Source organism: Lepisosteus oculatus, chromosome 2 (genome assembly GCF_040954835.1).
Source record: "Lepisosteus oculatus isolate fLepOcu1 chromosome 2, fLepOcu1.hap2, whole genome shotgun sequence".
Taxonomy (NCBI): Eukaryota; Metazoa; Chordata; class Actinopteri; order Semionotiformes; family Lepisosteidae; genus Lepisosteus; species Lepisosteus oculatus.
In genome coordinates, this window is record NC_090697.1 from 68,793,357 (window position 1) to 68,928,794 (window position 135,438).

At 41.5% G+C, this 135,438-nt stretch overlaps 1 long non-coding RNA gene and 1 other non-coding gene across 3 annotated transcripts; one reads left to right on the forward strand and one right to left on the reverse strand.

Annotated features, from left to right (window-relative positions):
• The first annotated feature begins 7,802 nt into the window (after window positions 1–7,802).
• LOC107077370 (uncharacterized) lies at window positions 7,803–86,839 on the forward strand. Of its 2 annotated transcripts, XR_011182924.1 has the most exons (4): window positions 7,803–8,377; window positions 18,656–18,744; window positions 85,919–86,026; window positions 86,748–86,839. It is a non-coding gene; the product is annotated as an uncharacterized lncRNA (long non-coding RNA). The 2 variants fall into 2 exon arrangements; XR_011182926.1 differs by lacking the exons at window positions 85,919–86,026; window positions 86,748–86,839 and adding an exon at window positions 19,335–19,595.
• trnag-ucc (transfer RNA glycine (anticodon UCC)) lies at window positions 19,852–19,923 on the reverse strand. The gene has a single exon. It is a non-coding gene; the product is annotated as a tRNA-Gly (tRNA).
• Window positions 86,840–135,438: the final 48,599 nt, after the last annotated feature.

A 135,438-nucleotide genomic window follows, 5' to 3' on the forward strand; every position in this document is an offset into this window, starting at 1 on the left:
GAAGTGCGCTCTATTCTGCAGGCCATCGTATGAAAAAGCACAATTATATGAAAAAGTATTGTTAGAAAAAAGCTGGAAGAGCTAAAGGCATGAAAGGATTTGCTCTTATCTCACGGATCAATGTTTTTGTTAATATGATTCACTTTATACAGTATAGGAATGCAGTGGTAATTGTCCATATTTTCATGTAAGCAATCTCGATGCCTCTCTAGGGACAAGGCTGTTGCTGTCTTGCATGACAGTCAGATTGAAAAGTGATAGTCCTCTGAGTGAAGATGAACACGTCTGCATGAAAACCTAGACCAGACACCATCATCTACACCTGATAGCTTTCTGAAGCATTTGACAAAAAAACAACAACTAGATGGCATATGAGAGATATGGGATCTAAGGGGGAGAATAACCATTATTAGTAGTAAAATATCAGTATGCAAATGTGACTAAAAGAAGTCTTAAAACAAAATTGTATTTAATTAATTTTTAAACAACGTCACAAAGAGTTTCTTTTAGTCATGTGCACATTATAGAAAGTCTTTTTGTCTGTTTTTTTTTGAAAATGTGAAAATGGGTCAAGTATATGATTGGCCTATGATAGAAATAAAAACTCAAAATATATGTAAATGGTTTGCCACCAGTATACTGCCGTAAAAAACTAAAGTATTGCTTTTATTTTTATTGCACACAAATATACATATACATCAAAATAATTCTATGAAATGTAGATTTGTTTGAAAGCATTACGCATACGTGAGCTCTCAATTTTGCACAGAAGATAAAAGGTTACCCACTGTAATTCAGAGAGTTTGTTCCAAATGAATTGCCTGTTCATGTTTTACATGCTATCAAGCCTGTTGAATTAATGGATCCTGATATGTACGTCAGTATACAGAGTGCCATAGAGAGTTTAGGTACCTATCAGTCACTTGCTATTAAAGTGCACTTTTTGGTAGGAATGGAAATAATGGATCAGCTCCAGACCTTTCCTTCTTGGGGCTTCTGTGCCAGATGTGTCATGAATCCCTCACAAATAATGAAAACAGGCTGGCTAATCGAGGAAGAGAGGTCCTGCTGAGAAGTATTTGGTATTTGCATACAGCATGTTTGACATATTTCTTTCTCCAAAGTATGCTTAATTGCAATTCCACAGCCAAATGACATCAGGAGCTTTAAACAAAATTCCACATAGTATTTTGATCTATTTAATGATTTAAGTTGCAAAAAATAATTATGATCAATTGCCCAAATATTTAGCACAGTCAGAATAAATATTCATAGTAATAATAACACTGAGATCCATCATTTATACTGTTTTGTAATATGTCTAAGTACATTGCTGTCAAAATAAACCTCGAACAGATAAGTTAACAACCGCACATTGTTCCACTCCAGAGTATGCTTGCCTGGGATGTTTTCAAGATGGTCTGACAATGGAAATACTCCACATTGTACAATATCTCTTCTGTATTTTCAATGTGGGTTTAAACAGTACAGTTAGAAAGACAAACTCCAGTGAACCAGGGATATTCCAGCTATCAGTGCACAAATGTCTAGAAGCTAAACTAGCTCCTTCCTAGTTTTGCATTTGATGCCTGTCTGGTTATTTGGTTGCACAGTTTCTTCACTGGTGCCTATTTATTCTGTCATTAGGAATGTTACCACAACTATGCCAGCAAAGAAAAACATTACTTGAGGATAGTTTAAAGTTAACTGTGCTGCTGACTGGCAAAATAAATTCCATTCTTCATCCATATCCACCCAGAGAAATCTTGAAGAGATTATATCAAAGAGCACACATACATACTTGGATTTACAATAAGTGTTTTAAGGAATCAAATATCAAGGAAATGCTAATTATGCGATCCATTCCTTTAAGAAACATTTGAAATGTACTTTTTCTCATTGTCATTGCAAATTCTTATTTTTAAAATGGGTTATTTCTTGGAGAGACACAGTGGTACAGTGGTTAACATTGATGTCTTGCAGCACTGGGGCCCTGGGTTCAATTCCATAACTGGTGAGCTGTTTGCATGGAGTTTGTATGTTCTCCCCATGTTCATGTGGGGTTTCTCTGGGTGCTCTGGTTTCCTCCAGTGGTCCAAAGACACACTGGTAGGTTAATTGACTTCTGGGAAAATTAACCCTGATGTGAGTGTATGTGCGCGTCTGCATCTGTGTATGCCCTGTGATGGACTGGTGTCCCATCCAGGGTGTATCCTGCCTCTCGGCCATTGGTTGCCTGGATAGACTCTGGCTCCCCACCGACCCGGTATTGGATAGAGCAGTCAGAAAAAAGAAGTATGGACAATTTACCTCTTGATGTAGAATGGTCATCCATAGCTTAATGAAATGTCACTAAAATGGAAAGGAACATTAAAATGTGCAGTCACCGTACTTAGAATTTAAGGTCCCTGCTTGAGTCTAGCAGATCATCAGGCCAGTGCTGACCCGGATTCTGCAGCACTACGTGGACAGAGAGTGTGTGACTCCTGCTGGAAAAGGAAGCTAGTAAGCACTGCCAAGGTTTCTCTCAGCTGAGTGGACTGCAGCAGGTGGGGGGACAGCGTACATGGCTTCAAGATACAGCCACAATATCTCCACACCTCTGAGGACTCCACAAAGGTCTGAAACGCTCCTTACCTGCCATTACATGCCATTACATCCACCCAAAGACATGTCTGACTTCAGGAACACCAGCCTGGAAAAATCCTACACAGCAAGACATCAATGCAGGCTCCACCTGGATCAAGAATAGGAATCACTGCACGTAATGTGCACTTAACTGACGTCCTTTCCCCCTGGCCTTTACCAATCATGGCCTCCTATAATCCCCATGTCTGAACTGGCTTCATCACTCTGTTCTCCTCCCCACTGATAGCTGGTGTGTGGTGAGCGTACTGGCACACTATGGCTGCTGTCACATTTCCCAGGTGGGGGCTGCACATTGGGGTGGTGGAGGGGAGTCCCCCATTACCTGTAAAGTGCTTCGAGTGGAGTGTCCAGAAAAGCGCTATAAGATCACTTTTTTAAGATCACTTCATTGGCCACATACAATCTCCTGTATTAGGAATTTGTCTTTTCGCATACCCCAACTTGCTCTCCATGAGACACAGCCACACAGACAGAGAGAGAAGCTGTGGGTTAGAGAGCAGGGTCAGCCATTTTATATAAGTGCAAGGAGTTTATTAGCAGGCTGTCTTTGATCTTGTGGGATGGAGCAAACTATGCAGTATATCCCAGAGGACTGTCCAATCCATAGACACAGCGGAGACAAGAAGCTATCACTTGGCTCAGGGACTTTATATCTGCTAAATAAAAAACTCTAATATTTGTGCACCATAGAAAGAAACACCTACTCCTTTCCCAGCTGTCAGGGATATATTTCAGTCCTTCTCTTTATTTGTGTCCCACTTAGAAAAACTCCCTCTCTCCCCTGACGTGTGTAACAGGGGATCTCTCAGTAACAGGAAGAGCATGGCTTTAAGCATTTTTTGATTTTCGATGGAGCAAGAATAACGAAAGGGATCAAGCTATATTTACGCTATACCTGCAAGGTTTTATGTTACACCCTTCCAAGTTAAGTAGATCAGTGAAGCTTTGCGAGTGATGGATTGAATCCTTAAATTAAAAAAGAAAGAAAAAGATAAAGGGCGAAAAAAGCAAAACATTGTAAATCATTTCCATTTAATTTACTATGACTGATTTATGAACTGCGTGGTATGAAAATACAGCCTGGAGGCCAGGACGCTGCTAGTACCTTGTGTGTTCTCCAGAAATAATAATAAAAAATAACAAGGCGTTTTTTATGGGGTGTAACTGACATGTGTGAGTCACCAACCCTTGCAAACCATAAAAGTGATTTTCCTTCTATCTTTAGAGTTAAAACCCATCAGTTGGGTAGGACCAGTGCTTTTGTAGATTGACGTGCACTCTAGTACAAAACAATGTGGTAGGAGTTTTACTTTATACAGCATAACAGTATGCATGCATCCATGCATTATGTGTCCATCATATGTCGTTATGTTATGTGCACTTGTCTTCCCTAAGAAAACAGCTTTCTTAGCTGAAAAGCATACACTGTCCTGGGCTAGAGAGCTTAACCCTAAATCCAGACTTCCAGTAAAAGAAAAAGGCTGCCAATACTGAGCTTTACGAAAAAGGACTCATGTCTTATGCATGCTTTACCAGGGCTCTAGGGGAAACACCTCCTGTAGGTGAAAGGAGAGGTGAACCAATTCTCCTTAGTACAGCAGATAATGTATTCTGTCGGTAAGAAAAAAAGCATTCCATGCCTGTCTATCAGTAAATCAATGACTCTATCTAACGTACTGGACCGAAGGGGTCACTTTTCCTCACTGGAGGTCGTTAGCTCCATTTTGGAAGTAAAATATTTACATACTTGTTCTTCTGTATAATCTCTCCCTCTCTACTGCCAATCACCCAGTGCTGTACGCTCCACTTGCTTATCTGTGATAAGATTGTCTGTCTCGCCTTCCATCTGTCTGTATTTACTTCCCTACATCTCTCCTGTCTGCCTGTCTGCCTGCCTGCCTGTCAGCCTCTCTACCTGATGGCCCAGCATGATGGCCTGTTGTCTGTGTGTCCATCTGTTTATCTGCAGAGCCCTGCTGTTCGGGTGGATCCCTTGTAATACATACTTCACGTGTTTCAGGCTTGGGTGACTTGCACTCAATGCCGAGAATTACCGGCTCTGTGTGTACACACACAGATGCACACGTACACATGTGTTTGTAGGCAACAAAAGCAGCTATTGTGCTCCACACGGAAGATCTACCAGCAGCAGGCAGGGGATTGCCCTGAGTGTGGTAGGTTGCCAAAGAAAAATGAAGTGCAGCCCTGCTTGAAATTGTTGTACATTGTTCTGTGAAATTTCAGCCAACATCAAAAGGTTTTTTTTTGTATGACTCCTCCCTACGGGAGCCTGTGACACAGCAAACCGGCTCATTCAGGAGACTCATGACATGTCTCAGTTTTAAAAATTGTGAAGTGAAGTCTGCACGCCCATTTCATCCCTCTTCAAGCACGTACACACCAGCACGCACACACAATTGCACCCATGTGCTTCTTTTTAACAATTAAAGTTAATATTAATTGGAAGCCAGAGCTGCATGAACTTGCCTGGGATCTGCAGGTTTAGAAAATTTTAAAAAAACAAACAGAAGCACTCCTTTCATTAAGTTCAAAGGAGAGAAGAAATTTGATGTCATGCAAATGAGAGCATGTAATTAAGTCAGCAATGCTACATTTGTTTTAATAAGAATTCGGGCTGTAATACAGTATTACGGTTCACCTAATCCTTTGGAAACCAATAAAATAAGTTACAGAATTTGATTTTCAAAACTTTCCTTGGAGGAGGTGCAAAAAGTCTATTTGAATGGTTAAAAAGCTGCTTCTTCTGAGAAAGATGTGCTTTTTTCACTTCTTATTCTGTCTCAAGATGATTGAGCCAAAGATCCCTCATTTCCTTTTGTTGTATGATCATTACTGTAGTTGGGCATTCTTCTCAGAATTCTTCTCTGTCAGCACAGGTTGGTCTTGTCATGGTTTCATCTTCAATAAAACCTCTAGATGCATTATTACAGTAGTGCTGTCTGGTCCCATCAAGTTCAGCAGTCGTCCAAGAGCCATGGCACTACTTCACTAACTATCCCAAACTGCCGCATGTGCTGTGTCTAAACCTAACCTCTTTTCGGTAAGGATCTCGACGATATTTGGTCTCTTTAGTACTTGACTATTGAATAAAAACTGCATAACTACTTGCTATTGAAGGAGGTGACTACATTGGACATGGACATGGCTATTTTGAGAAGAATCTCCCAGCTGTGGTTGTGACGGTGGTTTAGGAGTCACTTGGGTGTTATTGTAAATGCTGGTTAAAATGTAGTTCCTGTGCAGAATGAAACCTTTTTCGAAGGATTGGTTTTTTATACAAAAGGAACTCAGTCTCGGCAGGCAGGTCTGTTTTACTGTCTCCTATAGGTTTATACCTGCGTGTTCATACTAGTAGTGCTTTGTTCATCTTTTAATAATAATAATAATAATAATAATAATAATAATAATTGCTTACACTTATATAGCTCTTTTCTGGACACTCCACTCAAAGTGCTTTACAGGTAATGGGGACTCTCCTCCACCACCAATGTGCAGCCCCCACCTGAATGATGCGACAGCAGCCATAGTGCGCCAGAACACTCACCACACATCAGCTATCAGTGGGGGGGAGAACAGAGTAATGAAGCCAATTCATAGATGGGGATTATTAGGAGGCCATGATTGGTTAGGGCCAATGGGACATTTGGCCAGGACGTCGGGGTTCCACCCCTTTTATAAAGACACCTGTTGGGCAGGTGCTCTCAGAGACCTTTCTAACCAGCCAGGCCCGTCACAATACTAGAGTTAATTTGACACATATTCTTACAGAGCTCTAGTGTCCTGTTGCCAGAGTGCAGCATGGGTTCCCTTCAGTCCTGCTCTCAATTCCTTCACTGTACTACAAAACCGGAGTCAAAGCCAATAAAAAACCTAACCACTGACACCAAAGGACTTGGGGTCTCTGGGGGTCTTTCAGAGCAGGGCTGGAGATTGTGGTTTGAAAGATCCAGAAATGAGGATCAGGTCCACAATAACTACAAACCATGAAGCAGAGACTGCACATGGAACAGCATCCAATGGATGGCTTGAGCCTAAACAGTTGTAAGTACCAACAGCCCTGTGGTGTTACATACAAATCCAGCAAGCTGTTGGACGTTGTCCTGTCTCCTTAAAACGTGGACAAGACATTGTGCGTGAAGCATTCCAGAGGCGGATTCCTCCTCAGCAGCACATAAACACAATACCAACTCTCTGCTCCTGGAGGTTTCTCTGCTTCATGGGAAAGCGGCATCGCTGGAAAACTCTCCCACACACAAAATAAAAGGGTAAACCGAAGATTCAGAAGCTGGCACGGATCTTAAAATATTTTAATTGCAAATATGATTACTGGGTAGCTGCAGCCGGCTGCAATTTATGATGTGGTCACAGGGAAAAAAAGTACAATGTATTTTGGCAGATGATTGTTCCTACTTTGGCCTTGTGATACTGTGCTTTGTGCTTATATACACGTTTATACATATAGATGTTATGTTACATATTAGTCCATTCTCATGACTGTTTGTAAGTTTATTTCCATAAGATATACTGAAACTGACTGCTGCAAATTTTACATTTCATTCTTTCTACAATATTAAAGTTAGCAAAACAGTAGTCATGTTTTTTTATTTTGAGACAAAAAAAAACCCCACAAAACTACCCCTGGTGAAGCAGATGTTTCTTCATCCGATGCAAAAATCCCAGGAAAGGTGGGAATTCTGACCAGTGAAGTTGATCTTTAAAAAGTAAGTCGTTATAACCGCAAGGCTGAACAAAACATACGCAAACCACTGAGTACAGTACTGTATTTCGGGAACACACAACCGTAATCTTATAGAAACACTTTTCTGATAACTGACCACATGTAACTCATGAGCATCAGCGGCGTTTCATACACATTAAGTCAATCACTTCCTGAGGAATTCTGGATACGCAGCGTTTTATCTTTATTTTACACGCAGGTCAAAACTTTTTTACAGGACAGCGATGTCAGCCTACCCAGTTACTAGCGTCAAAGATTTGTTTTATTCAGGATCAAAGACGATTCAAACCTGAAGAAATCGAGCGTGAGTAGCACATATGAGATATCGACATGACCTTCTGCTGACCGGCTTTATGTACATTTTCTACTGACTGACTTTGCAAAAGCAAAAGCATTTTCTTTTATTAAACGCACAAAATAATTTTAGAGACGAAAAAAAATCCTCTTCACTGCCCCTACAGGAGCGCTGGCAGTCCAGATTCCTGTCCGCACATATTTGAGAAAAAAAAAATACTAAAAGCTGCCTGTGCTTTGCATCTAGAAACCGTTGCTGGTATACGAGTTTAAAAGAAATACTAAATAGAAGCACAATGACGCTTCTGACCTCCCAGGCTCCCTGTTTAAGCTCAACACATCAGAACACATTTCTTATCATCTTGGGGAGGAAAAAAAACAGCGACCCACATATACTAAATCTCTAAAGAGTTGTCGTCCCCGTCAGTCGCTCTTTCGGAAATCCACGGAAAAAATCAGCCTGCCCCTCGCCAAAGCTCGGGAAGAAAAAAACAGCGACAGCCCTGCTTTCTCAAGTAAAGAGGAAGGAAATACAGAAGAGAAGGGAAAAAAAGGAGTTAGACACAGCGGATCTGTCAGTCATCGCCGACTTGGGAGTAAAAGGGGCCTCTTGTCAGTCGCTATGCCTTTGATGTGACGAGGGATGGCGGTGCTCAATTAAAAGCCTATCAGTCTGTAAGTAAATCAACGCCTATCAAGCTTGTCACATCAAACAAACGATTATTATACCGAACCGCCCACCCCATTAATCTCACGGTTCGTGTTTGACAGCTTAGGGTCAGGGCAGCGCGGCGGAAATCCCGGACTGGATCGCGGCTCTGCGGAGCCGAACAGGCGGGGAGCGTGCCGCCGCGCGGGCTCTGCCGCGAGAGAGTCCCGTGCAAGTTGTCTGATACTCGAGCCGCGCCGGCTTGTTCTCGCGTTTGGCGCAGGTGTTCCCTCGGTATGGCTGAAATGCAGATCCTCGTTTAAGGGCGGCGTATTCAACAGAAATGGTTGGTTTTGAATCCACCCCCCCGCCCCCCAAATCAGCCGGTATACTGCAAGGAAGTACAAAAACATATCACGGAAGATTGTATAAGACGCTTCTCAAAGAGCTGCTCTTTTTGCAGTTACAGCTCATATAGAAAATGAAACGTGCTTAAAACGAAAGGCAACCTGATAGCTGCCAAGGTCGTAATTTATATACACGTTGGATTTATTAAGAATGCTTGGAAAAATGCTTTCCAGAGCAGAATTAAGCTTCATTAACAACATTTTTTGGGGATTATATTTATTAGGATTATACCATATAAAAGATGATTAATGTTCTCTCTCTATATAGATTTTTTGCTCTTGCTTTCTTTTTTTTATTGTCGTTTGGCAGTTTCGTTCCAAAGCAAAACTCTTTAAATACACAAAAGTGATATAAATAACATGGTGGCTGACTGCAGTCTGAGGAGGGCTGTCGGCTGTACTAAAGAATAACGACCTACCTTGTTTCTTGTTAATGTTGGCTTGGAATTCACTCCAGATAAAAGATGAAAGCCTATAACGATAATATAATCTTTTCTCCTTCCTTGGCCCTGTATGAACTATCCGTTGATATGCTGTGTATATATTATTTTATGTGTGCATTTCATTTTTTTAGGGCTAAGAAAGGCCCCGTTTCATGAGCTGAAAGGGCGCCTTAGGTTTCTTTTCCTTGGGTTGGGACCCGACTGTGTCGGTGTCCCGGCAATAAATCAGGGACTGCTTAATTAGGCTGAAAACAGGAAACATTTCCTTTTCAATGGAGCGTGAATTATGTATATGAGTTTGTGTATTAATAAATCCGCAGAGGGGACCACCCCCCACGCACTTTCCACTTGGGGTTTCTACACTGAATCTTGGACGCTGAAACCCACTCTCTCGGTCACGCGGCCAGCGGGGTGCGCGCACCGGCGCTTTAAGGCTTGAGAGGTGCGCGAGCTTGGCGAGCGCTTTGGGAGCTCGTGGTCGTGCCACGTCATCGGAACGGGGCGAGGAGGGGGAGGTTGCGTCGCTACGTACCTAGCCGTCTATTCAATGTGATAGGTAAGTCTGTACACGTCGTCACTCTATTTTGATTCTTACATGAGGTCAGCTTACAAAGTAGCCAAAGATTGCTCTTAAGGGCAGAGTGTAGGTAGTTAAATAACAAAACTGCGTTTTATTTGTTTGTAAATTTAGGAATAATAAACACTTATTCACTCACTAAGTGAGTTGTTGCTTAATAACGTAATACGTTGTTTAAAACATCCGGTAACGACTTTAAATAATGTTGATATTGAAAACAAGACTGACTCACTGCTTTAAGACATAAAACAAGGTCTGAAAGCCCTTTCTCTGCATTGTAGACTTTGATATAAAACATGCTGGCAAATCGTTTGAAGACACAGTCGTTGCATGGACAGCTACGTATAAAAGCGTTTGTATTTTCATTTTCATATAAGTAAAATCCTTACAAAATATGTCAATCTTTATCATATGGAGTTATATATGCGTCATAAAACCACGTGCTCTTAGACAAACATGGCCACAAATGTGACACTTAATGTAAGACCATATTTGGTGTCTCATTTTTCAAAAATCCTAACTTAATAAATCCACAAATGTAAATTGCAGATCAATTTCTGATATTTTATTAGAAATGTGCTACACTGTTGATGGTAACTCGTCTGCAGCTCTCTTTCAGAGTTGTGTGATTGCTACTGATATCCTAATAAGCAGATAATCAGGTTAAAGGGGTTGGCATTTTTAGAGAAGAGCACTCATCTGCAACCACCATAAACAATGAATAAGACATGAGCATCAGTGTGACAGGGCCCGGTTTGTTCTCTGAGAAGGTATAGGATTTCCACCGGCAAAGAAAGGAATTCATAAACCAGTGTAATTAAAAAGAAAACCTGCTGCAGAAGCCCTTGATTGCTCTTGCCCTAGAAAGTGAAACAGCTCGCTGCTTCACCTAGACCTTTGTGCCACAGTAAATTTCTGCAAGCATTGGATAGTGTCACACGAAAATATTCCCCAGCAGCCCCCAGCCACTGCTTCGTCAGGTCAATTAATCCTCTTACTGCCTACAACAGAACAAGACAAAGAACAGCGCGGTGAAAGATGATGTCTAGCAAAAATCATTAACAACATCCCCTAACAATCTATATGGTTTTATTGATCGGACTATAGATCATGTTTGCTTCCAAGCCCCTTTCAGGCCTGTTCTTTTCTCTCTCTTTTTTTTCTATCCTCATCTTTCGGCTGCACAATTTTTCTCCCCGCTTTCCCTTCTTTCCTGTGCCTCGCGCCATCCTCGCCACCGAATCGATCCCTGCGAGTGCATTGAGACTGTAGCAGCGCATTTAAAACCTTATAAAAGGTTATTTAGTTGCTAACAGTGCAAGCTGTTTCTGCAGTGCCTGCCAAAAGGTTACCGTGCTGGGGGCATCATAAATTACGGACGACAGGAGGAGAGAGAGAGTGAGGGAGAGGGAGAGAGAGAGAGGGGGAAGAAGTAAGTGCAGTTTTCTTTATTGTCTGGGTTGATGAATGAGCTACTGAACAAGGCAGAAAATACATCATATCACCTTTAATGGGTACACATTTCTGTAGTCATAACTCACTGTTTTAAAATAGAAAAAATGTGAAATACGGTGTCGTATATTCCTCCACTGACACATTTATGAGTCCTCCCTACCATATAAATACAGTGATTGCTATTTCAAAGTACCATGTCAGGTCTAAGCTGAGTGCAAACAGCTGCTGTGGTGTCGAGGGATGAAGAGAGAGAGAGAAAGAAAGAAAAAATTATAGCCCTGGTGAAGTTGGACGTCTTTTCAAAAACTCTCACTTGCAGCCGTAAATTTGCAGTGTTTGTGCTAACTGTTATTAAAACCAAATCTATAGCCTGGCGACGGTCATCCATTCCAGGGAAACAGCTGGAGAGGCATTCTTGCCTGACAGGCAGTCTCTGTTGTAAAAGAGAGAGAGGAGAAAGCAGGAAAGAAAGACACTCGGAGCTGTTGAGGTTTCCATTTTTTTTTACCGGGTTTAAATTCTAATTTTAAAGGGGGTCGTTCATGACTTTTTGGCTATGCCAGTGAGGACTGTTGGGTGTCTTCTCTTGAGTCTGTCTTCCTGTTTATAATCAGTCTGACACTGTCACAGAATCTATGCAGCAGGTTGAGTATATCATACAGCAGCTCTGCGGGTCTTATTAGTCCACTGAAGAATTAAAGTCCTTTCTGTCTTCAGTGTGGATATCAAAACCACAGGGACAAAAGTACAAAGTTAATATTTATTATTCATTCCAGATGACCGTCTTTATGAGCTCACAGAGCCTATGATTTCAAAGCTCCTAGCATATGTAATAAAATGACAAGGTTTCTTATTCTATGTGTTCAGTAAGTGCCACAAATTGCAGTGCGGGCTCACTAGTTGGCTATAAGGGTATTTTTTTCTTAGTGGAAAAAGTTGTCCAAAGTCTTCTGATGTGTTTTTATTTTTGTAAATAATCATTTTTAATACATATGATTGTACAAAGAGAAAGTTGTTCTCCCCATGTTCGTCTGGGTTTCCTCCTGCTGCTCCAGTTTCCTCCCACAGTCCAAAGATGTGCTGGTTAGTTAATTGGCTTCTGGGAAGATTGGCCCTGGCGTGAGTGTGAGTGTACCCTGTGATGGACTGGCGTCCTGTCCAGGGTGTATCCTGCCTTCTGCCCTTGGCTTGCTGGGATAGGCTTCTCCTCCCCCGCGATCCTGTATTGGAGAGTTAGAAAAAGAATGGATGGATGATTGTACAAAAAAATCACGGCTTACTGTAAATCTGAGATTTGTCACTACCTTTTTTCAGTTGAGGAAAATCACTTCTTTATTTCTAAATTTAGTGAGTAGTAAAATGTACAAATTAGGAACTAAGATCCTGTAAATAGAGAAATAGTCTTTAATTCTGTCAAAACGAAACAGGGTGAGGGGAAAATTAATAAAAATGTGAAATGTAAAACTATTCCCGAGAACATATTTTCTTATAATTATTTGCCCCTTGACTGGGAATGTTTTTCATTACATTATTCTTTCTGGTTTTAATATGCAAGCAGTTTTGTTGTTTGGGAAATGTTTCACTGGATAATAAATAGGGTGTCATGTTCCCATACTAAAACTGTTTGTTGATCTGGCTGTAGGTGTCTCAGACAGTGTGGGGGAATGCTTTCCCTCTGTATTCAGATACTGATGGGCACAGTGGGAGTGTCAGGAACACCTCAGTACAGGTGTCTCTGTCAGAGGCCTGTCATTACCAACCGCGCCCAAGACGGGAGATTCCTCTTTGAAGTACTGGAGGTCATCATTCGATGCAGGCAATCGCCCAGATTCACAAAGACACGCACACACACCCCACTACACAAAGAGACACTTTTACAGACACGATTACCCACATTCACTACTACACCCACACACAAACGGCTTCATATTCACATGTGCTTGCACCAGCATTTCCAAGCACAGATACACATGCGTGCTGTCAAAGTCCACACACACACGGTCAAAGGTTATGTGTAGGAACACAACTCATATCTTGCACTGTGCCGTGCCAATCCTTAAACTTGCACCACACAATCAAAGATAGATACCACAACAAATGTATACTAAGACAATTTGTTTTTCTGTATCTTTTTTAAATCAGGATCGTATCCATGGGATTAATTTGACCTTGTTTTTTATTATTCACATAAAGAAACTAATGGAGGTACAATTGCTTTATTTCCTTCAGGCCTCTTCAATTCCTCTTTCTTCATAACCTCAATGGCTGTCCTGTATAACTCCTCATCAAATGCATATGGGGCTTCTTGTGTGAGTCTTTTCTTCCAAAGCTGCTCTCTCTCCTCTGTATTTGAAGCAGTCTATTAAAATCTATCCTGGATGGTTGCCACCAGCACATCATTTATTTAAGCGCAGGCCAGGAGAATTATTGTCGTGTAAATCTTAAAGCCTTTTAGAAGATCAAAGTTTGCCAGACATAAATCACAATGCCTCCAAATTCAAAAGTCACACTGAAACATGCACTCCCATATGTGGAGTTCTGAGTCTGTTCAGTACATTCACAGGCGGTCTCCATTTTTCTGCCCCAAGCCCTGCCTCATTCTGGTTGTGCTTACACCTCTCCTCTGCATCCTGCTCTCAAACCGGAAAAACTGAGACTGCACATTCTTTCCCCCTCTGCTGACATTACTGTCTTTGAACAGTAATCTTTTTGCTGTTGTATACTACATTACCCCTAATATCATTAACTGCTGTCCATTCCAGTGCTTTACAAGGCTTTGGTTTATAAGCAGTGAAACTTAAAATCAACATAGTTTACCAAACGTGACCTGGTCCACAGCTCTAAACATGCCAAATGTTCATAATTGGACAGCAGTTATGCAAGGGAGGTATATGTTTGTTGGTTGTGTTTCTTACCAAATAAAGACTTGAAAGGTTAATGTTTTCCTGAATTCAGCCCTGTATTTTTCCATTGAAGTTGCCACCTCTGATGCCTTTGCATGGTATTTCATTTGATAAGAGCTTGGAATACCAAGAACTTTGATTTTGCACTCATTTGATGTTTATCAAACAGAAGGTTTCATTTAATTTGACTGAACTCTGAGAAATAACATATACTTAATACAAAACAGAGGTGTAACTACAAGCTGGGCCTCTATAAATAAAGCCGTTAATATAATGTTTGATCTAGTGTTATCCTCTTTGGCTTGAGTTGTAGTGAAGTACAAAGAAATTTCCCTGGCAGCATGTTTACATGCCTTTTCTGAGCAAGATCTTTAGAAAGGATTTTTATAGGGCTGTATGTTTGCAGAGAGGATTTAAAAATGCAACGATTAAATATTGGAACCAATAACATTTGTTGGGTTTCTAATGCTTCTTAGTATAAATATACTGAACACTGTATATATTCATGTATGTTTTTAGAAAAATAAAGTATGCAAAATGTGGATATTGATTAAATGTTTTTTTTTTAACATTGTGAGTAATTGATCATTTGTGACAGACCGTGATACACTTGAGTAACTGCATAATGACCAGATCAGTAGTGAGAGAGTTGATTGGGCACGTGCAATGAGGTGATTTAACCTGTTGAATGTCAAGAAAGAGAAACACAGACAGTAACCGATACACTCAACTTGTCAAGAGAATAACACTTTTGTGTCATTGGTACTGTATGTTGGAGACAGGATTAAATAAATGCAGAGCCATTTTCCATCTGTTCACAGCCAGCAGTTTCTAATTTGGCAAGATGTTATAGCCTAAGACATTACGTCAACGATAGGTCATGATCTCGAAGACCACAAATCACAACACTTTTGCAAAATTTAGTGAGATTTTCCAAGTATGATGGTCTGGGCAGGACTGACTACTTGTTACATTCTGGCATATGTACCGTTACCCCTTGATTCAGCTGGTGAAATTTGTTTTCTTCCCTACGCGAGCTGCTATGTAGGGGGGCTGCTGGTCATCCAGGTGGAGATTGAAATTAATCACACTGGTAGATGAAGTATAAAACACTTTGGGATGAAAAGCACTATAGAAAGGCAATTAATTAATTTATTATGGAGCTGTAGACTGAAGCAAGACGCATACTGCACTCAAAGAACCACATTTTCCACGTCATTCTCTGACTGGGTCTCAGGATCTGGGTTGTGTTTCTGGGGACAGGATATCGCACAGCCAGTGTGATCTTCACACTCAAGGATGGAGATCTGCATGAGCACCTCTTCTGTTCCCTCTGTGTTCTCCATAACATTCCACTTGTAGTGATTGATTGCAGCCTGACTGCAAGGTGCTATATTGATCAATTCCTGGGACCTCACTAGCTGCCTTTTCTGTGGATTGACTGTGATGTGACACCATTCCAGACTCTGACTGTCCTCGTGCTGCTCATGTGAAAGCAGATTTCTTGTAGGATCAGAATGTGACCTTTAGACTGAGGATACCCTGCTAGCCAGACGTTGGGCCTATTGAACATTTATGGATTGAATTTGGACAACATGTTGTAACTAGGGCTCAGAGACCAGTGAATAGGTATGTGTGTCTAGGACCTCAGGAATTTGATGAAAAATAACATATATAACTTTGTGAACTTCTTACAGTTAAAAGTGATAGTTTCTTTTGATTCCCGGTACATTGCTTGTACATAAAGAAAGCAATAAAATAAAATAAAAAAAGATCAAGCATAATAAAGTCGGAAGTGCACAGAACAAAATAACTGTGTGTTTTAACTTATGAAACTTTTTTTGCCCAGCATATATATATATAAATGCAGTAAATCATTATGAAATCAATTGCACTTACATGAACAAGCTGGCTGCTGAATATACAGAATAAAGAGGGTCAGAGAGGTCGGAAAAAGGGATAGAGATAACATGATAGAGTGAAAGAGGAGACAAAATAGGTAGAAGAAAACTACTGTACTGTATGACCCTGAAAATGCTCTTGTGAACATTAAAGTGAAGAGAGTAAAAAGAAACAAACTGGTCCCAGTGAGCAGCAAGTCAGATTTTACTGAGCTCGTGTTGGATCTGTGATCCAGTGTGCTTGTCAGGTGCTGCAAAGCTGGCAAGCTGGGAGATGGGTGGGCGGGGCGAATTGTGCTCATCTGCCCTTTCACACGCTCCCCTTCCAGGAGTGGCAGCTGTTACCCAAGATGTAAAGAAACCAAGCTGATTGAGTATCAGAAATCAAAAACACATGTTATGTTACAAAATGTTTTCAGAAATTTTAGGATTGGTGCAATGACAATGGGTCAACTTGATCACTGTGTACCAGAATGCTTATGGCTCATCTGGACCAGAGGGGAGGACCTCCTGTTCTCTTTGGGATGAGAGGGCTACAAGTTTCCCTGCTTTGGACTGGTTCTGGTATGGCACTGAATTCAGACAATCTAGTGTGGACTGAACTATTATGGAGATGTTAAGGGTTCAGACACCATATCTAAATCATGGTTTGGACTGCACTAGAGATAACATAGTTTCTCTTATCTTGCCTGGAATTCTTTCAGTCTTTCTGAATCAAATTAGGACTTCAGACCCTTAATGCAGCCTACAAACCTATGGCTAGACTAAACTAAGGTCAGATCTGGGAAGTCTTCTGTTTGTTTCTTTTTCAGGGAGAGCCTTTGTGTGACGATCCCAATCTGCAAAGTGTTTTACAGTCATATTACAGCCATAGAGCATGGTAAATGTATATCTGAAAAACAAAAGTTTAGTAGAGTTATCTGTTTTTTTTTCAGAACTATCTGATTAAAGCTTAAGAAAAGTTTGAAAGAAAATAGCTCGTTCTTTTGTTCACTAGGCAACTTATCTACAAAGCACAAGGTTCTAAAGAACCTTTTTTTAGAAGAAGCCAAAAATTTCCAAGCAAATATCAATGAAAGAAAGTTGAGAAACCACCCATTCTCAGTTTTGCTGTTATATGGGAACACAAAGCATCAGCTTTATCTTAATGCCTTTTAAAACAAGAGTTTCTGCGTTTTGCATTTGCAGTCCTTTGAAATCTTAGATTTTTATGATTTTATGATTATTACAGGAGCCTTTTCTGCTCTTTTCAAGAACAGTGACTGCCAATCTGTAATGTAAAAAAATAAGAAGTGCTTTTTCTCTGTAAACTCACTAGTACTCTGTAAACTCACTAGTAAACTCGGTAAACTCACTAGTTCGGAGGGACTAAATAAACCAGGCATTTAAGAAATGTGCTTCCAGAAAAAAGAGCCCAAAATAATCAACTAGAAGCGATTGTTTTGCTACACAGACACAAACCCATGTTTTACCACATGCAACAGTTATTTTCATGCAGGGTTCTTGGCCTTCTTTGCGTGTCTGTGAGCCATTCAACTCATTCATTTTGACATTGTTGAAACATGTTCATCGCGTTTACTGCACCTATGAAATTTTAAATTAACGATTGATCCGCTATACAGTGGATTATATGGTGTTTTCGGTTAATGAGCTGCTGGGCTTTTAGACGTCATCTGGTCGTGTTACTGCATTTCTTAAAAGGTTAAATTAAGCAAAAATGCAATTACGGCATGAAAAGAAATCCATTAACCTGGTTTATCTTGCCCGAGAGCCTTAGAACTTTCTTTGTTACTGACTTCCTCACCCTTCCTCAACCCCCTCCTCCACCATCACAGGCCTGTTCTGAGTGCTGGCAGATTTCGTTGGTGTAAATGGGTGAGGTGTGCTGTCAGAAGAAGCATAATGGCCAGAACTGTTTCGAGGCCTGAAGCGGGGACCAGTGCGATAGTGTTTGCCGTGTATTCATGATACATTACAGACCCTGCCTTGTCAGAAAGGGCTGTCACTGCTCTGTCTGGTGATTGACAAGAGTGGAGGACAAATTCCAGATCAGTTCTAATCCTCTTCACAATCACCTCTGCCCTGACATTTTACTGCCCTGTTGCAACATGCATGCCTGTTTAATTTCACAAAAGCAGCCCCCTGCTTTAAGACATACCTGTTCAGGCCAAAAGTGCCTGGGATGATTCACTTAGGTTTCGGATGGATTGGAAAGTCGCGTATGCTGTAATTAGATGTAAGTATAGTTTCTGAAAGCAAAGTGTCTAAATGAGTCCATAAAGCTGCTCGAAAGAAAACCCTAAGACTAGAGTAGGAGCCTTTGCAAATTCCGAACAGCCCATAAAAATACATTTTGTGAATCACAGAGGCTAATATGGTTATTTCCAATTAACCAGGTCATTATTTATATATTTTAATGAAGACATAATTAAAGAGATGTGTGTGAAAATCTTTTTTTCTTTACTCAGTGCTTTTATTTGCATTGATGTAGTTTACCTATTAGAAGCTATAATAATTCTCCCTTTCATTGTGATGCTCTTGCTGTATAATTATCCACAATGCCTTCCCAGGATATTTTTCCTTTTAAACATGTTTCTGTTGTGCCTTTTCTCCTTTAGGCTTGGCCTAGTATCTTTGAACCCTCTGATCCCCTAATTGCCTTGACGTGTCATTCATTCTTTGTGTGCTGAAGAACATGTGTCAGTTGGTAAGTACTGAAAATTACTCTAGGATTATGAAGCTAAATAAAAAGGGTAGAGCACTTATTAAGGTTTGTGATCCTTAAGGCTACAGGTGATTTGGGGATTTATCTAACGATGCTTCCTGGAACACACATTTATGGGTTTGGGATCAGAATAAAGGAAATCTTTTTCAATGTGGTAGCACATTCACTAGCTCTGGCGAAGAGCTGACAGACAGAATAGGCCATACTCTAAACTATGTTGCTTGCCTGCAAGAAACAGGCTTTTTTTTAAATCCTTTTTTAAACTAGATAAGTCAGTTGAGAACAAATTTTCATGTACAACGATTGCGTGGAGAGTTCCCATTTATACAGCAGGGCTTTAACTGGAGCAATTTGAGTGGAGAACAGTATCTTGCCAAAGGGTACAAAAGGCTCAAACCCACAACCCTCTGGGCTCAAGTACAGTCCCCTAACCGCATTGCAGTGCAACCTGTGAAGGCAGACGTGTTTTAATGGTAAACTTGAAAAATGTGCACTTTCTTACCCTCCTATACTGCCGTAAAACCATCTTTCTGATGAGTACTATTCAGTTTCCTTTATGTATTTCCTAATAGGATGAAGACTTTGCCTCACAAACATCCATGTTTTTTATCCAGAAGGCTTCTGGTTGTCACATTTCTTGACAACCAAGAAAACAGAAGGACAAAAATGTGAAAACCTGTCTATTTTGAATTTAATTGGTGTGGAAAATATTTTTTGCAAGTGGAATTATTAGAGCTATGGTTCAGTGTTTTCCTCACAATGTAAAGCTGCAGAAAGTACCATTTTCTGCCATGACTGTCTGATGCTCCTCTCTGTGGTTTATCGTTAATGCCTAAAATTAACACAGAAAGGAAAGCAATAAAATATGTTATTTCCAAGAGTTTAAAAAATAACTCAAAGCTGAGTGCTTTGTGAATGCATTTTTAATAATAATAATAATAATTGCTTACACTTTCTGGACACTCCACTCAAAGCGCTTCACAGGTAATGGGGACTCCCCTCCACCACCACCAATGTGCAGCATCCACCTGGATGATGCGACGGCAGCCATATTGCGCCAGAACACATCACCTAAAAAAGGTTCGCCAATGCATTGGCCAGGAATCGAACCCGGGTCAACTGCTTGGAAGGCAGCTATGCTCACCACTATACCACCAATGCACACAATTTAAATATCATCCTCATGAAGGTAGGGAGGTGAGCTCTTTTTAGTCCAACTACTTTAATGGTAATGAATTGTGAATATTGACGTTTATTTCTTTGGAGTCATTTTGCAAAGTGATCCTGAACAAATGTTTTGGAACTTGTTGTTGGGTCGCATCAAGGTAAGCTTGGCCAATGGGTTTTACATCATTCATTTGGTGTTTATTTTTTCCTTGATAGTAAAACAGTAAATCAGTGTATGTATTCCATACAGAATATTTCAATTCAATAGTGACTTCTGTTGTTAACATCATAGTTATTGTTGTTGACAAAATGACAAAGGCTTAATATTACCAGCTAGTTAAGAGACCTATAAAATGTGTCATATTATATTGATGTTCTAAACAAAATAAACTACCATGAGGTTCTTCTGGAGGTGTGGGGGATGTGAAAATGTTCCTCCCCTTGCCTAAACGAAACTGTATTGTCCATACTGGGAATGTGGATTAACAGACACCTCTTGAGCAGCCTTTCCGTTCATATTAAGAAAAAAAAACTATTTTAACCAAGTCTCTTTGCTTCGTGTTTGGCAAGACAACACTTATTCTCTGTCAATACCTAATGCCAGGTTTTCTTCAGTAAGTCCTGTTTTTTTTTTCTAAAAAAAAAAGTTCTGGCTTTGTTGTGCCATAAACACCGTTTAACGAAGTGAAAATCAAATTAAGTTTTAAATGATGCTGCCACACAGAGATACAGAGGCACATTATTTTGACATGCTCTTACCTCGGGGGGGATCTTGGCTTTTTGATGTGTGATCCACAGAGGCTTGCGTTGGCTGGCAGATTTTATCAGCAAATAAGGCTGGCTAATGTGGAGGAGACAAAATAAAAGGGTTACAGTGATAGAATGTGAAGGATTAGCTTCTCTACTTGGGTTCTGTGATGTCGTATCAAAAAGGATTTGGTGGAAATGATTTGACAGAACAGGAGATGATGGAAGGAGGATTTTTTGTATTATTATTTAATTTTGTGTGTTTTTTTTCTTATCGTGTTTTGTTTTACACAGATTCTAACTTGCCGGGGATATTAAGATGTGATTGCGAATGGCAGTCAGTATAATATGTTATGTGTTGTGATGAAGGACAGGAGAGAGGGGGAGGGAGTAGTTAACTGGCTCTCTGTGTTTGAGTACTCTAAACTCTGGCTACCGCCATTGTATTGCACTTCCTTGTACAACACTAGCACTTAATCTTACTATCTTGGACTGTAACTCCTTCCCCACAAATACTGTGATGCATTCTGTAACTAGTATAGCTGAAGTTGTAACAATTACTTTAGCACAATTAAATGTGCTCACGTGTGACCAAATAGGAAAGGTGACACCACACAGACTGTCAAAATGTGTGAAATCTGCAGACGTCTTTTTCATAACCCCATGTGTACTTAGTTAGTGCTTCTGAGATTAATTCATAGTTGCCCCATATAAATGCGTATACACTGTGTACATGTATGTGGGTGCGTACTGTTTGCGTGGGTGTGTGGCATTTTTTTGATCGAATGTGTGATTTTAAATAAGAAGCAAGGACTTGGTCCTCCTCCCTTCTCCCCACCAGCTGCTTCAGAAAGGCATCACCCTCTGAGGTAGAAAACACAGACGTCCTCAAGGTAAACACCATGCCAGAGACTAGGAAGTGTTTTCCTTTCATCAGTACTTTTGTGTGATCCCTGGCTTTGTTGCGGCACAGTGATAAATAGCCCTAGTTTAGTTTAATTAAAATGTTTATCACATTCAGGAGTAGCCTACCAGTGGCCTTCGTAATTTAGTTTTAATTATTGGGAATGTCTTGCCTTTCAGCTAGGTCAACAAATAACCTTATAGTTTACTCTGCATTGACAACACCAGGGTGGGAGATATATGTAGTAGTAGTAAGCAAGGAACTGGTAATGTTGCTGAGTTTTTTCAAAGGTCTTTAATGGTCATTCTTTTTTCTATTTTAGGTTGTATTTCTTCAGCTTTGCCAGGCCTACCACTACGGTGAAACTTTTTTTTAATACTGTCACTTCAGAAGCAACTGTAACATATAAATCCATCTTGCCCTTTATAGAATTGTCTCTGTCTTTAGAATAGTCTCTGTTCTTCTGATTCATTTTTTTTGCTGGTGTCCTGTGATTACAATGTAAAACCAGAACTGCTTTTTTTCCCCTTTTTTAATTGTCGGACGTTGCAGAAATGCAAAATGCTGACCTCTGCCTAACTACTTTGGGTACCTGTTCTGTAGAGGTCACCCGGGCATTGCTCCCTTAATATATTAATCAGAGTATGACATACAGCTTATATTGTCTTTTAATGCTTCAGAGAAGAATTATAACTACTTATATTATAATTTTACCAATACATTTGTGTGCTGCAATTAAACCCCTTGAAAGCACAGAGCACCACAGTACATGTATTAACTTCCTTTTCAAGGAGTTAACATAGTGCTGAATAACTTTGCAGTTTTTTTCTTAGGACTCACCAAAGTATTTATAGTAAATAACTGTATACTGGCCATGTGTACAGATCAATTCAGAAGCCACAGAAAAAAGGAAATCAGGAAAGAAATGAACCATAAATACCGCTTTAAAAAATGCCATAAAAAGTACAGCATGGTAATGTGTATTACTTAGTGACTTCCAAATCAGTTGTGGGATTAATATTTTCTGGAGCCACTGTATGTCTACATGTACATGAACCCTGACAATCAGTGACAATGTATATACTGTGCACCCAGATAGACACACACAAGGCTGTCTTTCAGATGCCTTTCAGGAGCAACCCACAATGTTTAAACTGTCTCCTAGACCTTTCTCTGGATGGGTTATTAAGTTGTCAGCATAGGCTGTAAAAATTTAGCTAAAAAAAGGGTAATATCATTCCAGCTGAAACACATCTCAGTTAACCTGTCATTAAAGCCTTTATAAATTTAGCATGGGTTCCAAGCTCTGAATCTGAGCCACACATGGCAGGGATGAGAAGAAAAAATACAGGACAGGCTGTTTTAAGTCTGTTGTAATTCTCAGAATGAATATGCAAGTCCTGTCTGGTTTACTTGCTGACATTTCCTCTTAAAGACACAGCTACACGGAAAATGTGCGTCAAACCAAAATAACTGTCTTTAACTTTTAGTTTTCAGAACGTTGGTTACCACTACAAAAAAATAATAATTAATTTAATAATTTAAACTTTTTGCTGCAAAATTCAGATTTTTTTTAATAAATAGATTTATTGTCTGGAGACAAAAATCAATAAAAGCCATTTCAGGAATAAAGAGAAGTGGACAGCAGTGCACCGACAGGATGCATCTAGATCTTAAAAGTAAAATGTAAATGTGTTAACATCTGACTTATTTTTTGCTGGTGAACCAATTCACAGTTGGCTCAGATGGAACTACTATATATGCAGACTAATAATTTAAATCTGGCATGGGTAATTCATGTTTATACAAATACATATGTATTTTTAAATATTCATTTGTACTGAACTTTTCACTGAAAATAGAAAATAACAGACACGTTTTGGAAATCTAAATGTTTTTTTCACTTCAAAGCAATCGGTCACAAGCAAAAACATCTGTGAATACATCATATAAATGAAATACAAAAGTGTAGAGGAAGTTGATAAAAATGTGGATTGGCCATGTACTGAGGGAATAGGACATAACTAGTTGCAAATCAGCAGAAAACAGCAGATATTTTACTCAATTACCCAATTATGTAGCAGGAAGTCTTGGTATCCTAAGAATATAAGAAAGATCCCAAACGAGTTGAAGCCATTCAGACCATCTGCCCTGTTAGGCAGTTAGTAGGTAGTTGACCCAAGGACCTCATCCAGCTGTTTCTTGAAAGGAGCTAGACCAACAGTTTAAACAACATGGCTGGGTCGCTTGTTCCATACTCCCACAACCCCCTGGGTAGAGAAGTGCCTTCTGTTCTCATGCACATCCACATAGTTTCCCCTTGTGTGCTCTAGTTTGTTTTACTGTTCCTTCTGAAGTAATATGATATAAGATTTTGAATACTTGTATCTGATCTCCTCGTAGTGTTCTCTGTTTAAAACCAGACATTTATATTTGTGTACTTACGTAGGAACTCAGGAACTGTGCAGAGGATGGTTGTTTAGGTATACATTAACCATGCTTCCAGCTGTATCTTGATAAGCCATGTTTGCACCACATCTTAAAGCAATAAGTGTTTGCATAGCCGGTGGGGCAGTTCAGCATCGTAAATCATCTCTGCATTGATGAGATCATTTGTTAATCCTGTTAGCTTGCATTAACGAAAACTAAACATTTCAAATAATTTGTTGTCATTATATTTGCCCGAAGGATGACTCTGGTCATCAAGTGGTGTTTGCTGATACTAGAACTGAAGTTTATAATGCAGTTTAAATCTGAGGCCGCACATCTTAATCAAAAAGTTTAGTCAAAATCTTTGCTTTGAGCAGTTGAGTTTGTGAGCAGATTGAGACTTCACTCAGGGCCTAAACACAGTAGTTTGAGGGGATCTGAGCCTGGGCATAGTCAGGGCAGTGCCATCACAACTCTCCCGCCAGGCAGAAAGTGCCAAGGAGCTGCTGCAAGGACAGTGAGACAGTGGAGGCAGGGGTGCGAAACAGTGAATGGGAGGAAAGGAGGGTGTTCATTATTTTTCTCAACAATTATAGTTTGTTAGGTGTTGTGTAGGGTTAGGCCTTATTAAAAGTCATGTCAGTGTCCTCTGCTCTCTTCAGTCCCCTTAACTTTACACTGTTGTCTGGCCAAACATCGAAGTCTCTCAATGTATCTTGGGCGGAGCGGTGGCTCTGTGGCTAAGGATCTGCGTCTGTGACCGGAAGGTTGCCAGTTCAAATCCCGCGGCCGGCAGAGGAATCCTACTCCGTTGGGCCCCTGAGCAAGGCCCTTAACCCCAACTGCTCCAGGGGCGCCGTACAATGGCAGACCTTGCGCTCTGACCCCAAGCTTCTCTCCCTGTCTCTGTGTCTGTGTCTCCCTGGAGAAAAAGCTGGGGTATGCGAAAAGACGCATTCCTAATGCAAGAAATTGTATAGGGCTAATAAAGAAACATTATCATTATTATTATTATCATTATCATTATTATGTAGAGCTCATTACTGGAGGCCAGAGCACTCTGTTAGGGGATGGCATCGCAGCTCATTGAGAAAGACCTGCCTCCCCATGTACACACGCCCAATCGCTGACTGCGGCAGTGGCGTTCTCACACTCTGCCTCCCTCTCTCACTGCTTGCCCGCCGTGGCAGGTGATAGTGCGTCAGGTCTGGTGCAGACAAGAGACAGGTGAAGCAGTGGAGACAACTGGAGAGGTGCGGGGGGGTCGTGTCAATGTCAGTGCACGGGGGGTTGCTGGAAGTGGGGTGGGGGTGACGTCTTGGCAGTGAGCCTACAAGAGAGATTACTGAGCCTTTTGTTTCTCCTGCCTGTTGGCAGCCCTCTTCTACAAAGGGGAAGAGAGCTCTCTTTCAGTCGGCCGAGGTGCGACTGCTTTGTCCCAATCCCTTGCCCGAGGCTGCGTTCCCATCCTTTCTCTTTCCCACCTAATTGAAATGATACCTTTTTTTTTTCTTTTGGGGGGGGTGGGAGTTAATACATGAAACATGCCGTGGTTTTGTTATGCCTCCAGGTGAGATCTTCAGATTGTTCTGAATGTGACACCAGACAATCCTTGGGGTAGATGGAGGTAACTAGGAGTACAGTGAATTGTGTGTGTGTGTGTGTGTGTGTGTGTGTGTGTGTGTGTGTGTGTGTGTCTTTCAACTCACACGTACTGCTTCTGTTGTGAGAACAGTGCAGCCATAAGCTTTTTTTACAGATGTAAAAAGGAGCAAGTCTCCATACAGTTAGTAATTCTTGTATTGTTTTTTATGTGAAAGACCATTGGTGATAGTATATATACAGTAGCACCAGGAGCTCTGCTCACTCCTTGCTGTAATTTGTGCTTCCCCCTGCTCTAGGAGAGCATTGTAGGTTGCTAGTATTATTCAAATCCATTATGTAAGTGTGTAACCACAGCATCTATAGTTACAATAGAGAGAATCTGTATTGTTTTAGGAGGCATAAGGAAAGCCTTTATAAAGATACATGAGGGTAGAGTCTGTAGCAGAAAACCACCTGTTGTTTAAAGACGGTTTAAAGTGTGCAGATGAGTATGGCCCTGTGCTCTATGCATGTACAAATCTGTATATAGAAGGGTATACTGGTATGTAAGGATATTCAGTTAGTTGGTACCATACATCTGTTTTCAGAGTCTTTCCCTCTTATTAAAAATGTTTACAGTAAGGCATCACTTAAAACAGGAAAGAGCCTGTTTGCCAAATGGACTTCCCTGCCTTTTCCTTTGCTTTTTAAATCCACACATTGTTTTCGCTACCAGTCCGAGATAAGAGGGAAACCCTCTTCTGGCACCTGAAATCTGAGAAACTCATTGAAGTTTAAGAACACTTAGGAATGATTAGGATTGCTGTATTGCTGTTATAGTTCATGCTATGCACAATGATAAGAAGAGAGATTAATATTGTCCAGTTGTTGATCATGCGAAATGCAGTCACTGTTCATGTGTCCTGTTTACGTGTGGGAAGTAGTGAGAGGTAAATGCACATGTTGCATGTCGACAATAAAATGCTGCAATATGAGATTAATCTTCATTATTACAGTATATAATATGTGTGAAATAGTAAGAATTGGACATTAACATCCTGACTGCATTCTATCACATACAGTATTTGAAATATTTAAACATTTCATTTTAACAGCTCCCCCCCGACCAGCAATCACTGAGAACATATACATTTTTGCTGTACTAGCAAGAATTTATGATTCAGATATATACAAACTGTACTCATATTATCCACGCACTCATGTCTAGGAGTGCGTACTATTTGTGATTGTGTTTGCTCAATGTACTTTTATACAGTGGTGAATATGTCTGTATGTGCGTACAGTGCATAGGACCTTCTGACTGGGCGAGAGTGATTTTTGAGAGATGAAGCTGCGATATCCTTTAAATTATTACCTTTTCACCCATATGCCTTCTGGCAGTGATCTGCCACAGACAACGCAGCTCACAAAAGAAGAGAGAAAAGAATAATAATAAGAAGAAAAAAAATAGAAGATAAAATATAAAATATAGGGGGAACCTGACAACACCTTTGAAAGGAGGCATTGTGCACAGAGGAAGTGAGTCTCAGAGATGCGCCTTTGATCACAGCGGGACAATTCGAGGAATGGCCCCATAAACCGTGAGCTAAATTATCTGTAAGGTCCCACAAGGAGCAGGAGAGTTTATAAAACAAAAAATACTTCTTCTACGACATCGATGCTCAAAATGTATACTGATACAGTATATACGTGATGTGAGGGTTACTTTTTGCAGGAAATTAATGTAAAAACTGTATACATGCATACACATTTGCCATTTGTACAGTGTAAAATGCATTTTATTAGTGTAAAGCCTGTCTTTGTTGTAGTTTTCTAAAGAATCTCTACATATGATATATTATCGATGGAAAATGCAATTCCTTCATTGTCAGCCACACGTCACAAAAGAGCAGTGTTAACTGCCCCTTTCTGGTAATAAAGAGGCTTCTCTCTTTCTTTTGGCTCATTCGGCTTAGAAAGGGGTAGAACGGGGATTTTTTTTTCTTTTTGCAAAAAACCATAGGCAAAAATGTCTGAGGGTAGTAGAAAGAAGATAAATTGCATAAAATAAATTCAACTCATTGTGCTGAGCAGGACAGAAAAGTGTTTTACGTAAGAACCGAGCCCACTGAGTTGTGAAAATGGTTTAACCGAAGCAGGATAGTCCCTGAATCACATTTGCATTTGCGAATTGATTCCAAGCGGTGACTCTAATTGACAGACGGGGAGGCAGGGAAAGCCCTTTACTTAAGGAAGAAGTAGGAGATGAAAGAGAAGGGCCAGAAGAGATAAAAATGTTTTTGAGAAGAAAAAAAATACAGATGAAAAGACAGGAATGAAGAAGAGAATTGACCATTCGAATTCAAAGAGCCCCCCCCCCCCCCCCCCCCCGTTTACCCCCACGCACCCCCCTCCCACCTTTAGCAGTGTCTTACAAGTAAGGTGACCAGCTCTAGGGCTCTGCAATGTGCCGGCCGCACTTTTGATAAATAAAGAGAGAACACAATGGAACTGAATAGGAACTTCACGCTGGTAAGATCTTAGGGAATGTTTACGGAGGTGCTTGTCAGCTGTCATTATTGAGATGTTCCTGTGTGTGGAGCAGGAGGAAGCCGCCTTTCATGTCTTTCTTCCCTTTGATAGTTCTCTAGTGCTTCTCACCAACAGGAGTCTGAGCAGCCAACACCCACAGACACACTCACAAAGGCACCGAGCCACACACTCGCTGGCTGACACACAAACTTGAGTCGGCACAGACAAAATGGCACGTGCGCACACACACACAGTCATTAACGTAGACTCACAGAAGGGCAAGCTCCTTGAATAATTTTTAATCCCTTTCCTTTACATAGCACTTCTCATCCCAAAGAATCCCACAGCACAAAGAGGCGCTCCATTTCATTCACCTCCCAAGTGCAGCACCCACCTGGGTGACACTTAGCAGCTAATAAGCAGCAGCAGCCCCACTACATCGCAGTTCGGGTGCAGATGTGAGAAATGAGTTGACCAGTTAAAATTAATGGGCGCCAATTTAGGAAGGTGTGTTTTCACAAGCCCATAATACAATTAAGGGCAGACATTAGGGTTAACACCTTTACTCTTTCAAAAAGTGGCATAGGATCTTTAATGACCAAGTAAATGTAGTCTGCATCTCACGTGTGTACTACGGCACAGTTTCTCTGGACACCATTGTGGGGCACTGATTTGGAAATTCAGGTCCAGAGGGAAGGGCGCCAACTACTGGTCCACCAACACCAGTTGCAGCACTCTAGTCTTCCTGAGGGGTCTCTTATCCAAGGACTGACCAAGCCTCACCTTGCTAAGCTTAATGATAAAGTGGTAATGGTAATGTTGCTGCTAGACAGCTTTTCTCACGTACACACCTACATACTCCATGCACTCACCCACATGGACATATACACACAAGGCTCTTATCCTTTACATACATATATAAACATCTCTCTTTATATGTGTGAGTGTGTTATAGATTCAGAGGCTCAGAACTTACACACCAACCAATTGTGTGCGTGATGATTGGTCCCCAGTGCATGCACATACCAGCATTCACAGGCATTCATGACTCAAAACAAGTTAATGGTTAGGAAGAAAACCCCAAAACATCAACATATACATTCATTTAGAATTATATACCTCACATCTGCATATAGCATGTACTCACTAGGGGTTTTGATGGACTAACACAAGCAGAATCAAAACCTTGCACACTTTCACACAAACACAAAGAAGTGCCCGCAGGGTTTTTCAGTAGTTTACGTGAAGTGTCAAGGCCTACTCGGGAAAAGCTTTTTTTAACTTTCTCTGTTAGTTGACATGTAATGTAATGTAATGTTTCTTTATTAGCCCTACACAATCTCTTGCATTAGGAATGCGTCTTTTCGCATACCCCAGCTTTTCTCTATTGAGACACAGACACAGAGACAGGGAGAGAAGCTTGGGGTCAGAGCGCAGGGTCTGCCATTGTACGGCGCCCCTGGAGCAGTTAGGGTTAAGGGCCTTGCTCAGGGGCCCAACGGAGTAGGATTCCTCTGCCGGCCGCGGGATTTGAACCGGCAACCTTCCGGTCACAGGCGCAGATCCTTAACCACAGAGCCACCGCTCCGCCCTACATATGCCAACATGTAGTTGGCATATTAAATTCTTTGTTGCCATCACAGATCACAATGTGATTGCAGATGATTTATTTGGCGAGATGACTGTGAGGATTTTTGGGTTCAGAACTGATTGGCTGTGTAAGCAGTAATTCCTGACAGACAGAGCATTAATTACTCAGGGATGTAGGTCTCAGCTGTTTGCCAAGAAGAATCCCAAATACTTGGCAATTATTAATAAGGTTGAGTGTGAGATTTCCTAGTGTTCTCCTACAGAATGAATTCACTTCCTGCTGGGGTTACGTGCTTATTTTTTGGTTGCTGGTTTTAGCTGCATCTTGCTCACTTTTTGCCTTCCCTTTAAGGAGATAACACGTTAAAAGAAATTCACAGAATGTTTTAAAAATATTTTAGTGAAATGTTTTTTTTACAGAAACTGAGACACTAGATTTAATGCTGAGGTTTATACTATCATCTGGTATTTAAAAAAGGTTGTGTGGTAAAGGATTTTTGCACAACTACATGCGGCATTTAGCAATTCATAAAATTCTTTATTATTATCATCAGTACAGGAAGTGTGACAGTTCTCAAAATAAATCAGTGTAACTCTATCCTGCTGTATTATTTTAACAGCTTGAAAACTTGAAACTTAAGAGACATCTGTATCATCTGTTGTCTTCTCAAGTTATAGATCACATGCTGAAGTGACGTCTTTAGTCTGTAAAAAACATCAAATTCTTGAATAAAAGTTTCTGATCTGAATGGAAATTTAGTATATGGAAATTGGTTCTTTCTTTGGAATTGATATTTGCCTGACTTAAAAGCTGCTGGATTATTGCTTTATCTTTTAAACTCCAAACTACCATAGTTGTGAAAATAAGGGTGCAAATTGACCACATGTAAATTATTTTAAGCCGTGGATTTTAATTTAGTTTTTTTAAATTGAATTAAAGAAAATATAATTATTGGACATAGCTAAAAGGATGTGGAGTTTCTGTGTGGGAAAATAGTGACAGTATTTCACATTAATGTGGATATCTGCAGAAAACATTTAAATTTCCACTTTTGTAAGTGGAAAACCTGTGTTAAGGTCTCAGTCTGTGGCAGTATGTGGGTTGAATACTTGGTCCTGTCAGACAGTTTAATGCATTTCTTGGTAATCTTGTGATTTTTCATTAGTGATTTTTCTGGTGGTCATTTTACATAAAAGTGAGTGTGCATGTTAATGTAGTGTATACACAGATATTAAACAGACGTAATTTTCAATTAAAGAGGAGGTATGTATGTGCGTGCATTGGCAGGGGTCAAATGGGTCCTGTCATCAGTTTTGGTGGTTTAGTATGACATATTAATGTGAGCTGCCTTGGCCAATAATTCACTACAAGCAGAAGGAAACTCCACAGCAGCACATGTGCAGATATTTATGAGTCCATAACTTCAATCCATCAAGAAATTAAATCTCAACTAATAAAAACTGCTGTGTCTGTTCATAAATGATTTAATGTACTATATATCGGCTGAAGACTACACAACATTAAAACAGATGAAATATGTTTATGAAAGTTTTAAATTCTCTTATTTACTAATAACATTGCTTGCATGACAGGCCTAAAGAGAGATAATGAAATGAAAATCAAGAAACATTTAAAAAAATGTTTTGTGATTAGAGCAGGCATTACAAAACTCATTTATTTTCACAAGGAGCTGCTGTATACGTCTTATACATCCAGTCCAGATGTTTGTTTAATCCTATTCTAAATTTTGATTGACACTTCCAGGTTTTGAAGTTGTTTTCTTTTTTGGGGGGGTAAAATGTTGGAAACTGCTGAAGGCTGTCCCTGATAATGGGTACATGGTGAAAGTAACAAAGTGACAAAGCTCACCTTGTTTTTGACATTTTAGTGCAACCTTCAAAACCTCCTAGTACTGTTGCACGAAATGTGATTTTCTATTTAAACTGTCTGTTCTCAACAAAAGTGGGGTGGTATTGGATGTTAACTCTTTTGTTCTTTAGAGCCTTGATTTTCATCCTTCATCACTCTTCATTCCACAAAATCAGTACGTGACATTATGGAGGCTTAAGATGACAGAAAAATAAATGTTTCATTTGGTCTGTTCATGTTTTACTGAATATGCTGCAGACACCTCTGTGCTGCATAGTAAAGTCTGCTGTGAGATGTTTTGTAGCTGTCCAGATTAGGGAAAATAACTGCATGCCAGATCAGAACATGCAGTGCTTTTATTTTTTTTTAAATGCAAAATTATCCTTTAATGATATTGTTTTTCTGTTTGTGGAGGCATGTAACCTTTGTGGTGAGACAAGAAGTACAACACTGGATCTGTCTTCACATGGAAAGTAGCAGTTGTTTTGTTTTCCCCTCTTTTTCTCCTGCTCCTTTTCCTCTCTTGGAGCTAAATGTGTTGTTGATCAAATGTGGTCCTGTGCAGATTAAATGAATATTATCTTTGATCAAAAAGCGGCATTTTAGAATGCTGAAAACCTCCGGAATCTCTCTGTTTTAAAATCCGTACCAAACTGTAGCTGCCCATTCTTTCTCTGCTCTCATGTGGCTGAGTGCCCCTGCAACACTGTCCTGTTCATGTGTAACTGGCCTTTGCTTTTCTGACTGGAGAAAACTCTGTGTTCTCTGTGTGACTTGGGTTCAGGCGTCTGGCCGGAAATCCCAATGAATCATGTTTCTGTTTGGCCCTTACCGCCATGCTTTCTCTTTCTTTTCTATTATCTTTCCTTCCTTACTTTGTTTGCTGAATTTGGTATTTTTTGTTATTACCGTTTCATCCGATGTTTGTTTGTATCTGAGCAGGGCTGGCGCTGTAGTGAGAGATCGGCTTCTCCCTTGAAGACATTTGCTGGGTGCAACAAAATTACAGTATCTTCCTAGATGACAGCATCAGGGTATGACAACGACAATGACTTTACACAGCAGGAGAAAGTCTGTTAAAACACAGCAAAGACAGACTTAGCTGGAAAGCTAAAAAAATGTTTCATGTAATGTGGCCTAGTGCAAAAAATCATTGCTTTGCTTCACTGCATAGTCATCTTATTGATGTCGTTGTGCAATGGGGAAATACCATAGATCATAGTTAAACAACTGGCTGAGTGCTTAAACAGAGTTTTTAAAAAGCATAAAAACTACAGAATCAGTCTATGAATTTCCTGCTGTAAATCCTTAACTTGGGCTATGAGAGAGTTTTCCCAGTTCCTCTCTTTATTTTCAGAGCCTGAAAATATTGCCTTGGTTGCAGAGCTGGAGGAGGTCAAATGTGTCCCAAATGATTCAGCCCTCCACCCCCTTGCTCCTCATTCTTCAGCTTATGTTAACTTTAAATCAGTATTACGACTCGCTAAATCAAAGGGAGCACTTATTTACAGCCCCTCACATTTTATTCGTTTGAAACAAAGGGTGGAAAATAAACTTTTAATGGTGCCTTTTCCCCGTGCTTTCCCAGTGTGTGTGTGTGATGGGTTTTGCTGTGGGAGCTGTCTTGCTGTGCCAAGCACATCAAGAGCAAAAACCCCAAGGAGATGGGAAAGGAATGAGCCCTGGCCGGCACAGTTCGGGGGCCCAGGTATGTTTTAAATTACATGAAACAAGTGATGTCAGCCCTGCTTGCTTTTCATCATTGGCCTTGGCAGAGAGGCCTCATAATAAAACATGCACTGAACTGGACCAGGATCTCTCCTGGAGATCAGATGTAAATGAATAAGTGAATAATTCATTACTGTTTAGGAATAATAGGTATTAAGCAAACCAGTTCCCTGATCCTTACTCTGAAAGCCCCGAGTCATGAGAATTTTTGTTTTCTAAAATTATCTTCAAGCTGATTTTGTGTACTTCAGAGATCTTTAAAAATAAACCATAAATGTATGCTCATGCATATGCAAAAAAATTGTGCAAGCTATACTGATCTAATTTCGGTGAAAAGAGACACATATGTGACTTGTTTTGCTTTATGATGCAATGTCAATGTAATTAAAGGAACTGCTTTTTTGCTTGCGAGAAAAGATCATGTAATAAGTGAGATAAGATAAAATTGTGTTGATGCGATTGATCAACGCCCTGTCTTGATGTAAACACACCCTGTGATTCACAAATGAGCCATGCTGAAGTGTCTGAAGTGGGTTTTTTTTTTAATTGTAGACTAATGCACACTCATGGGGCCTTGGGTCCATCATGTTGCCTGTATCAGAGGAGGTACCTTAAAGACATTTTATATTTTTGTTGTTGTAGCACCTGAAATGTAACGCATTCTGTGACACATTGAAGTGCTATTGTTTTGTGTTCCTGGTAAGGTTGTGGCTTTCTGGATTGGCCCATCTTTCAAACAAGGGGCCTGAGAATGCTGGTTAAACCTGAAAGACAGGGCATGTGATGGAGAAAGGAGTCTTGGTTTCACACCATGCTTTGTGCATGTGCTGTCTCTTTCCAGTCATATTATTCTTAATTCTCGGCAGGCAAGCGAACCTTGATTTCAAATAAAACGAGGCCATTTGGCCCCTCTTGTTAGTGACTTGGTGATCCAGGAGACTTGTCCACCTGTTTCCTGAAGGATCACAGGGAATCTATTTCAGCAACATGGTGGGTTAGTTTGTTCGAGATCCTTACACTCCCTTGTGTAAAGAAGCACCTCCTTATTTCAGACCTAAGAGCACTTTCCTGTTGTGTCCTGGAGTCCTCTTATCTCTCATATCCCCTCACAGCCTCCTCTGTTTCTTTTGCCTGTGTGTGCAACACACTCCTTTAAGGACAGGAATTAACCTTGTTGCCTTTATTTGCACCGATTCCAGCACAACTAGGTTTTATAATGTTGTGACTACAGTGACACCCAGTATTCTAAACAAGGTCAATACATTGTATTTGAACAGCTTGAACAGAGTGAGAAATGGGTGTTAATTCCACACTGAAAAGAGCTGAACTTCTACTCCCTACCTGGTGCTTTGCAGCTTGAATGCTGATGCAACTCCCCCATTCAAAACTAGCTGGAACATAACTTCCCTTTATGTAATGTTTTATTTTTGCTTTTTTTTACACAGCACCAGAGTGGAAACACGAGGAGAACAAAAAGTGGATCTTTCATAGGTTACAGATTTGCAGCAATCATAAGAAATGAAATGTTTTCTAATTGAGGACTAGCGTAAACTATTTCTTGTCCTACTTGGGAAATTTGTCCTGTTCCAAGCTCTCCTGGGACAGATGTACCCTTCAGATGACATTACTTGTGCCTTCTCCAGCCCTCTGCCGCTTTGCACTGCATTATAGGCATTCAGTGTTTCGAGTTTCATGTGTTTCCTTTCACAATCTTTTCAGTTAGATTAAGTGTGACAGATCTGCAAAGCACATGACAAAAGATCTGAAGGCAGACATGAATTAGGGCAGACATGTGATGTGATATTAAAAGGTCAGAAGGTCTCCCTGTACACTAATTTTAAACATATGATCCCAGTCATTGCAAAGTTTATCTCGGTATCAAAACAGAAAAACATCACAGCACAACCCTAATCAAAAATGATGGCTTGACATATAGTATAACATCCATAATGTGATTAAATCGTGTGTCTTTCTTTTCTTTCTATTTCATGTTATTTTATTTTCAAAAGTTAAAGTAAAGTAATATCTGCCATGCCAAACATTCCGTTACCAGAAAAAAAAGAGGTCTCTTTTTGTACTTTAGTTTAAGATGTTTTTTTATGATCTGAAAAGATTCAGTACACGAGAGCATTTGATTTATTGCCCCTGCTGAATTACAAACACGTGCAAAGATCTGTAGTTTCCTGGGCTTTGTCATGTTAGCAAAACACTTAGGGCAGTCCTGTGACCAGGATTAGACTAGATAACCAGCAATCGAATTATAGGAACTATATAGGTGGAACTTAGGCTTGGTTAACTTTTGGTTACAGATGTTGGTCAAGTACAGGTCTGCCTGTACTTGATTATACTTGACAGCTGAAATTCTTGTAAAGTTACTCCAGCAATGCTTATTAAAAATAATTTCAAGAGCAGGACAGAAAAAAACAAATACATTTCCATGAAGCAATAAATATGTAGCCATGCTTGTTTTCAGTGCTTCTCAATGAAGTGCATGCAAATAGTAAATTGTAAAAATGGCTCATTTGAGGCAAAGGAAGTGGTATCGGCAACAGAGAGGAACTTCACTGATTGTATCCTAGCAGTGTTGTGTTAAAGCTCTTTCAGGGACTATAGATTTAGCTGTTTTGTTAAATTGTAGTTGTCAGGCAGTGTTGAATCTGGTGTCAGGTCAGTTTAATTGCTTTGGAGCAGCCTGACAGTGGTCTGTGCAGGCATTACCTCATGGCTGCCCAAATGCATCCGCACGCTGGTCACATACAGTTATGCCACCTAGCTTGATTACTTTTCAAGTAAACTCACCAGACAGACAAGGCGTTTTTCCTCTTTAGATCTGAGTCAAGTGCAGCTGAGGTCAAGTGGCAATGAAGTTGCCCACATAGCTGTCAGACCTGTATGGTAAATGAAATCTTGACTATAAAGTCCATAGACCAAGATGAGAAGGAAGACTACATTTGCATCTCTGGTTCCCCTGGGACATGGGAATCAGGCTTAGCAAACCTTCCCGTTCAAATGTTGAGCCTCACTTACTGAAGCAAAGATGCCCCTTTGATTGAAAGACATCTTACCCAGTGGTCATGGCAACAGGGAACACCTGGATGGAGCCACGTTATCTACAAAGATGAGTGGCTACCTGATCAGTTCCAGAGTCACTGAAAAGACTTGTGAAGGAGCCCCCTCCAACATTTGAACATAGCAGAGAACTATAGGTGGAGAGGATTATAAAACAGGCTTTAAATCTATACAGTTGCCTTAAATATTCCTATATAAAATGTATACTTGCCCAACAATATTGTGTTTTGGGAAGTGTAATCATTTCTGATGAGTAATCCTTCCCTTCCATCTGAGCCCATGATTGAGTATTATTCTCCAGTCTCCTCCAGGCACATGCTGCCTGAGCCAAAGAAAAGAAAATAGGAGAGAGATAGAGAGAAAACCAAAATGAGAACAGGAGAGAATCACTGAGAGAGAGATGGGGGGGTGGAAATAACCCTCATACTTCGTCCAGCAGGAAATTCAATAAAAATTCTTCAAAAGGCTGGGCTGACATTGAAAAATTGTGAAATTATAAAATGGACCTCGGTAAGGAAAGAGAAGAGTTATTATATTTGGCATGGAGAGAGAGCCCTGGGCTCCGTTTTCAAATGAGCCGTCACAGATTGAAAGAGTTTAGCCTCACGTTGATTAAATATGGTGCTGGACCCGCAGCCCGCCAGCCCAGCATCAAGAGACGTTTGTGTTCAGGCGGAGGGGGAGAGGAGAGCCGGAGAGCGACAGGGATGGGGAGGAGAGCCGGAGCCCCCTTTTTATTCTGTCACAGGGGGTGGGACGGTGTTTAACGGCGAAGGCGCCGGTTATCAAAACAGACCGCAGCCAGGGGAGGGGGGAAAGCGAGAGGGAGAGGAAGAAGGAGTTGCGAAGGACGGAGGTAGAGTGTGGAAGAGAGAACTTTCGAACAGAACAGAACGCGGGGAGGAGGGGAGCTGGGAGCAGGGAGGGGGAGTGGCTGGGTGAGGGACTGGATGGATTGCCCTGCCAAAAACAGTAAAAGGAAAAGGGCTGGGGTTTCCAGCAGTGAGTAATGAGGGTAATACTTCAAAATGCTTAAAAATGTGTTGCAAGGCAGGAGTCTGGCTAGTTTGCTAATTCACTAACCTTGTACCTCCTGGTAGCCCGGTTTCTCAACATGGGAGACTCTGAGGTTAAAATGTCAGGAAAAACGAGTGCTCCACTCTTTCTTGTTGGGAAGCTCAGCTTCCTGTTTCGCAGGTCTTGGCTTCAGAGACGCTTCAAGATAGTTTACTCATTAATCCACGTCCTTACAAAAAAAAAGCCTAGTCATTTAGATCAGAAGCGATGGGTTGCACTCCCTTTTGATGTAAATGTTTTTGATTATCATATGCTGTTTTTTAAACACTCAGATTCTCCCATCCCACAGGACGCTCCAGAAAATTAGATGTTCCATTTCTGTCACATTTTACTTGTATAACAATTGAAAGCTAATAAAAAATGAATCTTACAGATTTCTACAGGAAAAAAAAATCGCCTTGGATTGAGGGTATGAATACAAGGGAGAGACAGACTGAGCACAAGCGAGAGATAATCAGGAATGTAATAGATGACAACTGGTGGGATATTATTCAGTTGAGATTGCTGTGTTGTGACTATAAATAATATTAGAACTGTTCTTTTTACCTGCTGGGTGCATGAACTTCACTGAACCACCTGGCGGAGTGAGTTGATTTGCATTTAAAATTCATTTTCATATCAAATATGGATAGTTTAGAGACCCCAGCTGTCTGGTTAAAGCGTAGTGAGAGCTGGCACTTAGGGGCCATGTTTCTGTAAGAATCGACAGGAATAAATTTAACCATGCACTGTCAAAACAATACGAAGCGAAATGAAGTGAAACAGGATGGGATTTGTCATTCTTCAGAAATTTGGCACCAAAATACAGATAACATAGTAAAACTTCCTCAAGTTTTATGTAAACTGTCCCCTTCACAGTGCACTGTATCATAAAATAGGAGCTGTAACTACTGACTTACAACTTGGGTACTTTCAACTTATTTATCTCCGAGAATTGAAACACTTACAGTGCCTGTAATCCTGGCCTGCAAGGCATGGAAACCAGCTGGAGACACTGATGTTGGCGGCAGGTGGTGATTTCAGTCAGAACCTGCAAACCTGTTTAAAAGGAAACGTCAATGAGCTGCTCGCCGAAAGACTTTAGAAACAGCAGCAAAACATAAAAAGTCCCGCAGAGTGTGTCTCCTGCTCTTGTCACTGGTTTTCAGGGGTTAAATGCGAGCTGCCCCTGTTAATGTGCCACGAATGGTCATCTTGCTATCAGGGAGGTCATTTGCTGCCTGAACGCCCAGGCTGCTCATTAATAGCACAGTCTGTGACCTGTTTTCAGCTCGTCACCAACCAAAGGGGCAGTCATCTCAGCTCTGGCTTTCCTAATGACCTTGTGTGCAAGGGAGGAATGTGCATCAGTAACTTCAGATCATGAACCTGAAGGAAACCAAGAACAATGGGTTTAATTGGTCAACCACCTTTTGAAAGCCCCATTTCATCTGTCTTCTGATCCCTCCCAGCTTGCAGACTGAAGAGGCTGTCTGGACTCGTGGGTAGAGGGTTCAAATCCTGGCTGATATACTCTTGAATGCGTACTTCATTCAGATTGCCCCAGTAAATGCCCCACTGTATAGATGGGTACTATCCAAGGTTGTCAGTGATTACTGGAATGACTGGAAAGGTTAATCACTATGTCTAAAAGCATTAGCTAAATACATACATATGATGGACACCACTTGCAACCATGGGTGAGATTTAAACCTAAAAGGCTATGCGTACGTTATCTCTCACCACAGTCTCTCTTCACTCCTGTTTTTCTGGTTCAGGTTGAAGCCCTGGCAGTTCAGATATTCAACAATTTTGCAGTACTATTCAGGGCTCAGAGTTTGCTTGGTTACTGCGTAGTTTGCCATCATCAATGGCCTAAGAGTAATTATTTAGTAATCTTTTTAGAGAAGTTACAAACACTATAGGCCTGTTTAGTCCTCCTCAAAAGGTTTTCATTTTGTTCCCCTTCATCTCTTGATATATCCAATACATCAGGCTGATGTATCACTTATGCCACCTGGGGTGGTTTTCCATGTGACGCAAAGTTCAAGTGAAATGTGTTGCTTGAAGCTGCTGTGATTGTTTCAGTTGAAAACATGAACCAGTTAAGAAGGCTATAAGGGCTTGGAGGTGATCTTTTTTCATATATAATGCAAACATGCATAATATATTTTGAAAAATGAATTAAAGGGGTATTTGAGTGCTGAATTAAGAAGATGGCTTGCTGTCAAGCTCTGTACCATTACTGTAGAGATTAACAAGGGAGTCAGAATTAAAATATGGTTGATGTCGTTACCACAGCATTCTGAAACATGGCTTAGCAATGAGGACCATCTGTGAGGGAAAATAATAGCAGATCTGCTGTGCAGCCTGAATAGTTATTGTAGTTTTAGAGCCATGAAGCATCTCATGCCTTCCATTCTCAGTGTTTCATTTTAGAGATCTGTAAATTATTTCGGCAAACTTCTCATTGATATTACTGGTGGAACTTGATCAGAAACACACACCTTGCTTTTGAAACCAGTTTAAAAGCGCAAAAAAATTGAAAACCTATCAGGTGTCTCAATTAATATGACAAAAGATACAGAACCAGATTTCTATTCAAATGCATTTTTCCTACTCTTTTTGTTAAAAAGATAGGCCTGGTTGGTGCTGAGATGGAAGTCCTTCAAATAAAAATCAGATCTCTACTTTACATGGTATATGTAGACCTGTAGATAGCAGTCTTTTGATTTGAACAAAATTTCCCAAACATTGCCCTGGTATGATGACCAGGGACATGGTTTTGTAGCATGGTCTATCATCTGGATGAGATGTTGACCCAGTTTTCTGACTATTTGGATATAAGCACATAGCATAGGATATAAAAAAGAAGAGATCAATTGGTCCAAAAGCCGGGAATTAGTAGCTAATTGATCAAAAGAACTCTTCCAGTCTTTTCTTGAAATAAGCCAGGGTTTCATCTTCCACAACATGCCTGGGCAGTTTCTACTTGAATCCAATCCTATTGTTGCCTTCTTTGTTCAAGATTAGTAAGGTTATAGCGTATCAGTGTAGGGTAACTAGAAAAACCTTTGATATTAAAAGGATGAATGACCAGAATCAGGGTCATTCATTTTTTGATCCCAGGAATGCGTTCACTTTCTTTTGTTTCAATCATTTTCGTGTTTTATTTTTGAAATGCTCAGAGGAAGTTAGGGAGTTGCTGGACAGGAAGTTCAGAAGCACAAACTTTTTTGGATCGAACCAGGGTGAAACGTTTAAGGGCTGGCTGATGCATCAAATGTTAAGATGTTAAGGGGTGAAATGTATTGCTCTGAGTATGGCATAAGTATTTTTTTTTATTTCAATCAAGCATGGGTTTCACAACATAATCATTTTTAATTACCACTTCAAGCATTCCTTACTATACTCTCCAGGAAATGTCAAACCAGGTAGCTACTGGTACATGCTTTACCTGCTTTCTTCAATATCTGACAGAAACAGAAACAAGCCCTTAAGCAGTATTCCTACGGCTATTTGTTGGCCCCAGAAAATGCCAATGTTTTTTTCCCCTCATAACAATAGATTTTATTGCACTAAAATTGCTGTTATTTCCTCTTGCCTTAGACTAATGATTTCAATAGCCTCATCCTCATAAGTACAGTCTAATGCAATTCCAATTGGTATGTACGGTTTCTGCTTTATCAAAACCCTGCTCACGCTCTGAGAGTATGGAGCGATTGACGGTCATTGCTTCGTTATACTGTACATTAATATAAAGGATTGCTGTTATTTCAAAGCAGATTACATTCCATCAGCCGCAGTCTCCTGGTATGCCTGGGCCATTTTTATTCTGCTAACAAATTGCTGTACATTTCGTTATCAGATCATGAATCATTATTGTATTTTATTTTTTTTTTCAGGGGTATACAGTCAATACGGATAAAGAGAAATAAGTAAAGGCAAAATAGTGAATGTGTGCTAATGGAGTTTTACATTAGGGCTGTCAGCCTCTGTGTGATCAATGGGATTTGGCATTTCATTGGCCATCATTTATAAAGTGCAGCTTAAGCAATGCATGGTTCAGTCCTCTCTGCACGCCTGTCTGTGTTGGATTTAATTGATATAAAATCTGCATCTTAACTTAACTGTATCAATACTTTCACATTGGAATCTTTTTGAAAAGATGTATAGCTGTAAAATGCCAAAACTGTTAGAAAGATATGTGGTATAAATGATGTATTTACTTCTTTCAAATGGCACAACGTTTTTTGTGGTTTGTGTAATATTTGACGTGATGGCAAGACACAGTGCATTGAAGCTGATTGAAGGTGTTTCAATACTGTTTTTGAAATACTTTGATTTATACATTAAATCAAGGACCTAGTAATTTATTTGACTTGTTACTTTTATAATATTGTTTTTTTTGCTTACACTTTTATCCAAGGAGACCTCCATTTGTGTCCATTTATTCAGATGGGTATTTTACTGGAGCAAATAGCAATCTGATTAAGGGTATTACAGCCGTGTCTTGCATAGAATTTGAACACACAGCTTTCGAGTTACAAGCCCAGAGCCCCAACCACTGCTCCACACTGCTGCCCTACTTAATGACCACTGCTTGATCACCAGAGATCCCATGGCACTGTTCACAACAGTAAGAGTAGAGGTGTTAAACATGGCGTGTCTGCCTAAATTTTCCACTTAGTTCAGTTGTTGAAGTAATTTCTCAATTCACCAGATTTTCTGTGTGCCACCCAGGTTGAGGCTGCATATCCGTGGTGGATATAATGGGTGCCCTCCTCAATATAAAGTGCTTTGGGATCATTTAAGGTGGAACACAGTACACACATTCAAATAGTTCTTTTCTGCTTCACTACAGAAACTAAATCTATGAATAGTATTGATAAAACCTCTGCATGGAATGTTAAATCACAGAGATTTGGGAATAACGCAGTTCAGAAGTCTGAGCATGCACACAAATGAATGCAGTGCAAAATTGATGAATAATAGTATCAGTAATCTAACCTTAGCTGGGACATGTGTTTGTTATAATGCACTCTGTTTAGATGTGTTTTATAATTGTTCCCAATCAATCAATTGATCAATGATTAATTCAGTGACAAGTTTCAAACAGAATTTTGGATATTTAGTTTTATTTTTCAAATGATCAATATGTTAGTTTGGCTATTGTTAATACAGGAAGTCATAGGCACAAACGGAAAAACATGACACCTTAAATAGATACAGATGAGCACCTAAAAACCAGTAAGCACTCCTTTGTTAGAATTCCAGTTCCCAGTGGTCACCATGTTAGTAGCAGCATTTATAGAATTTTCATTTCACTTTTGATTTATGAAAGAGCACCTCATATTGGCGATATTTTAACAGTGTTGCAAAAATCAAGTGCAAGCTGTTTTTCACTTATTTATTTGACTAAATACTTCCAGTGCAGGAACAAATGTGCTTGAACAATATTTAGTGGCATACATCTACTACCTTCGGGTGATAATGAAATCAATCGTCACTAATATAACTGCGATTAGACCCTATAACAACACTTGTGCAGACTCCCCTCCTGTATTAATCTTGCTATTAGGTAAGCATTATGGCAGTTTTATGGCAGCTATGAAGCTAATCTGTCACTAATGCAAACTGAATTATTATGATTGCCTGCACTTGCTATTTGTTAACTTGGACGCTGTAATAGAACGGGGGTTAAAAAAGAGAAAGTACGAAAAAAATAAGAACACATCTTGCAGTGCCTTATGTTTCAACATGCTGTCAGGTTTGAGCCAGCGGACCTGCAAATTTCTTTTTGTTTCGAGTGCAGGTCATGTTCAAAACCTAATTTGCTAAGCTTGCACAAGTCGCTCCTGAAAGTGAGAGCAAGCTGATAAGTACCTTCAACACAGCAAAAAAAAAAAATGCCATGCATATAGGAACTTGTGGTTTTTGGTGAGCAGCTTTGCTTTAATTTTGTATTGTACGGATTTTAATTACGTATTGTACTCATTCAGTCAAGATCGTTGTATGTTGTGGGAATGACAAGGCATAACACATCTTTTAAAAGGGTACCAGTCAGAATAGTAGCAAGTGAAAGTGCACACATTCACCACAGTGTCTCAAAAACAAATTCAGACTGGTTCTTTTCTCAACCGGACACAAACGTGGGGACTGAGAGTTAAGGCGGGATTCAGCTGAACTTAGACTCGCCTGCCTGTCGCTCACCTGGTACTTGATGGCAGCTGTGTGGTGTCTAAAACAAAACTGCGCCCTTGCACTGGGCTTGGAAATTCAGTGCACCCACGGCCTGCAGGTGCGATTAATTCTGATCACTTTTCAGACCAGTCAAACAGACGTTTATTGGGACTGACAATGGCAGGATAAAAGTGGTGAAATACTAATGGCTATGCCCATGTCATTTGCCAAAACACTTTATACCATAGGGTGACACTGGAGCCTACCCAGCAAGCAACAAACGCAAGGCAGGGTACACCCTGAACAGGGCGCCAGTCCATCGCAGGGCAAGTGCAAGCCATTGATACTGGGGCACAATTTGGAGGCCATGGTAAAGGCCAAGGAGGGAAATTTGGCCCAGAAACCCCGGATAACTCCCCGGGGATCTTTAATGACTACAGAGAGTCAGGACCTCGGTTTAACGTCTCATCCGAAAGACGACGCCCACTACAGTACAGTGTCCCCGCCACTATACTGGGACATTAGGACCCACACAGACACCAGGGTGGGCGCCCCCCGCTGGTCCCTCTAACACCTCTTCCAGCAGCAACCATTGCTTCCCAGGAGGTCTCCCATCCGGGTACTGACCAGGCTAAGTTTGTTTGCTTAGCTTCAGTGGGTAGCCAGTTGAGAGCTGCAGGGTGATATGGCTCAATGCTAAAGTATTACATAAAATTAAATAAAGATATTGTATATGCATAAAAAGTAGTTGCATACAAAGTAGTTTACATTTTAAGGTGGGAGGGGGGTTGTGTTGTGTCTGAGCTGTTGCACAACAGCCTACTCAGGGTTAAAGTCACTTGGTTTAGTTATGTCCCTTTTAGACATCCTGCTACTTGTGCTGCTGGCCAGAAGGGTGTCAGGCACTCCATTCAACCTGGTCAGAGAGTGATGCCAAGTCATGGTACTCATTTGTGTGATTTTGCTTCATTCCATATAGCAACTCCAGTTCCATTTCGTCTTCTTCCCTTAATGGTTATTGTGAATGAAGTACAAATATAGTTGGTTCTTTTAAAAGTGTTTAAGGATGTCCAAATGTTGTTTTTTCAGGGCTTTTGATGCTGTAGGTGGTATTGTAGATTGGTATTGTCCAGAGGTTACAAAGTCTGCAGCCTTAACTTTTAAAAAGGTTTCTACACAATTTTCATCAATTTTTTTTTTATCAATCTCTTAAACAGGTGATAAAACACTCACTCTAAACTTCACAATATAGTAAACAGTACAACTAAGACACTGTGGAATATTTTTAAAGTATATTAAGTGTGATTTAAAAAAAAATCTCCCAAGTTTTTAGTAGTATTTATTATTAGTTACCACTAATGTGGTAAGTGTCTTAGTGTTAATAATAGCTAATACATTTTACTTTATATTCCTAACACAAAATAAAAGAGTTGATATGATTACAAGCAAGAATAATTGCAACAGTGGCAGGTATAATAATTAACTACATTTAGTGCAATTATTGGCAAAATATTCTATGTAACATTTTGCTTTATATATTCCATTTTTCATATTTCTTTTTCTACTTTCTAACACATTCGCTTTATTGTGTTCATAGATTCATATTGATGAATATGAAACTGTGAAACCTGCTATTCCATGCACTCCTGTTTTCCGCTTGTCCTAGAGGAATCTTGGGCATGGAAGGACACGTACACGTAGCATAGCACTGAAGAACACAAACAGTGTTACTGTGCATCCCTGAATCCCCGCAGAACTAAAAAAAAGAACTTCTGTAATGAATTTAAATGATGGCAAAGGCAACAAAAATTTTGACAAATTAGTTTGAACACTTTTGACTGTCAAATTGCTAATTTATGACTGTGCAAACTTCCAAGTGTTTGGCTTGGATGTGAAACACAGGCTCCTATAGCTGTGCTCTGAGTTTCTTGGAGGTGACTGTAAAATGAAATATGGAGGCAGTGTTTTTTTTCTTTCTCTTTATGCTTTTCATGGTGTGATTCCTCTTAATACTCTGGAGTCTTGTAAGAGAAGCCGATTCCTGTTCACATTAATAAAAATAATATTTTTCAGAGCAAGGTCTAACGGTCAAAGTGTCACATTTATAACGTTTTTTTTTCCTTTGACCATAACTCAACAAGCCTTTCCTTTGTATACCTTATTTTTTTATTCCATTTCATAACCTTGTTTACACTTTGACACGTAAGAGGTGGTCCAAATGCCATTTTAGATATTCATAAGAAAGGTATGAACTGTTAGCCATAATATTAACGATGGAGTTAATGGTCTTTGTTTTTAAAGTGATTTTTTGCTCTCAGATTTTTTGCTAGTTTCAGAATACTTCCAGACTTTTAAAAATTGAACCCAGTGACTTTTCTTTTCTCAGTTTTCTGCCTGGTGAAAACAGGGTAAAGCAAAAGGCGTGTGCAGTAAATATATCAGGATAAGTAAGGAGGTAAGTCAAACTATTGTAATACCAGTGCGTAGTGAAAGTGGGTGAAACCACAGGAAGAGCATGAAAAGGATCATGTGACAAATATGGTGACTCAAAATAAAGGCTGCATTGACCCTTTGACCCCAAACTCCTGCGCCTGTCTGTCTGTCTGCTGCCTGCCTGTTTTTCTGATGGATGGATGAGCAGCCTCCTGGGATTCTGAATTCCTCTGGAGTTCATGGCACTGCCAGAGCTCTTTGCTTATCAGTGGGAAAGCCCATTAATTACAGAGCAGTGACAAAGAAACTGCAACACTGTAATTGATGCCTTCTGTCCTACACTGGATGACTCACAAGAAGTGTTCAACAAGAAGGCAGAATTGGCACTTCATTATAAATTTGGACCATTTTTGTATTTGGTTATGTGCATAATTTAAGGGCTCCCGATGGCTGTCAGATTGAATCTGTTACTTATTAACGTGGGTGTGCATTCAAGCTTATTTAGTGTGTGATCATGTCTCCTTGTGAATTTGTTTTCTGTTGTGTATGCATGTGTGTTAGTTTAAGTGCGTGTGAACATTCCGTGCCTTTGTGTTTGTTCTTCTGTGTGAGTATGGGCCAGCATCTGCCTGTCTGTTCCTGCTGATGTGTGCGCCTCTGTGCAGGGTGTTGTGGTCTAAGCAGTGTGTGTTTTGTAGCCTGTGGGATGAGCGATGGCCTGTCGAGAGAGGATGGACACCTGCTTGTCAGTGGCTTTGAATCCTGGGGTTGTCTTTGATCTACGGGATGAATAAATTGTTTGGGACAGGGTGGGGAGCCAAGGAGAGCAGTGGAGACTCCCAAGTGTGTGTCTGCCTTTTCACTCTTTCAGTTCTGTAATCACCTCCCTGGACTCACCTTGTGCCTGATTACATAACTGAGGTGCAGTGAAGTTCCTGGTGAGCAGTGGATGATTGAAGAGATGAAAAGAAGTCAGGGAAGGTCACTCAACGGGCACTGCCTTTCAGAACGTCTGGGAAGACACTTGGAGTGCTCCTATTCTTCTTTCACATGTTGCACATTCACAACTATGACTTCCAAGGTTAATATCCCTATGGCTGAAAAGATGTTCTAACTTTTTTCATATCATAAAGATGTTAGCTCTAGGTTTTTGATGTGAAATTTTAATATAATGTATTCTTTATCTTGCTTACTTAAATGGCTACACAGTAGTTCACATCTAAGGCAGCCTTACGTGTACACTTATTCCAAAAGGGAAAAACTGAAGTCAAATCCAAAGTGACTACATTTATTATACAAATGTTTAATAATAATTCATTCAAATTAATGTGAGAATGTAAAAATAAGTTAATAGAGACAATTGGGTTAATTTGTTTTAATTTTGTTTTGCATGACAGATGTGTTGTTCAATTTATTCTTAACAAGGGGGGAAATCTGGAAATTAATTTTTAAAAAGGCTGAAACTTTTATTTTTGTTTAAAAATATGTTGAGTTAAACACGCACATTGCAATCACTGTGGAAAGTAACGGGGGAAACAAACTTGGCAATAATCAATACCAAAGCAGGAGTATAAAAAAAAATCAGGTATACCAAAACTCTTTAAGAAAGTCGCTGCGTGTCAGTCTGGTGGGAGAGTTTGCTGCGCCTTGCTTCGCTGTCACTACCCTCAACAGGAAGAGGAAGGTATGGGGTTAATGTGGACCCCCCATCAGTCTCCTGCCCCCCAGCCCTCAGTCTAGACCCTGCAGTGTGAAGAGCCCGCTTGCCCAGCCCCCGGTGGCACTGGGAGTTCACAGCGAGGGCAGAGTTCACAAGAAGACCCGTTTGCAGAGTTTGTTTTGTCTTCCTCTCCTCAGATCTGAGCTGTTTGTTTTATGTTTACATATGTGTGTAGTGAACATATGGCATATTTTTAGAGTGAACTAAATTGGATGCCCAGTGGCACGGGTCCTTAGCACCACTGCCTCAAGGGCCATGGATCCTGGGTTTGTCTCTGGGCATTAGTGCCTGTCTGTGTGGAGTTTGCGTGCCCCCCCCCGGTTATTTTGGGTGTTGCCAGGTGCTTTGGTTTCATCCCACTTCCCAAAGGTGACTTTTAATTGACTACTCCTAATTGTCCACTGAGGTTTGTTCCCACGGAGAAGGACCTGGACCTCCCATTTCATTCGTCAGCCATGTTTAGAATGACTTTGGCGCCCTTCTCCTCCAGGGTGACCTCTTCTGGCTGCTGGAGTTTGAAGAGCTTTGCCTCAGTTGGTCTCTGGTTTGATTCTGGCCTCGTGTCGCCTCGTGTCCACATACGTTTTCTCTGGGCGAAATGGTTTCCTAACTCCCACTCCCCGACAGACGTGCTAGCTAGGTGAATTAGTGTCATCAGATTGTCCCTTTGTGCTTTGTGAGTGCCTGCATGTGCCCTGCACTGGAATGGTAGTTCTGCCTTGCACCCTTTGCTGGGATAGGCGCCGGGCTACTGCAAACCCAACCCGAAATAAGCAGCTTTCTGATAATGGAAGGATAATGATAGTAATTAACATAATAAGAGCAGTGATAACATTTAATGTTAGAATTAAAGTAGACCTACAGGCATATGGATGTCCTCCATATGTTCCCTGTAAATGTCAGCAGCTTGTGATTTAATGCACAGAACAATGCTAAAAATGTGAAGGTAATACTAAACATATTAATATAAAATTTTATAGAACTTATCTGATTCACTAAACAGAGTTGGGCTAAGGGAGCTGTTTTTGTGTCTTAACCCCCTATGAAGTGAATTTAAAAAACAACATAACTTTTACTTAAATGCAAAAACATGTTCTGAGGCAGACTGTATGCATTAGTGTGATTATTAAAATTAAAATATCAGTTATTCATTATATATTAATTATTAAAATGCAATTCAAGAGCATCAGAGTTACTTTTTTCTCATTTTTAACTTAACAATTACAGTTACAAGATACTGAAAAATGCAATCAATGAACAGCCACTAGCCAGCGCTGTATACATAGTGTCCTTAGTTTAAATGTTACCATATTAATGAATGTTGTGAGTGCACTGAGAGTAAAAAGGTGAAAAAGTGTAAGCAAAAGATTTTTTGATGTCAGCATTAATTAGAACCAATAAAATACTGGACATGTATCCTTTAAAATAGGTATCAGGCACTTGTCCTACAACAAATTCAGTGGAGTGCTGCTGCCAGTTATGAGACATCCTTAATGCTGTCACATGGCTGGGTGTCACACAGAGGTCAGTGGCAAATCTGTAACTTGAACCAAAGGTTTTGGTTCCCTGTCTCCCAGTTTTAAGCGCTAGGCTTCTGAGTTCTCCTACTTAAATAAAATTCCTTAAAAAGCTGTTTGTATCAACTTCTGTCTTGTTTGAGAGAGACATGCAAAGGGGCCGACCTTGATGTACCTCATGGATATGTACTTTTTACATTGTAAGATTTTATCCATATTTTTTACTTATTACAAAAGGATTAAAACGATCTGGGTGAAAAAAATGAAACAACATGAGTGGACAACAGATAATTATAGTCACCAATTTGCCAAATTGAATATTCTAAATCAGAGTCCCTAGTGATCCTCAAATGTTAACCCAGTCTATTTCATTGGAATGAACGGACCACAGGACACAAGTAGAAATTATGTGGAAGTGCATTTATAACTAAAACAGGAAACCTGTTTTTGGGTGTATAGAACTATCTGCGCATTCATGTTGTCAGAGCTGATACTGTGGTTTCTTTCAGGAAATGGCTGGATGAGATTCTTGAATCAATTAACTACAGTGCTACCAACCAGACAAGATGAGCTAAATGATGGGCCTCTCATTTTTTAAGTTTTTATACATTTCACACATTCTTAAGAGGTTTGAAAACCTCTCATTCAACAATATGTAGAACCAACACTAATTAAAGAATGTGTTTTGCTTTTCTTAAAGGTGCTTTTAGAAGATCTTGTTCTGCTTTCAGTATAAATGTATAATTATAAGATGTACAGTATGTTGGCTCAATGATATAAATCAATACATCTCTCAAAGAGGTTACATTTTTATTATAGCATTAAATATTGCCGTCTGATTTCTTTTCGTTTAGTTCAGAAAAGAGAACTTCTCTTGGTCTCAGATTAGTCTTAAGCTGAGAATTAAATTATTCATCTTAATGGTATCCTTTTGATGAGTGAATACTGATTCATTCTAGCAAGCAGGAGTAGACTCTGGGAGGTCAGGAAGGACACTGCTAAAACCTGCAGCCTTCAAGTCAATAGATAACTCTTATCAATGGAACTGCAGACACAAGTGTTGGAATCTGAACTGCCTAATTATCTTTGGGAAGATAAATTGTGTGATATATGGGTTTAGGTTATTAAACGTTTATGCAACTAAATGAAGTAGTGGGTAACATTCTTTAAAATGAGAGGGGTTGAAACTTGTTTATCTCTGACTGTTTGTGCACTGGGAGTCTGAACTGGAAGATGTTTGTACAGGAGTGTGCGAGCCCCTGGCACAGGCCCTAGTTCATTTCTGGAGCTGAGCTAGGAACACATGGGGGCAGCCATTTCATCGTCAGTAGGTTGTGTTCATCTGGAAATTCTGAAGTTGGAACTTAAAATGAATGCGGGCCCATTGCCCGTTAGCGTACCCAGAACACAAAGATCCCATCTTTTCTTTGCCGTAATATCTTTCTTCCTTCGGGAGTGGGTCGTCGCCTAATTAAATGTTGTCTTTTCCATCATGCGGAAGTAATGAGCTTTGCCATCAGTGCAGTATTTAATCTCACCCCACGCTTACACTCTGTGCGGTCCTGCAGGTTGTTGACAGATTAGTGTGATGCAGCATTTGTTCTGTTCATGAGGAATGTCTTTTCTTACCAGTGTGTGGAATTGACACCCTGGCTTCACCTTTTTAGCTAATTGTGTTTCTTGACGCAGTTTTCAGTGTCCAGCATGCTTTTTGTTAGCTTATTTAAATAAGCATGCATTAATGCTGGAATAATCTCTTCTTTCTTACACTTTTCTTACTTGATTCTTTCTTGACCTCTATTTTACCTGTTGAGACCACTGCAATTGCCCCTTCTGTCCACTTAGTGTTCCTCTGTATATACGAAACATGGCTAAATGTTCTTGCTCTTCGTTTATTTGATTATTTAAATGATAAGAGAGTTCACTTCCTCTGAATTTCGTCCTCACAGTGACGAGATTAGCTTTTAATAGATTCAAGACATAATATGGAGGGGAAAAAAAAGTCTTTTGACATTTAAATTGGTTGCCCAGAGAAATTTTTAAATCTGTTTGAATGAACTTTTAGCACTAGCCTCTGACAAATTAAAATATGATCCTTTGTGAATGTTAAATGTAAATCCATGCTGGTGTCCAAACAGCCAAATTATTCTTCACTTGGAAGTGTTTGTTAAGAGCAGCGTGTACTTTACACAGATAGTGCGGACTCCTCAAAAGATAAACACATGTAACTGTGGGCGTTGTGTGTGAATTAGCGTGATTTATGTTTGAGCTTGTGTAGAATTCACTTGCAATAGAAATCATGTCATGAATCCATCCTGCTTATTTCAGGCTCCCCCCCCCCCCCCCCCCATTTAACCCCCCGATTAATTCTTTCTGACAGGACACTTAAGGCACGACAAATAAATGTTACCAAAACCTCCACTGAGAAAAGCGGTGGAACGAGGCCAGAATGTTAGAGTGTCTAACAGTAAATTTGCCTCTTTTCAAGGTGCGTGTGTGTACTGGAGTGTGTGTGTTTCAGTGGAGAAGGATCAGGGTGATGTAATAATAGTGCCCCACCATGAAGGAACTCTTTATGTTTCATTTGCCAAACCTGAGGAAAGGAAGGAAAGAAAGAGGCGAGAGAGAGAGAGAGAGGGGGAAGAAAGCCAAGCTTCAGATTTGATGTGGGCGTTTTTCTGACAGCTATAATTCTCCAGCCTACAGAATTTCATCAACACAAGTTGTGTTAAAGCTGAGCCGCAGGCCTGCGGCCCTTTCAAGTCTCCGACACTGACAGGTAGATTTATTAGTCTTGAAATTTGTACAGATCAGACGTCACTCATGGCAAACTGTCAATGTGTCAGCGTGCAGCCTTCCTGAAGGGGCCTTTGCTTTTTAAAGGCAGTTCTAGAGGGACAAAGCTTTCTCACTCTCTCACTCACTTGCTCGCTCCCTCACACCCGCTGTACACGTACGCACACACACATTTGCAAGCGCACATGCTTCAAGGCGATACATTCTCCTGCCACTACACAACACTGCAGGAGCCTTTCTGGGCTGCAAGGAATTTGTATTCACACTCAAAACAGGCATCAGTTGATAAAATATCCATAGAGCTGACACTGAGCTGTCACTGCCTTAAAGACAAGAATAAAAAAGTAATGAGAAAATAAAGAGAAGTATGGGGTACCTGAGTATTCAAATAAAAAAGACTGACAGGCTTTTTTTTCCAAGTTCATTACAGATTATACTGAAGGGTAAGATCATTTTGAAGTTTTAAAAATAAGAAATTTAGGAAAAAAACAATTCACCCAAGTGTACTGTTAAAAACCATATCGAAGTAAACAGCTGAATGCACAAGTGTTTTTAATATTAAATAGTATCTGTTACAGAACAGAACTTTAGGATGCTTTTGGCGTTTTGGAGTTATTTTGGTACAACTTTCTAGCAAACGGTCTACAAATTGGGCTGACATGAAGTTTAGGACCATTGAACTTGGAGGAAAAAGGATTACTTGAGGAAATGGCTCAGTAATTGGCCTGGATTTGAGTTCAGTTTAGGAAGAAAGAAGTGAAAAATGTGATGAAGGGGAGCAGGGAACATGGAAAAGGCCAACACCAGAAGGAATGACTGAGACAGCGTAGCAGCTGAAGGAACGGAGCAATGGATCAAAGCAGAGAGAGGGAATTAAGTGAAGGGACTGGGAAGGAAAAGAGGGAGAGAAAGAGAACGGGGGGATATAGAGACGGAAGACAAGAGAGCCACGAAGCGGGAGAGAGAAATGTGGGGAAGGGGTGGGAAGAGTACAAGACGAAGAGGAGTGTGTCTGTGGGAAGAACGAGCGAGTGAGCAACTGAAAGAGGGAGAGGGAGATTTCCTGGCAGCTGTTCAGAAACTTCCTTCAGCTGCACATCTGGTCCTTATATTTCAAAGTTAATTAGTCATATTGAGGTTGTCTGAAGATAAATTTATCATCCAGAAAAAACACAAACAATTTGAAAAATGAAAGGAAGTGAGGTGGCATAACTTTGACGTTTAAATAAATCATTTGAACATGATTAAAAACTTACTCTCCATGATGGGAGAAGGCGGGGGGCTCTAACACAGGCATGGCCTTGTCTGCACTTTTTAATTACCAGGCCTGCAGTGTGTTTCGCTCTGTCTCTTTCTGAGCTTCCTCTTTCTCACTCAGCCTCCCTGTCTCACTTCTGTCTTTTCTTTCCTGCCATCGTTTTCACTCACCTCTCCTTCTGTTCTCTCCTCACCTCGTGTCTTTCATGTGTTCTTGCTTGACGCTCGTCTTTTGCCTCCCCGCTCTCTGTGTGGTGTCATTCCCCGCTCTTCCACACTCCTTTTCAAGAGCTGCGGGTGCGAACTGGTGACGGCCCGCATGAGTGCTAATGAATCTCTTGGTGACCCCACAGACACAGGACACTCTGTGCACCTTTGCAAATAATAATTAACATAGCACAGGAAATGTGTGCGCTATCAGCAGCCAGCAGCCATATCACCCTGCAGCTCACAACTGGCAACCCACTGAAGATAACCAAGTGTGAGCCTGGCCAGTACCTGGAAGGGAGACCTCCTGGGAAAAACTAGAGCTGTTTCTGGAAGAGGTGTTAGTGGGACCAGTAGGGGGTGCTTATCCTGCGGTCTGTGTGAGTACTTATTTCCCAGTATAGTGATAGGGAGACTAATGACATGTAAAACCGGGGTCCTGACTCTCTGTGGTCCTTAGAAATCCCGGGGTCCTTAGAAATCCCGGGGTGTTTCTTGAAAAGAGTAGGGTTAGAGTTACCCCAGTGTCCTGGCCAAATATCCCATTGGCCTTTACCAATCGTGGCCTCCTAATAACCCCCATCTCTGAATTGGCTTCATCACTCTGTTCTCCTCCCCACTGATAGCTGATGTGTGGGGAGCGTACTGGTGCAGTATCCATCATCCAGAAGGGGCTGCACGTTGGTGGTGGTAGAGGGGGGTCCTCATTACCTGTAGAGCGCTTTGAGTGGAGTGTCCAGAAAAGTGCTAAATAAGTGTAAGGACTTATTATGACTAATTATTATATTATTATCAGTCAACAGAGGCAAATGCAGCCATATTGAGGTATCAACAGGGCAGACACAGTACAGACAATGGAAGCCCCATTATTAACCTTTGCCTAGATACATCAGAAGGCAGCGGGCAGTTCTAGCTGTCTTATCTCTCCTGCACTGTAGCCTTTCCTTTTTAGGGCAGATACTGTTCATCCCTTCACAGGTAATAGAAAAGGGTGGTGACCAATTCTGTAGCGGTCTGACCTTGTTGTCACGGTGTCTTAGGTGGAAGGGTCTCGCTCTGAAAGAAATGGCTTGTGAATTAGTGCTCTGTACCTTTCAGCTCTCCACACAAAACAACATAAGACGAAAGGGAGAAAAAAGCATCTTTGACAGTGTGTCTGTAACAACTTGGCAGACAGTAACTCTTTTCGCTGGGAGCCACACTTTGGTCTGCTTTGATTCTGACAGCGTTTTATTAAGAGCTGTCCTCCCGCCCTAGCTGAAGGCAAAATGAAAGGAGAATGGCAGGAATTTCTTTAATTTAAACTTGGCTGCTGTCTTTAAATAAAGTAAGTTAATTACATTTGTTTCACTGAGTGCTGTCTGCAGAGAAGATATGTTTAAAAGTTAATCTTGTTTCTGTAATTAGTGTGTATATTAAAAATATAAATAAATGGCAAGACATAAAATATTTCTTGTTGTTTCTTTTGTAATTGCTCAGACTGGTGATGCTGTTTGACATGCATTCATCATAGTTATTGGGGATGTTTTCTGTACTTTGTCTGGATTTTTCTAAGTTCTGCCTTACCCTACACTTATGCTATTTTGGCAATTAAACACTTTTGTATTATTGAAAATGTTTTGATTTTAACTGATATTTCCCCAGCACGGTGCATATCCATCTTTCAAATTTAATTAGCTGTATACGTTACAGAGTCTGGTTTTCCCTGGAGGAATGGAATTGGCGCTCTGGTCAATAAGATGCATAACAAATCTGAAATTAAATTGATTGCCTAAATCAGGGATAAAGACTTAAAGAGGTCATTCTTATGGAAGTCTTCACTTTCCAAATGTAATTGGATTCAATTCAATTTAATTGGCCCTAATTTCATTCCATGTGAAAAAGGAGAAATCTGTAAAGGTGGTGAAACTTCTTGTTCTGGTGGTCAGAAATGTATGCAAGACACGTCTGTATACATTGAGGGACAATAGTGACCATATTATCAATGAAAATGGTGGCATTATCCCCAGAAAGTAACATCATTACTGGAATAATTCCATATACTGTGCATTGGGAAGATATATTTTTCAGTTTTTCATATGTTTCCCAAATTTGTTACCATAGGACGTATGTCAAGGAAACTATGAGCAGTATATTTTGGGAAATTTAAGGTCAGGTTTATTTCTTCCCTTGAAAAATACCTGCTAATTATAGAGCTTTCTTAACTTCAGTAACATTAGAGATTAACTGCAATAGTTCAGAAAATGATCCAGGATGAATTTGCTTCAGGAAAAATCTAGACGGACTTCTGTCCTTTATATTTGCGGCTTAAACTGCTAAATATTTGAAGTATTTTAATCACTATCTTGAGTTTGATAACCTCACATTTTCAACAGTGGCATTAACTAACTGTACTGCTAACAGAAATTAGACTGAAATCTAATAAAATGGAAAAAAAAAGGTTTTTTTTTCATCGCTGAAAGAAAATACCTTTGGGGGTGTAAATGAACTGGACTGTCAAGTGATAAATATCAAAGATTGATGGTGTGGGAAACTACAGGCGGTTCTGGAAGGTGGGAGGGAGGAGGGAGGAGGGAGGGGTCTGGGGGTTGCAAATAGAGAGAGCAGCCTTTGGCCCAACAGCTTTAACAGAATGCAAACAAACTGGTCTGTTTTCATTGTGTAAAAGCAAACCCGAAAGCTGAGAGGCACAGCAGGTGTGTTAAAAAGACCGAAGATGAAAACAGAACACTGTTCAGTAGTATTTCCATTGAGATTTGTCCTCGCCTTATGTTGGCGTTGTCACAATGCTTTATGTCTCTCTCTTTGTTTGGTTTTATTAAGCTATTAGTGTTCAGCCGAGGGGTTAAAACCACAAGCCTACAAAGCCAGACATAATTACGACACGTTCAAGTGTTTTTTTGCACACTTGGTTGTGTTATTCTGGATAAGGGGGTATAAGAAATGTTTTTGGAAGGCCGGGCAAGAGGATATCGTTAGGATTTGTGGTAGTGAGCTGGGAATCCCTGGCACCCCATTTTGGAATGTAGAAATTGAGCAGCTCTGAACAGCATAAATCCATAGCAGGGAACAAAATGTATGATTTCTAAATAAGGGAGCCTGTCGGCACTGAAACCAAAGCGCCAATCACTCTGGAAAGATTATATTTTATTTTGCAGTAATAAACCTGTGTTTTAATTTATGAATTGATTTATGGCTGGGAATCAGTGGGTGTTGGTGCTGACAGTAAAAGGGCTTTTGTGACGAAAGGGAAAACCACCAGAGTCTGGTTGAGTGCCGGCTTTCAGCTGTGTCAGGGAAGCTGGAGGTATTCTGTAACAGTGGGAGAGATTTAGGTCTTCCGTCTTCAAAGTACGTTAGCCACTGTTTGTTTGTTCCAGCATTTCTTTACTTTGAAGCACATTTCTAGCCATGCCTTCAGAGACTCTACACTAGCAACTGCTACATGTGTTGGTTGTTTGTGCTGTTGTTTTACCATTTTCTACAAAAAGATCAAGTGTGGTTCCAAAAATGCTCAGTGCTTCAAAAAAAAGCTATGAATGAGTACAGTTACAATTTTTTTTGTCTTGAAAAATGTAAAAAGTTCTAGTAATACTCTTAATTTGCAGGTTTGGTTTATGATTCTGCCCTCCAGTGAGCCACCCAGATTGTGGCAGAATTGAATGCAGCACAGCTAGGAGAGGTCATGAATCGCTGTTAATAAATTAGCACAATCAGTAAATGTGAAAAGAACATAAAAATGGTTACAAAGAAGAGGAGGCTGTTTGGACTATCTTGCTTGTTTTGTAGCTAGTACCTAATTGATCTAAGGATCCAATCCAGCTGTTTCTTGAAGGATGCCAGGCTTCAGCAACATGGCTGGGTAGCTTGTTCCATACTCCCACGACCCACTATTTCAGAATCTCTGGTAAGGCAGAGTTGAACAGGATGATATACTGTAATAACTGGCACTGTGAGTACTAGCGTCTAGGTAGAGCTGGAGAGAAAGAGAGGAAGCTAGTTCATTTGTATTTGTATGGGATTAATCCCTTTCAAATACAGTCATCCCACTATGTGGTGTTTTGAACTTAGGTCGTTGATGAGTTGAGGAGCTTGATGTAAAAATTCCCACACCTCCTCTGTTTTTCGTGGCACCCGAAGACAGCAACCAGTCCAAGATGGTTTGTGAATTATTTTGTTCCGGACTATACAAAGATAGTGGAAAGAGCAAAATCAAGAGGAAACAACTTTTTAACATGAAAAAATTCTTCTTGTAGACAATGCTGTTGCACATGACTCAATTATAAATGCCCCAACATGAAAGCTGAGCTCTTACAAGCCAACGCTTCGTCGCTGGTCCAACCAGTGGATCCAGTTGTGTTCGCTGACTATAAATGCAGGAGCAGCATGTGGAAAAAATGTACCCTGAAGCAGCAAATGACTTTGTTGGTTTTGACCACAATGTTAAAGTTTCTCTTTATTGATTTTTATGGGTTATAGGTATATTGATTGTATATACAAGTGTAAGAATGATATGTTGGGAGTATATGTCAATCTAATTACATTATTCCTTATGGATAATTCCTCTATCTAAGTCATTTTGCTATAAGTTGCATTATTAAGAAACGTAACTGGGACTTATAACGTGACTCTATGTAATGTGTTTGGCAGCTACAGGTGAAACATACACTCTAACATGTGGTCCCTAATCCCTCTCTATCTCTGTAATTCTTGTGGAAAAAGCCTCTTGCTTTAGTTCACAAGGGCAAAGTTTATGCTCTCACGGTCCTGAGCCCTCAATTTGCATTGTTCTAATGGGAAAAAATTCACTATAAGTTCCAAATGCCTGGTCCCTAGCCCTGACGTATATCAGGAACTGCCTGTAATGTCATGTTGTAATGAGTTTGGTAGAAAGTATAAGGACTTTGAACATACATTTTAGGCTGAGATGAGAAGGAGCTACCATACGGAAGTGTATTATACCATGGTAAACATACACCAAAATATAGGAAGTGGGTTAAGATCATGGTAAAGCATGGAGAGGTACTGTGAACCATGACACCAATAAAGCAAAACAACAACTCCAAAATGACCATGTTCATTCATCAAGGGTGGATGTTTTTTTAAAGGGAACTGCGCTGCAGTGTGACCATGGAGGTTATCTTAAAAAGATTCTCATTCATCCTCTCAGGTTCTGATTTTGATCGGTATCAAAAGTCAAAGTGTTTTTTCAATATGTGCCTTGTACGTTCCCGCTCAGGTCAACAGAAGGTTTGTCTTAATCAACGTTAAATGTTACAGGCAGTAGAATTTGGTACGGAGTCAGAGAATTACCTCTCATCCCGCTCTGGGGACGTCCCCGACGGCACTCTCTCAAAGGATTTCGACGTTACACTCCTTGTATGAAAAACACAATAAGAGCTGAGCGCATTGTGATTTGTACAGAAAAAAAAATGAGTGGAAATCATAAATCAATAATTAAAAAAACGTAAAGAAAAGAAGTGTGCCCATATGGTTTCCTGGAGCCTGGATTAAAAAGACCTGCGAAACAGGAAACCCAGCTCCCAACTTCCTGTTCTCAGCACCCTGGGGAGGGCTTTCAAACGAGGTGTGAAAGTCTGCAAAAAAAACCTATTCTTTTCTTTTTCCTTTCTGAAAGGCTTTTGTATTTGAAGTTTGACAAGGACACCTTCAGTTTCACCTTTGTGTTGGCACAGCGAAGTAAGTGGATTTGAACAAAAAACAAATACAGGTCTCTTAATGCTGCACAGTTTGTAAAAGCCATCCGAAACCAGAACACTGCCATCGTCTTTAATTTACTTGGATTAGTTTGAAGTTTGAAATCCATGGGTTATTATTTTATTTTTCTCCACTCTGTGTTACTGTGCCTATGGTATGCCCTAAATATTTTGCATATATTCAAAAAAGTAGATATATTTGCTTAAGATCCACGCATTTTAACTAGATTTAATGGATTACATACAAACCACTCACAACTCCAGGTGCACTGCTTTCCTTAATGGAGAGAGATCCTGGTGATGAATGTTTACATGTTAGACAGCCTCATAATTTAAGTCTTTAGCAGGTGCCTGAAAGGGATTATCTGCTATCTGCTATAGTCCACTCAGATAAGAGAGTGCAGGGAGTGTGAACACAGTTTACTATGTTTTTTTTCAGTAATATTTTGATCACATATAATTTGCCTTTAGTACTTTGTGTATAAACCTGTGTTATAGTTGTTTCAGATTCCTTACTTGCTTTTAAATTAGACATATAATCATTGAGGTTTGGTAGCAGACTCTTTGTGGAACAAATGCTTTATAATTTGTTTTCTTACAAAAAGCCCTTGTTATGTGAATATGAATTTGCAAGTTCCATAGTATACATGCTTCATGCTTTTCTCAGTCTTTTTCTGTTTTTTTTTCATTAATATCTCCTTCATATTGATTAATTTCTACTATCAATATGTTTCTTCATTTTTGGCAAAAGCTGTGCAAACCTTCGGACCCGTACCCAGAATCATCTCAGAGTGCTGCGTGTGCACAGTTCGTATATCCACAGGACGGACGAAGGGCTGCAGTTTGTTAATCATGTCTGTCCACTGTTACAGCTGTAGAAGCTGTCAGTCAAGGCCTGTCAAGAGAGTGTCAGCTGGCAGGTCAGCTCCCAGTGCCCTGACAGCCAGGCCTGACCCCATTACACCTGTCAGCGGGCAGGTATAATGCGACCTGTCAACAAGCCCCACTCAAGTCCTACAGCTGTGCTCTCCCGGCGCACCAGAGCTAGGGAGCTTGGGAAGGCTATTGTCCTCTGTTCCTAAGAGGCACTCTGCAGAGAGTGTTTAAGGAATCCATTGGGCGTGAAAAAGACAAACAGGCAGAAAACAATGGCTGTGTTTATGAGATTAGAGAACAGGTCTAATCCTGAGCTAGAAGGGATCAGGGGGCTGCTGGTGGACTCAGCCACACAGCCATGTGACATCCTGTGGGGAGCCTGAACACAAGATCCTGTCCTTTCAAAGGGCAGTTCTGCTTGTTCTTTTCAGGGGATCTGGAAAGTAAAAGTTCTCGTGGCTGAATGGGAAATTACTCAGCAGCTTCTCGTGTTTTATTGCTATACTCTTTAAAAATGCATAAAGGTAAATAATGCAAATGAGATGTAAACAACTGGAAATTGGTGATAATGTAGACATAGAAATAGAGTATTGTATTATTTTAGGCGACTGCATGCCTCTTCTAAGTTAGAACTAAATGACATTAATTATGTTAGTATTTAGTCATTAATTATATATCTTGGACACAAATACAGCACGGGCATCAGGGATGGGCAACTTCAGTCCTTCACGATAGTTTAGTTTTCTTTCAATTTGCAATTATGTAAGACCCACAAAAATCAAATTTCACTTCTTCTCTAAACAATTAGTTCAATCAGATAATTGAATTTGGAGGTGAGGAACCTCAAGAACTGGAGTTTCCCATCCCTGGTGTATGTCACGACGTCCGTTTGAATGGTAAAATCTCTCCAGTAACATGGTTGAAAATAACAAGCTCTTTTCTTGAATTAATAAATGCAACTTGGTGAGTGTTTTACAGGTTGCCTGTGTTTTTGGCAAGCTGTCTTATGTTGCCACTGAAAACACAACTGCAGCTCCAAGGGATTTAATAGCAGGCTGACACATTTGCGGTCTTCTGCTTGACGTTTATTCTTGTTTCATTTTGATTATTGTCCGGTAGTAATGAATCTGTTTCCCACATGAATTGGTCTTGCCTTCCAGCCATGACTGAATAGCTGTGAACAGACACAGACAGCTTGTAATTTTAATGTACGTGCACTATAATACTGGACACGGTAAAACCGTTGTTGTCTGGCTTGTCGCTCTTACTGATATCAGTTAGGCAGAATAGCCAGCTAGAGCCCATGGGTAGGTAACCTTTCACATCCCACCTTGAGGATTAAAGTGTGGCTTGGCCAGAAAGTTCAGCTCAGATGGATCTGTTATTCATTTGCACTGACAGAGCCAAATGCCACTTTCAGCTCTCTTTTTCTGCAAGAAGAAGAGTTACAGGCTTTACGTCAGTATTCACACGTCTAGTAATATTATGAAGGTCTTGCATTGTCTTTAGGGTTAAACAGAGGAAAAGTGTTTTGGACATTCTTACCTACTGTGGAACAAAAGCTGCAAAGATTCAGATGACAGCCCACAAGACTGTCTTTTTGGGTTTGGTTTTATTGAACTTGGTTGAACGTTTATCACTTGCATTTGTTGTGCATTTTCCCAAAAAGCTACTTGTCTGTAAAATGTATCTAATCTTGCTGCTTGCATTTGTTGTACAAGGGCTCCCCACATTCAGCATGTAAAATGAATCTGTCACACTTTGTGTGGGTTTTTCTCTTTTCTCTGGAGAGAAATGAAAATAGCGTAGTTGCTCAGCTGGCTATGCCTAGCTCAGTTTGTTCCTGGTTAATTGTCGAACTTCATTGTATTCAGGAAAACAGGGAACTTTGTGAGCATCCATAAATATGCCAGATAACTGGGTCCGGGAAAAGTGGGGTCTCCAGCTGGCCTGAATCCTAAAGGCTTTTCCCTTCCCTTTTGTCAGCTGGCTAAACGAAAAACTTAATAGCTTAGTTGCTATGACAGGGGAGGGAGAGATACATACTGTATATAAGAGTTTTTTTTTATTGTAATCAAAGCCTTGGTTACTTTTCCTTACTTAAGGCAACAGTGGTCTCAGCCTAGCCACAGACTAGTGGAGGAATATTCACCAAGGGCTGCTTTGCGGTACAGTGACCAGCACTTAACAGGCACTCAAGAAGGCCAAAGGAACTCTGCAGCTGAAGGATAGAGAAGAAGACAAGATCCAGACACACATCTTGCTTTGTCCATCTTAATATAGGAGGAAAAAGCAGATTTCACTCTACTTGTCAGACGTAGGAATGCACATGCATATAGATGCAACAGTGATTGAGCTAAGAACATAAGAACAGATACAAACAAGGGGAAGCCGTATGGCCCATCAAGAACTATTTGATAGTTGGTAGCTAATTGACCTTTTGATCTTATCCAGCTGGTTCTTGTGAGAAGCCAGAGGAGCAGCTTGATCGTCATGGCTGGATAGCTTGTTACATACTCCTACAACACTTTGTATAATTAATTGCTTCCTGATTTTGACTTTAAATGCACTAGCATGTAGCTTCCACTTGTTCCACTGGTTAGTGTTTCACCATAGGATCTGAAGAAGTACACTGGACTTTGTGAACACTTGGAGGATTTAGACCTTTATTATCCCAAACTTTGGAAATTCATTCATTAGAATTATCCTGATATTGGGGAAGTTATTGGACTTTCAAATGCTTAAAGTGGGTTCCCTTGTTGTCTTCTCTGTTTAACCAGGGTCAAGAGTAGGTCTACATTTCACAGACGAACCTGTCTGTGTCGCGTGCTCTCTTCTGAAATTCTAATTTCATTTTTGTTGGTGAGCAGATGATCAGAAAGTAGGTTGTTTGATTCAAAGGCAGAGAAGTGGTCAAGAAAAAAAAAACCCAGAAAGAAACAAACTTAAAAATTCAAAGACAAAACAAAAGCGCAGGTGTGGGCAGAAGTGCTGACCACATTGTTTCATTGGCAGCCAGCACTGTCAGACTCTAATGGATGCTGCGTTGAGTTGGCGATTTTTGATTTGCGGCTTTGCAGTAGTTTGCTGGTTGACCCCATTAGGACTGCATTTCCAGGCTTGTTAGCATCGTATTTTTATAATTTACAGTGCCTTCATCTTTTCAGAATGTGTTTCTTGTACAGTATAATGGAAGCAATCTATTTCAACTGTCAGCGTTCTAAAGCGTTTTTTTTTTTCCGCTGCAGGGAAGCGGTTGACAGTGAAAGGAAAAGGCAGTGTGTGTGTTTGTGTGCGTGTGAGGGTGTGTGTTTGATTGTGTAAATGAATGTAAGGTTCGGTAGTAATTTGTTATTCTAAGGGTTTCATTTCTTTGTCTTTTAAATGTAATTTCATGATGATGATGGATCATGCCCAGCCTTTTTAGGGTGGTGTTGTCATTTCCACTATTCGGTTCCACAGCTGAAAGTACTGTCCATACTTATTCATTTTCTTGTTTATTCTCAAAAGCTTTGGAGAAACACACAAACGGAATTGAATAACAATGTTTATGTAAAGACAAGGTTATGCATTACTTTTGGTATTTTTTAAGCTTTCTGATAAGTGCAATGTCTCGGCTGTCTGTGGATATAAGTGCTGAACTTGATGCAGAGGAACCTTGACCTCAGGTTCAAGGAAACGCTGAGCACCTTTTTTTACAAATCTAAGTAGAGAGGAGATATGCAGTGAAGAATCCTAAAGGACCCAGCGTAATCGAAGTGCTTCGATGCACTAAACAAAAATTCCTCCTTCAGTTTTGCGTTTCTGCAAGGACAGGAAGAATGATAGTCTTTAAAAGATAAACTGTTTGTAAGATGGCAACATAAAGCCTGAAACCACTGCAGAGTTTTCTCTATGAGATCCAAAGTTGATTAATCATTTATTCCTGTGTACGTGTGGAGAAACAAAACTTGCTTTTGAGTGCACAATGAAAGGTTATGTCAGAAAAGTGAAATGCGGGCTTTTAATGTACTGCATGGTTAACCAAACGGATTTGATATATTAGGTCTTCCTTTATCCAGTGGAAAATAGTTTGAATGTATCACTTGAACCTTTCTAAATCAGGCAGAAATGTTGTTTTTATTATTAATGCAGTTTTTACTTCTTCATGTGAGTTCAGATTGTCTTATAATAACAAGTGCTGGAGGCAGAAAAACAGAATTTCTGGAATAAAAATGTTCTTGGCAATAAAAAAAAAAGTTTTTTTTTAGTTTAAATAAAGCAAAGCGCTTTTTTAGCTTTTTTTACGTGCCTGAGAAGGTGAGAAGGTATTTCGGGATTTACGGATCTATATCTAGCACACAGTTTTAAGGCCCTTTCTTGACTTTTCTCCAATGAAAAGTCAAATTAACCTCTAAGGGGAAGCAAAAAGCTGTTCAGAACCTGTTCTTCACAGAGATGCTGTCGGCAGTATCAAGAACGTATTTAAAGTGATTTACTGGTCTGAAGTGCGTGACTGTCGGCCCAAGATCCTTCTCTTTGGCTTGAAAAGAGACGCGTCCTCCTGAGGCATTAAGCTTCTGTATCTTTCTGAAGTGGAATGGAGCCATGTGAAGTGACTCTTCCATTCATGGCTCTTAAAGAAAGGTTGCAAAAGAACACAAATAATGAAGGAAACCTTTAACCTCTGGAGGAGCCCTATTCAACCTTGATATTGGCCCCAGACAGGCTCAAGCCACAGCAGTTTCAGCATTTATTTTGGACACTAAAGTAAAGTCAATGTGGAGGTCCGCAGGCATGGGGACCTTCTCAGGACGAGAGTCTGGATTTTTCAGGGAATGGAAAGCGACTGGCGTCCCTAGTACCAGGAGCCGGTGGTGTACTGGCAGAGAGGGCACTGAGTGAAAGCCAGACCCACACTATATCTGGAAAAACCAAAAAGCAGGCAGCAAATCGAGGATGACAGCCTAATCTGATGTCTTGTTAAACAAAGCAATCCATCAGGACCTTCCAGTGTCTAAGGAACGTATGTACTGTGCAACAAAATAAACCCTTACGATGCATCCCTAATTTCTTTGACAGCACGTGGCGCTGAGATACCTCAAGGCACTTCGCAAAACACAAGAATCAGTGCCAAACTCCCAGAGAGCCACAGGAGGTTAAAGCTAATGTTTTTGAAACTAATGTATATGGTATTGAAGCATCAGCTTTGGGATGTACAGTATCATTATGAGTTAAGTGTGTCATTCCTCTGTTTCCTACTTCAACAGGGAGTTCTGTCTCTGATGCACCCCTCCCTCCCTTTATCTACCTGTCCTCAAGGGGGCATCATTTATTAATGCCACCCCCTCCCTGTGCATACCTCCCAGCAAAGCTTTCCTGGTTTTTACATTACACGGCCTGTAGCGCTTTGTCATGCTGCTGCCTCGAAGCATGAACTGAGGGGAGGAGAAATTATAGCGTGCCACTGCCACCGTCTCTTTCCAGCAAAGTCGCTCCGACCTTGATGAGGATCACTTAAAAAATGGAGAGAGAGAGAGAGAAGACGCGAGAGAGATGGAGAAAGAGAGAGGAGGGGGAGAATGTAAATCAGAAGCTAATATATCTCCCTGTGATCGCGACGGCGTAGGAGTTTTTGCAAGTCTGCTAGAGTCCAAAGCCAGCCCTACTGCGCCAGTCTTGTTAGCTGCTCTGCTAGCAAGAAAGTGACTGGCCCTGACAATATAATTTACATCGCCGTATAAAACTATCTGTGCAAGGCAAGCTAATTTATGCCAGATTAGGGTATTTGTCTGCGCGGCTGTCTCCTGGCCCGATCCATCAGAGGGCTGTTTTCGAATATCGCTTTTCAAGCGTGCCCTTGAGAGAGGGAAAGAAGGCAAATTGATTGGGATCTTAGAAAGCAAAATTACAGCAATAACTTAAAGAGAAACAATAATTACTGAATCATAGCCGTGTCAGCAACTCTTGCACAACACAAAATAGCCATCAAAGCCCGATTCAATATATTCCAGAGCGGATTTATTGAATCGGGGAGGGGAAAGAAAAGGAAGGAAAATGAGAGTGAAAAACAATTGTTGGAAGGCTTTGTTTGAAAGACACTTTTTTTGTTTGCACATTTACTTCTTATTGTCTTTCAGGCAACGGGCAGACAGTCGATTTTTCTTCATTACTTTAGCTGATGAATTAGCTGTCATCATTTGTGTTTAAAATGCGTACACCCACTCACACACCTCACAAAAAAAGTTATCTTCGAGCTGATAGTAAAATATAGTAAAGCAGGGTGAAATCATTACATTACTGGCAAGGAGTGGTTAGATTTAAATGTGTAAGGTGCTAATTACAGTCTATACAAATGCGCTTATTAGCATTGTGATGGAGCTTTCAATCCTCCATCATGAAGTTGTGTTAGCAGCGCCAAATCAGACAGGTTTTCTCTGTCTCCGTTTTGGCTGAAGGTTACTGCTGGATTGAGAAATGAAACTACAACGTGTCTAGTTAAACATAACGAAGTTTTCTGAAAGGACGGGGCATGATGTGAATATGTAGTGTGTATCATCACTGCAGCAGGGCTGGTAGAACCTAAAGTAAGGCTATCAGCAGTATCAGCTTGGGAACAAGTGTATCTGTAAGTTAGGAGCAGTGGATTTACAAGTTCTTGTAAATCCACTGCAATTTTTTCAGACCTTTTTGCATGAAAGTATCTCAATAAAGAATTAATAGGTAATTTAAAATATGCTGTGCATGCATCCAGGCTTATTTTTAAGCAGATGGGCATCAAAACTAAACTGCATTCTACTAGAGTCATAACATTTTGGGGTAAACTTTTTTGCAGCACAATATCCCTTATAAAAGAAGGCCTTCAGCACAATTAAATTTATATGCTCCCTGTTTCGTTCACTACCAGTTTATTTATTTCTGGTCCTCTCTCTGTTAAATAAAAATGTACAAACATGTATAACTAATCATCCATTAATTTTATTTTGAGTCACCCCTCCCCCTCTCCCCTCTCCCCTCTCCCCAAACCAATCTATCCACACACCCACCCCCTTACCCTCAATAAATCCTTACGACGGGAACACTTTAATGGGTAATTAATTGATCCTGCTCCAAAGCCGTAATAAGACAATAAATTACAGCATACTTCAGTGTGCTGTGTCAGTGTGTGTTGCTAATGGCTCTTCAGGGCTGGAAAGCAGTATTATAAATTAGGCAGGAATTAACTGCTGCATGCTTTCTGCTGGGAAGCTGGATGACAGGCACAGTCACAGTGATATAGTGTCCACATCACGCTTGACTGATCCCACAGTTTATTCAAAATAACGCCACAGCTCCTCTGTGGTTTCCTTTTTATTTTTTTAACTTTCTGATCACACCTGGAATTTTTTTTTTTTGCATGCGACCTACATATTTTTTTCTAATCCTTCTTTTCTGGATGGATTTAGAGGAGCTGTATGTGTAGTTTTGATGTCATTCTTGCACATAAGCTGTAAATCGCAGTTTTATTTTTCGAAGTTCCTTTGTCTTAGTGTGTATGATAAAACACATAAAAGGTTAATGTACAGAAATCCTAACACAATTACACAAACATGCCATAGTTTATTTAACATTTATTTAACATTTTGGTCAAGAGGCATGACTGACCCAGGTGGAAACAAATAAAAAGATGAGTGATATGGTGGATTATGTTTGTCCTTTATCACAGAGTCTGTGTAGCCAGCTATGTACTGTATTTCAGGCTAATTCAGACTGTAATTCAGACTGTATAAATTGTTTTTTTTTAATATTCCTTAGGGTCAGTGTTTTGTATACGACACATTGACGTTGAGGTGGAGGGCTGTGGGAAATAGCCTTAAAATACCTTTAAAATAGTTGATCTTATATAATAGTTACTGTGGCTATTAAAACTGTAGTAGGGAATTATAATGTATTTAATTGGGATTTTTTGCCATTGATTGACACAAATCACTCTATAATGTTGAAGTCAAAACAAAATTCTGCAGATCCTCCTAAATGTGAAACCGACCAAGGGGGGTGAGTAGTTTCGATTAGTTCTGAAAGTTGTACCTGCCTTGAAGGTTTAACAGATTACAACCCATTCAATCCATCATTAGATCCTCACTCAACACTTGCCCAAGATCGCTAAGAGGAGGCTTGCTGTGATGCTTCTTTTTTAAACTTATTGCAAGTGCACCACTGCTGTTTCAGTGGATAAATGCAAATCTGTGATTTGCAAGTCTGTAAGCATGGGCTGTTACTGAACCTCTTTCAGTACTGTAGTAGCAATGGTAGCTATCCACCTTTCCCATTAATAGCGTGTTGTGTTACACTAGTAATCAGTTATGTACATCCGAATCAAAGGGTGGTATTTAATGCCTAATGACTTCTCAGTCTGTACTGGTGTATTAGCCCTGTGTTTTCCTCCAGCAATAGATTTCATGCATCAGAAAGTACACAAAAAATTGAAAGAGACATGCGAAAAATATTAATGAGGGGTGGTTAAATTGTCTGTGGAGTCTGGCCACTAAGGACAAAGCAGGCATTTTGCGCTGCTGGCTGTTTAGTTGAAAGAATACAGCAACAGCTACAAAATTTGGGATGACGTGAACAGAGATGCAAGCAATTTAGCGACTGATTAATCTAATTACGTGCATGTAGGGGAAACTCGTCTTCTTACTTTCCATGAGCTTCACTCCTCTGTTTGGGCATTATTGTTGCTATTGTTATGAGTATTATTGCTGTAGTTATTAAAGATAGGCAGAGCACAGGCCTGTAATAGAACAGGCACACAGGGGTCACTGTTGCCAGAATTACTAAACAAATACCATGAAATGGCCTGAATGAATTAGCTAGGATGCAGCTAACTATCTATTGTCAGTGCTTCTGTCTCTTAAAATGTTCGTTTCAATTCGTTTGGAAGTCCATATGCATGATGTAACTGGAAGACTGGACACAGTATGGCCACACCTTTCCATACAAAGAGACACTGTGTCACAAATGGGTTCAGACCATTTGCTTGGTTCATGGTAACTGTGGGTCCTGTTTCAATCAGACAGTTACTTTGTGCTTTAGGCAAGACAACTGCAGACTTAATGCTGAGGCTGAGAAAGGGACAAAATCTGGTCACGTGGCTTGCCTCACACTTTTCATGCTAATCAGGACAAAAATATAATCGACTCTGACCTGAATGACAGGCAGTAAATGCAGTATTCTCACGTCGTGAAAAGGTTGTTAGAGGTGGAAGACAGGAAATAGATTTAGTGTGCTGCTGAAGGGCGGCTTTTGCACCTTTTAAAATATATATATTTTTAATTCCATCCCTTTTTTTTATACAGCATTATATTTTCTTGCATCTCCAGCACGACATGCAAAAAGCCTATCCGAGTGTTTAAGATTACTTTGTCGGGCTTCTTCTTTTGTGTTTTTCATGTAATCGGCTCTTGTCACAGATCAGGAGAGTGCAGCTCTCCCGATCAGAGCCCTGATGTCAGTACTGATCGACAAAAAATTGTGCAAGTGCCCTTTCTGCCCTCTCTCCTTCGTGTTCACCCCTTCCTGCTCAAGGGAAGCTCAGCAGGAGACAGGAGGGCTCTCCACCAGCGCAGTCACCACACTGCATATATAGACTCAAACAGGTAGAACGCAGTGTCACCTGGCAGTGTCCTAAATTTTAAAATAATAAACAAAAACTCAGCTGACATGACACAAAACATAAAGGTTTTATGTAAGGTAAGATTAGATAAAACTTCCAAAGAACACTCTCCACAATGCTCTTGGCTTCTTGACAAGCTTTTGTTTGCAGAGCGTATTTTAGTTGACTTGAATTGCCCCAATTATTTTGCTGCTTATTTTCACTAATTTTCCCAACCTATTACAATTAACTTTGGCGCTGACGTTGCCAAGCCAACAAGTGAGTCAGTACGTTAAGACTGTCAATAAATGACAGTGTTAGAATAATTTTGAGTTTTCTTAGAAAAAAAGAGTCTCAGTTGGCCTTTTCTATAAATGGTGTCACAACATTAGTCCCTTAGGTTTTTTATCTTAGGTTTTTGTCTATGACCAGTCCCAATACTTATAGCCATTGACAATGTTTACAGTCTTCCCATTAAATACAGTAGGTTGGAGGGGTTTTGCATTTTTTTCTCAAATCAAACGACAGGTTCATTTGTTTGCAAGACATTTAACTTCAAAGAAAGCTCATCACACCATTTAGTAAAACCATTTAGAATGGGCCCATAATGATCCATCTGTGCTAATACACTCAATTGTACAAACAAGACCATCAAGCTCTGTATTTAAAAGGCAAAAAGAAAAATTATAAAGCCCTGGTTATCCAGTATAAACCATAAAACATAAAGTACTGGAGGTGTTCACCTCTGAGTTCCACTAGATTTTATATAGAATAGATTTGAAGTATACACAATATTTTTGTACACGGTTTAATCTTTATATACAGATTGTGATATACACTATTTCATTTTGAAGGGAAATAAGTTTATGTTTAAGTGTCAGAAATGAAAACATTCAGTCACATTTCTGCATGGACACTGAATGCTAGTATTTTTTGTTGTGCATTTTCTATTCTTAAGATGTGGGATAGAAAAAAATACAGTGGTCTAGACATCTGTAGTAGAAATTTACCATGATGTCCTGACTTTCTAAGTGGACAGATGGGAAGAAATCTTTTAATCCCACTGAAGAGTTAAAATATGTAGAAATTTTGAGAAATACGGAGGAAGGAAGGAATTTCTGAAATATTTGTTTGGCTGAAAAGATCAGTGAATATGCACACTATATTTGTGTACTATGAGGAATCTGCATCAGAAGCTTAGTAACAAGGACTCAATCCTATACTAGAAATATGGAATTTCTGTAGATATTTTTAATCCCATTTTACTGGTTGTCTGATTAAGAGAGCAGAGAGGAGAGTGAGGGATAGAGAGAGAGACAGAAACAGGGAAAAAAATTGCAAATGAGATTAAAAGTAAATCAAAGAAGAAAAATGGCTGCACAGTTTACGTCCTTCTAATTAAAAATCCCGCCAGTCTTTTTCTTTTCTCCCACTAATGTTGCACTAACGAGCTAGGTTTAGTGGCAGTTATGTAGATAAAAAGTCCCAGTGATTGATCTGAATGGCCTGTTGAAATTCGTTTCAGTCGAGCATATTGATTTAATTCCATTGCTTGAAAGTGCTAATTAATAATGATAATAAAAGTGTCTCAGCTCATTACTATCACCAGTCGAGCTGCACAGCTTCTTCTCAATCCCTTTAGCTTCTTTTCTTTCTCTCTCTCTCTCACTTCTGCAGATTTTAATTCACAAGCCGACCTAGAACAAGCAAAAATATGTACTGAAAATGTAACAACAACAGCAACTCCCAAGCACGCTGTCGCTCAGGGCCTTTATCTGAAAATGCTGTCATTTTCAGAAATCTAAATCTTTTTTTATGAAGTTTTATAGAGCGGATTTAAACAGGCATTTACTCCAGTTCCTGTTTGTCACAGAAATATTAGTTGACTTGTTCTCAATACAGTTTAAAAATGCACGCTTTGAAACTGTACATCAGCTTATGACACCTCAAGTAGAGGAATAATGTCGGTCTTCTTTGCAAAGTGGTTAGTTAAAACTGAGTTTTAAAGGGCAAGCGAGATTTGGTCAAACAAGAATGCTGAAATGACTACAATTTTTTTCTAATATTGAAGTTTTTTTCTGTTGTGATTTTAAAAATTTGGAATCGCCAATTATTTTTCTCATTAAGCCTTCCCAACCAAGACTTGTCAACAGATGATAATAATAATGATCATCATAATAATAATAATAATTGTCTATGCTTATATAGCACTTTTCTGGACAGTTCATTCAAAGCAGTTTACAGGTAATGGGGACTCCCTTCCACCATTACGTGCAGCATCCACCTCAGCATCAGCATCCAGATAAATCAGCTCAACTCACTGTTACAACACTGTTACAACCAGGGAGGTGCAGACTGTACCTTTTCCTCCAACAAATTCACTCCAGAGCCAGTTGCCATTATACACGCTTGGTCCATTGCCCATAATGGACCACTGATGCAGATGTCTCCGGCAGCACTGCAGGCTTACAGGTGATGCCGTTTAAGGTGGAGGGGGTCAGGTGAAAGATCCATAATGTACCTGGATTTACAGCTTGTCATTTTAATTGAGGTAATGTGCATTTCTATTTTGTATGCACTAGATTATGATTTGCCACAGTCATGATTAATAACTTGCAGCAGTTGTGTACGTCCACAGTGCTATGAACTATGAAAAAAATGCACAGATTGGCAAAAAGCCCTGGAGATCTTTAAAAGGATTCACTATCAGGATATATGAGTGTAGGGATATTTTCTTTATTATACTGTACATTCGCCTTAAAAAATTTGAAAACCCCTTGTGGCAAATACCTCCAGCACTATCAGAGTTTTTTTTTATGTCAGTGAAATAAAGGGACAGTTTGCTAGTTTTTTGTTCTTTAACTCATGGCACATGAAGAACAACTACAGAGCAGACGCTGTAGCTTTATGTAGTTTTTATCATCGTTCAGGTTGGGTTCTTTTTTTGGGGGGGTATTTATTTCCCCAATTTATTTTCTGCTAGGCTGGCAGTGTTGCCTCCCACTTATACACTACTGCAGTTCCCCAGTGAGAAATTTCACTGACTCTTCAACTGCTTTGTAGTTAAAAAAGACACTGAGGCAGAAACCCTTTGCCTTTAAGACTTATGTTGTTTATGAGCGCGTGTTTATAGGTTAGGTATAAAGACCTGTCCTTTTCCCCACTCAGTGCATCAGCAAATCAATCGGCAATCTATGTTTATTGATGCTCAGTGGTTTCTGGAACATACTTCTTGTGGGAAACCACTGAAATTGCTGCACCTTCTAATGGAGGCTGCTGAGGGCTGCGTATTTCCTTAAAACAGCTGTGGCACACACAACCACAAATCACCACATTAATCTGAATGCAATGCAAACTCGAGAATTGTTCTTTTTTTATTAGCTTGCTGTAGTTTCCAGTTAATAACAATATCATAGCACTTGTAATGCACTGCCTTTTAAACTGAGAAAATAAGAGGGTGCAAAAAAATTATTCCTGCTGCAAGAATAAATAAAACAACTGTGTATTTACTGCCTGTACAGTAATAAATCCTCCAGATGTGCAGAGCAGTGTGAGCCGGGCAGCCCACCCTTTACACCTCCCACCCTTGGCAGAACGTGAAGGGGAGGGAAGCACCGATGAAGATAAAGTGATCTGGCTGTGTCAAAGAAAGCCTGCCGCCACACTCGGGGTAGAACTAGAGAGGTTAATTCATCATCGCTGGGGAGGACTGACACACCAAAGATAGAGTGCCGAGCAAGGATCCAGCACTGGGCCAAGAAACTTCAACAATATTTTTTACTGCCTGTCAGATGCTCTAATAAAGCAGGGCAAAATATGAAGGGAAAGGAAAAATGAACTATCTAACACTGATGTAATGCGGCCCATAAATCTAATTTAATTACTCTGTGTGGGGACAGGCTGTGGGAGCTGTGAGTGAATATATAGTGTCTTACTTGGCATCTTAACGACTTAGTGCTTTTAATATCATTATGCTGTAATTTATTCTGCTGCCTGAGCACAGAAGCCCTCGTTGTGCTAGACTTTCGTTTCAGTAGCACCATTTACATATTTGTTTATTTTTCAATGACAATGTGCATTTCATACTACAGTATTTTCATTAGCTTAATGTAATTTCTCTCTGTATATTAACACTGGCCTCCAGGCTACTTTGAAGGAAAAAAAAAACATTTACTAAACTTTCCTGCTATTTTCACCTTTTTAGTTGTGAAGATCAGGTTATCCCAGTCATTTTATACATTGTTAAATGTGCCAGGCGTTTTTCTTCTGTCTTTTCCATAGTTTAGATGTGCCTCAGAATGTACGGTTATTGAGGTTTAAGTTACTGTTTAAGAAGATTGGCAGTACTCTACATTGACTGGTATATTCATCTTGAGGAGAGCTCCATCACGGTGATTGTCATAATTTTGTCATTTCTAAAGTCTCCTTTATTGAGGTTGTGAACATTTTATGAACACTGTATTCCTTCACTAAAACAAGTTTGGTTTCCCTATGACCTCAGTGTCTTCAAACACATTTTCAAAGGATGCAAACCAAACTGTGCCATATCTGTCCTGAAAACAAGCCCATTTGGTGCTAACAGCAGTGTACTTGGACAATCAGTGATTTCAGAAAGATACCAATTTCTTTGACATTTTCTGGTGACCAGTCTTTTATCTCCAGGCACTCCATTCTCATCGCTATCTGTTGATTACAAAATCTGCTAAATGACCTCTCACCCTCTTCTTCTTTCGCAGTTTTAATATTGTGTCTGGGATGCTTTGACTTCATAAGTGCAGCCCTCAGTGAAGATTATGCCAGTTGCCACAATTCGGGAATCTGCCTTTTGAAGTGGTTTTGTGCTTGAATGTGCGACTCTTCCAGGAGAACTCCTGGGAAAAAAACACTTGAAAGAATGTTGTTTACAGTGTGTTCTTTTACTTTCTGATTGAAATGGTTCCTAGTTTGCATCATTTAAAGTAGCTGTGAGGTGTTTGTTTTATATCATCATTATATCTTGCCACATTAAACTGATGTATTATCTTTGATTATCAAAAATTAATTTAATTGAGAGGAAAAAAGAACGAAATAAAAACCTTGGCTCCTTCAGGGCACCTTGGTTGAAGTTTGCAATAAACGATGAGCATTGTATTGTGAGGTGAGATAGCAGATCATCAGATAGCTTGCTGGAGATTTTTACAGTGAGCTGCCACTGAGCCACAAAAGGCTTGGTGCAGACATCTTTATGGGAGCAGTATGGCTCTAGGGGTAATTGCTCACAGCTTTGGTTGCTCACAATGGAAGATCTCACCCTTTTTTACGGTCTGATAGAAAAAGATGCAGGACTACGCGAGCAAACCTGTCCTGCATTGTGTGTTGCAATCGCTTAAAAAAAAAACTGAAGTCCTCCTCTCTTTACGGGTGAATGAGTGAAAAACAAAAAAATCAGCTTACAACTGTCTGTGTTTTTGGTAAGGGCTAACAGACAAGATTCGAGATGAGAAGTGTACAGACGCTGATGCCTGGAGGGTGTAGCACCAAGGATTAGTTTTTATTTCCAACAACACTTATGCCTGGATTAAATCAGATCTTTAGTTCTCCTGCCAATAGCGAATTCACGTGATGATGGGTTACCGCTGGATAAAAGTGAGACGCCACCATCAAGTCCCAAGTTTATAATTTGTAGATTGCAGGTAGGTTGAAATTTTAACTGAATCCAGAACTTAAAGGCACTGTTGTAACCCAAATGAGCTCATTCTTGTTTTAAATTAAGAGTATAGGAGGGTGCAGCACAGCTCACATGAGCAAGGAGCATTGGGTAACATCTCTCTGGCCATTCCTCTTGACTAGTGCTGAAAAGGGATTCTCATTGGTTGAAGGGGGTGTCAATCTCCTTGGCTATTTCTGAAATAGCACCCTGCTACTCTCGTTATATATCCCCTGCTTTTCATGTACCAGGCTGTCTAATTATCACACACGTTTTAAGGACAAAACCTAAGAGGGGTCGGAGGTCTCTAGCTTTCAAGGGCTCAAGACACAGCCTTTGTGCTCAAACTGGAGTGGAGAGATCTTAAACCCTTCACTGCCGCCCTAATTTTGATATCAAAGTCCCGTTAACCATCGAGAATTGTAAAATCCAGCCTGTCAGGAACTACAATACTTGCTTTTTTCAGTTCTGCCGCATTAAGTGTTTCAGCTCCTTTTCTTCCTCCAGCAGTCCTGTTTGCTACTTCAGCTTGTCGGACAAAAAAAAAAAAGTCCGGAGTGAAAGCAGGCTCCTTTTTCCCCCTGCCATGTCACGCTAATAGCTTCCAGAACCCGTTCCATATTAAATTCATGTGGTATTCAGCTGAGCCATCTAGTTAATGCAATTCGCTAAATGCCTGCGCAGCTGAACTGACATTGACATATTAGTTTTGCAGCCTTCTGCAATCTGATATCTCTGAATTTGCCACCGTACTAAAGATTTGATTAATGCCGTTCCATTTCGGCCCAGTAATTGGCTGCGACTGTAGTAGAAAATAATCAGCCTTTCATAGCGCGCCGCGGCACGGAGATGCTAATGAGAGAGCGGGTTAATTAAGCCCCCGGCACAGGAACGACAGTAACTGATGACTGTTATGACAAACCGCCGCCACCGCCCCCCTCCAGGATTTAGGACAAAGTGCTGAGTGGAACAAGGCTGCAGGGAGAGAGAGAGAGAGAAAAATACAAAATAGGCTTCTCTCTTCCCTGCTCTCTTCCCTCCTCCCTCTGCACTTCTTCAACTCTGGTACTTTTTCAGAAATCCGTTGACGGAAACAGGGCACGGAGATTGAGGAGTTTTTATCTGGGCAAGAGGAAGAGAGATGGGAAGGACTGAGGGGGAAGAGGGCTTTGATGCTGGGAAGCAAATAAGGAAAAAGGGAGTGTTGCAGAAACAGAAGGAACCATTGCCCTGGTGTCTCATATTCCGGCCCTGTGGATCCAAACGGGAGAACTTGTTAACATACTGCAATTGTACTTCCTTGTCTTTGGTTTTCTTTTCTTATAAATACTTGCAGATTCCCCCTTTGCATAAAGGGACATTCTTACCATGTATGTATTGTGCAAGACAAGGACGTTGTACAAACACATCTAGTCTGGCTGGGATAGCAAGTTATGAGCTGCTGAGAAGTGCTTTGTTTAAACTAGGATTTTTGCATTTCGGAGAAGGGAATTGCTCTTGTGCTGATAGGTACTGTAAGTGCTTTGTAAATATGGCAGAAATACTGCACTGTTCTTTTATTGCATCACACTGCACCCTAGGCTTCTTTCCATTCCTACACAAAAAAAGCTTCTCTGTGTGCTTGTGGTTGGATCATGCAGAACACCCAGCCTTTGACCCATTTAAATGTGAACCGAAATAAAGTTGTATCAGGTTAGTGTATGGGTTGGGGTGTGATTGCTAGGATCTTGCTTGTGTTTGTTTGTGTACTTTGTGCGTCGGGTGTGTATGGATGTGAATCCAGTCTCATGTGTATTCCTGTTATCTGAGATCTCAGCTTTGCTTGTGGTGATGTTTGTACCTGTATGTGCCTGGGCAGGGGGTTGGATGGGGGATTAAGCATTCTTTATGATGTCTGTCTGATCTGGTGTGGCAGGGGAAACATCCGATTTGCACTGTGGTGCTATAAGCATCCCTGGAGCTCTGCTGTGTCTTTCATATAGAAGCGGACAAGAAGATCAAGATGGCTTCCATATGCGCGAGGGGAAGCAGAGATTAATGACAGCAAGTGAAGAAACCAGCATATGCTTTCTTCAGTGTCCTGGGAGCAATGGGGGATGAGAAAGCTGGGGGGGGGATGGGGTGGTTCAATTGAGGCTGACCTCCAGATAACCCCTGACCTCCCTCTAACCCCAGAGCTGCCACTGTTATTCACGTGGGGGTCAATAAGTTTCTGTCTTTAAAAAAAGAAAAAAAGCCCTGCCAACATCTGGTCTTAAACTAGTGTTTTCACGCACCAATCAGTGTAAATACAGCTCTACTCATGCTACCAGGGATTTTAAGCTTGGTTCAAAGGGTCTTGGGCCATTCATTAATTTAAAGAGCTTGTTAGGTGATTGATACGGTTAATTTTGCTGTCAAAGAAGGGGGTACTTTTCCTTGTAAACATGTCAATAGAGGAAAGTTCAAGCTTGTCAATGGGATTTATGGCTCGAATAACATCAGGGTGGGAATGAAGCCCCCCCTCTGCCCCCTGCGAGTCAGCATGATTCCCTCACATCCACACTTTAACTGGCCTACAGCTGAAGGAGTTTGCTTTTTAAAGAAACCAGCAGTACAAGGCCCAAGACAACAGTGATCATTAGTAACTCCAAAATTGTGAACTCCTTAAAAAATAAAATAATAAAAGGAAAAAAGTCTCGGAAGCAATCCTTCTATATTTTTCTAGGTGCCATTTATGATGTATTGGCTTGTCAGTGCGTTAAATTAATGTGAGCTTTGCCTCTCATTACGAATTCACTCTAGGTATTACTGTAGGCTGTTTTCTTATGGATGTAGTTAAATTTCGGCGTGGAAAATCATATATCTACAGATCTTTACATTCGCAATTGAAATCGGCAGTTGTTGAATTCTGAGCAAGTGGGTGGAACTAAAACTTGAGATTTGTTTCTGTTTTCCATGAATTATGAGAGTACTCGAGATTTTGCTTTTAAAATAAAACATCTCAAAAATAAACTTAAAAGACATACTCCTAATCACAAAGCAACTTGCTTATTTTTAATGTGAGGGTGATAATTACCCATTGAAGGCATGAATCTTTAACACTAGTGAGGTCTTGGTTTTGAAACTTACACAGGTCTCCAGGGTTGCACTTTGTAGGTAAGGTAGCATGGCGCTTCATGCCAGATGTGTCTTTTAAATGTTTTAGTCTCTTACTGCATATGATAACAGAATGTTGTTAGAGACAGGAATGGCCCTCTTAAAAATTTGTATTCATTTTAAGAACATTCTTTGTAAAATCATGTACAGAACCACATTGGGAGAGAAGGACCTGGGTGTCTGGATATCACAATGTGGTGTGAAGCAGAAAACCACCCTGGTGGCATTGCCTTTATATGGCAAAGATCATTTAAAATCCACACTGCAAAAAACTCATTGAAAACACAGCTCCTTAGTGCATAAAGTAGACTGCAGTCCGCACGTGGATTTTATTGTTTCTGTAAAGAGACAAGAGACAATTTCAGCTTCAATATTCACCTTCCATCATATCCTGTTTCTCTTTCCTGCTTCAGGTTTGGAAAGGGGGCTTAGAAAGATAGCAACTCCCTGTGGGTTGGTGGCGCCCAATGGCACTGTTTGGAGCTCATGTAATTAGACTTTACGAACTGATGCACAGTAAATGCTACATAAATCTTTCCCATTGAACCCCCTTATCATGCAAACATCGTAATTCCAGCTGCAATTTCCTTTTTTTATTGGCAGTCACTTGTGATTTAACAGCCGTCAATGATGGTGCAATAAAAGAGAAAATGAACTGTCCCCGGCCCCCGCTGGTGACAGTGCGCACAAACCAGTGGCACTGGGGAGGCCACACGATGCAGATCGGGACTGGCGCGGCGCGGCGCTGCTGGGACAGGCCCGGTGAGGGAAAATTTCCTGGGAGGTCACCATGCTGGACTATGCCTTATTACTGCCGATGCAGTCTTTCTCTGCTTGAGATCCGTGGAGGGCTATCCGCGATCAGGAGGAGACAGCAGGGAGAAGAGAGGTGGAGCAGGCTTGTGAAAGAATCCGGAGGAGTGTGGCCCGGCAGGGGCCACCGGCATGAGTCTGAAGAGGCCACAGCCCACAGCTGCTCCCTTCTGCTCGATGGCTGTTGGCAGTCATTAATCAGCTTTGCCAAGATAGCCTAATTAATTCCTGCAAACACAGCAAAAGAGCAGCCCCTTGGTAAATATTGGTGGTCGCTCTTCGCCACAAAACCTCCTAGTTTAAGGCAGATCCCCATACTGTCAAAGTAATAGAGAGCAGTTTAAGCCACATGCATTAACAGGGCGGAGCAGTGGCAATGTGGCTAAGGGTCTGGTACAAATCCCACGGCCGTCAGAGGAATCCTACTCCGTCGGGCCCCTGAGCAAGGCCCTTAACCCCAGCTCCTCCAGGGGTGCTGTACAATGGCTGACCCTGCGCTCTGACCCCGAGCTTCTCTCCCTGTCTGTGTGTCTCATGGAGAGCAAGCTGGGGTATGCGAAAAAAGACAATTCCTAATGTAAGAAATTGTGTATAGCTAACGAAGTGCTTTTGTCTTATCTTAACACTGACACCTTCCCCATACTGGCCTACAGACTTATTTTCCATGTCTTTCAGAAATCTAGCTAAGCACTAGCTACAGTCCTACGTGCTATAGCTGTTTCTATCCCCGGCGCAGTACTGATCAGAAAAAGTGGCACCGTAATTGGACAACCAGATGGCTGTTTGTTAACAATTCGTTTTTTTTGTAACTCCCTTCCCAGTGTGCTCTGGCACTTCACCTGCCAGTGCCTTCCCCCCTCTCTCCCTCCGCACGTCTCTCCTGGGCCACAGTAATGTGGAGAGACAAGTCCAATGGGCTGCAGATCCCTTAAGCTGTGCAAGTTAAGTGTGCGTAAGATGAGAATTACACCATAAATTTGATCTGTATCTGATTTGCATGCGCGCTGTGCAGTTTCCCGTCTTACCACAGTAAAGGCGTACCAGTGCGGTAAGGCACAGTGATCCTGGCAATAAATGGGGACAGAATCCCGAAGCGGGGAGAGAATGGGGAATTTTCTCCGACCGGCCTTGGAGCACAGTGACAAATGCACATTAAATGGATTTCAAAGTATGGTCAGAGTAACAGAAAGAGGTCTGGTGTTTTCAAAAATGTTAGGGATCCCATTGTTACTCTGACAGTCAGTGTGAGAAACAAAACGTCACAGAGGTGTCCCAACAAGTATCTTTATCAGGATTTTTGGTGTAAAACCTTACACTGCATTAAAATATTATTTCAACAACTTAATCAATAACTCCAAATAAAAAATGGAGCCGTCTGCCGAGGGCCTTATTTACGGCGTGGTGCGGCAGAGGTTGAGTGTGCTGATTAATTACGACTCCTCTGGTATTTTAATCACCTCTTTCAGCACACACCCACCTTCCCCCACACTCAGCTGTTCTCCTCTGTTTAACTGCTGCTGGCATCATTAATCAGGTTTGGCTTTTTTGTGGAGGTCAGGGGGGCCAGTGCAGAGTGTGAGAACTGCTTTGGGCAGGAACCGCATTCATGTTTAAACTGCATTTTGTTTTTCATCCAGATACTTTCTGAAGTCATCCTTTGTTTCCCGATTGTGCGCTTATGGACTTCTCGATTGACATGTATCCATAAAAAAGTTTCCAAAAAAATGCTGGTTTAAAATCACAGTCTCACTGCTGTTACCGATAAAGGGCTTCGATTAAATAACCGTCTTTGTTCAGAACTTGAAAAATGGTATTCTCAGTTCATTGTTGTTTTTCCATTTGGTATTTCCCATGAACCACGTGACTTATCCTAAAGTTTAAACGTTAACTCCTTAAAATAATGTTCCTGTATTAAACCGGATGAGAAGAAACTAAACCCTCTTTGATGGAAATTTCAGTGGAATTAAATAGTGACTTGACATAATATAACAGCAAATGGCGATGTTAACAATTCTATGTGTCAGTCAGGAAAAATTCTACCGTGCAACTGCAAGCACCCTCGGGTGCAAAGCTGGAGAGTTTCAGCTCGTTCTGCAGATTGTTCCAGTCACTGGTAGTGGCAAATTGAAATGACTTGTGCTCGGAGACGGGAGTTGCTCTTGGGACTTGCAGTTTGATAAAAGACCTACTTCCTAAATTGGATGGTTCAAAGAGCTGAAATAGGTCGTGACTGGTATCTGGTAATGGCTAAGCTCGAACCCAAGTATGTAGAGCGCCGCCTGTGGATTCAGCTAGTTAAAAGACCCTCTGAGCAATATTATTTATACAGATGGAGAAAAGAGATGATTCCATTGCGGACACCCTTTATAACTGTTATATGAGAGTCAGATCTACCTGAGTGGGCACACTGTAATACAGGTTTGTAAGTGATTCTGAAACCATGCAAGAAAGCACCTATCTAGACCAATGCAATGCCCCTTTACTCATTATTGAGAAAGTCAGGAAAGAAATGCACCTGGCCTGTAACATTACAATGGATCCAGGGCCTCCCACCACTATGTAAGTTTCCTGAAATCACACCCATTTACTGACGAATCAGCATTTCTTTAAGAGCTTGCTTTGTCTTTCTGCTGTAGTGCCTGTATACAGGGAGGCATGCTGTTCCTGGCTCATCCGGTTGACATGTGTCCTGCTTTTAACCTAAAAAAGGCTGCAAATTTTTCAGCAATGTTATATATGTATACTGTAAATGCGTGCAAGCATATTGTAAGTACTGTATCATATTTTATGCAATTAAAACACCATCTGTTACGCCCCCAGTAAGCATTCATTACCAATAATGGCACCATTCAGTACTGCTCCCTGGAGCCAGTAGATACACAACTGGTTTAATGCTGGCCTGGGATTCTGCCTTTGGGCACAGCTTTATAAACACTTTGTTTTAAAGGCCACTACTTTTTACTTTTAAATCAATTTTTAGACCAGGAGGCAGGAGGTTGGTGTAGTTACTGGCTCGCTCATTCCTGATAAAGACAGACTTTTGATTTATTTTTGGCACAGTGCTGCTTTCAGTGCATTTTTAAAAAACACAGAAATATGTTCGGTTCAATTTATATGTGCCACATTGTTTTTATTCTTGTGGATTTTCAAGGTATGCTGTTTTCTTAACTGATATTTTCTATGAATCAAAATATGATTTCCCTCTTTTATCATTTTCAAATACTGCCGGGAAACACAACATGTTTTTTGCAGTAATATTAGTCTGCATTTTCCATACAATTGATAGGGCAATTAAAGACTGACTTTCTTTTTAGGTGAAATAGGCCAATATGCTGACTGATGCATATACCCCCAAAAATCATGCCTGTGTATCACTTTATATGGCTGGGATGCTGAACTGCTTCTATTTGCTGGGATGCTTATCTTTTACCATCTTATCCACAGTCTATTAAAAAAGGAATCGGATAAAGACCATTTCACGTAGCAGAATTCTAAAGAAAACACATGCTCAACAGACCGTATTCTGCACTAAACAGAACGGCCATTATAATTTGGGGAGTAAGTTCAAGACAATTTGCCTTTATTGCTCACTTTAAAAAAATGTTTCTTTTAGTCTTGCTTTGCTCTTGTGATCAACACATTTAGTGCAAGAAAACCTTTTTGAAAAGCTCCTTCCAGGTAGGATGGGTTTACTCCAAAATTAGACTCTGTTCTGAAAGACTCTTTAGCTAAAGTACTTCATTAGTCCTTTAGGGTGGTAGCTGAAAGCAGTAGCTCATATTGTCATTTTTTCCTGTTGTCTTCTTACTTAGTACAATTTTCTCTGTTCTTTCAAGAACATAAGTTAAGTAAGGCTGCGGGCTTTTGTTTGAGAAAATAGGATGGTTTTGCAAAACTGATTCACAGGAGAAAATATAATGGGGATGTTAATCAGTGTTGCACGACTTTGTGCATAATGTCTCCCAGGCAGTCTTGCACCAGCCTCACTTTCTTCCCCCGTGCACTTCCTGCTAACCAGTTTTAATCCCACATTAAGCAAAATATGAAGTGACTAATTCCTTGCATTTATATAGTGCTTTCCATCCCAAATGATTCAGACTGTATACCGTTGCAGTCTGAATGCTGTACAAGCACAATCCTCATGGCTTTATAAGGGGAGATTAGTAATCAAACCGCCTGGGGAGTTACTGAAGCCTGGCCAGGCCTACCACATCCATACCCCAGTGAAGGCGCAGGAACAGACAGCCGAGCAAGGAAACAGATACGCAAACAGGCCGGGCAGCTCGGGTATGTGTCGGCACTGCTGTTCCCACTGGCCCGGGTCGTTCTGCCGGCGACTGGAGAAACATGGCAGCAGCTGCAGCCCACTGGTGGCTGTGATAATCCACGCGCTGTGCTGACCTTTCCCTGGCAGAGGTGTGGAGAGGGAGGCCTGCCCGACCTGCTCCAGCCCCACACCGCAGCCTGCTGTGCAGATGACAGATGCCTGCATTCTGCAGAGGGCTGGAATATCTGGAGGGTAAGGAAGAGATTTATCACCCCCTCGTCTGTTCCCACTTACTGCATCTGAAGTTACCAAGATGGGTCAGAAGTTGACAGAGCGTCTCAGGGCATCATTTGAAGCTTGTGGATTTATAGTGTCAAGGTTTCTCTTTTTCTCTCTCGTTATTATCGTTTCTGTCTTCTCTTTTATTGTATGGAAGGAAAAATGAATCAACGTTATGAGCCACCCCCCCAAAAAAGAAGTCAGCCTAGTGCTGCTCCACCTCCTTTTTCCCTGTAGAGCTCTTTACAGACTTTCTCCTTAAACTGGAGTATTAATTACAACCCCAGTGAGGATCCCAGATATCAACACATTAATCTGTACATTAAGATTTAAGCATGTTTTTAACGAGTGTTGACAGGTACAGAGAAGATTTAGACATCCGTACAATCGTGCTCCTCTTAATTCGTAAAACACAAGGTGAGCATTTGTTTCCTCATTCATCTCACCCTCTAAAGCACAGGTTGTTCATGGTGAGTCTGTTCTTCACAAAGGCCCTTTTCAGTTTTGGTTAAATTGCAGTTCCTCTATTGATTGCCACAAGAGTAGTTTGCGACAATGATTGTGTATTCCTGTCCTCTTGCAAAGGGTGAGGGGAAACCCAAGATCTGAATAAAGCTTTGTCATCCTACGGGAGTCCAAACCCATTCTGCCAATAGAAACAAACGTAAGGAACAAAAATGTACCGCGGGTTTTGGACAGACCTTTTTTTTCCCTCCGGGGATTGTCAGCATTAATAATTAACTGCTGCGTTCTGGACGTCCTGTCAGTTTGTTGCGCGGTTTGCGGTTTATTTTCGCAGAAGCTGCTGGGTCTCAGTACAAAGGGTGGGATGGGCAGGGATGATGAGCTGCTGCTCTGGTGCCGGGTCTCTGGCGATGAGGGAGTGAAGGTGAGAGAGAGAAGCAGAGAAGTGCTGTGCTCTGTAGATTCCGCTGTGTTTGTCATCTGGAATGTAATAAGCTGTAGGTAGCGTGTCTTGCGGCCAGTGATTTATGGGGCCTGTCCTACAGTGCCAGCACTTTGTCTGTTCTAGCATGGAGGATGAATGGGCTACTGTCAGCCTGAGCTGAGCAGACTCTCTCTCTCTCCCCTCTCTCTCTTTCTCTCCCCTCTCTCAAATTACCTTCCTGTCTCTTATCCTCTCTTTCTCTGACTGCATGCCTTGTTCATCCTGTCCTGTTTTTTTCTTCCTCCCCTCCTTTCCCTCTCTTCTCACTCTCCATTCACACTTCTGTCATCCTCACCACCTGCCTCCCTCTTTATTCCCCTTTATTTTTATCTGTCCTTTGTTTTCTCCATCCCTCCTTCACCGCCTCATCAGCGGCTGGCTCCCTCTCCCCCTCTCCCAGCTCCTGCAGCCTCCCTCTCTTTCTCAGTCTCGTCTGTGCGTGCGCTCCTCACCTCCGCGTGTAATCTCACCCTCAGAATGACGACCGGGGAGAGATGAGTACTATCTAAAAAAAACCCTGGGGGGGAAAAGTAGAATTTCATCCCCACTGACGTTCATTTTTGGTTCTTTTTTTTTTTGCTCTGCTCTTTTTCAACCAGTAAAATAAAAACACCTGGTCTCCAAACTCCAAATTGTTTACTACTTACGACTTTTTTTAACTATTTAATTATCCATTTATTTAGTGAACATAGGACTGTCAAGTTTCAGAGGAGCAGGAACATCCCTGAACCTTCATTTACTACATAGTGTATAAGGTTTTGGTGCAATTAATTAATGGTATTATTTGTAAAAAATCTGTTTCTCCAGAGAAAAGCAGTGTTTCTTTTTCTGTCCCTTAATGTTATATTACTCTCAGTAATTGGCTTTGTTAGTACTGGCTATAAAATCATATTTTTTTGTCCGTGGTAGTGAGGCCCTGGTGTGGAAATTCTGGTCCAGAAGGAAGCCTGCCACCTGCTGGTCCACTATCACATCCGTCCGGAGACCTCCCTTGCAAGTTCTGACCAGGCCTGCCTTTACTTACATTTTAGGGTCAGATAAGGTCCGGTTGCAGGATGGCGGTGCTGTCTGATGGCGGTCCAATGCCACGTGCCTCTGAGTCTGAACCCTCAATCCCGTCTACTACTCATTCGACCAAGGTGCCCCCGCCTATCTTCGATCTCTTATCTCTCCGTATACCCCATATGCTATTCAATCACACTCTCTGCACCCCTTATCTGCTCTCTCATTTTCCGGAGCCTGTTCATTCTCTACCTTCGCTCCTGAGAGGCAGAATGAATTGCCAATACAAGTCAGACTTGCTCAGCCCATGACCTCCGCTGGGCACCACAGCACCTGTGATGTCTCAGGTCTGAACTACATCCTAACTACACCCTTATGCTACTGTATATTGCACTAATGTTTTTAATACTGAAACTGGTACTGGAACTTTCTCATTTCACTTTGTTTGAATAAGACACACAGTACATACCTAAAAGGTGTTTACGTTACTACTAGGGAACAAGTAAAGGTTTATTCCATGCTGCAAAAGAAAAACACAACGTTTCATTTGTGGCACCTTCGTTACTACTATGTTTTCATTAATGCTCCACTCTATATTGTTTCTGATTATTACTATGTCGTTTATTAATTGTGGGTTTTCTGTATTAGTATGTTGCCCTTGATAAGGGCATTAGCTAAGCAAATAAATAATTGATAAATAAACTAATAGGTCCTAATAAACTAATAATGCCTTCTGGGTTTTTAAAGGGGAGAAATGGTGCACTAGATCTTCATCCTTTTATCACTACTCATTGTTTTGGCTGATGGTTTTATCTAAAGCATCTTACCTTTACGTTTATACAGTTGGCTATTTTACAGGTCCAGTTCAGGCGAAGAAACCTTTCTCAGGTGTATTACAGAAGCATCTCACCTGGGTTTTGAGCCTGCAACCTTCCAGTTATGAGATCAGACCCCGGCGACTGCTCCACAATACCCTTTACTTAAGTAAAGTGAAAAGTGAGAAAAAGCCATCTCTGATTTTGATTAAGTTACTTTTCTTTTTATTTTTTGCCAGGCATGGTGCTTTACGGTTTGGGAGGTATAGGTAACCTAGCTTATCCAATATAGATCCCCCCCCCGATTTCATATTCTATTTTATCAAAAAGAAAAATCAGAGCCTACGTTTGCCATCCAAAAGAATATACTTACCAACAACACAAAAACATAAGAAAGTTTGCAAATGAGACCACTGGCCTATCCCCCTTGTGGTAGCTAGCACAATTAATTGATCCAAAAGTTAAAAAAAATCACTAGCAGAGCATCATGGGGCTTGCTGCTATGTTCTTTCTCCGGACAGGAGCTCAATGTTAGATCTGAAGCCTGGAAAGGACAGCCCTTATTACACTAGGACCTTACAGCGGGTACTGGCCATTCTCTCCAAAGTCTAAGAGCCTTGAGGGTTTGATTCATTGAATTTTTTTTAAGAAAGAATGCAAAGAGGGGCAAGAAAGTAGAGCGTGAGAGTAGAGGTCACCACTTCTGTCAGCAGAATCGTGGCGAGAGAGTGCAAACACAAGCACAAAAAGGAAAGGAGAGGGGAGGGCGGGGGGGTGTGTGTGCCAGCGGTCAGAGTACAGTACCAGGAGACGAGAGACTCAGGCTGGCTCCTCGCACAGAAAGCCTAATGGTGGTGGGGGGGGAGGAGGGGTTGGATGAAACACCTCCAAGATTAATGGCTGAGATTCACACGGAGAAAGAGAGGGATGAGAAGGGCTGGGGAGCAGAGGAGCAAGGCGAAGGCTGCAAGAAGACACTTCAGCACCTGACTTTCTCAGCAGCAGGTGCGAGAACTCTCACAGCCCTCACTCACACCTGATCTTCCCTTGCAGCCTGGCTGCCTGGGGCTGCTCCGCTCATGCCTAGAGGGCTCAGTGGCATATAAAAAACAGAACATCAGGGCTAAGGAAGTTCCACCACAGCGAAAGCTTGGCAGAGGGCTGGTTGTGAACCTTAGAGAAGGTAATAAAATGCAGGTCGTAGCTGAAAGGAATACGACCCGTGAATGTGGGGGCAGAGACAGCCTGGTAAACATTGGCGAAAGCGTGTTGGAAGATGAGAAAAAGGCTTGGGGAAAGCACAGTGACAGCAGAATGGCATGTGAAACTGTTAAATAAAATTGCAGTGACATTATAAGACTCGAAGCTATCTGCGTAGCCACAGTGGTAGGATGTGAGGGGGTTTTAATTAAGCATTTGGAAACTGGGGGGGGGGGGGAGTGTAAGATGAAAATGCGTCTCGGCTCCAAAAAAAGGAGAGTAGTGTCCTCTATATGAAGGATCTTGAATGTTTCTGCTTTTGCTAACAATTAGATTTTCGTTTTGCTCTGCTAATTGGTTTTTTGACCAAGAATACCATCTGAATAGTTTTCCCAGAGGTGGGAAAAGGGTCAGGGGAGGTTGTCGGAGAAGGCAAAGCGCCAGTGTCCCAGAAGAGGGACTGTGTGTAGCACTGATATCCTTTTCCCTCTCTTCAGCATTTGACATTCTCTCTCCTTTAGCTTTTGATGGGCCATTCAGTTTTTTTTTTGATGGCATTTCCTAGTTACAGTACAAGAGTGACTTAAGATGACAAATGACAGTATTTAAGAGCAGATCTGACACATGACAGATGAAGTGGGGGACTTGAGGAGGAAGATGTGCCGCAGAGCTTTGAAGCCAGGGTGACCCTGAAGCTAGGCCAGGTTCTCCAGAGCTCTCACAGCGCGAGGCCCATCCTCTGCCTCTCACTGTTACTGTATCTCTCAGAAACTGTAGCTGCAGGAAAGGCCTCCCAACTTAACCTGAGAAACAAATGTGAAAAGATGCCCGTTTCATTAATCCCATTACAAACACATTCAGTGAGGCTTTTTTTTTACTAATGGAAGATATACTATGACACAGTAATGATCTTTCTATACTTATACTGCAGAGGATATTGATTAGACTGTGATTTATTGCAGGTTATGCTTGATTATTGGGCCATTAATCAGTCTTGGATTACCCTATCAATAAAGCTGCCATCCTGGATTTGTTTGGAAAGTGCTTGTCAAGAAGACGGGGTTGTGTGGTGGGGGGTGTTGTAACTCCTCTGTCCTGCTTATAGAATAGAGCTATCCACTCAGCATGTTTTTAATCAGCAGTCTCTCATAAAGACACAAGACTAATCCTTCATTATTAGAGAAAAAATGCAGACCTTTGAATTCAGAGTTCTCTATTTGGCTGTCTGATAATTTGCTGCTCTTAAGATTACTGCATTAGTGTACAGTATGTTGTACTCATTTTTTTAAAGAAAGTTAACTCACAGTGCCTTAAAATAAAGATCATACATCGTGGAAGTACATTTGATCTAGAATATCCTTTAGAAAAGTTGTTTCCATAGCAGTCAGCTAGTCTTGTGCATGAACATACATGCATATACATATCTTGTTTCGTTTTGTATTGTAAAGTTTTAACTTTGATTGTGTTTCTTTGTTGCACCTGAGGATGATTTATCTCAATGAGGCAAATATGAATAACATGTATATGACCTCCTGGGTTTGACATTTATGTCTTATTACAAATATTGTATGATGCTTCAGTATATAAAGATAATGACTTTTACTTTAACAGTATTTGAAAATGAGGATGACCATAAAAATGCCCGAATTAAGGTTAAAAGTCAGAAAAAATAGACTGAATGGCTTACGACTTGTAACTTACTGGGCAGGAAATCAAGGAATATGCTGACGAATAGTCAGAGAAGTGTGGAAGGAAAGATCACTCAAGAGGGAAGAGAGAGAAGGAGAGCAAAACAGGGAGAGAGATTAAAAGACTCCTAGTGATGGTCTGTCTGTTATCACCTAATTTCAATGGAGATAGGCGTCTAATTTATGGTCTAATTTCCTTCCCTAAATTAGATGCTGGATAAAAAGTTATTATGCCTGTCACATTGCCAGTGGCTTTATTGTGCCCATAAAACAGAGGCCAAAGCTTTACACAACCTGCTTGGACTTTGGAGTACCTGCAAAACACTTTTATCGCAGCAAACAAATTGCAAATACTGATTTTACTATAAAACTGGAATAATATTAGTGGATAATGAGCCTGTGCTGTTTGCTTTCAAAGCGCTGCACATTGCCAAGTTCTCCTCGCTCTATAAAAGTGTTCCACGTGTCTGCGATGATGAATTAAATGCTCAACCACTGACCCCCCCTCTACTGTTCTCAGTGTTTCTGTTTCTTCCCTGGTACATCTGTCTTTACTGCCCACTAAAGCTGAAAGAAAGAAAAGGACACCAGTGCGCAGTGCTGACATCCTTCTTAATGTTTTTAATTTTGAAATGTAAATAGGTTAAACATTTTCTTTCCCTTTTGTTTTCCTAATCTTTTATTTATTTGAGAGACGTCAGTTGCTGGCAAATGAATAGAGCGCGTATTTATGTAAGCTAATGAAGACGTCGTGTTTGCTGTAATTAAATTAGTGTCACTTCCGTTGGAGTTCAGTTTTCATCATGTAGACCGGAGTGGCTCTTTAAGCAGAGAGAGATCGATGCAGCATGTCGCAATGAGATCCCATTAACTGCATTCGAGGCACATTAATAAAACAGTTCATTTTTGTTAAAGGTTATACACTCCGATAATGCTGGCATACAGCAGCTGTAGTAGGTATTTATTTTTCTTCACACTGAACGTGGGCTGAACACAGCTTACTTGAACGTCACAAGCTATATTTTAAAACCTCTTTTGTTATGAATTTCCTGATTTTCCATCTCAATCTTTAAGTGATTTTAGGTTATATAAAAGATTGATCCTAAATGAATTTCTTTGAGATCCTAAACCCATGAGAACCTAAGTTATTAATTGTTTTTGTTTATCCTGTAAAGGACTGTATTGACAACGATGCAGACTAAAGTTTCCACTGTTCATCGGGGTGAGTTCATTCATTATTTGAAACTCTCATCCATCTAATCTGTGGAAAGCTGAAGCTAATTGTTAGCTAGTGTTTCACCTCCTGTCTTCTCTTGTTCTTCAGCCAGGAGATGAAATGATTGTTTGTCAGCTACTGTCTTTTGTTTCAGAAAGCTTGCTAATCCTGTACCTGGGTAAAGAAAGGATGTCACTGACTGATTGATAGTTACTGGCTAGCTTCCCAGCTCTGCTTCTTTACCTCTCTGCTGTCAAAGAGGAGCTGTCTGTTCTCACCTCTGCCATCCCGGTAAATAAGGAAATTAAAAGAGTCGACTGATGGATGGGTTTACCATTCTGATCCGCACCCAGCCGTATTTAATTTATTTATTATTTACCTTTTAAAAGCAGCATTTTAATCCGTGCAGCGCTGTCATGTCCGGCTTGTGTGTCCCGCGGCACTCTGTTTCAGTAACCCAGTCCCGATACTACCGCCCCCCTCCTGTCAATTATTGATGAGAGCTCGGCGGTTGATCGATGCCCCGGGAGACACATTCGAAAGCTGGAAAAGAGTGTGGAGGTGCGATTGATACAGCTGGGAGCGCGCACACATATGCACACAAACTACTGCACCTGCTAAATTATTCACTGCTGTTTCTTCACTGCCACAAAAGTGAAACCAGCCCCTTTCTGGCCCAGGATGAAAAGAACTGTCTTTCTCTCTGCCTCCATCTTGGAATGACCTGCACTTCAGGCAGCTGTGCGGTCACCGATTGGTCACCTGGCTTAATTGAAAATGTTTAACTGGGGCCCCCTCCCAAGCCCCAATAGAGAGCAGGCACACAATTCCATTGGTGTTACATCATAGGAACCTACCAGTCCTTTTTTCTTTTACTATATACATAATTTAAACTGGGGTGAAAGAATACACTAACAGCAGCAGCGCCTGCATCAGGACATGAAAAGACCTCGATGTTTCCTCAATAAAAACTGGTTTTGAAGGCTTAGTTCTTCAGGAAGACTGAAATCGAAGCACACGTCGCCAAATAGTTTCTTTTTCTTCTCTAAAGTTTTTGGTGCGAGAACGTTTGATGAATGGTGCTCTTTGTGAGGAGATGCCAGGGGCTCAGGCAGCTGCCAGCAGCGAGCTGGCCGTCTTCGAGTGTCAGTAAATCCCTCAGGATCGTCCGGTGCGACGGTAATTTACGATTCTGCTTAAATGAACATTATTTTAAGAGCTCTGTGCTCTCAGAGGCCCGGAGAATGTGGCCGCTTTCCCTGCTGACAGGGGCTTTTCTTTAAAATGTCACCCTACTTAATTTATTACCAGGAAACAAAGCCTGAAAGATTAACAGCTCTGCCAGTCTGGGTCATTTATGTTGAATCAACGGGCTGGCTGAGGAGGAGGAGCTTCAGTTACTTACAAAACCAGACTCCTCTTCTTCTGATGCAGAAAAATTTATTGGCAACAACAATACTAAAAACAGTGCCTTGAGACGCACTTGTTTTGAATGATGATCAGACCAAAAGCAGGCTGATGGACTTGACCAAAAAAAGCAACAGGGTAACAGGCCGAGGGCATAAGCGTTTCTAAACAGTTACTTGTTTTTCTTTAAAAATGAGGGATGTTTAGTCTTCTGAATGGGATTGTTATTTTTCTTATTAGTGTGTGTAGTTGTAGTTATAATGATATTGTTAATAATGTAATTAAATACGTAAGAGAGAGATGATTCTGATCTTCCATGAAACCCCTGTAAGCCGGGCCATTTTCTCAAATGTTTGTTTTTTCAGGTTGAAATGTTTAAAAATTAATAGTAAAAGAAGCTGCCAATTGTATACCTATCCATTCTGATAATAACAAGTCTACAGGGTTCGTATATTGGGTCTCAGTGCCTGGCTCCTGGCCAGAAGGTCCCCCCTAGATTGGGCTCACTGAAATAAATGAACAGGAACAATGACGCTCTCACATCCCATTTTTATGAGCTTCCACTTTTCACAGGTCAATTCAGTTTTCTTGGTTGCAGCAAAACTGTATTTGGGCCTCCTACAGTTTAATGAGACATTGCACTGAGGTTTAACGGGTAGTGTTTTAAATTAGTGGAACTGATCCAAAGGCTCATGCACACACCGTTATGCACGCACATGGTACACAAACAGGCACAGCCACATACCACAGAGGCTACTGTAACAGAAAAAATTAGATCTTGTAGGTTTTTTTTTTTTTTCCATGTGTTCTGTGTTTGTATGAAAAAGCCTTTCACTTTGTTGTAAGAGATTAAATTTCAAGAATACATGAGCCAGGGCAGACAGGATAATCAATCACTCCAGAAAAAAGAAACAATTCTATATATATATAATGATATATATATATACAGAAAAGAGTAGTATAAAAAATACAGTTATGACTGCTCAACGCATCTGTTTGGGGGAATTGGAGTCATAAATCAAAGTTCTCTGTCATGATCACTAACGCGCGGAGAAAGAGAGGGGCAGTGTTTAAGCGTCCTGTGTCCCGTGCTTGAATGTAATTTCCCCGAATGTCAGATAGAGCGAAGCAGAACAGATAATGCATTGTGCGTGTCTGTCCTCGACCCCAACAGTGTTTGCAGCACAAATCTCATTACAGTGACATGATAGAATTTGCTCACTGTGTAACCTTATTATTTCTAGTTTTAGATAAGGGGTATAATTGCCCACAAGTGTAATAAGAAAAGGTGGCCTTGAGTGTGTGTGTGTGGGTGCACGTCTATGTGAACGGGTCTGTCCCACCCCAGAGAACAGCACTAAACCTCAGAGCATGACTGTCATGACTGTGAAGTGTTTTGGGATCCCGAGTCTGTGTGAATTGGTATGTGCTGATGGCACTTATAGCAGGGTGAGGATATGACCAGAGGACTGCTGCATAAAAAAAGAGATTGTTTATGAAGAATGAAAGAAGATTTCATTTAAGATTGTGATTCCTACGCTATAAGCTCCATCATTTCTTTCCATCAGACATCGCCTTTCCAACGTCTGTAGGTTTTACCTGTTGAATGTTTTGTTTGCAATGGAATGTGGAATGCCCATTTTCTATCTTATACCCACCCTGTTTGGAAAAGCCAGTTGCATGGTTTGAACCTCTTAGCCTGCACACAGAGGACATGAAGCAGCATAGACAGACTCCTCAGATCTGCCCACGTTCGAGCCATTTTATCTTTTAACATGTCACAGGTATCACATCCCTGTGCTGCAGACTCAGCAGCGAATGGAGGAGAGGTCGCAGTTCTCACTGACGGAACCCCATGCCCGCAAGAACACGGCAGCCTGCAGGGGTCCGTGTGTCACACCTACTGACTAATCCCACCCTTCCCTGAGCGATGCTCAAGTTGCGCACTGCCCCTTACTCTGATGCCACTCAGTCGAAGCTCCAGAGTTGATCCCGTGTTTGCAGGGGCGTAACCTGCATTCCAGTGAGCGCCTTTGCTCGTTGAGCCGTTCGTGAGACCCAGTTGAGTTTTGAGGTCTAGAATTAGGATCGAGACTTGAATAACAAGAAGACTTTAAAGGCCCGGGTGCCTCAACGTGCTGGTTCTGGACATCTCCCAATGTACCCTACCCAGGGAAGGTGGATGCAAAATGAAAAAGAATTAAAACAGAAACAAAACGAGAACAACCTCACATATAAAATATGGTTTCTAGGGACCTTTGGATGAGTTGTTTTTCGTGCGTGCCTTGTATCTATTTTTATCCTTTTGTAGAGGTTACGTGGCCTCCCCTGATCCAAAACCACTGAACACTGAAATGCAGAGCAAGCGGTCTGTCCCTCCGCGGTGTTTTGGAAAGCTGGTCATGGGGTTTTTCTTCCCGTCTGGTGCCTGTCTCTTCGGTGCAGTGGCTGGCTGTTGGGCTGTTTTTGCAGACCACCCATCTCTCTTTGGCCCACCAGATCCCCCCATCTCCGCCCTGCAGCAGTGCTGGAACCCGAGGCCTGCCCCTGCCATCTACCACAGTCTGCACGCCTTCCTCAGCCAGAAATAACGAAGTCGAAATGAGATTCAGCAACATGAAAGAAAATCAAATCCACTAAAAAGCTGCTCTGTAACAATGTCTTGCAAGTGTGTTATTAAGGTTAGTATTATAGGTATGAAGTTCTGTCTCAGATGGTTGAGTCAATCCGTGATTATACTAGACCTGCTGTAGCAGTACTAGTGGATTTTTGTGTTTTGGGATGAAGAATCAAGCCAATTCAGTGCTTGCTTCGGACAGCAAATGCGTGTAGATCAACCTACTAAGGGGATCAGAGCCCAGACTAACAACACTGAAAGAAAAGAGAGTTCAGATCTGAAGTGAATGCCTCAGACTCGTGACCTCTTTAGTAAGTCACATTAAGGAGTTGTTCATATTGTATGTCTTCTCCTATTGTGTCTTTTCCTACTTCTTTCATATACTGTATGTGTTGCGAATGACTCGCTGTTGATTTATAGATGGATCAAGTTTGCTTTCTGGGTTGACTAGCTGTCCTGTGAATGATATCCGCCAAGAGAGCTTCTGAAAACTAGTTGACAGGAAGTACACAGCGGATTCATGTTTCACCACATGGAGGGGGCCCCTGACGGAGCAAGGATGTTCATCCACGTCACGCTTTTTCTCAATCAGCTCTCACAAGTCATTTAAGTGCCTCTTTCCCTCCTGTCGTTAGTGAGCGCGGCAAAAGATACACTAAGCAGAAACAAAAAGGCAGAACCTCGTACTGTAGCGAGGCCAGTACAACTAGGGAGCTAAGATTAAGAGGAAATTGTAGTTGATATAAATTATCCTTTTAAATGGGTAAATGACACCCCTTTGAGAAATGAAAACAGGTCCTCACGTAATTGTGGTGTTGTAAAAAAAGCTGCCATAAACTCTTAAGTACACTACAGTATATTTATACACCAAGCAGTGAAGTGTAATTGTACCCTGCGACTTTATAAGCATTTTCAGAGAAATGGCTTTGTACAGGTTTCTGGGGGTCAAAAGGTTAAACTGTGGACAATCTACCAGGTGTTAAACTTCCATCCCCTCCCAAGCCACAGTGTAGGAAAGCTGGTTTCCTTATTTTCTTGATCCGCATTAAAGGGTATTGGGTAGAACATGATATGATATTAAAATAATAGCAATGATGTTAATAATTTGAACAATCTGTTTCTCCTGAAGCTGCCTCTCCTGCCAGTTATTCAGTTGATCACAGCGAAATGTCTTGTGACAGCACAAGCTCTAAAGTTACGTTCGTGACCCCATCAGCCCGGGGGCTGTTCCCCAGTTTGCTTTCTTCAGGAACTCTTTTCCTGGCACGGGCGTTTATTGCAGACAAGCCTTCAGTTGGCCCTTCTTTCCTTAACCAACTGGTAGTTTTACTGTAACCAGCAGACATGTGGTTTCCGGTGGAATCTCCACTACTGAGGAATTGGAAAACGAGTGACTGATTTATACAGGGTTGATTGTAATGTTCCTATGAGATTATAATTGACGCTTACAGGAGTTGTAATAATACTCCATGTCACCCAGATGCTTATAATGTAGGGGGAAAAGCTTGCAAAGTAAGATATAAGTAATAACACGGTTTGAGGGCTTTGATGAAATGAGTTTTTACAACATTTATCTTCTGATATTTGAATTTGTATGAACAAGGAGAAGAGCAGTCAGTATCTCTTGACATTGGAGAGACATGACTGGATATATCTAAAAGTATGTAATTAATTTTGTGCTGGAAGTACAGTCTCCTGGTTCTTTCGTGTCTGTCAGTTCACAAAAGATTCGCATTGATTTTTTTTTCCCCTACGGCAAACAATGCGCCTCTGTTTTCTGACATGGAATGTGATGGTTTACTTAGAAAAGGTGATGTACTGTAAATAAAACGGAAACTAAATATTGCAGGTTTTAGAATATTAGATGGAGTTTATTTGGATTGAGAAAAAAAATGGGGCAAACTGCAGTAAAGGACAAACTTTTATCAGAAAACTGATCTAAAAATCCCAAAACTATCTAAACCTATTTAGTAATGTGTGGTTTGCTTGTGGATCTATAGAATTAGCACACTTTGTATTTCTTGACGTTTACTGATAGAGGAGGAAACCGAAAGGCACCTTATTCTTTCTGTGGATATGGCTGAAAACTGGTATTACTAAGAATACCACCCATTCATAGATGGTAAACTCAAAAATACTCATTGAAGGCGCCTTCAAATCTCCCGTTAGAGTCGGTTTAACTGAATAGAACAACGTAGGGGCATGCTGCTACCACTTTTTTTCTTTTCGCATGGGAAGGCCCGATTGTCACTGACACTGGAACTCAAAGGAACTCCTTTCATTTGCAAACAGAATGGCTTCCTGTGCTCCAAGTCGGCACTCCTCTGAGATTGATTGCAACAGAAAGTAAAGCAAAACCCACCACTCGTCCGGCACTGTGCAGTGTTTTCATTTCCATTGCGATTGTTTGTTATTCCCCCGATTCCCAGCCCGGTAAACACATAGATCATGAGTGCGTTTCATCTGAAAAGGTAAAAGCCCTATTAGTGTCGGCAGTGAGGTTGGAAAAGAGGTCTGCCGTACAAATAGGAAAGCCTGACCAGGGCAGACCTCGGCATTTTTTCTCTTTCCCCTAAATGTGACATTGATTAATGAGCCTGTGGCGTCAGGTAAATTACACCCAGGACTGCTGAATTAGAAAACTCCCCTGTAAAAACTCCAGCAGCCTTTTGGTTCGAAAAAAAAGCATATTTTTTTAACTCACTGATTGAGAATTGAGTGGCAAGTCTAAGGAGAAAACTGGCTAAGAGGTAAGATAACCAAGAAGGGTCAGATGCTTCATGTTAGTGATACATAAAGTGTTAATATTTAGGGGAAATATCCACAGGAGATCAATTTGAATGGTGTTTTTGTAGCCAAACCCCAACAAGAGCGTAAAGCCATGAGATATTACAGATATGGTTTTGGAAAGAAGATGAATTGAATTTGGATTTTTGGGAAGTCATTTCCATTCCCTTCACTCATGAGAAAGCATTTAATTTTTTCTGTCATCTGATGGGTCGGGTTGAAATGTTTCCTCCGCAGATTTTAAAGACATAAACCGTGAAACATCTGCTCTTGTTTTCTACTCGTACAATTGCAAACAAAGAGTAAACCTGGCAGTACACCTTTCCTTTTTAGCCCGGGTGCTGATGATACACGGGAGATTCTTGTTGGCCTAATTGTGGACAGAATGCCAAAATCTATGTAACTTGAGTTTTAAAAAAAAATGCAGTGAAAGAGCACTTCCAGCTTTAACCAATTACCCATGAAGTAACTTTACAGCCTGGTGTCAGGAATGTCACAAAGTTATGGCAGGAGTGGAAAGTATGCGGATTTAAACAAACGATTTTAATCAGGCTGCATTCAGCTGCCTGTCACGGCTGATTTATTGCTCGGCAAGTATTAATGCTGTGTGAGGTTAGAGGTCGCTGGCAGCAGAAGAAAGGGATTGTGGGAGCACAGGGGAACGTGGGTAGAGATGTTTTCGGCCACACAGGAGGCCTGGACCCTGCGAGCATGTCTTTCCAGCCCCACTTTGTAATGAGGGAGAAAGTGAGTACGTGTGTGAATGGGGGGTGGGGGGGGCAGCATACCGTATAAGAAACTGGTATGATTAGCTAATGAGCAAGTCAGCTCATACCATAATTATCTTGCAAATTCTACTGCCCAGCTGGTATAATTAGCTGGATTAATTAATAATGACCCATTTCTATCTGTGACAGGCAGATTTTTAATTCGGCGTTTCGGCATTTTGTACTTCTGTGGGAGAAGCCAAAGATTAATTTCCACAGCAGCGGACAATTAACTATCTATCTCTTAATGTCATTAGCTGGCTGTGGCTCTTTCCAGGCCCCGCCCATCACCACACAGGGCTGGGGTAGGTAGATTCTTAGATGTCAGAATTTTGTGCTTTAATGCTAGCTAGTGGCCTTTTCCCCGGCTTGTTCAATGGCTCTTTTGAGCATTCGGGTGGTGGTGTTTCAGTTGAATCAGTGGCATTTTCTTACTTTTGCTCAAAAGGTTTCTTCGTGTTCTGCCCACAGGCATTTTTGAAGCTTAGCCGAAGGTCTTAACCTTTTTGAATTATATCAGTGGTCTTATGATTTTATACTGTTGAATTTCTTATTCCAGGCATGGGCCCTTGTGGGAGTACGTCTGAACTTCACTTCTTGGAAGAAGTTCTTTCAAGACTTGAAGAAGCAATGATTTACCTTGCAGTGCCTTCTGCTGTGGGTACGGTCTGTAGCTGGTTGTCTGAATGATGGAATGAACAAGGGTGAATTGCAGGCCTTGTCTTCTGTCCCTAAGCAGCCATCCCTTCACTGCAGTGCTTCTGCTTAGAGAGCTATGGATACAGCGGCAAGAAAGGTGATATTTTGGCTCTGATCAACACATTTTTCTAAGTGGAAACTTGTCTCTCTTTTTTCCTTAAACAGCATTTTAAAATATGCTTTAATTAATTCAGTTGCAGGGATATGAGTCCTGCCGTAACTGTTGCTTTGGCTGTGCTATCATGTTCCAGGATATATGTTCAAATATAACCATCCGTGCTTATTGCATGTGTGGTTCATAGTGTTTCCTTGCACCGGTCATGTGAAATGTAAGTGGTTACAGGTAATGCAAAACCGGGCATGATGTGGACTAGCAGCAGCTCACACTCAATTCCCTCTCTCCCTCTCTCTCTTTATCTCTCTGTCTCGCTCCACTCTACTCTGTAAATGCGAATGCCTGTTTTACAACTCGACTGACAGGCGCATTGTTGAGGCCGAGCCCCGGCGCTGACAGGGAGAATCAATCTTTTTAACCTGTCAATTAATCAGGGGGCGCTGTCAGCCCGTAGGAGTGCTGAAGGACAGTGCCCTTTGTACGGATTAGCCCACAGGAGTCAAGGGAGGCCTTTTCACTGGCAGGCTTCAGCGCTGCAAGGAGAAATTCATTTACAATGCTCTTTCGCATATAAAAAAGTACCACAACCCTCTCACAGTGTACTGTGGTAGACGGGAAGCAGTTGAACATAAATCCCCAAAAACGTAACATAGTAATAATCAGAGGCTTTGACTCCAAAAATAAAGATTAACTGTCATCTTCCTGAGAAAGCGAGCTCCATTATGATTGCATTTAATCAGTACAGTAAATAATAGTAGTGCTGTCTTTGCTTTTGTTCCTAGAAAAATGTTAACATGAAAAATTAGCCTCTGTATAATGAGAAAAATTAATATGTATTAATACTTGTCTTCTATAGAAGTGCAGAGAAAATAAAAATCATGATACTGACAGCTGCAAGATATTACAACTGATATTGCAGTGGCTGCATTAGACTTGTGCTAATGTTGGTACTGGCAGCGCAAAATGCAGCTGATTTGGAGAACTGACCAAATAAGACATCACCTGTCTGCCACAACAGAATCGATGATTGTCACAGGGGCAATGCTCAATCTGATTGTCTTAAGTAATGATCTTTGTTTTAGTTTTATTTTGCGCAAAGATGGATCAAACCTCCCTCCCTTGCTGAGCAATTGATCTCTGTACTCTTCGCCAGCAATTTCGACACCCCCCACTAATTTCCTCTGTGCTTGAAAGTCAATATGACATTGAAATGATGTGTAATTGCCTAATCTATTTTAGGGTGGCAAAGGGCTGTGCTTCAGGATACAAAACACAACATTTTAGTGAAATCAATCTTGTGTCGACAAGACAGGACTCTGACAACTTGACACCGAAATGTCTTGGTCTCCTTTCTCTTTCCTTTCGCCTCTGTCTCTTCTTCCTCCTTACAGCATCTTCTTCACTCTGCGCTCTCTCCCTCTTTCATTCCTCCATTTGCAGAACATACAGATGTCACCACTTCCACCACTTTCCTTCTTCAGGACTCTTACATCTTCAGTGCTGAATTTCAAGCAAGATTTTTATTTTCTGGTACATCAGGAAAGTGAGCCAAATTAAGTGGCTCCTACAAAAGGCTGGAGCCCCTACAGCCCTCCCAAAATGAACCCCTCATTAATTCAGAACGGGCCCAAACGGTTAACTTGGAATATCAGCTTCTCTGTTCAGACAGCGTGCACTAGATCTGGAAGTGTAGCATGGGCTTGCCATCATACCAGTACATATCGGGGTATTCTACTAAAAACCATCAGGGGGTGCAGTTTTTTATCCACATGTATAAAAATAAAGTACGGCTATGGGCAACATTAAACCCATTCTTGAAACCTAGATTTCAGACAACATGCAAAGTTTGGTGCCTTGTGCTGAGTCTTGTTAAGAGACGGGACTTTGAGTAAGTTAATGTGTGCTTCTTTCTCACGCTCCTTGTCTCTGGCTTCTGTCTTAGTGACCTTGTCAGAACACAGTCTGTCTAGCTACATAAAAGTTGGGAGGGGTGCAGGGGTTGCCTTGGTTGAAATGATTATGTTGCCAAACCTCTCCAGCTTCTTCAGGTCAGCAGCAGGCCTGCTCTGTGCTGAAGAGCGCATACCAATATGCCCAGCTCTTCTCCCGCGCCCCACACTGCTGCTATTGATTGGCACTCCTGGCCCACACACCAAGGAAGGGCTGCCCGACTGTAAGCTCTTTTATCAGGTTGAATAAAGCTGCTGTGTGCCCCTGCTGGAAAATGATAATGCCCAGCAAGAGAGAAAGGTGGAGGAACTACCTGAGAGCAGAACTAGTTGAAAAAAATTAGGAAAAGTCTGCATCTTGATGAGAGACTGCGGAGTGCAGTTTATTTATCGGAAAACTTTAAATGTCTAAGGTGCTCATTAAATTCACAGTAGCACCAGAAAAATGACTACCCTGGTGAGCCATGTGAGTTTGGAGTAGTACTCATCGGATTAATCCTGGAGTGAAAGATCCCAAGGCCAATCCCAATTCAAGACCAGAATCCCAAATCAACAGTCTGACTTGTTTCATGTTTCATTTTTCATATGAAATAATGCTGTGCATTGGTATTCATTATTTCTTAGGACTACATTTTTTTTGCATTTTTCTACTCCACCTCCGTTTTGTATTTGGACATTCATCATATTCAGTAATGTTCCATAAGATCTTAGTAGCAACCTTCTTTATTTATTTCAAAATGTGCTTTTTTTCATTGAGTTTCAAGTGGAATTTCCATTTAGGAGTCTCCCCTGTACTTATAAATGTTGCACACCTCTTATGTAGTACTCTTCGCTTGTGCTGGTTTTGCAGAAAAGGGCTTGCTCAGGAGCAGTATTTTTCCTCCTTCCCAATCAGTGCTGAAAGTGATTGACAGCCCGTTCCCCGTCAGCACTCCGTCCTCCTCCGAGCGGTCAGTCAATCGAAACTCCCTAAGCGTTATTGACTGCTGCATCGACAGACTGCGGGCCGCCTCAGCTGTCCGGCCACGCCAGCCGATCACATCTTGTTACAAACTGCCCAGGAATCACACTTGCTTATCAGTACGGCAAGCCCGGGCTGCCTGACTGCCTCTCATTAAAGCTGTCTTTGTGGAGCCATCAAAGAGCTTTTTCATGTTAAGTGAAAGTGACTCTACGTCCTCTCTCCCAAACCCCTTTTTCTGCCATTTCCACCATGGAGCAGAGTATGGAAATATTGCACATACCATCTCCTTCAACCTGCTGATCCTGAAGCATCTCCTGAGCTTCTGCTTAGAACTGATGTTGCCTGAATAAACAAAGGTCTCATTGTGTGTCTCCACTTCAGATTTACCAGATCCAATCTGTCAATCTGCGGGAAGTCTGTCCTAGAGCACATTTATGGAATTGCTTTCTCAATGGACCAATATTTTTGTCAATATTTGGTAAACTACTGCACTGAAAGTTTATATCACTGATTTGTTCATAAGGTGATCCTCAGCAAAATTTTTAGAAAGAACACAATACCAAGTTTATGACATGAAGAGGCAAAAAACAGGAACATTACAAGATGGAGAACTGAGATGGTGAAAACAGAAAGGTACTGATGAGAAAGAGTAGGCCGGTTATTGATGGGGACCTACTGTCATTCAGTCAAACATCCCTAGTCTGTTAGACCACTCTGACAGTCATGCAGGATAGCATTGATTCTGCAGTGATCTCTGTCTTTTTTTTTGCTTTGATGGAATTGATTTTATTTAGAAATGACAAACCGGCTGTATAGGCTTTCAAATCAGTAATGGTACTGTAGCGTCCTTCCTTTGGAACAAGTGCCTTACATGACCCTGTATTTAATTTCTTACATGGCACATGTGTTGCTGAGCTGTTCTCTGTGTATGTTTGCCAAGATAAAGTAAATACCTGCCTGGGGAAGGAAAAGCAAAACTTCTGAAATGAGTTGTGAAAACTAATTATCAGGAAGTGCACAGGGGAAGATAATGAGTGATGCACCACATCAAAGAAAGCTGTGTCTTCAGAAAACCTGGAATAGGTAGAATATTAAAAAAAATCTCAATTGGAACAGCCACATGGATCACACAGAATACACAAAATAGACTGCACAGAAGTGAGAGACTAAGTAAAGAGGGTAGCCGGACTATGACATCTCAATGTGACATTGTAAAACCTCACGTGCATTGGGTAGCTGATAGAGGTTTAACCTGACAGTGTCAGGAATGGGAAAGTGCATCAGACAAAGATGCACTTTGGGGACAGCCAAGGTGTCCAGTTGTCAACAAGCATGCTGGTGCACAAAGAAAAGCATGGTTCAATATTTCTATGCTATGTTAAATATTACTCAGACCATTAAAAGACATTTGTACATCTTGGCATTTGGGAACAGAAAATGGGATGTTTGTTCTGGGTGAGAAGGCACTAAAACCTGGCAAAGGCAAAAAACCCTTCAAATTTCAAATGTCAGTCCACTGATACAGCACATGGCTGAGAACATGGTAGCAGGAAAAGGCTTCAGCTTTCTTGGCCACTGGAGATCTTTCCACACAGAAAAAAACAATCTGTACAGACACCTCAGATTATTTCTATTTGAGATGGACAAAAGCCATCTTGGAAGAAGGATCCACAAAGAAAGGGGGAGAATCCAACAAAAATCCTAAAGGGAGTCAAGTCATAAGGAGAACTAGAGGAAAAAACAAACCACAGGACCAGGTAAATACAGTAAACGCAAGGAGTATTAGAATCAAAGTGAAGGAGTTAGAAGCTACAACGTTAGCAGGCAATTATGATGTATTGGACTCACAGAAACAAGGCTAACTGAAAGCAATGAGAATTTATTTGTTTTAGCAGCAAGTAAGAAAGCTATAACATGTCAATAGCTTCAAATAGATGCCCCATCTGAAAGAAAATTGGATTGCTGTTGTTTCAGAGGTTTATGAGATGGAAAAATTAACATATTGGTTGAGACTCAAGAAGGAGGTCATTGAGAGAAATAGGGAGAGAGGACTATTTGTACTACCCAATAATGTTTTATGAATTTATGTTTTTGAATTTTATTTAGTTATTTTCTTCTCTTTCTCCCTAGTACTGTATAACCCTGCCAAACTGGAAAAGAATGATAAGACACAGATTAAACACTAATTCATATTTATGATACTTGATGATTGCAGTGGTTGGCAGCTCTTTTCTTGATATGTTTTGTCAAAAAAGGAAACTAATAAGATCCAAGTTAAAAAAATACAGAAATGTTTTGTGTAGTGGAAGCACTCATGATTGAGTAATATGCAGGGCCAGATGGCATCTTACCAATTGCACTTAAGGAAATAAGAGATGTTATTCATCTCTTTTGATAAAAATTCCTCCTAAAAGATTAATTCTCAAAATATAGGCTGTAGGCATTTGGGGAAATGTGAGTGTTTGGATTGAGAATTGGTTAATAGAGAACAGAGGGTATAGGTAAGGGGTGAATACTCTAATTGAGGTGAGCTGATATCCTGGCATTTATCAAGAAATGGTTGGATAAGATCCTTGGAACAATTAACTGCTGACTACCAAACAGCCTTTTGGGCTGAATTTCCTTTTCTCATCTGTGACCCTTCTTGTGTTCTAACAAATTAATTACGTGACGAGGCGGTATCTTGACTGCAGTTTGTAGCTTGGTCCTGGTAGTTCTCAGGTCCTATCAGCACTGCAAATGGGTGGCCTTTAAGAGAAATCAGGTTGCTGTTAAGTGGTTTGTAGACCAGCTGGTGGCGCTCTTCCCTCTGGTTCAGACTATCCAAACCTATGTCACAGTATGGTGACAGGGGACAATGGTCTTTAGGAAGTGCCATCCTTCAGGTGAGACATTACTATGATCATTAAAAATCCCATGGCATTGTCAGCTAGAGTATGGGTTGTGACCTTGGTTCCCTGGCTAAAAATCACTTTAAGGGTGACCTTCATAAAGTTCCCCTTTCATTCGTTCACTGCATTCGGGATGTAAGTTCTCATTTTCTTTGTTGTGGCCTCTGCGCTGTACGCCACCCTGGTGGTTGTTGCACTTCAATGGTGAATTAAATGAGAGCTCGCCCATGTGTAAAGCTCTTTTAGATCCTTTTGGTGTTTAAAAGTGTTACAAATGGTAACAGCACATGAATATTTCAAATTAAAAATGTAGAAAACCTAGCTTTATAGCCAACAGATAACCGAATTCACATCTTTCAGGATTATTTTTTATGGACTTCGCGTGCAAAGTATTTTGAAAAGTAAGATTGTTGAAATCCGTTTACACAGTGTTGAAGTGTGTCTATAAATAGCAGACAGTAATGCAGAAAATGAGAATGAAATGTCTTAACTGCCACATGATTGCCTGGCTATTACATTATTGTCCTGGCATTCCCTCTAATCTTGTTTAGTGGATGTATTTCTCTCTCTTATTCTGCTGCTTTCAGGGTGCCTGACACTGTACACTTCACAGATCATGCTGGTTTGTGTTAAGGGTGCATGTGCAAACAAGAATTGTTCTGACATGTGTTTTACACGTTTAAATGTGTTTGCGGTGGTGCCTTCATTGTTACTGCACAAAACGGCATGTCTGTCCCTGCGTGAACGGCGGCTGACAGTGTGTGTGAGTGTGTTTGTGGAGGAGGGGGTCTCCTATTATCTAATATCTCTCTGTTGGCACCGATCCTTGTTGTCCTGATGAAAAATGCCAGATTTGGTTTTGAGAAACACATAAACAGGAGATAATTAGGGGTGATGAGACGCCAAGAGAATCCGACTCTGCATCATTTTGCTGTTTATTTATGCTTCACACGCTCTCCATGTCAAAGAAGAACAAAATCTGTATGAGTGTCTTGTACCATTCATTTTCACATTAAAAGAAAACACAGTATGTCTGTGTTGTATTGTAGTGCTAATGTGTATTTTTGGACATGAGGCATACACGTTATCAGAACCATTGTGTGAAGACTGTTAACATCTCCTTTAGAGATAACTCTGTCCCCTGTATTTCAAGGTGTTTGGGTGCTATTGTATGGATTTGCATTGCTGAAGTTCCAGTTCCCAGAACCATCTCTGAACCTCTCAACAAATGGATATTAAAGTTACTGAATTGCACAACTCAGTTAATATTTGAATGGGCAAAATGATGTATCATACCGTATGTGCTAATCATTAATGGTTACATATGTTTATGGGAAGTATGGAAACAAGCCCCACTCTGGTGTACCACAGTTCATGTATGATGCACACATAGGACATTTCCCCTATGAATTTCATGTCATTGTGGCATGTATCTCAATATGGAACAGAATTTTATGGATCCTCATGTCCACTGTGGGGTATTTTGTCTGGAAATGGAAGACTGTCTGACATGCCAGAGCTCAAGTGAATTTATGCATAAATGCAATCTATGCGTTATGCTGATGCACTGGACAGAAGGAACAGACAATGATGAAAACAAACTGGATGCGCTGTCTGAAAGTCACCTCATGGAACATCACTGGCCGGTCAGATGTCTTGTCTGCAAGTGTGTCCTCCATGGAGGGAATTTCTGTCCCCCAGCTGGCTTGCACGTGTAAATGCCCAGAAATGGATACAGTTGTCTCAAAACCCTCAAAAGTATGTTATAGATCACACACGTGTAAACATGCATATGCAAAAAGAGAGACGTTGGGTCATACTCTAGCTGGCTCTCCATTGTGGGAACAGTTTGGGTTCCGATGAAGAATCCATTGCATTCTGAAGATGAAACTTCTAGAGACCATTTGTTTCTGGTTTTTACCTGGTTTTTACCCCCAAAGCACCCAGTGATGGGTGAAATAAAAACAGATTGGCGCCCAGTCATGATTTCTCCTGAATGGTGCTCTCAGACTGCCATTCTGCTCTCAGCTGTTCAAACATTGCCCCCTCTATTTATACTCCGGCTTGGGAAATATTTACCCAGGGCTATTCAAGCATGAGGAAATGAATGGGCATCATTTCAACATGTCAAATTAGCAACTGCTTACTGCCTGCTAATGTCTCTGTAATTGGAGTGCTGGCAGGGACTGGCACTACACTGCTTGTCTGATTGAGAGTCAAAAGTGCTAATTTCAGAATTTCCAAGGTCTACAATCCCTTGCATGCTGGGCGATCCTGAGAGATTTGTTCAGCTGTGCTTTTATTTCTTTTTTTGTGAACAACTATATCCGAAGACGTCTTGAAGTGAAGCAGGCTGATTTTTTTCTTCTCTTTATGAAGGCGTTTTCATTGTCACTGAATTTTTAAACATGTGCTGAAACTGAGCCTCATGGTGTCTCTGTGGAATTTAAATGTTCTTCAACATGGGCTTCCATCACATGTTCTATTTTTTTTCCTGAAGACATGCTGGCCGCGTTTGATAGGATATTCTGATTTGTCCTTCTCTTCTCCCTGTCCCTGTGAAAGACTGGCGTCCCACGCCCCATGCCCATGAGATGATGTCTGGCTTGCCTTGAGTCTCACCAGATTAAATGGTTTTCTGGGAAAGCTTGCCAATTTTGCTCTTTTGTTCCATCCCCTCCCAGTTCGCAATCACCAGTTGTTTAAGACCCCGTCATATGGCTACAGCTCCCGACTTGTGCAGGAAGACTGAGGCCCTGGAGACATGCTCCTCAAGCAGACCCACCTGTTAGAACCATTCATCTTTTGTTACAGTAAAAGGTCTGCAGAGCATTATGGGAGAGTTACTCCCCGAAAGAGGAGCAGAGCATAGCTCTTACTGCTCACATTGACAGTCGGCAGGCATCTGACGAGCTCTGGCTGTTTTCCTGGAAGTCAAGAAGTCCCAGCACTATATGGTACTATACAACTGCTCAGGCAATCCTGTTTGCAATCAGCTAATAACGTGACCCAGGCATGGGCCATCATGTCTAGGCCTCAAGACTCAATCTATGGTCGAGGTGAGCCGATTTACTTGTTCCCAAGGCACTTGGGAACCCCCTGTTCATCTGGAAGATTATTAAAACTTGCCACACATGGAAGAGATTTTCCATTGTTCCCACTTTCCTGTTACAATAGGCCTCCCACACATGTTCTTGCATTCCACACATTCCTCCTCTTTCCTCCTTCTCTCTCCTTCCACCTTTTTTAATCCCTTTCCTTTCATTTCCTGCACCTCTCAGTGCATTGCTGTCGCTCCTCCCATCTCTTCTCGTCCCTGGATGTCTCCCTCCAGTCTTCAAGAGCTACAGGGAGAGTCTTTGGCTTTTCCTTCCGATCCCAGGCTTTCAGTTACTTCAGTCCTGTGGGACATCTGCTGGCTTGTCTTCCAAGTCTTATAATATACAAGCGCAACACCTTTAGAATGACCTAGACAGAAATACCTATCTGAAGGTTGGATCGCTAATTAAATAACTAGATAAGGTTATTAATTAAGAGCTGTGGAAAGGAGGAGGGTGAGATTCAAGGGAGCCCTGCAGCCCTGGAGGAGTGGAATTTGACAAACATGACAACTGGCCCAAATAAAGCCTCCCCGAGCGCGCGTCGCTGCTGGGTGTGTGGCAGAGTTTGCCGCGCAGCAGTGCCTCCACGCCGACACTCAGGCTGTTGCTCTGTGAGCTCGGGGAGACAGATTTAATATTGGAGCCCTGTTTTCAGAGCCATTAGTTTAATTATGACAGGTGCCTGCAAACGCCAGCCTCGCTGGCAGGCTGTGAGTGACGGCACTTCATTCAGGTGGCCCGCAGGGGACCAGCCGGCTGCTTCCAGCCAGGCCAGCCTCTGTGTAGAGAGTGCCCCCACGCTGCCGCCTTGACGCGGCTGTTATTCACCAGCGGCACGCGGAGTCGCTGTGCACACATCGGGAAGCTGCAAGCCTCGCTTGATGGGCCAACGAGACAGCTGACAATGGCATGTGGGGTTTATTTATTTATTTTTATATCGCGCGAGAGACGCCTCTCGTCTCTTTTTTCAGGTTGGGTGTTGCTCATTGTTCTGTCAGTGGTCTTTCTTTCCGCCTCGCCCTGTCTGTACCGATCTTCTCGATATACGTTCTGAAGAAAAGGGGAGGAGGGTAAATAGCCTGCCATTGAGAAACCAAGAAACCAAGAGAGCTGGTTACCCTCTGTCTCAGCCTTGAGAGAAGGCTTGTTGTGCGATTTTTGTAAGTGGGGAAACGTGGGATTTCCCTGTTCAGGTGTCAGGCCGACTCCTGTGTCCTCGTTCTTCTTGATAAACACGTTGTTCTGTACACAGAATGGCAATTTGAAAATACTGTGGAGTAACACACTTTTATTCATTTAAATCAGCAGGAGATGTCTAGCTAATTTGGCTAGGGAGGCTGGAGTGGCCATTTTGGTGGTTGTTATATTAAGCAAATTTCAATTTCATCAAAGTTTCAAGGACGTGGTCATTAAAAACCTCTGTATGACTCTCTCTCCCCACAGATATGCAATAGTGCTGATCCTTGGGTTCGAGCCATTCCGGATATACTTCATGTACATCTCATTTTACAATTGCAAAATAATAACTTATTTTTGTCTGTTGTGTGGGGTTTAATGTTTTTCTCATCCTGATGTAAGATCCATATATATATTATAAGTTCTTTATAGTAAATATTTTATCAACTGTTGTACAGATATTTGAATGAAGACTATTCCATGTAGATGTTTTATACATGGTGTATTTATGGTGCAGTACATATAAGATGTATTTATCATTTACCCCTAAATACCTGTGGTATTATTGTCTGAAATGTGCTAGGTATGAGGTAGGCGATTTATGGTCAGTTTGCTCAATACATCCAGCTTAATTGAATTTAACGGTCAGAGCTCATAAAAAGTTTATTGGAAATGCTGAAAGTGTGATGAAAAAGAATTAGTGATTTTTAACAAGATTATAAAAGCATTAGACTGGGGAAGCATGACTATATAGTTTAATAGCCTCTTTATATCAGTACAATTACAGAACTTCAGCTCAGCAAAATTATAATTTCTTACTTCTGTAGGAGAACCACAGGCAGGGCTGTTAACCCTGATGCCCTGGGCTGATATTTCTTTAGATTTTTTTTAGATCTTTGAAGCTCAGCAAGGCCTGGCCTAATCAGTACTGGGATGGGAGACATCTCCAAGGAAAATCAGGCTAATTCTGTATGTGATGCTAGTGGAGCAGTACATGGGTCTCTTCCATATAAGTGTAGGAATGTTACCAATATTGTCCTGGATAAATACCACTGTCGACTTGCACATTCTGGCCTACTTTAAGATTCCCTTTAATTCATTTGGTAAAAATAATTAATCAGTACTCCCCCTGAAGAAGTTATTATTGCAGAGTTCCACATGTGTCTGGTGCTTCAATGTGTTTAAGAAAAGTTAGACAGGAAGGCACTAGCAGCTGCTAAAGGAGGATTTCATCTAGCTGTTTCATGAACCAATATTCTAAATTAGATCATACTACATGCTCCTTCTGATTTGATTAAGGTATATTTTTTCACCTTTTATCAATTTCTGTCAATGACCGAGTCGGAGTGCCTGATTCATGCATTTATAACATCAAAGCTTGATTTCTGCAACTCTTTACTCTAACATTCTTCTAAGTTAGCTGCAATATGTCCAAAACTGTGCATCTAGACTTCTAACTCATACCTTGGCAGCAAATCACTCCTAAAGTTAAGTCTCTACATTGCCTATAAAGTCACATGTTCAATATAAGATCTTGTAATTGACTTTTAGGGCTTTAAATAATCTGGTTCCATCATACATCTCTGACCTCCTCCATGTCTACACTCCCTCCTGTAGGCTCCGTGCAGCTGGGGCTGGTCCCCAGGACTCAATCTGCGACCGAGCCTTTTCTTTCGCTGTGCTATTGTTATGGATTGCCCTTCTTCTGCCTCTTCAAGAGACATCACCTTTGACTCCAATCAAAGCTCGATAACCTCCATTTTACTGTATGTCCTTGTTCCACTTTTTCTTTTACTTTGTGTTGTACTTTTTGGTCTTTTTCTTTACCACGATGTACAGCATCATTGGGTTTTGAGTTTTCATTAATAACTTATTAGTAATTAAACATTATCAATAATAATGATCAATTAAATCAATGAAATGTCAAGTTATAGTATTATTATCATCATCATCATCATTATTATTATTATTATTATTATTATTATTATTATTATTATTATATGACAGTAAGAGTAAGCCGGCAGAGCAGGTATAGTGGGCTCATTATGGGACCTGGATATGGTCCAGTGTACTGTACAGAAGCAAATGTTACATGTTGCTGTGTCACCAATCCTGTTTTACAAGAATGAGAAGTATCAAATATCTTCATTTAATTCAAAATCTGAGGACAAGTTAATATGTTATTAACTATATAACCAGGTCTGAGACACATGTTAATATGTTATTGACTGTATTAACTATGTAAAACACCTCATTTTGAAAAGAATGATTAAGAGCGTGTTGGATTACAGAGTTGGAGACTTTGGAAGGTGCCTAGTAGTGGGAGAAACACTGAACTGGTTTGAAAACTGGCACTTTCCTTAAACATTTCAGTCCTGCCAGAGGGGCCTTTGTCTCGCAATGCAAAACAAACATGGCACAGGAAATAATAATAAAATCAGGCAAACCCCTCGCATTCATACAGCGCTTTTCAACCTGAAGGACCCCAAAGAATTTTCCATATAGGACTGAGACCTGCTTCACCCACCACTACTAGTACAGCCCCCAGTTGGGTGACACTGAATTGCACGGTTTTTGTACAGTATCTTGTATGGCTGTGACAGAGGAAAAGCAGTTTTCTAACAGGCGAAGGGAGAGAGAAGGTCAGGAAGGGGGAGAAGAAGAGAAGGCAAGAAATGAGGAAGTGACAGAGGATAGAGGAGGCTGCGAGAGAAAAAAAAATAAGACGGGAGTGAGGAAGAGCGCGCCTCGATAAAAAGGTGAAAAGAGGGAAGGGGTGAGTGAGAGCACAGGAGAGAGATGAAAAGAAAAGCAAGCAGTATTGATCTCTGGCTCGTGGAGATTGATAGCGCAATAAGTGGCCAGGCGAAGAGTGATTTTGCTTTTGAAAACGCTGATGAATAAGCAGTCAGGGGCGGCGAGTGTCCAGGCTAAACAAATGATGGACGGCTTTGTTGGAGGGAGAGAGAGAGAGAGGGAGGGAGGGGAGGAGAGGGAAAGGAAAGCAGCCAGTGATGCATGTTTATAAATGGGCAGAAAGCAGAGAAGGACTTATTAAAGAAAAATGAATGAGTGCACTGGGCAGAGATATGACACTGGGGAGAAGGAGAAGCCCATTGATTTATGCGCACCCCTGGCATTTGAAAATTCAATAATAACATTGACAAATGGGCAGGAGGGCAGGAGGGAGGAGGAGAGGGGGGGCGCCGTGGCGGGGTGGGGAGTGCTGGCCAGAAGAGGACACGGCTGAGAAGCAGCAGTAAGAAAATGCCAAGGTCACAATGTGCCGCGAATCGAATGCCAAGCAAGCCGAGCAGAGCCGTGTGGCGCAGGACGCCGCATCTCGTCCCCAATGCCAAAAGAAGGACAGTGCCCTGGCCGCCCATGACGACGAGATAAGCCCTGCTGCGGGGGATGCGAGGTTTTCCAACCTATTCTTTGGTTTGCTTCAACAATAAAACGTAAATCAGAGGGCTGCAAAGCCAAGGTAAATTTCATTTGGTGAGAGAAATGCAGCAGGACACAGCCATTTGGTAATGATGATTAAAAGGTAAAGATTAGAAACCTTTATGGGGGAAAAGAAGCCAGACCGCAAATACATTGGAAGGCCTGCCAGTCACAAAGATATGCTTTTAGTGGGCTTAATCTTCAACGGACCTCAGGTAGGCTCCGTCACTGGGCCAGGGGCGTTCCCCACAGCTCGTTCAGAGCCAGCGCTGGGAGAGAGAGCACACCTGACGGCGCGGATAGGAAACCACCCGAGCAAACGCTTCATCGGGCACATCCAGGAAGGGTGAGACGTTAGTCTGCGGGTGGGGCCGTGTCTGTCTGCTTTTGTAGGCCCGTGGCGGGCTGGGCAGCGTGCGGGGTACGAGAGGGGGCACGTGCGAGCGCCCGCGTTGAAGACGGGGCGACGTGGAGACCCCGCGAAGCTGACAAACACGTTTCAACAACAAAAGCAGGATCAGGTCCCGTGGGTAACCCGTTTCACATCTTCATTTAATGTGATTGAATTTAATCGTAGGGAAGGCTGGGGCAATGCATCACAAAGCCACAGCGTGACACAAAAGGTGACCCCTGGCAGCTTAATGACACAATACATATTCCTTAATGAAGTCACTATCAGGGCTCCCAGCCCCCTCCCGACACTGATTTATAGCCCCAGCACTTCACTTAGCCTTGCTTTCGTCTGGGCTTGACAAAGTGCATGAAACAATTATCTTCCTTATCGGCCACCCCTGTGGGAATGTGATGACCATGTGGTTACTTAGCTCTTCCCTTGCATTTCCTAGTCAGTGTGTTTGTTTTTCATTTACCCCAGGCCTCTGTACTGCCCGTTGAAGTTTACCTTACCAGATTTATGTGGCGATTGATGATAATCATAATAATCCCTTCTGTTTATAATAACGCTCTCCATCCTAATGCACTTTACATGTAGTGGAGGGCCCACTTTATCCGGCACTGAAGCGCAGACCCCACCCAAGTGACACTGGAAGCTATTCTGCACCAGCAGCCCCCCTACACAGCAGATCAGGCAGAGGAGTATGAAAATGCTACACTGGCTGAGCGAAATGGAAACTTGAAGAAGGCCAGATTGTACGAGCTAGAGTCTGTCAGATTTTCAGTTGTTTGTCTATCTACCCATGCGTTGACAGTACTTGTCCCACAGGTCCCAGTGATTCATTGTACCATCCAACGCTCTGCTGCATTTTCATAGCGTTCCACAGTAGAAAGACACTTTGTGATCTCCACTGATCAATAAGAGACTATAGGATTAATCAATATTGGAATTACCTGTGTCAGTGTTTATATATTTTATGGATTCATTAAAAAATAGAAAGTTAATCTAGAGTTTTTCAGGTGTCTCTTGGACAGATATGAACTTTTTCAAAAGCAAAGAAAGGTTCTCTTAAGGATACTACAGACAGGCGATTACAAAAAATCTGGATTCTCTTCGTTGGCTAACCTGAGTAACAGGCCCTTTTCAGTGCAACTGGTTACAAACCATTGCCATAAGGATCATGTTAATATACAGAGTACACTGCAAGGTACATTCACTGAGGCAGGTAAGTTGACAGGATGTGTGTGTATACTCCTGCAGTGACATTTTCGGGACATTCCAGATCGTATCGCACTAAGTATCATGTGTGATTTTTGCTTGAATTTGCCTTATAGTTTTCCTTCCTGTAATTCTGCTCTGCTTGTTTACACTTAAACATTGTGTAGCAAAGTAAATGGAAAAGGATATAAACTGAAAAGTAATATTAATTCCTTAGACCTCTGACTTTGAATAACAAATATATATCTATTTGAATAAAAGTGACAAACCTCTTTAGTAAAATTTCTCAGCTGGCTCAAGAACAGTAACAGATTCTGTCAAATAAGCTGGAGCCAAACAGCAGTACTGTTTGAGTAATGAACCGCAGTTTTGGTACCTCAGCGGACCATATTCACATAGCCTTTTACTACTTATATTGTGTTGTCTTTATGATTACTCTAGAGCCCTATAATCTTATACCGTGGATGTCAAAAATTGGCTCTAGTAACTGCTGTTTCCATTGTGTGAATAACAGCGTTTTTTGAAAAAAACATTGTTGTAAAGAAAAGGAGCCACTAAACCAGGTAAGACATTTTTATAACTCCGTACACAAGGGGCATAGTTCTGCCTTGAATGCATGAAAGGAATAGGCCCTGGGTGCCATATCACTAATGAGAGAATAAAGCACACTTCAAAGTGTCGCTGAGTAACACATTTTCAAAAGTATTCCCTCTCACCAGAAAGGTGCAGTATACCAGCACTTACTGCACTTGCAAAACCAAAACCGATAACCAAGAACAGATACACGCTGTAAAAAAGATGCATAAAGCACACAAACAAATAAAAATCAGGGGGTGAGGGTTAAAAAGGAATGAAAAGAGACAACAAATAATGAAGTGAAGGAATATGGAGCTTTTAATGCTTTCACATTATCATCCAATAAACTTTATAAGCCTTCTAATGTATTAGCCAAGCAAGGTTAGTGAATAATACAGTGCAGCTCTTATGCCATTGTAATTTATAGGAGGTGGGCGCAGAGAATGGAGAATAGACAAGATCATTAAAGAGAAGGCTACTACGTGACACATGATGCATGGCTCAGCCTGCATTGATCTCCTCTCAACAGGAAGGTGTCTAGACCCAGAGATGTATGGCTGTGCGATGAGGAGCGGGGCATAATTCAGGTGCAGGCTAATGGAGTCGCAGGGCTGCTGATGGATGGCTTGTCAAGGCTGAAGTAGCAGAACAGTTATTAGATAGCGGTGCTAATGTTTGACCTCCTTCGCTCGGCGCGTCCTTCATTCAGTCAGGGTGACCTAGGCAGAAACAGAGCCGGGGAAACTCGAGGCGTTTATTAAAGGTGCAGCCGGCAGAGCCTCCCCGCACAGAACGCACGCTCAAACGCTCAACGCACAGGCTCGCCGCTCGCCAGAGACGCACAGGCGTGTCTCGCTGGGGGAAACACACACAGGAGAAGCACAGGTGCTCGTCACAGACCGGGATGAAAGCCCCAGAGTTGTTCGGTTCGCAGATTAAAAATGGTACTCACTGCACAGAAACACCCTCCACACACACACACACAAACACAAAAATAGTTGAAACCTAAAAACATAGAACTGGATACTCGCAAACAGCTGAAACAACAACGGGATTACAACTATTCTCATAAAAAAAAACAATAACAGAATCAGAAGTTACCCACTTAACAACACAAAAACAGACAGGGGCATTAAGCAGGAAATTAAATTGTTTACAGTCATACCGCACACAGAAAATCCAATAGGGGCTTACAGAAACCCCAAATTATTTCATGTTCCCGTCACTCTCTGTTTTGTGTATTCAGAATTAATTGGGCTTTTTCCTCTGATATTTTCTTTTGAAAGCTTTGTCATTTCGTCTCTGAGCAGGAAACACACTCTTTGAGGGGAGACAGTGGTGCCAGTCTGGAGTCAGGAATGTCACTCATGGGCGCTTGGAGAGCTCACGTTTAGGATTCTGGTCTGGACATCTTAATCCCAGACCTGAGCCTCGCAGTCCCATTGGACGCCAGGGCTCTGAAGAGAAGCAGGTGCAGTTAGAGCCTCCAAGTAGCTAATGGCTATGAGGGCTCTCTCTGGCCTGTCCACAGAGAACGTATGGCTCAGGCAGTGAGATAGGCTTCTATATAGTCACAGAGCCAGAAAAACAGGAGTCCTTGGAGTCCACAAACCTGTCTGTCTGTCCACCTGTCCATCCATATACAAGAGTATGGTGATTTTAAAGTTAACCGGTCTTTTCAAACAGATGCCTGATGGAAACTATGTGCTGTGGTTGATTGAAATGGTACCTTTGGGAATCTGTTCCCATTGACAACAGCAATACACACACAGAGTATTGGCAGGTACGCTGGTGGATTTATACCATAGAAATGTGTGGCATGCCATCTTGGGGTATGCAATTATAATTCTCCTGGGCTCCATTTTTGTATCACATTTCATTGTTCCATAGTGCGTGGCTCTCACATTGAGTAGGCCAGCTCACCTTAATAAGCACCATGGGTAACATGCAGTGTGCTCAATAATTTGCTCCCACTTAGGGACTTCACTCTCCATTGGAGCCTACAATTCCACACCACAGAACAGCAAGAAATGCCATTGAGTGCGCTCAAGGCATACAGTAGTGGTAATGTGTAATCAATTTGGACTAGATTTGAACCTCAGTCATATGCAAAGCTGAATGGACTGAACAGTCCTGTGTGTCACCCTGTTAACATTTTCCTCCCGCAGTGATTACTGTAGGTGAGAAGAATGGCAATATTAACCTCCACACACTGGGCTTCCCTGCCACATGTATAAGCACTCCAGTGTGAGATCCCCTACGCAAGAGCATCCCAAGCAGCTAGCATCAGAGCACTCAAGGCTACCCGAGTGCACTCCTGCGTCATGAAGGAGAGGGAAGAAAAACTCGATTGACTTATTGACTCACACACAGAACAGAACGAGCACATGTGTTTCACATTCTCCTTGCTGCAAAACATGGCTGGCATCACTCACCGTGAGCTTCTGCTTGACTAAAATTCTCTGAGACAAGGTAATGTTACAGGCCAGCAAGGTATGTACGGACCCTCAGGGGTGGCTTTGGAAGGGGAGGTTTGCCAGGGAGACAGGGGAATTTGGGGAATTAGGAGCAGAGGGGGTTGTCTGGCGAGCAGACAGCCTCCTTTCCCTCCCCCTGACCCCCTGTCTTTACCACTTCGGGGCATTCCTGCATCTCTTACGCAAACGAGCCATTGTGCTCCCACACTCTCATCACACTAAGGCAGCAGTGCGCAGTGGGAAAAAAATAAAACCACAGAATTCTGTCAGCCCATCATGCGGCAATGCACAGTTATCCTTTTCTCCAGATTGCTGCCATCATATTTACTTTTTGGAACAACAGGAAAAGGAAAACTCACACCAACTGAGGTGGTGGTTTGAGTCTCAACAAATGGCTAAACTGGGCTGTAAATTATTTAGGTTGGAGTTCAGTCTGATGTTTCTCTTTACTAGCAAAGGAGAGGTTAGTATAGAATCAGCACCTTTTGTGCATCTGAACCTTCAAGTATGGATTTTTAAAAGTACACTTTTTTTATCCACCTGGGAGCGTGGAACAGGCAAGAAAGAGGTGGACAGAGAAGGTGTCAAATCTGCATAAAAACACTTGAGCAAGAACGGCTATCAGCACTGTAAAAGAAAGTGGAAGAACAGTATGAAAAATGGAGATCCACAGGGCTTCTGAGGAGAGACTAGCGCAAAAGGAAGAAATGTAACAGTGAAAAAAATGGGAGATTTTTAGGGGGGGTGGGATGCGAAGAGGTGAAAAATGAGGGATGAGGAGGGGGAAAAGTACAGGCCGAAGAGCAGGAGAGCTGGGAAAAAAGAAAAAAAGAGCAGGAGAACTTAGTTAAAATTCAAGCAGCCACACCGGGCTATCATTACCATACATCAAGACAATAAATGAGCCCTTCAGCGGGCGGTAATAAGAATTTGATAAATCATCAGCCGAAAATTAACTAGACGTCAAAACAATGTGAAGGAGCTGATGGATTAGGGGGTGATGGCAGCGATTAGTCTGGCCAGGCAGTTCAGAGGAGGAGGGGTGGGGGGGTGGCGGCTAGGGCAGGGTCCTGACAAGGTCAAGACGGAGAGAGAGCGAGAGGCAGGAGGAAGAGGACAGAGCAGCATCGTGGAGGGAGGAGATACGAGTGGGCTCAGAGAGACAGAAGGGAAAAAGGGGGACAGGGTCAACCAGATGGACAAGGCCTCAGAGGAAGAACGCGTTTTGGAAGGGCAGACACAGAGAATGTGAGATGACTGTGGGGACTTAAGATAACGGGATAGAGTAGAGAAACAAAGTTAGAGAATGGCAGAAGAGGAAGCCAGCCAGGACTGGATCAAACGAACTCAGACTAACTCTCAGAGAGGGTTTCGGAGTTGTAGAGGGAGAGGGTGGATGAAAAGTAAAGAACAAGATGAAAGTGAGGGGTTGAGAAGAAAGACAGGGACGTAAGACCCAGAAGCGAGAGAATCATTGAGTGCTAACCAAGCCCTAGTGAGAACAGGAGAGTGGCTGAAATAAAAGAGAGAGGGCAGGATTGATATGGAAAGGGGTGAACATTAAGGGATAAAGAGTTAGAGATCAGGGGAGCACAGGAGAGAGGAGAAGCAGAGGAGGAGGGTGAGACAGCAAGTGGACTGTGCACTGCAGGTAGATCTATGAGCTGTTTCAACATCCCAGAGTTTGTGCTGTAATGAGGTCATCAAACAGTAACACCTTCACTGTGGCAGCGGTAGTAATCAAGATGGGCTCCATATAGGCAGACCTGTTTCACAAAGTAGGAGAAGCTTTGTTGGCTCCACTTCTGTACACAAAAGAGCAAATATAATTTTCCAAATCAAATGCGTTTTGGTAGTGATCAAGGAAAATACATTTTTAGCTCTTTATCTTTATGCACAGCAGCAAAAACCCCTGGGTTGTGCATTATTAATAACTGAAAGACCACCATGATAATGTGTCGCTGTTATCTGCATTCTGATACAATGGATGCAACCCACATGAGGTGAGGATGGAACTGGGATTTCTGTGATTCCTGTTATCCAAAGAGATAACTGTGGTGACAGTCACTGGTCTATCAGCCATGCATTTCTTTACAGGTGTAAAAGAGTTGCCACACCAACTGAAAACTGAACTCAGAGGCACTGAAATAAAATGAAAATATATGCAAATGTTAAACATTACAGAGTCATTCTTCACAGCCATGCTCCACCTTCCCATGATCCTTGGAGTGGGCTCATCTCACTCTTTAAAACTAGTGACATATTTCAGAGGCGTTTCCCTGCTTCTTTCCAGGAATGATAGAGTATTCACATGTGCTATGCTCCAATTGATTAAACTGAAACAAGGGAGGGTGATTCTATTTTCTACAGTTGTTCTTTAATGTGCTTGGGCATTTTCTGTCACGACCTGGAATCTGGTCTGTGATAAAGTAAGTTTTTGACTTCTTACAGCAAACTTCGCATTAACAATATTGGGTATAGACTACTGAAAAAGTCACAAAAAGGTTCAGTGCTTTATTTTTAAAATTGATCACACCCACACTTTAGGCCCACAGGTAGCCTAATTAGTGGCTCAGTTTAACATATTTATTATTATTTTAAGTCTTTTGTAGTTGTATTTGGTTCAAGATACAGTAGTTATAAATTTAGAGCCTTTAGAGAACACATCTCCAATTTGTGAAATAATTAGGCAAAATTAAGTGATGAGATCACAACAAAAACTCTGAATCACGGGACAGCCAGCTGTCAAGATTTCACACCTTTAAAATTTAACAGCCGAGGATCAGAGTGAATGAGTATTTAAGGGCGGACGTGTAGAGTATATGAAGAGTCACAGATGCATTTTCTCTCGTGAGTTATCTGTCCTCTTGGGAAAATACCTTAAAACTGGTGACTAAATAAAAACGAGCTGCCTGTCCTCATTATGAGTTACCTGGTGAAAAATAAAATTGCTCTGTGTTGTACAGTGTTATCAGCGATTACTGTACTTTATTGGTTGGACAGTACCGTGCTGAGCAGTAATATTTACATGGTTAATAGCAGCAAATGGATTTTTGCTATGAAACAGTAATTAAAATGTGCAGTGTGTGACTGAATGGAAATGTGCATGAAATTTCGGCATGGAAAGCATATTACTCCAGAGATCAGGGACTTTCACACCCTTCAACTAAAATATATCGTTTTATAATAGGAATCTCAGAATGAAACATGTAACATTTGCACAATACAGATTTGTATGCCAAGAATTCACATTTTAATAGTGCCTGATTCAACGTACGTTGCTACATTTTAGCAGAAAATAATTAAGAATATGTGTGTTCGATCTGTACAGGGCAACCCAATTTCCAGTAATCAGATCCCAAAGCTTTAATTGCGTGGCTCTGAACACTCAATAACCTTTCACAGTCCCCATAACAATACTATCAGCAGGGCAATGAGGTGACAGCCGGCCTATTAATAATGACAAGTTCTGCATTGGGCTGTTTTATGATGGCTTTGCTAATTGGATATTGTTTTTACATGGATCTCAATGGGCACTACGCATCAAGTGGAATGTAATTGGGTGCCACAGGCGTGTCTCTTTGCAGGGTAAATACTGTGATGCTCAGATGGGTCTGAAATGCACACAGACTTCATTGCCTCATGAGCAACAGCTTTCTGGAGTTTTTGCACCCTCTGTAGGATTTATGTGTGGATCCAGAATTCCATTGAGTACGTAACTATAATTGTGTTTTAACAGTATTTTCCAGTTGCCTCTATGGGCTTTATCACTCAGTGTAGTGGTTCAAACAGCTTAACAGAAGCTGTTTGTGTTCATTCACACAGTGATTGAACACTCCCCATGAGTGTTCCACCTGAACACCAGTAGGTCTGATAATTAAAATACAACTTCCTGGTTGTACTTCTAATCCCATCTCACGCCCAGGTCACCCTCGAATAGAGGTTTCAACCTCTAATCCCTATTGTGAGCACAAAGCAAAGGGATGGCCTCTCTGGTTTAGAAATGGATACTGAATTAATTTGAAACTTTTCACATGTTTTTAACTGTATCACGCGCACATACAAGAACGGTAAGATGTCGCATTTTTTTCCTGCACAACAGGTACATAAGTTCTGCAACTTTAGCAAACTTTTCACATCAAATTATTTCTGTAATAAGTTTTTAAGTTTTCAAAAAGCTTCGCAATCCTTTCAATTCCCTGGGCAAGTCTCCCTATCCACCCCCCCCCCCCCCCCCGTCCCATCACTATACACACATACACACATACACGCCCTTCCCAAAAAAAATGGCAGGCACCCAACTAATGGAACCCATCTGTCCCTTTAATAAAGAGACTCATTCAAAATGATGTTATTTAATTAAAGAGACTGCATTAGCTGAGATATGTTGCTTATCAGCTGAAGCAGTAATTATGCAAATGTAATAAAGATAGTCGGCAGCTTTATAATTAATAACAGCAACGTCTCTGAGTCCCGATGGTGAACGATGCCTCATGTGCTGGTTTGCCAACAGGAGAACAGCCTTCCTGCTTTGGCTTGGAAAACTTTTGCACAACCCAGCGTCAGAATGAGAGACTTAGCAGACCTGTTCCTCTTGCATTCGCCGAGCAGCTGTTACCATATGTACACCGGGAAGCCTTTGCACAGCTTTTGCAATTAATAAAAAATTGCTTTGCAAATCATTCTGATCCGCATGCAAATTTTCAGTAAACTGTAATAACGCAATCCGTCTGCATCAAGAACAAAAAGGTTTTGAATCTACCATACAGTACATGTCTGTGATGGTGAAGAGGGTGTTTGGACACCATGGAATTTTTGCCTTCAGCACATTATAACCTATGATTATCCTCTGCTCATTCTGGTGACCCATTTTGATGACACTAATTAATTTGATCTCGAGACAAATTTCCAGATGATTGTCCAATACCACATTTTTCTGGGTAGTATCATGCGTTTTTTCTAGGACATTCTGAAATGTCCCTCTGGATGAACGGGAGCAGGCCTGAGCCCAGTTTACGACCGGATCTGAACAGCAGGCGTGGAAGGGATGGGAAGAATGAGGGCAGAGAGACATGACAGAGGCCAGTCCAGGAGGACAGCCTGTACAGTGGGATCCACCTGTGTTCTCGGGAAGTGAAAAATCTGGCGGTGCTGTTTTTTTAATTAAGCTCGTCTGGAAGGTATAATTAAATGTCCATGACCCTCTGCTTATCAGACTGGCTCTACGGCACCAGCAGGCACATTTAAGAGTTATTCGCAGGGCATGGAATTTGAGGACAAATTGCACCTGTTTTGCATTAGACAAGAGGAAGATCACTGACCTTATTGCGGATAGTAGTGAAACAAGGCCATTTCAGTGTGTTAGGTAAAGTTTCACTGTCTAATTAGGTCTTATTAGGGTTAGGAACTGTTCTTTGATCATACTGCATATTTATTTGAGTGTATTATAGGTATAAAGGTACAAAGCACCGTGTCTTGAGTTAATCCCAGAACAACAGCAGCCAGGTGCTTGATGCAGGCTAAAGGGATTTGCAATTGAAGTGAAAAGCTTGCTAGACTTTTCTTGGGTGGGTAGAGCTTTTCTAAAATAATTTAAATATGTTAACATGAAGAGTGAGCAATTCTTACTGGTAGGAAATGAATACTTCTCACTGATTATTGATTGATATTGATTATATTTCTACCAGCACATTCCTGGGTGGGTACATTCATGCAGGTTTGTTTGTGTTTTGTTGTCACAAATGTTGCTCAGCAGCTTTTTTGTACATTGGTTCACCTACCAGAGACATCTTGGTTTGATCCTGCAATTACAATAAATTAAAAAGCTAATACAATCTCGGTTAAGAAAAATTGAAACAAAGATTTCCTTTTGAAAAGGTCACATCTCCGAGAATTTTTAGTTTACAAATACTGTTTTACAGCAAATGGGTCATGTTAATTAGAACAGGCTTCAGAGGAGAGATAAAGTGGAGCTGAGGGGAGTCTCTTTCTGGCTGACCTTTCTACAAAGACAGAACAAGGCTTGAAGAAACACAAAAGCAATGAGACGACAATTTGCCATCCATTGTCCCTCTCTGATTCCTTGTAATAAAGAGTTTGGGAAAGCCATTGTAACTCCGGGGCAGAGCTCTGGGTTTCATTGTGGGCAATTGGATAAGAGGTGTGTGTGCAAATTGTGTCAACAGTTCAGCCAAGGAAGACAGGGGGCAGGTCTGAGGGCTGGTGCTGCAGTGCTCTCACATGGTCAAAGACTTCCAAAGCTTGTGCAGTATTCATTGACAGAACCTGCACCAGGCAGCACAGATGTGCTGCAAATATATTCATCCTCTCTAACTGATGACGTGCCTTGCTCAGCGCATAAACCAGCTACCTGTTAACCAAGCAATGAGAAAGCAGTGGTGGCAAGGAGGAAACTACAGTAACTCAAGCTGAAGGCTTTTTTCTTATCCAAGTGCATTGCTAAGCATTCGATTTTCCAAGCAGATATGTTTCTAAAGGCACTCCTCTGGTTCCATTTAAAATTATTTTAACTGGATATGGTTTTGGAACATGTATCCCAACTGTGTAACATCCTCCTTCCTTTACAGATCCACCCACACTCTGGTTCTGCTTGGGATGGATATGGGATAGACCTCTGTATTCAGAAGTATTTCTGCTCTGGACACATGGTCAGTTTTTCAAAATCTGTGGAACAGTGCAGTTTCCAATATGCTTTGATGTCAGCATCAAATAAGTCAATATGTATCAAAAGTTCTACTGCTCAAAGGTTTGGATACACCATGACCAGTGAAGTTGTGGGAGCAATCTATATTGGGGTTTTGTCTCTAGTCCTATAAAATGCTAAGAACAGTGACAAAGAAGATTTTTAAAGTGCAGAGGCAGTCCAATGTGTTCTTCTTTTACTAGGAAAGTTGTTCTACAGGGAGAGGGGGTGCATGTGTACCCCACTAAGACAACTTTTCTGCACACAGTTACTTTCTACTATTTTTCAGTTGAAATATTTGGAGACATATAAAATATTCGTGGAGAGATTGGGGAAAATGCCCTTGGCTCATTTTCACCCTGATCACTGTAAAGCTCATATCTTTGCCCCCCTGAAGAGCCCACTGCCTGCTCTTCAAAAGATGCTGCAGACATCAGTGAGAAACCTCCTTCATAAGTGTGACAGAAAAAGCCAGGTTTGCTCTGCTTTTACTAAGAAAGTTGTACAGTCTGGGAGGGTGTATGTGCAGCCTGAAACTTATCTTATATCAATAGATGTTATACATGTTGAAATGTAGTTCAAGTAGTTATAAATGTTTAAATGCAAATAGGGAGCTGCATCAGTATACATAAGCTGCAAAGGAACAAGGAGCACAATGTTTCTTTTCTTCTCTTGTCAGCGTGGAATAAACCTCTACTTGTTCCTTTACATTTTTAAATATAGCTCTCCAGTGTCAGGAAAGACTGCCCATTAGAACCTGGACAGAGTTACAGGAAAGTAACTGGACAGACAGACGAACTTTTTATATGCAAATACACTGAGCTGATATATCAGGTAATTCGCCCTAACCAGAAGTTGATTTACATAATTATATGATTTAAAAGGCTTCTGCAAAACAGATTGAGTGATATTAAAGAATTTAGATATCATTTAAGCTATTTAAAGCTATAAAAGAGCGAACACGCTAGGATATGGAAGATGTTACAGTTAGTGTTGAGCTGAGACTTGAAAAGGACCCTGGCCCACTTTCCCCATGATGGAAGTTTGCTCCCAGCCCTTCATGGAGAGCTGCAACCTGTCCCCCCTCCTGCCCAGCTGTGCTGCGCCGCCTGCACATTTGAGTGGGAAAGGTGACCCTCAATGACCCCGAGTCATTAATCACTCGGATGGCCTAGCTAATGGACGATGATGGACAGCCCAGTGTTTGCTTGTGGTTGTGTGCAGACACAGCCAGCGCTGACAGCAGTGGCACTGGCAGTCACGCAGCTGGGATCTGGTGCACTACAGCTCCTGGGGAAGTCCCGTGCCAGTAGGAGCTACACTAAAGGCTGTGCAGCATCAAGGACATAGACAAGCAAGGTAGGTTGTATCTAAACTTTGATGTGATTTCAGTACAATGCGTTATACGTCTGCAGTGCTCTGGAGTGTTTTACTCCAGTTAGTCATGCAACCCAAGAAAGCTGACAGCTGGGCAAGTTTAAACTGCCTCTTGCATCACCGGATTACATGACAGCCCCTGAAACTTCACTTCAGAAATGTCATGGTTTTACTTATTGTCTCCTTGCTTTAGACCAGATTACAAGCCTCCCCACCCAGCTCCTCTTCTGCTTCCCAGCGTCCCAATGGTCAGCACTAGTAGCCCTCTAGTGTTCAGCCAGGGCAGTGGCCACAGCATGGCTCTTAGTCAATCCAGAGTGTGCAGTATCTTAATAATAATAATTAATAATTCCTTACACTTATATAGCACTTTTCTGGACACTCCACTCAAAGCTCTTTACAGGTAATGGGGACTCCCCTCCACCACCACCAATGTGCAGCATCCACCTGGATGATGCGACAGCAGACATAATGCTCCAATACGCTCCCCACACACCAGCTATCAGTGGGGAGGAGAACACAGTGATGAAGCCCGTTTAGAGCACGTTTATTAGGAGACCATGATTGGTAAAGGCCAATGGGAAATTTGGCCAGGACACTGGGATAACACCCCTACTCTTTTCGAGAAACACCCTGGGATTTTTAATGACCATAGAGAGACAGGACCTCAGTTTTAGTTCTCCTCCAAAGGACGGTGTCTTTTTGCAGGATAGTGTCCCCGTCACTATACTGGGGCATTAGGACCCACACAGACTGCAGGGTGAGCGCCCTCTATTGGCCCCGCTAACACCTCTTCCGGCACCAACCTTAGTTTTTCCCAGGAGGTCTCCCATCCAGGTACTGACCAGGCTCTGCTTCTGCCTGGCCTCCTTAGCTCCAGTTGTGAGTTGCAGGGTGACATAGCTGCTGTCTGCTGATCTTCTCTGCTCTTCACTGATTGAAAAATTACATTCATACCAAGGTCTCTCTTCATTCTGGGAAAAATAGTTCAGCTTTGCTCACACCCTAGGCCTCTGAGCTAGAACCACAGCTTTAGCTTTTAAACAAAATGCTCAGCTATTGAGGGTTTTAACTAACTGGGGTTACTAATGCAACTGCACAGAGCAGTGGTTAGGGTTTTGTGACTAGAAGATTGTAGGTTTAGACCACAAGTGAAACACTGCTGTTATTCCCTCAAGTAAGGTATTTCTCCCAAATTGCTAAAGCTGTAAAAATGGAGGCTAATATACAGGTAGGTTGCTTTGGATAAAGGAGTCAGCAAAATAAATTATTAACAATTGTTTATAGATATAACTTGGGTTGGGTGTTGGTGGGTTTCAGTAAATATTTGGAAGACAGCACATAGCTGACACCATGAAACCATGTGATTTGTTTTCTATTAAAAATGGAAGTCAACTTTTTGCAGACCATTACTCAGTACAGTACATTAGTTGTTCCTCTAGTGTGTTGAATTAGGCCTGTTATAATCTTTAACAATCCGAGACAGACACAATTGTTTGAGGTTCCTCTCATTGAGCTGTGTGGTGGGGACACTGCAGTTTCGTGCCCTACAGGCTACAATATCCCAGAGGGAAGAAGCAGCTCTGTTACTGTATTTGTGCAGAGTCACTGTGAGGCCAGCTTTAACCTCTGCCTTCTTTTCATCCTCTCCTCTCATGCTTTCCTCCTCCCTTTTCTTCTGCTTGTCCAGCCAGCTCCGTTTCTACACATTTCAAAGCAATTACTTCATGTTGATTTAGCTGTCATGCAGGGCATGTGTTTTAACATGATTTATAGAGTGCGCTCTGTGCCAGTTGACTTGCGATAAATTGCACAATATTCAAAAAGGCTCATTTGCTTAGCATTACATTAGAGGGCTGATGATTGCTACACAAAGTAATGTAAATGAGTTCTGAGAGGCTCCATCACTCATAATGTCATGTACTCAATCCTATTATTATTTATTACCATAATTGCACCATGTTTCCTCAGGCGATGAGTTAGAATTGATGTTTCTGGTGACGGCTCTACTCAGACACACTCGGTGTACTGTACTGTGTGTGCGTTTGAGTGTGCGCGTGTGAGCATGAGTAACAGTGTCGGTATCCTACTCATTAACATCTTACTTCCCGGTGCTAATTAAATAAAAGAAATGTAAAACATGGCTAGTGCCACATTGAAACTGCCATTTATTACTGGATATTGCCTTTCAAAATATTAAGATGTAATTGGATGTCATTTCAAACTACAGAATATGAGTTTCATGGTGTGTGAAAAGTGTAGTTTACACACACTGTGTTGAACACTGGACAGTTACTGTCCAGTGGAGTACCTGAACATTTATTCATAGGTGGTAGTAGTGGGGACAGACCCTGCTTAAGGAATCTCAAAGGTGGCTCACATTGCACATCCAAAATGAAGGATTGCATGGTGTAGTTACTGTGTGGCATTGTGTTATACAGTATGTTTATTCTTAGCGGGGAAAACTTGCCTGTGTTGTTAGTTTGGGATCTAAAAGTATTTCCATTCAGAGCTATCAATAATGTTTCCCCCCCCCCCCCCAAATAAAAAAACAACGAGATCTGTGATTGCAGATGTCTGCCTAATCTGTGCATGAGGGCAGCGATCTGACAGGAAGCTGTCTACTATCAAGGTCTCATCTCCTACACTAAGTGTAAAAATCAAACAGACAGTCATGGTCTGTGTGTGTATATGAGATGTGTTTTTATCTGTATGAGGAAGGAGCCAACCTCTCATGGTTATCTCAGTCTGAGCCTTCCTATCTGGAGATGGGTGCAGATTGGGCATTCCTGACTCCTGGAGCAGCTCCCAGTGCGCCTACCCTGAACTGCCACACACACACAGCCAGCTGCACTCTTCCCACAGTGCATCACCACTGGGACCGCAGTTGTCTTCTTCAATTCTTCCCAGGTTTCTTGTTTTTCCCCTAAAATCCCCTAAAACATCCTGTTTGATTCATTTTTGCCACAGCATGCTTTGGTTTGCGATGGCCAACAGCACCCATTCTGTAGACAGAATGGATAGAAAACAGGGAGTAATGCAAAGGGTGAGTACTCAGATAGATCCAGTTAGTGGAGTTCTGTAGGGATATTTATTAGGACCACTGCTCTTGCTAACATCAATGATCTAGATTCTGGTTAGTGAACCAGTCAAGTTTGCCGATGGTGCCATAATAGCAGGACTACCTATTAGCTCCCATTTGAGCTAGATGGGCTAAATGGCCTGTTCCCATTGGTAATCTTTCTTATTTTCTTGCATAAAGTTCTATCTGCTCCCTTACATAGATGGGTGCATGCACACTGCAACCTCTTAGTGAATTCTCCACAGTGCTGTTGCATGGGAAAAGTGATCACTTATATTAATGTCAATGGCATTTTCGGAAACAGAGTTATATGTATTAAGTGCCTATACATTGAAATGCATGCAATGGTTTTGTTGACCATCCTTGCTGAAAGCACTCTTCCTTCCTCATGCACAAGAAAGCCCACCTAAGCCATGCTTTCTGAATTTGAGAACAAACAGCACCAAAACGTGGTTTCTTTTTGAGCACGAATGCAGGACTGCTAGATAAAACACCGAAAACTGAAAGTAAAGTACAAGTCTGACATTAAAGGGAAAAAGAAGGTGGCTAAAAAAACAGCAGTGTTGTTATTGTCTTTTCTTCTTTTTCCCTTCTTTCTGCCTATCTGTTGTTCCCAGCCCTAGGATTCCTTTGAAGGGCTGTTTTTTAACAAATGAATTATTGACTTAAACTGGCACAATTAATCAAAATATAATGGGATCATGGGACATTAGCGGGCCATGCATCAAGGCAGATGATGAGCTGTGTCTGGGCTGAGGAATGGGCCTCTTTAATCACTCCCAGATTAACGGGATCAGGAGAGAGGGAGAGGGATGGGATGGGAGGGGAGAGGAAAGACGGGAGAGAGATGAAAGGGGTGAGAGGGGGAGTGGGAGGTGGATCAGGAGAGGATGACAAAAGGGGAAGGTGAGAGCTTTTTTGGGAAAGCAAAGCTGTTTTAGAGAGGGGACTAGGAAAAGACTCAGGTGGGATCAGAGATCCAGAGACATGGAGTGAGAATTTAAAAAAGAGAATGGAGCAGAAAGATCAAGATGTTGTGCAGGCGAATATGCTGTGATCTTTTTGAAAATGATCCTTCACACTATGACAGACTCATGTAATGTAAAAAAAAAGGGTAGATTTGGTTGTTTTTTTTGTTTTCTCACTTGATCTTTAAAAGGGATATCCACTCAAATCTCATTCTGTTTGTGTTGTGATTATCTGAAGTGTTAAGTGTAATGAATTGCATTTTTAAGCAATAAACACAAGGAAATTCTACAAATACCCCGCTTTAGGCGGTGTCGCTGCAGTTTATTCCTTATTAATGATTTCTGTTAAGGCAGAGGTTTGCCTCCCTGGTCCTGGAGAGCCATAGTCCTGCAGGTCTTAGAAGCAGCTTTGAAAGAATAACGACCCCACATCTGGAAAGCATGTTAACTCTTGCTAATTAAGTAACTGAAAGATCAAATTAAGAACTTCAGAGCTCAGCTGGAAAGAATCCCAGAAGAGACTGTGGATCTCCAGAGCCAGGGGTTTTGGAATACTCATGACCCACAGTTGCAATGTTTTGCATATTGTTCAGAGGTGAGTTGGCATTAGCCTGAATACTTGCTCCAAGCGCTGTGTAAACAGATGAAATGTGTTCTGGAAAAAGCACATGATAACACCTCCTTGATCATTTTTTGTTTCTGCATACAGGTGTTTAACTTCAATATGAGGCAGCCACATGTATGTGCGGGTATCTCAGGATCAATACAATATCCGTTTAAGACAGTCTTACTGTAGCTCCCAGTTCTTCAGTCCTGCCCAAGACCCCTTCTGTTTCTGTCTGGCTGTGCCGTTTTATATTTTAATATCAAACCCTCGTACATTCACAGTCATGTGTACAGCTGGGGTTCTTTACTAGAGGAAACTGACCACAACACCAGTGCCTCATCTGGGATATAAAGCCAGAATTTGCCATGTCTGAGTCTAGAGCCCTGACCGCTCCTCCACACTGCTGCCCTGCTTGTGTCAGATCAGCGCAGGCATGGAGACAGTATTGTACTCAAGAGCAGAAACCATATTCTCAGTTAATATACTCCTTTTTTCCCAAATGCTGTATTTGGAATCTCAGTTCTGCTGTATATATACCGGCCCTGATGCTGGAGAATGGCTAAGATGCAGCATGTGCTCTGGAGCTACTCTATCAGTGTGTGCTATAGACACACCTTGATTAGAACGGGGACTTCTGATCTCTGTCCTTTTTGTTGTGTGCTGTTGGTTAAAATTACCTGATATTAGTACGGTACCAGTAAGTTTCTGTCAGTGGAGCCTTTGTACCCTGATTGGAATAAGAACTGACGGTGAGGCTGGCAATTGGCAGAAGGAGGGAACTTTAATCCATCAATCATGCCCTGCTCATATTGTCGACAAGGATTCGTTTTCCTTCATGTTGTGTTGCTTTGCCGCTGCTACAGGCTCTTGTGATTTGTGTGTCTGCTGTGATTCCGAGAGCCGTGGAGAGTGTGCACAGTGGCGGCTGCTTCGAGCTTGCATTCCCCCCACCTCTCTGGCAGGGCCCTGTCTCCAGCTCCCCTGTCTGCGATAATGTATGTTGTGTCTCGGACAGATCGGATCTGCAGTGCCGAGGGTCTGAGCCAAGCATGCACTGGGGGCGAACAGAGGCTGGTTGGCCACACACTGACCTCTGGCTTAACCCTTCCGGGGCCGCAGGTTGAAGCTCTGATCACTGGAAATAAACTCTCAAAAGGTTGCCCCAAGAGTGATTGTCCTGGTATACACTATTTGTATGAGCTGTTTTCGTCTGTCACCAATGACTGGCAGCAAAAGAAAGGGGTCTTTGTATTATATTAAATGCAGCAGACAGTCACACATATTTTAGCTCTTAGTTAAACGATTGTTTTGTCAGGTACTGTTGGTATAGACATGTGGGGAATCCTAGGTGTATGGCCCATTCGCTCATATGCCTGCAGCTCACCTTATTTAGAAACCACAGGAATTTAATATGTCTCTTATTGGGATATGAGTGTCTTCGGTAATTAATGCATGTAGTAGAAGGCTTTGTATTACAGTTGAGTCACAAAACCTCTTTTAGTATAAAAATATCTTTGCCTGTTTGCACAATTACTTACCTGTGAGTAATTATGTGCACCCAAAATATAAAAAGTATAAACATCTTCTGTAAGTTTGTGTGAGAAGTTAAGCCTGTATCTTGTGGTAGGATTGTCTTGGTTAAGTGAATGTGAACAGCACAGCCTTGTCAAATAGAGGAGGGGTGTCAGGAGTACTTTAATGGCTGTCTCTAATGACTTAGGACCATTGTGGCTTGACGGGACTGCATCCCAGCCTTCCAGGCCTGTATGATTCTAATGAGGAATAGGATTCTGGTGCAGAGATGAGGACCCGCGCTGGGCTGTGTGAGTGTTTTCCAGATGAGGACACGTGACAGCCATGTTATTGACAGTGTTAACTCAGATTCGTAGGGCGACTTGACTGTGGGGCCTCACTCGGCCCGCTGTACCGTAACACAGGCTCTTTTAAAAAGGTAAACACTGAATTCCCTCTTGCTCTCTCCGTCCCACCCCAGCCTCCCTCCCCACCCCTCCCACTCTCTCCTTGCCCAGTTTTGTCGAGATGAATTAGCGCGGCAGCGCGCTCGTTGTCAGAGCAGGTTAGCCGTGTCGGTGATATTGTTCCTGGCACCACAAGCTCCTTCTCTCCCTGACATGCGTGGCGCCTGTGACAGGGACTGCATTCGCAAGGCATTATCACACAGCTCTGCTCCCCGAGCTGACAGCAACATTAATCAGACCCCCCCCCCTGCTTTCTTTCTTACAGCCTTCCTCTTCCTTCTGCCTCTTCTCCTGCTCTCTTCCTTCCTTTCACTCCTATTCCACACTCAGTTTCCTCTTCTGTCTCTCCGCTCCATTTTTATTTACCTTCTCCCAGTTTCTGTCTTCCTTGGCTCCTTGAAAACTGGAAAAACAAAGTTTTTTTTTGTTGTTGTTGGGCCTTAACGCTTTACATACACACGGTTGTTTTCATTGCTCTATTTGTGGGGACTAATTGACTGCGATTCCTTTTTCTTTACTGTTCTGTGTGTCAGCAAAATGAAGCTGAACACAGGCGATGAAAGCAGAACCAGAAGGAATAATTCAGGCACTTTTAGGTTTAAAAGGAGGCATTGGTTTATAAGCAGGGCATTCACATAGTTTGTCAGTTGTTACTGTGATTGTGGGAGAATGTCCTCAGATTCTGTTCCTTCACAGATAGTGGTGCATGCCCACACGCACAGTATAACATGCTCCTCCCCACCCCCATATCTCTCGAAAAATGACGACAAGCAGCAATCTATCTTCCTGAGTGACAGGCACTCGATGGACTGCATTATTTACGCTTTGTTGGATTTAAGGAAGGAGAAAAAAACTAAGTGAATTGAAAGAAAGGACAGAGGGGGGAGAAATAAAGAAGTTAGATCATTTACAGGCCTGGGGATGCTGTCAAGCCTGTGGAAATGAACAGAGACAGAAGAAGGAAAGAAACGTCATTCATAGGAGCTGACAGAGAGGAAACTCAGGCGGGATAGCAGACACCAGTACACACACCTGTACACGTTTGAGTCATGAGGACACAATCCACTCAGATAAACAGACCATGTACTCATGTCATAATCTTGAACTGGGGTGTCCATGACAGAACTCCATTGCGGATTTTTTGGTTACCTTTGTATGCGAGAATTGAGTTTGCACTGAACTCCAGAGCCAGCTTGAATCTCGGGCCTTGTTCACCTGCTACACAGCCCTTGGCACAAGTCTCATGTCCACACCCTTCTTAGAGCCCTGCGCCACTCTGGCCCTGCCAGACGTCTCCTCTCTCCTCCGTGGTGACACACACGCTGGGCTGTTTTCACACAACATTGCTCTGAAAGAGGCCCTACACTTCTCTGTCCTTTGTTATGATGTGTTTCTCTTTCACGCTCTGCTCCATTCGCCACCCACATGCCCCAGTGCTGGTGTTTATCCTTCTTCGGTTTTGATTTTTATTTTACTTTATTTTTTGGCTGCGCGATAGATATGCGGGTGATGGTTTTGGGTGGTGTGGAACTTTGTCTGTCATCTGATTAAGGGGAAATACAGTTGAGCTGAGATGCCTGATAAAGTCCTGCCAATCTTGGAGCCCCTACGCTGGGGTGCGTATGTGTGCTGGCATGAAGTGTGCATGCACTTTCTGTAGTTTATGTAAACGGCTTTCAGGAGAAACTGTTGCGGAGAGGCTTGGAACAAGTAGCAAAGTGGCCAAATATAATTACATTCCTACTAGCTGCCTGCTTTTGTCTGTTAGATGACTAACAGACACATCAAACAGAGCAGGTCAAAGAAGAAACTCAAAACCAGAACACAAGAACCTAAACAGTTAAAAATCAAAGGAGACCATTTGACCCATTGTGCTTGTTTGGTTCCTACTCAAAACTCACGACTGGCAACCTACTGAAGCTAAGCAGGTGTGAGCCTGGTCAGTACCTGGATGGGAGACCTCCTGGGAAAAACTAAGGTTGCTGCTGGAAGAGGTGTTAGTGGGGCCAGCAGGGGGCGCTCACCCTGCGGTCTGTGTGGGTCCTAATGCCCCAGTATAGTGACGGGGACGCTATACTGTAAACAGGCGCCGTCCTTCGGATGAGACGTAAAACCGAGGTCCTGACTCTCTGTGGTCATTAAAAAATCCCAGGGTGTTTCTCGAAAAGAGTAGGGGTGTAACCCTGGCGTCCTGGACAAATTTCCCATTGGCCCTTACCAATCATGGCCTCCTAATAATCCCCCTCTATGAATTGGCTTCATTACTCTGCTCTCCTCCCCACCGATAGCTGATGTGTGGGGAGCGTTCTGGCGCACTATGGCTGCCGTCGCATCATCCAGGTGGGGCTGCACACTGGTGGTGGAGGGGAGTCCCCATTACCTGTAAAGCGCTTTGAGTGGAGTGTCCAGAAAAGCGCTATATAAGTGTAAGCAATTATTATTATTATTATGACTAGTTTATTGACCTAAGGATCACTTTGTCTCATTTCTTGAAGACTCACCAGGAACCTGCTGCTTCTTCCTGAGACTCTCCACCCTGATACTGACAGAAACCAGAGTACTAAATCCATGCAGCGATGGCCTAGAGGTTATTTTTTAACGGAAATCAGAGAACAATACAAAAAGGTAAGAGGTGAAATGGAGAAACAGGTGAACTGTGGCCACCTGAATAGAACACAGTGCCTGACAAGCTAACAGCAATGTTGCTGGAATAACAATGGTCAAGACTGTTAGCCTCAGAGAGCGTCTCCTACATTACTGCACTGATGTAGAATTTCCATATGCTGGAGAGAACATTTCTTGTTATACTGTTAGGCCGGTCTAATTTTACCCTGACTTAAAATAATAACACTTCCTCTGTTACAGAAAGGCATGTTTTATCGGTGAGGATCCACAGAAAGCCTAGCTGTCACTGTTGGGCTGCTCTCAAAGGAGGGGGGAGGGTTAACAGAGTCAGTGGGCTACATTTCCCCAGGTAGCACTGGGGTGACAACAGGAAGCTGCTGACGGAATATTCATCCCTTGTACCCCCCCCCACGATTATGAGCCACAGCCACCCCCGTCGCCCACACCATGTCTCTCTAACGAGAAGCGACGCAGGCAAACGGGGCTTGTCAGGCTCGGCTAGCGTCTCCCCGGCCCCTCTCCGTGCTGAGAGGTTCAGACAGGCGTCCCAGAGATCAACCGTCCTGCAGCCCCACTCCAGGGCCGCTCCAGAGGCTCTTACTACAGTGAAGCAGGGTCGGAGCATCCCGGCTCCTGCCTGCCCAGGACACCCTGCACTTGGGCGCGACTGTCGGTGGGGGTGCAGCTGTTACACAACAGCGAGA